Below are 144,179 nucleotides of genomic sequence, written 5' to 3'. Positions count from 1 at the left end.
GTAAGAAGGAGAGATTAACCAGATTCAAACCAAAGAGTCAAAAAGGTTTTTTATGTCAAATGTACATAATTACAAGTTAATAGATATCTTCAGTCGCATAAGACAAATTCTAACATCAGAAGTAAACCTGAAGTTAGTTAACATCTCTACGAACACCCACACTGAGTTCATGCAATAGTAAGAATAAATTTCGCTGTAGAAGAAGCGGAGGAAGAATAATATAGAACCAGGACCTCCGAAAGGATGTCGTTCGAGAATCATATTCTTCATCATCTCCCTATTTCTACTGAGTTTATCATAGTGACGATGAATTTCTGACTTGTCGTAATGAAGATTTTCAGCTGTTGGCTGTGTGCCTGAATTTCTGCTGTACTGATGGTTTCCTGGTAAGGTGTTAATCAAAATCGGCTAACAAATCCCCAAGAGCGTGCTAAAGTGATTCAGCCTCTTCACAGTCTTGCATCTCTATTTAACTTGTATTTCGAAATAGCAAATATGCTCATTTAGACACTGACACAATCAAGCAAGGTTAGAAGCTAGGTTTCCCCATGTTCGGCTGAAGCAAGTCTGAGAGAGGTCCGAATTAGTTCATAATACAAAGCCGATAATCGTCAATGAAACCTGCGCACACACTGTCGAGAGGTAAACAACACATTTAAAGGTCCAGTATTGAAAGACTGTCCCATTTACGTCGTGTACAAATAGGATCTAGTAACAGAGTCAAATCGTTAACACAGAAGAGTTAACGGAACCCGCTTATGAGTCCTGTTTTCTGCGCAATGGTCGCTCCTAAGGTCCCCGTTCTGATTTTCGTAGCTGTGGTGTCACCAGCGCTATCATTTCCGACTTCAGTGAGTCACTCTCCTTGTGTTGCGGCGGGCTTTCGAACAGCCGTTATGGTCAGTTACCCATTTCAATTGCCCTCGAAGGTTGGTCTGGGGGTGTTCCTGGGACTTCTGTGAGAAATCGCTGGAAGGTAAATCTGTGCAAAGTGAGCCTCGGACCTGTCGTTTGGAGTATTCCAGTTACCTCGTTCTGGGAGTGCTGTTTGGTTGTAGTTCCATAGTGATCCCTCTTCCGCTCCACCAATCCTATTTTGTCACTTCATTGTGACGGCACGCCGAGCTCACCTACCTATGGGAGTCGCAACTTTCAGTGTGTGCCTGATCCTGACGGCCACTGCGTTGGCCAGGACTCAACAGCTTGTGTCCACTCTCCAACTAAACATACGTCCTAGGTAAGTAACTGACAGGTCCGCACTTATGGCTGAAGGAACGAGCGATCTGTAGTCAAGACTTCATTAACGGATTTTACTGAAGATTTTTCTTTTTAGGGTGTCGTTAGGGTGTATTTGGGTACTTAGAGTGGGATTTACAATGATGAACCGTGTCCACAGGAAGGATCTAGTGGAATGGATATGCATACTGTCACAGCGAGATTCTGGCATGAGCCACGCTGAAAATCACCTACATCTGAATACAATGGTGGCAACTACATAATTTTTCAGTGCTTCTGTCGATTCCTGCCAGTACACAATAGACTGTATGGCCAGGAACTTGGTGCAGCCAAGTCAATAAATTCCATCTTCGGATGAAGACATCGATACTGTTGTCATAGCTGCTTCAGAATGACAGCCCGAGTGTCTGCGGTCTCTTTATCTGGCATGGATAGTCCGTTTAGAATTGACAGCCAATACCTAGGACTGAAGAAATTTCAGGCATATCTTGAAGCAAATTAAGGCGTATGTATTAGTCAGCCCCTGTCAGTGTAGTATTTCCTACTGGTGAGATTCGGTTTCTTTCTTGTAGTAAATGGAAACTGCAGAACATATAATACTGTTAAGGGTAAGTGATCTCTCACAAACTGTAACTTTGTTCCATAAAAGTACAGGTTGGTTATATTTACTGTATGTACTATTGCGAAATCTTTTCTTTAGACTTGAGAACAACGTCTGTAGGCAGTTGAAAACATTCTTGATGAATGCGCCACTGGTTGTTTCATGTTATCTTTGTTCCTCGCGATAAGACAGCACCAGTACCATACTGTAATTCAACTAATGCTATAACAACAAGTATATTCAGTTGAGAGGCTGCAATGCAGTATGTGACTGTAAAACCGTTTTCAGCACTAAAAAACCTTTCTCACAGTTTTGTGACTGATTAGAACCTTCTCCTTTCCTGTACACATTGTTTATTGGACCCTCACTGTGCAAGAACATTGTGTAGCATTTCACCCTCATGATATTCATTAAATTTAGGAACGTGGGTGAAATCTCAATTACTTTGGCATTTTACTCTGTATAGACTGTGTCGTCTTTATATAAAATGTGACTCAAATACTCGATGTGGTCTTCAGACAATTCGTACATATGCAATCGACACGACAAAAAAGTATTATTGAATGCACCAAAAAGTGTACGTAGACTTCGTGATTCCTCGTCGCATGGTGCACCTGTTACGTTAATATTATCAAGGAAGCGAGCACATTAGTATCTGTTGAGAAAATTATTCGAGATAACATTGAAATACGCCAAGATCACCTGAGATTCTGAATAGTCTATGTACAAGGACAGAAAGCTCAAAAGCTGTGTTGATGACAATGAATTATTGCCACTCGTCGTCCAACCGAAGCTACCAGATCTGTGAGCTAGCTTTGAGAATTATTCCTTTCTTTTAATTTCGTTGAAGGTTTTTCAGGGGATCGCAGCAGAAAGATATCATTATGAGCTGGTGGAGCTTATAGTCAAAATTCCACATAGTCGTAATGAATTTTTCGTTTTCTTGATAGCTGCGAATAGTGCAGTCGATGCACTCATTGTAATTGGCTTGAAGAGACTTTTCGGCAGTTGGTGTGCCTATGATGCAGAATGGAATATTTCGTGCTTCTCACATGTATGCAAAAACGACTTCTGTCTTACTCTTTATCAGGGGTTTTTGATTATTTACACATCCGTTACAGAGGTTTTTGGTGGCAACTTACTCTTCCATCTGGTGACGTGGACAGACTCTTGTATTTCGTCCAGAGGTTGATACCCAAGCCTGGGTTGCCTCCACTTACTCCCACAGGCACTGCTCCAATGGAGACAGTTATGTATCTTGACAGTATATCCCGTGTTTGGATTCAGGGCTCAGTGCCAGCAGGAACCACCAAGGACTGCTATCATCGTCCATAGACAGCACAGGCAGCAACAATGATGGTTCTGCTGTCAGTAACTACATTGCATCCACATGTCATGTGATTACTGAGACCCCATCGACATACCTCCACTGCAGTGTACTTAAGGAGTGGCCCGACCTCAAGCAACCATTTGCAATAGCCTCTCTGTTCCAGGCTACTCGCGACGGTCGCCTACGTCGTCCCATCTGCTGGATCCCCAGTCAACTCTGCACCACACCACACCACACCACTCCGCTACACCACCCAGCAGCCAGCAGCACATTTCCAGGGACCCAGTGCTTTGGTGTAGTTATAAAGCAATGTTTATGTCATAACCTCGTCGTGATGCAGATCACAAAAGGGTCTTGGCTTTGCTGCATTCACACTGGAACAAGATACATCATTTCTGTTACTGTTATCTACTGTGGAACATGACTTTTCTGTGGTGACGCTGCAATAAACGTAGATAGTCAAAGTGCCTGTGGAAATATCAATCATCAGTGTGTTACACGGACTACTGTCCAGCCAATGGACATGAAAATTAGTAGGATGGTCTTTGTTTTCCATTTTACATTTTGGGGTCGCCTCTCTCTTATGCATCTCATGCTGTTGCCACCATGCAGTGGCTGCCCTCGTCTCTCTCAGCGTCATCATTCCCATACGAGGCCATGTAGCACGACATTCAGGGCACATAGCAAAACGCTGCACTCTTCCTGTAATGTTCTGCCGCCCAGCACGGCTTCATCATGGAAGCTGCCGCCATGGCCCTTTGCCATAAATCCAGTGCAGCACCACACATGTTCGGCTTTACCACATTCATACTAGATCGAGGACGACCATTTCTGTTACTATTATCGTTTGTGCAACACTGTCAAACAAACTGGGGAACATCAATCATCGGCATGTAATATGGACAATCATCCTACCCACTGACATAAAAAGGATAACATTCGCTTGTGCGGGCATATTGTTGCTTTCCACCTCTGCTTGCAAGAGCAGACACAACTGCTGGAAACTATCTTCCTCTACATGGTCCACAGAATCGATGCCAACAGGTTCATTCTGGCTTGAGCTGTGAAGCTGCATCCTGTCTGTGCTTCTACAGTGTAGGCCATCACATGTATCTTATGTCAGCATTACTGCTATGTTGCTGGCATCACCATTTCTTTGGGAGAGTGACAAAGCTGGCTCTGGAGAGTGGTGGCCGCCTTCTTACCTGAGTGACTCCACAACTACTGTCTTCATCAGAGACACTTGAACGCGTTACCATCACTGAGTGTCGTTACAATTGTTGTTGCATGTTCATTTACAAAATGTATGTTTAACTCAGGATGTCTTCACTTTGATACGTTAGATGGTTACTTGGTTTCCAACCATAGCTCCACATCTGACCGACTCTCGTGCTAAAGGATTTTCTCCTGACTATAACAGACCAGTTTCACCACCTAACGTAGGTAGGCCACGACAAGATGAGCGAAACTGGTCATTACAGCATCAACCAGCACCAGAATGGACGTCTGCAGTTTGACCTGCGACCACGACGCTAGTCACAGCTAAAAGCAATGAGAAGCACACTAAGGTCAGCCGACTATCTGTTCCCTTGTCCTGGGCAGACGTGCGTGGGTGATGAATATGAAATGGGAAAGTCATAGGAACTGAATGGTGGAGTTTTCGAAGCTTGAGGAACCAATCGACATGCTGCAGTTCTGGGGAAATACTAGAGAACAATATTTGAAACTAATGAGGTGTTCACTGTGAATCCCGTTACTTCATAGTGAAACATGTACCAAATCAGCACCAGTTAAGTGCTACATGGGCTGTCGTTATGGTCATTTAGCTAAGCAGTGTGTGGAGTGGCTGATGATTAGATGGTCCCATCAATTGCTTATACTGATATTGTTACTTTTGTATTTCTTTATTTCTGTTGTTTCGTTTTAGTGTGTATCGTTTACATTTGGTGTTATTTGATGGATAGGAATTCCACAGTGAGACAGGATTTTTCCAAATTGGAGGTACTAAATTTTTTTCACCAAGTAGCACAGTTGACAACAGTTAACACTGAAATGCATAGACAGGTAGGTGGTATGAGAGATGATAGAGCATCATTTAGTTTGATCGCTATTCGATTAGATTCTGCCATGGCTTATTATGTTGTCCCATTTTTAGGTGAGCTTTATGTGACTGTGTTGTCATTTACAGAAGACTTGGTGGCAGTAACAAGATAGGGGTTCTGGATTGGTGAGGAATTGTTACAAATGACTAAGATGTGTCTGACAGGAGAAGCAAAAAGTAGTGACTGGGTACACTGAGTGCACTCGCAGATTATTTAGAATGATATTTTATTGCCATATGAAATAGATATTCTGAGTGCACTCTGAGCAAACCCAACGCACCTACAAAATTTAAAAATTCAAATAACAGAAAACTCCTGATGAGCCTCCGAAAGAAACCCGAAAAACTACTTCAAAATCACGCAACAAACTCTCGATCATGAAATTCATGCTCATTATTTTTAGTTCTTTTCATTCCTTTACATCTTAGCTTAATATTATATTCTTCAAAAACTGAAAGTGCCAGTTAGTTATTATTTTATTAAGGCTTTCTGGCAAAGTAATTTTAAATTTATTCTCAAGCTACATACAAATTTTCTCCCCAAATCTAGTTCTTAACCATTCACAATCACTAATGTAATAGAATTCATTTACTTCTAGATCACTAATATTTTTAAACAAATTAGAACCGATTACATTATTTATCTTCATCTGTACAGCCTCCATTTAAATATAGTAAAAATTTAATATGATTAAAATTTATAATCTTATGACTATGACAGATGTGGGCTGGGAGGAATTTTGACATTTTTATAGATAGAAATAATAAATCATGAGAGAGACAAGTGGAATTTAATGTTTCCAACGAATATTTTAACCATCTTTAACCATAGAACATTTCAGAAGGCCATGATAATGTAAAAATAAGTGATGTAGAAACATGGGATGAAATAGAAAACTCAGATTCTCTCTTTTTTATGCCAGTAAAATTAATAGCAAAGCATAATTTACCTATATATAATTTACTACAAAAATTACAGAATTATATTAAAACCTATTCATTGTTTTTAAAAGTTTCTCTTTCTATAACCAAAAATTTTATAACAATGAATGCAACAAAAGGCAACTAACTAACTTATTCTATTAAATAAGGAATACGCTATGAATTTTTTCTTAGAGATTCAAAATCCATAAGGCACCATATCATAATTATCTAGAACAATTCCTTTGTGATATTGAAGTGAGAAGTCTTACTTAACTTGTTGTTGCTGACTAGATTTTTATTATCTACACCTCTTGTTATCTGATTGTACTCTAACTATATCTTTTCTTTCAAAAAAAATCGTTCTAATGGCTCTGAGCACTAAGGGACTTAACTGCTGAGGTCATCAGTCCCCTAGAACTTAGAACTACTTAAACCTAACTAACCTAAGGACATCACATACATCCATGCCCGAGGCAGGATTCGAACCTGCGACGGTAGCAGTCGCGCGGTTCCGGACTGGAGTGCCTAGAACCGCTCGGCCACCGCGGCTGGCTTTTTCTTTCATTTCACTCTCAGTTAACCTTACCTTATCATCGATTCGCCACTCAACATTTGAATATTCTTGTAATGTACAGCAAAGCCTTTACCTTCATCACAATATTCTTATCATTTCTCTCATAATAATAGCTTTTCGGTCCAGTCAAAGCCTAGTTAGAAATCCATTCTTTTCTCCAAACTTGTCAGTCCATTCATCCAACATACAGCCATTCTTTCAATTGACAGTTTCATCATCAATATATAAAACCGAATCACTATCGAAATAAATAGAATTTTTTCCAGTTTATGTAACCTATCACACAACATAAGTCTCGTATTTGATGTAGTGAATGAAGCTATGGAAGTATTTATAGCTGTGTTGTTTTCCATTTAATAATCCTTGAAATTATATCTATCTGAATCATATTTTCCGTAATAAAATTAACATCTAAGCTATCTAAACGATCATCTAATAGTGTCTCGTAAAATCACTGCAAATCTGTCACATACTCAGTTTTATTCATGTTTTGTCTCTGGCCAAATGTTCCCCATAACGAGTTAAGACATATCTTACCAACAGCTCATTTTCCAGGATTCCCATTATTCTTTCAGAATCTAAGTCAATATCCATTTTCTCTTTAACTGTTTTGATATAATCTGTATTAGTTTCAAAATTATGGTGTTATTTTCATAAAGTCTTTCACATAATTTTAACCAACGTTTTGCTTTTATCTCTGAAATCCCATATTTCATAGACTTCTAAAACGTTGCATCCTTCTTCAACAGCCAACCTTACCTTACCTGTTACCCAAGTTCCAATAAAATTTCCTTCTTCATCGCTGTCATTGCATTTACTTATTTGTTCTTCTACATATTTGACACACAAAGGAAACTGCAGTTTCTCATTTCTATCGGTCTTTATTTTCACTGGTAAGACAGGACGATACAATCCTCTAGGTGGCAATACATTACATTTTATGAATCCATACCATTTATTGGTATAGTATTTTGGTCTACAAATTTTTGTTTCGTGTTACACTGGCTATTAGTCATAATACTCTACAGTTGGATAAAGACTGCACACATCATCATATCTTATTTTTGTGTAACATCAGCTATAGCTCTTAATTTTACCTCATTTGTTGGACCACCATAAAATTCATCTCTTGGATTAAATGGTTTGACAACTTCTGGGAACAGGTTCAGTTTCTTAAGCTTTTTATATTCTGGTGAGTTCAACCAATCACATTTCCACATCCCTACCAAATTATATCCAGCATTTCGTATTTCTGCACTTCTTTTTAAAGGCTTTTGATAAATTGTCATCCAATGTTTCTTTATTTTTATTGTTAATTGTCTCACTTTTAAAACATTTTTACATCCATCTCAGAAATAACCATGGCATTGATAAAGGTGCTAGTTTCTTTATCAAATCCATCGACTTTTGCACCAGCTGTTCTTACTTTGCCACAATTAAAAGCATGTGAGATATTGTTATTGTTTAACTGTTTAACTGAGCTATGGATTTTTACTCTAATTTCCTTTTCGTTCTTTATTTAATGCAGCAATCGTATTTTTAGGTAAATATTTGGATCTGTATATAGCCATGCAAACTCCAGCAATTGCTAAATAACAAAATGGATCAATTTCTAGAAATTGTTTCGTCAGTTCTAAACAAGTTCTTGTGAGAATGCCTGCCTCAGAATTACAGTACTCATTAATTAACTTCTTCATATTGAACACATAATTTTATGTAACTCTGGAAGTACGCCATTTGAGAAATGCTTGTCTTTCTTTTTGTTTCATAGTGTCAACACAGTAATATTCAGTATCAGGAATCGGTCCAATATAATTTTCATATTCTGGTGTATTGAATAAATGTCGAAAGTAGCCTTTCTTGAATTCTTTAAAATCAAAATTTCTGGAAAACTATTGAGTGGTCCTTAGATAAAATTACTGCTATCTATAATTTTTATGCATCAATTTTATCATCTCATAGAATTGGGTGAACTGCCGGTGGTCCGCGTCTTCCAAACACGATATTAGAACATCAAAGACTGTTCACAGACAACGCATACTCCACCAGGGACATCCGCAAAGCGCTCCTACCCATCAGACGACCTGAGGAAACAGGAGAGGAGCAGGAAGTAGCCTTTCTACCATATGCTGGACCTATATCTGCCAAGATGAGCAGAAGCTTAAAGAAACACAATATCAAGAGTGTGTTCTGTCCACCTAACAAGATAAGGACGCTCCTTGGAACTGCCAAGGATGATTTGGGGTCAAGGAAAACTGGTGTCTACCATGTATCCTGTGAATGTGGGATGTCTTAGATCGGTGAAACTACCAGAACAGTTAAAATAAGTTGTAAAAAACACCAGAGACAAACCAGGCTACGACAGGTAACTAAATCTGCAATAGCAGAGCACTGCCTGCGCCTTGAGCACACCATGGATTACGACAAATCCAGGATCCTGGCTCAGACCCCGTGATTCTGGGCTAATGTCATTAATGAATCGATTGAAATCAAGATGGCGGAGAAATTGATCAACCGGGATGCAGGATATCAGCTCAGTACTGCGTGGAATTTGCTTTGGAACTACTACAGAAACAACGGAAGAAAGTTCCCTCCGCCAGGCTTGAACTAGAGACGTCCAAGGGTATAAGTAACGGAACAGAACGGCATATGCGATACCAGGCGGAAGCAGCTCCTTGGAGGATGGCCATCATAATATGCAGCTTCAACAGCAGACGGATGCCGCAGGAAGCGCACCTCACAGGCGCATACCGGGTTCAGAAGGTCAGGAAAATGGCCCGGCCACGAGAGAAACTCGCCACGGTCGCGGACAGTATAAGGAACTTCAACGGTGCCACGATAGTGCTAGGATAGCGCCTATCAGGCGCGGAAACAGTAGGGAACGTCTTGGGTTGTTCACTACCTCAGAAGAGAGCCGCAACGGGCGCGGACCGAAGATGGAGCGATTAGAGACTGATACCACTGCCAGAAATGGCCACAGTGGGTGCGGACGGCATAGGGAGCGCCACACACCGGCCAGGCATAAATATGGGACAAGGTCAGCTCGTCAACCAGTCTCAGGGAACACCTGATAAAAACGCCGAGTTGTGACGTCGAAATATCGTGTTGGGAAGACGCGGACCACTGGCAGTACACCCGATTCTACGAGATGACAACAAATCCCCGGGAAAGTCTAAGAAATTATAACATCAGTTTTGTTCCTGTGTTCACGACATATGGCTTTATTGTATTTTCAACACAGTACCTCCAAATCAATTGGGAATCGTAACCTTTTGCACTGTGAGCTATGAATGTGTGATAATGTTTTTTTTCTCAGATATCATTCAACGACAGAATTCATTATTTGTCCTAAATTTATAAACATTATCTCCATTAAAATTGTGAACAATTATGAAATTTGCAATATGTGTTCCAGTTTCTTGAGCTGCTTTATAGTCAAACCACATAAATCTCTCAGTATATGTAAAATTCGCTGTCTTCGGGAAACCATCTTCACAGCATTTAAACTGTTTAGCAGCAACTGTTTTATTACATTCGAAGCACTGGTAAACATAAAAACCTTTAAATTCTCCATTAATATAGCAACCATCTTTGTTACAATGTGGACAATCTTGGACTATAACATCCTTACTAAATTTTCTTTCACAAACAGCACATTTTCGAAATACAGGTTGCATATGGCGCTTGTGATCTTTAATAATAACTACTTGTCTACAGTTTCTGCAAAGTTAAAAGCCACATTTATGTTTTTTAGATCTCAGACAAATCGTAATGCAATCTTTAGATGTATAAGCTGTAGCACAAACGTTTTGGTGTTTGTTTAAGCATTCTTCATTACAATGATATTAATTTCCGTTTTCAAAATAAATCTTATTTTCTGCACCTTCAAGTTCTGGACATTTGCATGATTTGTACACTTTTCACTCTATTTGGAATCTATGTTCATTCTTGTTGTTATATGGTTTCTTACATTTATTGCAGAAATATACTGATCCCAGGTAAGCTGTCATATGGTCAATTAAATAGAAATCGTTGCGATCTTTATATAGATATACCTTCATTTCTTTCTCTGGACAACTATAGATAGCTGCATTGAAATCTTCAGCACATACGAAATTTATCTGGATATCTAACAATTTTTAATAACATTTTTAATATGATCTAGAGTAAATTCTTCTTTGTTCTATTCATTTAACTGATTGCATAATATGTCAGTTAATTCTTTCTGTAATTTGCATTTTCTCCTTCTCTAAACTTCTTAATCTCACTTGTAGTTAGTTCTCTTCCCAAAATGTGATTTGTATGGTATGTTGATGCACAAATTACTGCTGTAGGGCAACACAAATTATCATCATTCTGGTGGTACACGTTTTGTCTTTTGTCTTCAACTAGGTATATTAATTTTTTACTTTTACCACATTTAGGAATTGCTATCGTCTGAATATTATGTGAGGTATCAGCTGTATCAACAGTCACGTCAGATGTTAAGACATGTCTCATTTTATTCGAAAAAACTTGAACAGCATCTTGAGTGTTATTCGATGCTCTATATCCTGTGGAAATAGGATAAAACATTTATGGCTTCTTGATTGTTAAATTCAACTTATCCTCTTTTCTAAAATTAGTCCTCTTTAAAAAACTTTTACCACAGAATTGAGTGCTTTCGTTATATAATCTGTTTTCTCACTTATGGTATTGAATTTGGCAATATTGGCATCATTAAAGCTTTATTGTTAGTTAGAAAATTTAAAGAACTTGTAATGAGTTTGAGATCTGAAGTAGGTAATAAAATTGAAGATTACTATATTGCCTTTGAAGAAGTATTTCGTGATTATGCCAACTATGTAAAAGCATATAAAGCCATTCAATCTCAAAGAATTATTGAACAACTAGCAGTAGAAATACAACCAAAAAATCAAGAATTAAAAGAAAAGGAAACAGAATGCCTTCACTTAAAATATGTTGTATCTGATGTAGCAGAGATAAAAAAGAACGAATTATATACATAGCAACATCAAAACAGAATGCAAAAAAAAAATCAGTTTGCAGTTGGTGACGTATTATCTGAAAATCATCTTTCATGAAGATTATCAAGCTATAATAGCGGAAGACCTAAAGATACTAAGTATTTTAAGTCAGATAATATAAAAACACTGATTACAAATAAATAGAGCAAATGCTTAACATTTGGTTTGGTGAACACAGAGTAGATAAAAGAAAAGAAATAGCTAACATTCACTTCAACAGTCTACCTTACTTTGTTGAGTAATTATGTAACCAATACAATGATATTGTTGATTAAATAATTGAGGAGAGAAATAATATTTACATTGAAATTTTACCTGTTTCTACAGTAGAATTTTAATTTACTTATATTTTTCATTCCATATAAATGGAGTCGCTTGTTGATCTGAAAAATAATAAACACACTTATAACAATAAATATGTTTTAATATTTATTGATAAATATAATTAGTTGTGATTTAAAGCAAAAGATATTTGTGACATATTGGGATACAAAGATAACATAAATGCTATGAAGCAGCATGTTGATAATAAAGATAAACGAAAAATGGAAGATATAGCTGAAGGTAGTATTTCACCACCCATAACTTTTAATGAAAAACATACCATATTTATCACAGAATATGGTCTCTATGACTTAGTTATGAGTTCAAAACTTCCAGCTGCAAAAGAATTTAATAAATTGGTTACTCATAAAGATTTACCAGGAATTCGAAGATATAGAAAATATAAGATAAAAAAAAGATGGTAGACACTTACACTAATGAAATAAAATCTTTGTGAAAAATAAGTGAACTTGTTAAAAAACAGTTCGAAGTGTTGAGAGAAATGGTTGATATGGCTCTTGATGTAATAAACAGGAGAAACAGAAAAACAGATGAACTTTTGCCAAACGTTTTTCCTCAAACAGGTTATGAAAGTTTAAAACCAACTTTTATTCTTTTGAAGTTATTTGATGATGAATGTGAATATGATTACTATGTAATTAAAATACAGAGGAAAAATTTACAAAAATAGCTATATAAAATCGAAGATTTACATCCTAATTGTGAAGAACTGTTAAGAGTCAATTATAATACAAAGTCAATTTATATTGTCAGATGAAAGAAATCTTAAAAATTGTTTGCCATCGAAATTATTTCGCAACTCTGGATAACTATACACAAATATAACTGATTAATGCTACAATGAATCTTCACAAAATTTAGTAAAAAAGTTATGTCCCCAATTGGGTGCTATCACAAAAATTCAACTTTTCCAGTGATCGATTTTTCCGATCGCTGGATTTTTAAATTTTGTAAAGTATTTGTAAACAATACAAATTTCATCTCCATTTATATTGTACAAATAATTCACACTTTCATTAGTTAATTGATTTATGAATGTAGATATTATATCTTAATCATCAGGACAATATACAGATAGAAAGAATGAAAGTGTCAGTTTCGTCATTCGTAATGTTTGGTACATTTATATAGAAAAATTTTATTTAGTGGTTACGAAAATTCAATTGGGGAATGGCAGTAGCTTCACTAATGTTGATCTTCTCCCAGAGGAATCTGAAAAACATACAGTGAACTATATGTAAGTGATTGATTTATGTCTTATAAAATTTGTATCAGCTGGAGCAGCACCTCTTAAAATTTATCTATTAATATACAGTTGATGTGCATCTAAATAATTTTATGGGATTTCTTAACGAAAGTGGATTTCCGAATTTTGCAGACATTGAAATAACATTACAAACGATGTCATATCTTAGAGAAAGAATATTTTAAATTTTCATACTTCAATTTCAGTACTACAAAGTATGTTGTAAACCATTTGAAAATATCAATAGCACAGAAGCGATGCTATCAAAATATATTCTATGTCAGTTGAAAATTTATTAAAACAAGGAGTGTTATTGTATAGCAACCCTTTAAATATACAAAATTCACTTTTCAGCAGTCCGATTTTTCATCTGCTGAATTGATATAATTTTTTGACTCTGAATGGGTCTTCTTAAAGCAGTATTAGACTGCATCAGAGGAATCTAATTATTTCTGTGAAGATTTTCATAAAATAATTTTTTCTTTATTTACTCAACATTTGTGTGAATTATCAAATCCCATCCATTTAATGTAAACCATTTTCCCTTTCTTTCTCAAAACTCTCTCAACAAGGTAAAAATCTATAATATTCGTTTTCATTAGTTCTTGTTCATAAAAATTTATATCAATATCTATCAATTTGTATTTGGCTGGATTAGAATAAATAACATCTTCAATTTCGCTAATTTCCGTTGGCCAATTGCCAGTATATCCTTTCTAAAAAAATCTTTTAATATAACTAATTCTAACTTTATCTAGTTTTTTAAATTCTCGTGAACGTCTATTGGTTTCAGTTTTATTGTTGAATGTTTTGTGTTATTGTTTTCATCAACTACATTTTCAACTAAGTCATCTGACTTATTATTACCATTAAGATTGAATTTTTTCCTCATCTTTTCTTAATTATTCTGTTAAATATTTCAACAATACATGCTTTTAATTCTGTAAAAGTTGAATAGTGATTAATGTTGTAGTTTTCATCAAATCTATAAAGTCAGTAGTATAGACCTCTTTTCCATTATCTTTTTGCAAATTTTTTGGCTTGTGTCCATCTCTAAATATGTTATGAAATACATTCTTATCTGTTCTATCTTTAACTGGAATAGTCCAAAGAAATTTAGAAAAAACATCAATAACAGTTAGTAAACATTTATATCCCCGATTCATCTTAGACATTCTTTTCAATTTAGCTGAATGTACTTCAACTTAGTTAGCTTGCTATAGATCATCTATACAAAAAAACAAGATCACTTCTTTTAAAACGTTTTCTCATAGGTTTATGCAGTCCATTTATGATTTCTTCACGAATTGAGAGTGGTGGTGAGTTGGCACTGCCTGCAGAACTTCATTCAACTCCAAAATTTTGTAAACGAATTTACTTTTTTCTTTTCACAAATTGTGCAAAGACCTTCAGTTCTTTGTCTTCCATTTTTTGTAGTAACTCTGTGAGGTTGACGAGTATCAGCAAATTTTTTACACCTCAAACAGTAGATGTGTTTGTCTATTTATATAAATAAAAAAATAATAAGTTTAAAATTATTATTCCATACTTTCAACATATGATTCTACACTTAGTTCAACAAACATGAGCAATTCACCTGAAACAAGAACAGCTTTAACAGGTTGATTTAGGGATAAAATCGTCAAATCTTTCTTTGTAATTTCAAGTGATGGATTATTGAATTGTGTTGGATATAAAATTTGCAGTTCATCAGCACTCAATCTTCTTATCTCTAATTTAAAATCAGTAGGTGCAAGTCACGATTTAAATTGCTTCCAAATAAAACAATTCTCCTCATTTAGATATCATACCTAAAGGTGTATTTTAATGTTTCTGTACCAGTATTAAAATCAAATTTCTTTTCCTACTTCCTTTTTTATAAAGAATTTTTTTATATTGTTGTAGTTATCTTGATGGATCTGACTAAAGTTTTCATTAAGCTGTGCAGCAGTGACATAGTTATTGAACTGTGTTAAAATACTTGTGTATTCATGTTTCGTAACATATTCTTTTTCTACGTATTGTTTGGTAACCGCATCATAACCATTTAACAGATCTTTTATATCAACTAGTCTACTACCTTTAAAATCTATAGAACGTTTAGTGGCTTTAACTCGTTTGACCCCAAGAAGGTTTGCCATTCAAAACTTTATTGAATGCCTGTTTAAATCTTATGTTTGGAGTGTAGATAAAACCACAAATACCACTTACATGATTGTAACAATATATTTAGTACAAAAAAATGGACTTTCCAAAAATGGAACAGTGGAAAAGAGAGGGTATAGGTACCATGCAAGTAATACTGTGAGAAAATAATGTAAATTTTTCATGTTTCCCTTTATTTTTCTCACTACACATTTTATGCAGCTCGTTTACAGATTACACAAAATGTGAACATACAAGCAAACAAGGAATAAACAAATTACACTGTCTTTTAGTGAGCTCAGTTTCAACTTCAGTGTGTATGGAACTCCGCAAAATAATTTGTATGCAAAGGAATTTTACATTTCTTCCATTGTTTCGTTGTGTTCCTTTTGCACTGGCCACATCTTAATGGTACAATCAGATGATCTTGTCTACCTTAGAATACAACATTGAGCACTGTATTATGTAACGCTTTATGATTTTACACTGGATTGGCTGGTGACTGTCGGGATCTGTACTTATAAAAGTAGCAGTTGACCACATACCTTGTGCAGCCACGAAAATCGAATGGATTGCCCTTATACTGTATTGTTTGTTTATACAACAACCAAGCGTTGTTTATTGATGCATTTAGCGGAAAATATAGAAGTTGGTAGTACCAATTCTTTGTTCTGATATTAGCCCTGTATTTTTCGATATTGTCATAAAGTCTGTCCACTCCTCCCACTTACGTGTTGTAGGTAACAACTGCAGCATGAGTATTATATCAAGAAACTTTTTCTCACTCCTGCTGTAGCGTTTGGATTGTCCATTTGGTTGAACTCCATTTCTGTTTGAGGCGATAGTAAAAGTGCTGTGGTCATGGTAGCGACACAGAGTCAATCAGGTTTATTATCTGTTACTTGGTCATATGTTCCTCTTGTAGCTTTTTTCATTTTATGAAGGTCTTGCAGAGGAGCATCCTCGGTTCTCTTTGAGCGAATTTTTCCTTCTCCAGTGCCATCTTTTCTTTTATGCATCCAAAAGTGGCAATAAAGTAAAAAAGTTACCAAAAAGGAAATCATATTTCTGTTCATTCCCAAATGGAAGTTATGATACTAGGTCTCACACAACTGAACCACCTACACCAAGCTCAGGTCTTGTGTTTCAATAAGCGTGTCGCCATCTTGTGTTTCAGTAAGCATATTTCCTAATCAAAGTCTTCGATTCATAGTAGTGTCTAATATTTACCTCTTGGGTAACAATTTCCCCATCACAATATTTGGTAACTTTTGCTCTTGCAACAGATTCTAGGTAGTTGCTGCTTAGACGATTTATATCACTTTCAAACTGGTCTCCTCAGTCTTCGTCTGACCACCATGGGTCTTCAGCGGGCTATATGTATAAATGAGCATCAGAAAAATGAATATCCTCTTCCAATAACGCTACATGTTCATCGGCAGTCAACCTAAAATGCAAGTGCTATATTGTTATTTCAGTGCACCCATTCAGTCCCACTGTTCCAAAAATGGAACACTGAGTTATAATGCATTATAACCCATTGTTGAGAACAGATATGAACAAATAAGACACACACAAACTATCATTCTTGTATTTATACGTCATATTTAGACACCATAGTATCATTATTCAGTGTTAAATATAGTAAAACTAACTTATCCTTTCCTTGTAGTCGTTTTTCCAAAAACAGCAATGCTACAGCACCAACAATGGTGCCATGCAGATGCTTACAGCAGAACTGGCAGTTTTATGTATAAGCAAAGAGCATCTAGAAGGCCAGCAGTGCGACAAACTTACCTAAACTAAAATCCCTGTGCACAAAGAAAGCTACAAACATTTATTCAAAAAATGGAACAGTGGCATGAAATGGGTTAAAATGTATTTTAAATATTTCAGAAATTGTGTAATTACGTTATTAATTTTTGGATCTGTTGATGTTTGAAAATCTCTGATTTTTTTATTGAAAATCCTCAAATTACGTTCTGGTCACTATAAATTCTTAATGAGTATGTTTCCCAAAATGTCTATTAAGTAAATTTAAAATATCACTAAACTTACAATTTTTGAATAACAGTTCCAAAACAAAGAAACGAAAATGACCCCAAATTATGTTATGGAAGTTTTGTATTCTCTCGCTATTGTAGTACAGATCATTTTTTCCCAAATAGTTTCGTAGCTGGGAATATTAACTCCATATGAATCAAAAACAATTTTTTTTATCATGGATGCAGTCCAAAGACTGCTTTAGCTGTTGCTTATTCTTATAATAGCAAATACAAAGAGTTCCAACAAAATCAGACGTATCTAAATGTACTATTCCACATTCTACATTTTTCGGTTCATTTGGCAATTCATCAATCATAGAAACGCCTCAAAAATGTTTAATTTATAATTGTTTAACAAATTTTTCTGTGTCAAAATTATAGAAAGGATTAATATCCGCCTGCATGGGTGGGCTCAGGCTGTGACATATATCTGTATTGTTCTTTCGAATTTTTTATGTTTTTTTTTCTTTTCAGTTGAGCAACAGCGACAGTTGAAGCTGTCTCAGGACTGCCTCTAGCTTTCTTTTCCATTTCCAAATTATCTCTGTTTTGTTCTTGTAGCTCCTTCTCAGCTTTCTTCTTATTTATGACTGCATTTGCGATTGCTGCAGATCCGCCAGCAAGTGAGCCAGGTGTTGAAAGGCAAGGCAAAGCTGCTAAAAGTAAAGGAATAAATCCACCTTCTTGTTTTGATACTTCCTTTTTTGTTAGATATTCAACGATGTCTTTTCATAACTGGAATAGTTAATGTAACAAGCAAATTTCCACCAACAGTAGTTTTCGACTCCTTCTGTTTTGTTTGTGCATCAGTTAAAAATTCCTCAACGGCATTTAATAGTTCATTATTAAACTTTGGTTTAATTGATTTTGTTTTAGTTTTGCCAGTTGGAAGCAAAGTATAATCAGTCGAAAAATAATTCATTTATATATATTAAAAATTTAATAAATATTAAACTCCCCAACCATTGTCATCAGCATCTAGTCCAGCGACAGCTGCAGCCATTCATAATGTTCATTTTCCATACATTATTTCTCTAACAGCTGTTGCTGCAACTTTCTCTCCTAATGATGCATACATTCTTACTTTTGCAGCTAATTGAAGTTCTTCATCTGTTTTGTGTCTTCTTTCTTAATCTTTATGATCACGATAACCAGTGCCATGTTTTTGTAAGCTTCATGTAGTGGATTAATTCTTTAATTTCCATGTGCTTATCTTTCTTCTAGCTTACTGAAAGGTCCATAAAATCTGTACCATGGTAGGTGCATCTCAGGCACTGGCACATTATTTACAACCCAACTGAGTAATCCTTTTCTATGACTGATCCTTGTCATATTTTTCGCTTTCTGTTCTTGGTTGGTTTCTCCATGTTTTAAACTCTTCTTTTAATTGTTCCTTTGCTCTTCTTCCTCATCTGTCTCTTAACAACTTCTGGATTGTATGCTTTCAGCATGCTCAGCTCTTTAGATCTATCACATTTTGTAAACATTTATTAGTGATGAAAAAACATTAAGTTAATGTTTTTAACATTTAACGATTATGATCAATGAAACGATTATGATCAATAATTATGTTGCTATAAATCATTTTATTTCATTTCTATATTTACCTCGAATCCATTTTCTAGTAATATATATTGTAAAAAATTCAAACTGTTCATTCCAACATTTACTGCACATTTCTTTAAATTCGACAAAGTTTAAATCACCCCCTACAAGTTTGTGGCACATGTGATTTATATTTGCATCATCCTGTTTGAAAATATTTAAAAAATTATATTATCTGTGACTAACTGCTTAGGTATTTTTGAGTAAGCTAATTAAAAACAGTCTATTCCTTTATGGCTGCCTCTAGTAAAATATTCTCTGACTGTATCTTGATGTCCTAGAATGAAGTCATCGAAAATTACTCCAGAATTATCTTTGCATTAGACTAATGGAATAATTTCATCATTATTTTCAATAAATGTACCAATTTTTTTTAAATTTTTTATATCTGTTTAGAAATTCAGAGTTTTTTGGCTGATCCAAACTTTTTTAATAAACATGTAAGTGATTTTTTCTTCCTGTTTAACCATCCTGGAGATAGAACATAATTGTCAGTCATTAATGTACATTATTGTAGTTTTTGCACAACTGCTTCGTCCTGTTATTGAGCATTGTGTATAATTTGTTAATTGTTTTCCATCTTTATTTTTTTATTTCTTTTCTGGATTTCTTATTTTTGGTACCCAATCAGTTTTCATTTAATTAAATTAATTTTAATAATAAATGAGTAGATTATTTTAACTAAGTGGTAAATCATCTGTCCTCAAAAATCGATTGACTGTACCCTAATGAGACAAGTAATGTTGCATTAGTTGTTTTTTACACAATTTATCTAACCCCAGATATTGCATAAAAAATAATAAAATAAATTGTGATGGAGAAACAATAGAATTCCAACTGGTCAATATAGTTTGAAAAACATTAAAAGATTTATTCATTGGAAAAAGCCTAATAATCATATAAAAGGAGATGAAATTTTAAACTGAGTTATAATTGAGAGTGATGTAAAACTGTCTGTTGACATAAACGATAGTATTTGAAGTGTGCTTGCATTTAGTAACCAAATTGTTGAAGTTAATAAGAAGACTGTTGCTAAGTATGTTCCTAAAATTATTCAATGTGAGTTAATAAATATAAATATTAATTTGGTTGATGGGATGTTTGTGAGACATAACGAGCAATTTCATGAAGAAACTAATATTATTGCTTCATTATAACCTAATGCAGAATTTGTGAGACCTGTAATTCATGAACCAAATTACTCTGTAAATATTCCAGTTTTTTATCCAATTCAGGATCTAGAAATTAATTGGCGAAAATGATTATTTGACTGACTTTAATGGTGCTTGTGTAACAGTTATTATAGAAGTTTCTTAATGCTTTTTATTAAGAAATAAATCAGTGACAGCTAAAGCAGTCATGGGCAAAGTAGAGAGTTATCAGTTTTACACATTCACAGTGAATGATAAGACAAATAATAATTTATATCTCCCCAACAAGAACATGAAGATTAGTATAAATATTGGAGATGGTTGGGTTCATACTAATCATGTCAAATTATACATGAATTTCAGTATTATTGGAAATAATGGTTCAGATTATCCACCTTACGATGGAAAACCCGATAAAAAATTAATTGGTAATTATGTAGCAAAACTGTTCGATGTTATCACCATAAAGAAAGGAAACAATATTTTATCTAGAATTGAATTTCCATTTATCTCTTCATCAGGTCTTATTCGATTGACTTCGACTCTAGCCAATGAGCTAAGGACATATTAATAATTTGAAAGCTAAAAAGCAAGAAAAATGAAGTGTGTTATCTGTTGAAATTATTTGGCAGATTTTTTAAAGATTATAAAGAAACAAGGTTGGAATGAGATTTAGCAGTAATTTCCATATGGTCATCAAGTGCTGGAGATTCTATTCCTCATTGTGCAGATCATACCCAAGCTGGAGTCAAAGATGTGACAACACTTCCAAAAGAAGGAAAAACTGTCACAGAATCGATGGAAATTCGTGTTTCTGTGATTAAATTTGAACCAGAATATTCGATTGAATTAGAAAAAGATAGACTTAAAAATCCGAAAATTCCCATATCTTTCTTTGAACCACAAACTGTAGATATTGCTGTAGTGGATGAAAAGAGAAATTTTGAGTTAGATATTACAAATTTGTATAACTCTGCAGATTTTGATATGCCTTATTTCATCTTTTTTGTTTTCCAGACAAAAAGGAAAAATAATCAGTTAGTTGACTCTATCTTATTCGATCGTATTAAATTACAGAATATCTATATTATAAATAGCAGAAATGAAGTTTTCTCTCAAGGAATGTGGAAACTAGATCCACCAAATACTTACCTAAATGCATATGATGCCTTCCTAGATTTTAAAAGAACTGTGTATTGAATGGCGTCCTTAATGTGAATCCATTCAACATTATTGAAAATACTCCTATTTATATCATAAATATGTCTAGCAGAATGAATGTGTTGAGTACACAGTAAACTACAATTAATTTAGTTGCCACTTTTACTGACAAAATTCCGAAAGACACAATTCCAGATTTAGTGATGTACAGCAAGGAAAATTTCACATACTACTCACTACACAGAATTCTGGTTGAAAATTTTTATTATGTTAAAGAACTGTTTTAAAAACAATTTTATTTTACTTATTCAATGATTTCCGATCAGCCCTTTTCATGTAGATTAGCGACAGCTAAAGCAGACACAGTCTAAAGACTGCTTTGGCAGTCCCCAGACTTTGACTGCGTCAAGGTAGGGCTTTGAATTTTTAAAATCGGTTAACGTTTGGCTGAGTTATTAGCAAAAAATCGAAGTATCTCGAAGTATCACCAGCTGCTAGCCGCTGCAGATGCAAGAAATTGCCTAGCTCTAGTCCTTATGAGATCGCTAACTCCAGTGGGCGCTAGAGGGAACTGCGGGTTGTTATACAGCAGCTGGCACGGCCTTCTGATAACTAGCTCCGTCCCTCTCTATCCCACTCTCAGTTTCATAACAGTCACTATGAGCTACAACAGATGTCTCTGTATGCAGGCACCTACATGTATGACATATTACATATTATCTCTATTTATTAACTGATTTTGATGATTTAAACTTTGAAATGAAGCTGACGCAATCTAAGACTGCTTCAGCAGTCGCTGAATTAAACAGTTTCTTATAATTTATAAGTGATTAAAATCGATTTTAGTGATCATTATATAGTTCGAAATTTTTTTTCTCTCGTACCAAATTTGTCACTCAAATACCAAACATATATAAAATATTCAAGCCACTTTAGACTGTCACACCTCTTAACCTATGACGGTATGGTAGCTCAGCGTGTTTAGTCAGAGGAGCGGTGGCCCTCTGTAATAAAAAATACTGAGAAAAAGAGTCAACGGTCAACTTCAATGGATGTCATGTAACGTCCACCCAGACCAAACGCAACGAACAACACCGAACAAAATGAAGAAAAAAAAACGAGTATGTAGACAGAAAGATTTTGACCATTATCTCACGAAGTCATCAAGTTTCAGTGGTTTGAGGAGAGCTAGACATTTGACAGAACATTTGCTGTCCTTGCTTCTGTACAATTTAGCGCCATCGAGGCTTAAGACCTGTCTGTAGATGGGATGGCGTGTTTCAGTCCAAAATAATGGAACACTTTGTTGGTAACTCAGAGGCAGGTCTCCGTGATGCGGTGACGTATAGAAGGCAGAGGCCTGATGCTCAGTGATCACTGAGTGGAAGGTGTTGGTTAGGGACTGTTTTGCTCTTTTTTCTTACATTCACCGGGCCGGTCGCGGTGGCTGAGAGGTTCTAGGCGCTACAGTCTGGAACCGCGCGACCGCTACGGTCGCAGGTTCGAATCCTGAGTCGGGCATGGAAGTGTGTGATGTCCTTAGGTTAGTTAGGTTTAAGTAGTTCTAAGTTCTAGGGGCTGATGACGTCAGATGATAAGTCCCATAGTGCTCAGAGCAATTTTTTTCTTACATTCACGTTAGGAATGAAAAGCGTTGGGTTTTCTCGGAGTGTCCTCAATATATCTGTTTTGTAAGAAAATAGAACATGTTACTAAATAATATGCGAGTGCGCTCAATGTACCCAGTTACCACTGCAAAAGTTTTTCTAAGGTATCAAGAAGGGTTGCGAAACCCACATACTTTCGAGAAGCTGATTGTAGGTCTCGATCAGCGCTATAAGGAACAGAATAGCTCAAGGCTCTCAGGAGGAGTTAAGTGGAGTGTTGCAGACGCAGAGCGATACGTCAGTCTTTGTCGATTGAATTAGGAAAATCATTGCAAATACGTATGAGCTATCAGGAAGTGACACACTAAACAAAATCATTCTGTATGAGGCCGTGTATAGAGCACTGAATTCTTCCTTAATGATAAAAGCTACTTATAAGTGGTGAAAAAATTGAAAATTTTTCGTGAGTTTTTTTATATTATACAGTCTTTCCTGATTACATTGATATATACATTGTAGGGTTTCAAATGAGAAAGACCTATATGAACCAAATTTTAAAGTTACAGTCATGGAGGCCACCATGCCCCCTTAATTTCTGTTACAGAAACCAGTATTATTTCGAAATTGGCTGTGACCTTCCTGTTCCAGGGATTATACGTATGAAACATTGTATGTGTTGGTAACAGTGCAGGTTTGTAGTATCTGTAAATGATTATTTTTGCTGGTATTTACTTTTGTTTCGCTGAAGCAGTTTGTTCACGTGTTACTGAATGTTTGTTGCCCAAGTGCTACATATTTTTGTAGAAGTGCATATCCTTTAGTGTGCAATAAATACGAATTATGCCACACATCAATAAATTCAATAAAAGGAAATTCCATGGCAACCAGTTCACAGACAAAGCCAGCCACACTGTTGAAAGTAACATATGTATCAGTTTTTCAGGGAAAAACCTCCCAAGTGGCATGCTGCTTGGTGATTCATATTTTTGTGTTAACAGTGATGATGTTTGTAGTGAATTTGTTGTTGTTGATGTGGGCATGTTATCTTCCTTAATCAAGGAAGTGGCGATATATAAACAATGTGATGGTGTAGGCTGCCTGGAAATAACTGAACATCGAAGTAGCAAGAAGGATTTAGCATCAAAATCAGTTGTTCTGTGTAGATCCTGCAATAAATCTACCTCGAAGATGACTTCGAATGTTGTGAATAAATCATATGATGTGAATTTGAAGTTAGTGTATGCAAAGCGTGCAATAGGAAAAGGAAAAAAGGATGCTGAAACGTTCTGTGGTTTGATGGACCTTCCTCCTCCTAGTGGGTTCAAAAAGTACAGAAAAATACTTTTAGGTGCCCTGACAATTGTGTCTAAAGCTTATACGAAACATGCAGTAGAAGAAACAGTAAATATTAGTGGAACCAGGGATATTGCATTGATGGGACATGCAACGTCGAGGACCTCATTCCTTGAATGGTGTCGTAAGTGCTACTTCTCTGGAGAATGGAAAAGTTGTCGATGTTGAGAGCTTATCTAAGCACTGCCACACCTGCCACAGGAACTCTGAAGGACATATTGAACATCAGTGTTCCAAAATTATGATAGTTTCAGTGGAGGTATAGGGAGTCATGGAGCTCTAAAAATATTTCACAGGTCGGTGCCCGTTTGTAGTGTTAGATATACGCGGTACCTAGGCGATGGGGACTCTAAAGCTTTCAATAAAATTAGTGGGTTCTATGATTCTGGTGATACCTTTGTGACAAAACTGGAGTGTTGTGGACATGTGCAAAAGCAGATGGGTGCTAGATTGAGGAAGCTACGAAGAGAAATGAAAGGAAAATTGCTATCTGATGGAAAATCTCTGTCTGGCAGAGGCATCTACATCTACATCTACATCGATACTCCGCAAGCCACCCAACGGTGTGTGGCGGAGGGCACTTTACGTGCCACTGTCATTACCTCCCTTTCCTGTTCCAGTCGCGTATGGTTCGCGGGAAGAACGACTGTCTGAAAGCCTCCGTGCGCGCTCTAATCTCTCTAATTTTACATTCGTGATCTCCTCGGGAAGTATAAGTAGGGGGAAGCAATATATTCGATACCTCATCCAGAAACGCACCCTCTCGAAACCTGGCGAGCAAGCTACACCGCGATGCAGAGCGCCTCTCTTGCAGAGTCTGCCACTTGAGTTTATTAAACATCTCCGTAACGCTATCTCGGTTACCAAATAACCCAGTGACGAAACGCGCCGCTCTTCTTTGGATCTTCTCTATCTCCTCCGTCAACCCGACCTGGTACGGATCCCACACTGATGAGCAATACTCAAGTATAGGTCGAACGAGTGTTTTGTAAGCCACCTCCTTTGTTGATGGACTACATTTTCTAAGCACTCTCCCAATGAATCTCAACCTGGTACCCGCCTTACCAACAATTAGTTTTATATGATCATTCCACTTCAAATCGTTCCGTACGCATACTCCCAGATATTTTACAGAAGTAACTGCTACCAGTGTTTGTTCCGCTATCATATAATCATACAATAAGGGATCCTTCTTTCTATGTATTCGCAATACATTACATTTGTCTATGTTAAGGGTCAGTTGCCACTCCCTGCACCAAGTGCCTATCCGCTGCAGATCTTCCTGTATTTCGCTACAATTTTCTAATGCAGCAACTTCTCTGTATACTACAGCATCATCCGCGAAAAGCCGCATGGAACTTCCGACACTATCTACTAAGTCATTTATATATATTGTGAAAAGCAATGGTCCCATAACACTCCCCTGTGGCACGCCAGAGGTTACTTTAACGTCTGTAGACGTCTCTCCATTGATAACAACATGCTGTGTTCTGTTTGCTAAAAACTCTTCAATCCAGCCACACAGCTGGTCTGATATTCCGTAGGCTCTTACTTTGTTTATGAGGCGACAGTGCGGAACTGTATCGAACGCCTTCCGGAAGTCAAGAAAAATAGCATCTACCTGGGAGCCTGTATCTAATATTTTCTGGGTCTCATGAACAAATAAGGCGAGTTGGGTCTCACACGATCGCTGTTTCCGGAATCCATGTTGATTCCTACATAGTAGATTCTGGGTTTCCAGAAATGACATGATACGCGAGCAAAAAACATGTTCTAAAATTCTACAAGAGATTGATAGAAACTGAAAAGGACCTTCTTCAGAGTCATTATGGACTGGCCATTAGACGAATTGCACCTCTGAATGATGTTAGAGCAATGAGAAAAGCTGTATGGGCCACTTACTTTCATACGTTGTCCACAGATTACCACCCTGTTCACGTACTTCTTTGCCTTAAAGGAGCAAATTCTTGGTGTGGTTACCAAGAAGCAAAAGAAAGTGGTCAAATATACCATCATAAGCATTTTCTTCCTGAGCCTGTTAAGAATGAATTTTTAGAGACTTGAGTGACCCTGTTTCGTTTAGTAAGTATCTTCATGGGGGCACTCAGAATACAAATGTAAGTTTCAGCCATTGCATATTGGAAAGATTACCCAAGAATATTTTTGTAGGCCTAAATACATTAAAAGTTAGTGTACTAGATGCAGTGATATCTTTCAGTGATGGAGTGACAGAAAATTTGAAAGTTCTGAGAAATTTAGGCATAAAATGTGGCTCTAATATGGAACATCAATTGCTTGTGTGTGACAGAAAATGGGTGCATGAAACTGTAAGATTTGCTCTTTATGTTACCCAAGAAGCAAGAAGTGCTAAAAGGAATGTCAAGAGGAAGCTTGAAGATGAATAAATGTTCCAGGATGAAGACTATGTTTCAGGAATGTTCTGACGCACAGTTTAAGTAGACTCATATCTTTATCCACAATTTCCTGCAAGTTATATTTTTCAGAATTCAGGTACAAATATTTCGTAAAGTTTATAAAGGATAGTTCTAATTTTTTTCTCTAACTTGCAATAGTCCATACTTATGTAGTAGACCTAAGCTTTATTGCATAATCAACAAAATTATAGAAAAAAACATCATTTTTATTAGGAAAAATGTTATAAAAATTAAAATGTAAGATGTGACATTTTTTATCCTTGTGAAATACATAATAGGTGGAATTAAATGTCATACATATCTGGTAAAAATTTTGTCTCCTTGAAATGTATAACATTGGATTAAATGGTACCTCAATCTGGGGAAGCATTTAGGAAAAAAATTGCATTAATTTCTTTCTAACTTTTTTAGTAACCCTAAGCAGGTTCAAAAATATTCAAAATACTTCTGACTTGTTTAGAAAGCGTGCTGCATTACTTTGTATGAAAAAGAAATCAGTAAAATGTATACATTAGGAATATTGCCTGAAATAAATAGGTGTTCACTTTTACACAATATTGAGCCGGAAAGTACCCTGTATCCTTAAGAGAGCTGCCACCAGATATGTCAAGGCAGGTGCGTTGAGAATCCGAAAAGGAAGCCCTAGGTCGCAGATATCACAAGAAGAGCACTAAAAAAGAGGAGCATTTTCTCTAGAGACGTTAGACGTAATGGGTTTGGACGTTTGGACGCATATAGAGGCAAGGTCGCCCATCAAAATATGGAAAGAGTGGTGTTATGGGGCACCAACAACAGGATTGTGGGAACAAAAGGCGGAATGGTAAGTCCTCAAACACCGATACGAGTGTTACACCATCCATACCTGTCCAGTGAGATGCCAGTCTCTGGGGAAGTATCCGCAGAGGAGAACAAGGGAGGTGATATTGATTTCAAAGTACGGGTGAACGTACCTGTTAATGTCAGTGGATGAGCTCCGTTTCAGACAAAGGGAGTGGGTCACGATTAGACCAGCTGGGCTGGAATGGTCCAGATCAAAATGGATGTAAACGAGGTTGAATTATTTCTAGACAGACGGGAAAAAAGGGTGTCAGCGGGACATTCTAGAGCTGCAACGTAATTTAGAAAGGCCAGTATACACTGGGTCTGTTCCGTGTATGACTCTGATGTAACTGCCGCAGATTTATTGGAACAGGGGAGTCCTAGAGACTTGTTTTGGTTCAAGGAACATAGTAGTGGATCGTTGATCAATGCCACAACTTCTGACATTACCATGTAAACTCTTCATCTTCCAGAAAATTTTACTGCGATCATCAATACAATTGTGACACAGCCTACGTAGTACTTACTGGTGAGATAAACCCCTAGAAGCATTCCGAAACCAGCACCTGACCGAAATCAACAATGCCCTGTGATGTTAACTTATCCGCTTCCAGAGCCAACTCACAGTTGCACAAGAGAAACGCATTTCTGCAGAGCAGGTGCTTCAACACCTGCAACAGTACCGAGAGAACCAGAATTTCGCTATGGCAATCATGAGTGTAACAATATCTGCCAAATTGTTGGCTCTGACGCTGATTTGTGCAGCATTTGTGTACGTTTGGTGGAGAACTGTCAACTGATATGAACTTCCAGTGCATCAGCTGACGAGGATTGGATTACCTATATCAAATAAGAAATAGTTCATTGAAATTTGGTATAGACTCTGTTTTGATAGGTGGGAGTCCTCATTCAGTGGAAAACTAATGTGTAAAAAGCAGACCAGCCAGTGGACTAACATAATTTTAGATTAAATACACGCTCTATGAACCTTCTGGTTTAAGCTAACAATTTTAAGGGAAAAGCAGAATGAGCTTTTCACTAAATTCTAGGATGTATGTCGAGTTCTTACAGATCTCCCACGATCTGCTATACGGAAGCTGGATCTACTGGAGAAGGGAGGTGTGACGCGCCGCCATTATTTTTTGGTGCTAATGAATAAAATAACTACACTGCCACGACAGAAGCAACAGGATATGAATGAAGCTTGGATTATTGCCGACTGTACGCTCTTAAATCAGAGACGGCCTGCTGATAGAACAATAACTGTTGCTACGACGCCAGGGAATTATCACATCGCCAGGCCAGGCAAGAACCAGCCCCGTAGAAACAATGAAGCAGCAGAAAGACCGAGGACAGTGGTGAAGTGGATAGATTACTTCAAGCCCGAGCCAGAGGATCTGTAGGTGCTACCTGATGAGAATGAATGCCTATTCCGAAAAGGTACTCATAAAACCTGTGTAGATCCCCTAAGTTTTATATACTGCATGCAGTCTGGCAGCATCAGTCATGCAAGATAGGCAAACGCTGGTCTATGAGCCGATATGAATCTACAGCGTGCCCCCAAGAGACTTGGTCTCCAGTTGCTGCTGGCCTTCTGCCAGCTCTGACGCCAAATTTGTGAACTTAGCACCTCGTATCCCGTGAGGCACCTCCAGGCCACTCGCTGCCAGCCTCCTACCCTGCAGGGTCAATGTTGAAGACCATGGCAATGCTGCCATACAACCACCATTGCCTGTGCAGACAACTTCTAGCTGTCCGCCTCGACTTGCAAATGTGGCCACTGCTGGCGACCGCCGTCTTCCTCTTCCAGACCCACGGCGCTATGCCACGCCTACCTGTGCAACCTGCCCTGGGCTGTGAAGCTTCGTCCCGTCGGTACATCTGTGGCCCATGACGCCACACGCGCCTTGTGTGGGCATTCACTCTTAGTCACTGGCATCATCATTTTTCCAGGTGAGTGCCTCAACCATTTGCCTGAGACTGAAGGCATCCTGCTAACCTCAGGGCCTCTGCATCAACTACATTCAGTAACCGTCAGGGAAGAATTTATTGTCGCATATCATCGTTCCAATTGTAGTAATGTGTTCACTAATAAAATACATCTTTAATAAATGGTGTTTTCATATTGATATGTTAGACAGCTACCTGGTTTCCACCCACCAATCCACTGAAACCATGCCCAGAGTAGTGACTTATAGGGTACTGACACTGACAAACTAGTAGCACTGCCGGCCATTGTGACCCTCCACCACCAGCAACTACAGCTGAAACTATGTCCACGATACTGCTGATGACAAATATGAAATATCTCTTCACGTTATTACATCAAGGCGAAGTTTTGAATTAGTATTGTAATGCGTGGTTTACTCTTTAAAGGAGTTTCTTTTCTTTCATTCTATGTAGAGTGTTAAACGTTTGGTGCAACATTAATTACTTATACCTAATTACCTGGTATAGGTTCCTTTTAGAATCCCTTACTGAAACTATCCTGTTGTTGAGTATTAGCAAAAGGTTCCCATGTTTATTTTGGTATGATCGCGTTTCTTCACGGGGTCAGCATTTTATTCTGCATTTGGCGATATTAGTGGTAGGGTGTGGCTGATGCGCTTTCTGTCACCATCCCATTTCCCCCTCTGACGTAATCTGTCTACGTCTGATGCTATTCCATGTGAAAGTGTGAATGTTTTCGAAACGTTTGCGAATCATGTAACTGAGGGACGACATGGCTACCACCGGCGTATTCACCTAATCCGGTGTGGGAATTCACACGTCCAGGCTTTCCGGCATATCGGCTCTCGCCGTTAATTCGCCAGATAAATTCTGTCAGGGACCAGCGTGCCTCCCCGATTCTCGAAAATGCTTGCGGCTATCCAGGCGGATCTATATGCAAAAACTTCTACTGATTTCAATTAATTTAAATTTTCACTTGAGTAGTTATAGCAACTATCCCATAACTATTCTTTAGAATCAGACAGCACCTTCTATCAGGTATGAGTTATAATTCGTTAAGTATCCTGTTGTTGCTGTTGTTGTTGTTGTGATCTTCAGTCCAGGGACTGGTTTGATGCAGCTCTCCATGCTATTCTATCCTGTGCAAGATTTTTCATCCCCAAGTACCTACTGTAACCTACACTCCTGGAAATTGAAATAAGAACACCGTGAATTCATTGTCCCAGGAAGGGGAAACTTTATTGACACATTCCTGGGGTCAGATACATCACATGATCACACTGACAGAACCACAGGCACATAGACACAGGCAACAGAGCATGCACAATGTCGGCACTAGTACAGTGTATATCCGCCTTTCGCAGCAATGCAGGCTGCTATTCTCCCATGGAGACGATCGTAGAGATGCTGGATGTAGTCCTGTGGAACGGCTTGCCATGCCATTTCCACCTGGCGCCTCAGTTGGACCAGCGTTCGTGCTGGACGTGCAGACCGCGTGAGACGACGCTTCATCCAGTCCCAAACATGCTCAATGGGGGACAGATCCGGAGATCTTGCTGGCCAGGGTAGTTGACTTACAACTTCTAGCGCACGTTGGGTGGCACGGGATACATGCGGACGTGCATTGTCCTGTTGGAACAGCAAGTTCCCTTACCGGTCTAGGAATGGTAGAACGATGGGTTCGATGACGGTTTGGATGTACCGTGCACTATTCAGTGTCCCCTCGACGATCACCAGTGGTGTACGGCCAGTGTAGGAGATTGCTCCCCACACCATGATGCCGGGTGTTGGCCCTGTGTGCCTCGGTCGTATGCAGTCCTGATTGTGGCGCTCACCTGCACGGCGCCAAACACGCATACGACCATCATTGGCACCAAGGCAGAAGCGACTCTCATCGCTGAAGACGACACGTCTCCATTCGTCCCTCCATTCACGCCTGTCGCGACACCACTGGAGGCGGGCTGCACGATGTTGGGGCGTGAGCGGAAGACGGCCTAACGGTGTGCGGGACCGTAGCCCAGCTTCGTGGAGACGGTTGCGAATGGTCCTCGCCGATACCCCAGGAGCAACAGTGTCCCTAATTTGCTGGGAAGTGGCGGTGCGGTCCCCTACGGCACTGCGTAGGATCCTACGGTCTTGGCGTGCATCCGTGCGTCGCTGCGGTCCGGTCCCAGGTCGACGGGCACGTGCACCTTCCGCCGACCACTGGCGACAACATCGATGTACTGTGGAGACCTCACGCCCCACGTGTTGAGCAATTCGGCGGTACGTCCACCCGGCCTCCCGCATGCCCACTATACGTCCTCGCTCAAAGTCCGTCAACTGCACATACGGTTCACGTCCACGCTGTCGCGGCATGCTACCAGTGTTAAAGACTGCGATGGAGCTCCATATGCCACGGCAAACTGGCTGACACTGACGGCGGCGGTGCACAAATGCTGCGCAGCTAGCGCCATTCGACGTCCAACACCGCGGTTCCTGGTGTGTCCGCTGTGCCGTGCGTGTGATCATTGCTTGTACAGCCCTCTCGCAGTGTCCGGAGCAAGTATGGTGGGTCTGACACACCGGTGTCAATGTGTTCTTTTTTCCATTTCCAGGAGTGTACATGCTTCCGAATCTTCTTAGCGTATTCATCTCTTGGTCTCCCTCTACGATTTTTAACCTCCACGCTGCCCTCCAATACTAAATTGGTGATACCTTGATGCCTCACAACGTGTCCTACCAACCGATCCCATCGTCTAGTCAAGTTGTGCCACAAATTCCTCTTCTCCCCAATTCTATTCAGTACGTCCTCATTAGCTACATTATCTACCCATCTAATCTTCATCATTCTTCTGTAGCACCACATTTCGAAAGCCTCTGTTCTCTTCTCGTCTAAACTATTTGTAGATTTCGATGTTAACAAATTTATCTTCTTCAGAAACGCTTTCCTTGCTATTACCAGTCTACGTTTTACATATTCTCTACTTCGACCATCATCAGTTATTTTCCTCCCCAAATAGCAAAATACATCTACTACTTTAAGTGCCTCATTTCATAATCTAATTCCCACAGCTTCAACTGATTTAATTCGACTACATTCCATTAACCTCGTTTTCTTTTTGTTGATGTTCATCTTATATTCTCATTTCAAGACACTGTCCATTCCGTTCAACCGCTCTTCCTGGTCCTTTGCTGTCTCTGACAGAATCACAATGTCATCCGCAAACCTCAAAGTTTTTATTTCTTCTCCATGGATTTTAATTCATACTCCAAATTTTTCTTTTGTTTCTTTTACTGCTTGCTCAATACACAGAGTCAATAGCATCAGGGATAGGCAACAACCCTGTCTCACTGTCTTCCCAACCACTGTTTCCCTTTCATGCCCCACGACACTTATAACTGCCATATGGCTTCTGTACAAATTGTAAATAGCCTTTCGCACCCTGTATTTCACCCCAGCCGCCTTCAGAGTTTGAAAGAGAGTATTCAAGTCAACATTGTCAAAAGCTTTCTCTAAGTCTACAAAGGCTAGAAACGTAGGTTTGCCTTTACTTAATCTATTTCGTAAGATAAGTCGTAGGGTCAGTATTGCCTCACGTGTTCCAACATTTCTACGGAATCCAAACTGATCTTTTCCGAGGTCGGCTTCTACCAGTTTTTCCATTCGTCTGTAAAGAATTCGTGTTAGAATTTTGCAGACGTGTTTTATTAAACTTATAGTTCGGTAATTTTCACATCTGTCAACACCTGCTTTCTTTTGGATTGGAATTATTATATTCTTCTTGACGTTGAGGCTATTTCGCCTCTCTCATTCAACCTGCTCACTATATGGTAGAGCTTTATCAGGGCTGGCTCTCCCAAGGCTGTCGGTTGCTCCAATGGAATGTTGTCTATTCCCGGGCATAGTTTCGACTTAGGTCTTTCAGTGCTCTGTCAAACTCTTCACGCAATATCATATCTCCCATTTCATTTTCATTTACGTCCGCTTCCATTTTCATAACATAGGCCTCAAGTACATCGTCCTTGTGTAAACTCTCTATACACCCCTTCCACCATTCTGCTTTCCCTTCTTCGCTTAAAACTTGTTTTCCATCTAAGATTTTGATATTCTAACAAGTGGTTCTCTTTTCTCCAAAGGTCTCTTCAATTATCCTGTAGGCAGTATCTATCTTACCCCTAGTGATATATGTGTCTACGTCCTTTCATTTGTCCTCTATCCATCGCTGCTTAGCCATTTTGCACATCCGTTCGATATCATTTTTGAGACACGTTTCCTACCGAGCGAGGTGGCGCAGTGGTTAGGCACTGGACTCGCATTCGGGAGGATGACGGTTCAATCCCGCGTCCGGCCAGCCTGATTTAGGTTTTCCGTGATTTCCCTAAATCGCTCCAGGCAAATACCGGGATGGTTCCTTTGAAAGGGCACGGCCGACTTCCTTCCCCGTCCTTCCCGAATCCGATGAGACCGATGGACTCGATATCCGGTCTTCCTCCCCAAAGAACCCAACACGTTTCCTATAATTACGAGGACAAAGACAAATACTTAATCATTTGACCAAGAAGTTTTGTAGTTAAAAATGTTTTGTGAGTGTTCATTAGAACAGTAGTAAGTCGTGTACTTAAATTTTGAATTTATAAAGAAACCTTATAGTTCAAAATAGCTCAGGTCTGTCTTGGACTGACGACCCTAATTTTATTTTCCCTGGTTTATTGCACTGTTTCATTTAAATTTAGGAAAATCGTACTCATTTTGGTAATTTGGTAGTTCTGTGTTTTGTATTATTATTTACAAAGGGAGAGTCGCGCCAATTACTGTGCACTCTCGGTTGGATGAGGCAACATTAAATGTAGAAAGCTTCCTTTGACAATGGAACCTTTTGCATCCTATAGATAAGAGATTTAAAAGCGTCCACTTTATGTACTGAGGGGTGATTAGATGTGCTGTGGATGATCCCCCACAGAGCGCATAGTAATAGATACTACTATGTCGTTGTGAATATTACTGACAAAAATATTTTAAGGTAATTAAGGCCAACCACCTATAGCGATCATACAATTACATTGACGAATAGTGACCAAGATTTTGCGGACTACATTAAACATCACGGAGTTTCGTACTTGGGCAATATTTCCCGTAAAATTGACCCATGTTAAAAAGAAAAATTATGATACCAGCTAACATAAATCCTAACAAGTTCAGATGTAAGTACAGGCACAAGTAGAATGTCACAAGTTCTAGATATTCAACTTCAGAAGCACATTGCGTTAGGTGCGATTACTGACCCATGAAATACATTGGTCAACCGCTAGGAGTAGTGAGATAAGGTTTCGGGAGCACTTAAATTTGACGAACTTGAAATCAACGTTAACCCTTGTGTCCACATTGGGTTGCCCAGGTAACCTTAAGAACAGCCTATTTTTCAGTTTTATTGAAACTAGGGTACACAAGCCTTTTAAAGAAGAGCATTTAAATGGGAAGGAACATAACATACACTCACACCTACATTCGGGTTTCCCAGGTAAACACAGATGTCCGTTAGAAAAGGGCGAAGATCACAAATGAAATACTTTCTCTTATACAATATATTAATTGTTTTATTATTTTTTAGACAACTGAGTAATAATACAACAGATATAGTCATAAATACGGCAGAATATATAAACTTTTACGATAAGTGAGGGAGTAAATTACATAATATTATACAGTTAGTAAATCTTCCTGCGCATAAACTAGTATTGATTATTTATTCGCAAAATCCAGACACTGTTATTGTACTGCAGTGGTCATCAAACATTGGTTTTTTACGTTTCTCGCAATTTTTTTCTTGTTTTCCTCTTCCTTTTGTTTAATTGAGACTTGCGTACAAAACAGTCGCCAACGCAATTCAGCCCACCAAAAGCATCTCGTTTTAGCTGATGCTCCCTCCACTTGTTCAGGAATCAGAATTAGAGGTCCTTCTATCAGGCAAGCAATACCTAATTTCTCGGAAAAATATCTCAAGCAATTAGGATTTGATGATTTAGAGATATTGGAAGACAAATGTTTCTGAGATCGAATAGAAACAGTCTTCGTCCATCCGTCATAATTTTTCCTTGAGGGTTGTTTTCTGTGTAAATAATGTATGCCACTAAGCAATCAATATCCAGAATGTTGTGAAAATATGCTAGCAGACATCTCTGTGCCCTGGTTTTTACACTATAATGAGAACACAACTTGTCCGTATTATCGGCGCCCCCTGCTTTCCTATTATAACAATATGTAACATATGGCGTTGGAAAAGGGCCCGAACTGGGTGCATCAAACGGATTGTGGATAACCTTAGAACTGCGTTCTTCCTCTTTGGAACATATGAACACAAAGAAACGTTATCTTCACCGAATACAAATAAAGACGACGTACTGGGCGCGAAGAGCACGGTCACATATGTGGCGGTATATAGGGCTTGTTTCTTTTCGCAGTACCAACTATGGACAAATCCCAAGTCCCAAGTAATCAACCGCCTTGCTATCGTAGAGCTGTGACGAAACTGTCAGTGACTATATTTTTGCTAGTGCCTTTGAAATGGTAACATAACTCGTTCACTACCCCCCTCCCACCCCCATGATTAATTTCTCTTCCTGAAGCGCATTTACCTGTATAAATTTGGCCAGTTATTGGATAAGAATTTCGCGATTGACAAGCCCACCGATCTTTGAAGCCATATTGGGCTGGCTTTGTGGGAATGTGCTGAGCAGACGTTGTCTATTCTTTGTAAGGAAAAAGCTGCTCATCTACAATGAGGCATACAGAAGGTATAAAGTTTTCAATAAGATTTGAGGTTAGCATTTTAAATATGTCAGACATTGCAGCAGATTTTTCACTCTTCAGACGCTGAGCACTGGTGTTCACATTATTAAACTTTATAGATCTACTTATCTGCCAAAACTTGTTTAGGTATAAGCTTGCACTATACAATGAGAATGCATTTTTTTTCCACATTTCCTTTGTGTGTTGACTGCTAGAGAATCTTACTACAACTGTGATCAGCATACCAAAATAGACATCAAATTCTTTAGTTGTCAATAGCTTCTTCACTCTCGCTGCTACTTCTCAATTGATATTATAGTTTTTAAATACTGAATTAGCCTTCCCGTTCGTTTCACATTCTATTACAGCACACATTTCTTCTGTAAAGAAGACACCCTTGAAGGTGTCTTTTATAGAAAGAATTTTTGTTGTATGTGTTGGACCAGCCATTTCCCGCAAGAACACACTCTTGAAGGTGTCTTTTATAGAAAGAATCTTATGCTTCAGCAACTTTCTTAATACAAAAGGTTCCTTATGACATTTAGTTTCATCTTTACCACTTTGAATGCATGCAGAAGGTATAATCGCTTCACTATTTTCCTCAGTTATATCATTTTCCTCGTTACTATTATCACTTCTTCTTCTTTCAACTTCAATATACTACAAGCAATAATAGCAACTTCAGTATTTCAAGCAGCAGCATCTTCCTTACTAGGAATCTATTCGTCTGTAGAATCCTCGTCGCTGAAATCTGTAGCGTCATTCTCTTCTGTATTAGCAGTAGATAATAACTTCCTAATAGACTCTTCTTTCGCTTCGCAACTTAACCTGCTGTATTCATATTTTGAGAGTTCTAGTTTATCATTCATGAGAATCTAGAGTTGAAGTTACAGGAGCAATCCTTACACAATAATGAACAGTTCATAATGTTGAGTAACAGTGGTAACAATACCCAGCAACAATCAGAATGCCTTGTTGCAACGATTTCTTACATACCAAGAGAAGAGCGTGACATTCTGTCGCTGCCGCGCTGCCGTTTTGTTTAACAAGGATGCATTCTCACAACTGTTGTTGCCTAATATCAAATGTGTTGTCAATAATATTAGTCTGCAAGTACAGCTACTGTTAGAGCTACAAAAGCAGATGATGGCTAATTCATCGCCTAGCCAGAAACTCCACGGGAAGGTCTACAATAATACAGGAGCACCTTCATAGAACTTCAAATGACAGTTCCCAGCAGTGTTTAACAACAATTGTGAAGCTCATAATTTATTTCTGGAGTATATAAGTATCCGTCAGTAACATGACATATGCAGCAAGGAAAGCAAAAAAGAGTGTGAAGGTAATGTGATCAAGACAGGAAATTACGGACCTGTATGCTAAAAAACAGTTGCTCACTGAATTTTGCAAAACATGTCTACAAATGCCCTATAAAAATCAAAATATCGACTTGCTTTGAGGAAATAACAGAAAGTGAACGGCACATACAGACGAAGTAATGCTTGAAAAACGAGAGAGTCGGAAACATCAACAGAATCAAAACCAGCAGACAAATACCCACCACGAACACTCATCAGGTTCAAATGTAACATTTTCGTGACAGAATCGTCAACCTGACGTAAATCTCATCAAACAAGAAAAGTGTCTACTTTATGATGGGTCAACACACACATATCACAACAGAAAGGCTTTTAACACAAGCTGAACACACTGTAAAGAACAATATAGTGTACAGTGGAAATCAGGAAAAATTTAACGCGAATTTTGTAAATCGAAGAAATTTCTTTTCCTTGCACCTCGACCGTATATCTAGGCTACACACAACTCCCATGGATAGATACTGCTAGCGAGGCACGTTAGCGTGCACCACCTACAAGAAGCCTCCAATTGGAAACACAGGACGACGTCACGTGAGGGATCTGTGGTTGCGCGTAGAGTGTGGAATCCAGAATCATCTTTCACTCCGTTCGCCGCCTTCAACCAGACATTACCCGCCTCCTCCTTGCTCTTCCATAACCCACATAGAATAGTTCCTTGAAGCAACTGGCAGCATAGACACCTTCCCTAGGTTCGCTCTTTGAACTCCATGTAATGAATCATTTCTTCTCTGTTTGGCTAATCTTCCTGGTCGCATTCAAAAATACCCCCTTTGGATGCCCACTCTTATGTCCTGAGCACCTGACGTCCCGAACAAATGGTGTCGGAATCTGTCCCGACCCACCATATGATCCATAAAAAACCCGTGAAAGCACAGTTACATACTGCAGAATGTATTACTTTTGGTTAGAGTGGTGAGCTGTTGTTTGCAGCTGGGCACGGATGCACTGGCTGACGCCGACCTAGGGCAGAGTCCAGCCCAGAAAGCGTCATGCAGTAAAGCAGCACATTGCTCATGCATGTACTGCTCAGAATGCAGGCACCTTGCCGTGTCGATAGAAGTGGATGAGTAGGATTTCTACTAGTGCAGCCCTGAAGGGTAAGATGCTAGGAAGAAAGGAGAGCATTGTAACTGATATGTGTGCAAGAATAAATTTTGTGTTTATATCTCCTGGCAGGCGCTAAGGCTCACCCGCTGCCATATTAGTGGCTTGAATGCTGAAACATTAAAGGGATCAAAGATGTGTTCTGTTATATTAGACAATGATGGAGCAGTTTATACCTTTGAAATGGAAGCCTTAAGAAAGTGAAGGCGAGACATTGACGACTTGCTAGAGAATGAATTCTGCACAGTTATGGGGGTATGATCGACTACAGGTCTTATACTGCCTGGTTCGGTGAGGCCGCTTCGGTTTCACATGAGACCACAACAGATAAATGTAAGGAACTCCATGGATACGGCCCATTTCGAAAAATTGCAATGAACCACATGCCAAGGAATTATAAACCAATGCCCCTGAAACCATAGTTGGCAGTATTGAAAGTGTTCTCTGGCTGAAAATCGGTATCCGGACGTTTAAAAGGGCTGTTTCTATTTGATGTTCTTACACAAAATGACGTTCGTAATACATTAGAGGATCATATAAGACCAAGTCTATGGCAGGCAGAAACATTGAAAATGAAAATAGACGTCCCAATTCGCTTGCATAATTTTGGAACTATACTTGCCAGATTATATGAAATATTTGAGAATGAGGTAGACTTTGTAGAACAGAGAGAGTTTAATCATAATAGGAGACAGAAGTCACTGCCAGTACGGGAAGTATACTTGCCCGCGCCCACGCCCGCGAAAGGCAAAGGTCCCGAGTTCGAATCTCGGTCCGGCACACAGTTTTGATCTGCCAGGAAGTTTCGTATCAGCGCACACTCCACTGCAGAGTGAAAATCTCATTCTGGAAGTATACACAGTAACATCACACCTAAGAATCGTTCACAAGAGAATATACTGCACTTAACTGAGACTGAACACAGTCTGTTGTACCCATTCTTGGAAGATTTCGTATGGTTCATTGAGGACCTCATTTAGCACGAAATTCCCGCTTGAGACATTAGATCAAAAGCACAGAAACTGTACAGAAATCTGTATGATTTACTGTCAGTTGTAGAAGAAAGTGTTCTGCAACAACCCGATGCAAGAATCTTACTACCTTCACTAGTCTGTAGTCATCACCAATAGTTGTCACCTGAAGGACATCAACTAACAGTGGGAAGACATATCGTGAATATGAGGGTGGTAAACACAGTTACCAAACTGACATGTACACTTTGTCACATATTGACCACACTTTGGAGAGATAGGGAACTGCATGTTCTTCACACCTTCACATAAGAAATCAGAATATTCCTCAGATCATGATTGCCATGCTAGTCCAAAAGATACTTTTTGAGTGACCTACCGGTTGTACGAGTTTTTAAGAATGCTGTTTCGTTTACTTTCAGTTATGTGACTCGATCTGCGATTTCCTGTCAGAGAGGTCACAGTTCGTACTAATTGACGGAAAGTCATCGAGTAAAACAGAAGTGATTTCAGGCATTCTCCAAGGTAGTGTTATAGGCCCTTTGCTGTTCCTTATCTATATAAACGATTTGGGAGACAATCTGAGAGCCGTCATCGGTTGATAGCAGAAGACGCTCTCGTTTATCGACTAATAAAGTCATCAGAAGATTAAAACATACTGCAAAATGATTTAGAAAAATATGTGAATGGTGCGAAAAGTGGCAGTTGACCCTAAATAATGAAAAGTGTGAGGTCATCCACATGAGTGCTAAAAGGAACTCGTTAAACTTCGGTTACACGATAAATCAGTCTAATCTAAAAGCCTAAATTCAACTAAATACCTAGGTATTACAATTACGAACAACTTAAATTGAAAAGAACACATAGAAAATGTTATGGGGAAGGCTAACCAAAGGCTGCGTTTTACTGGGAGGACACTTGGAAAATATAAAAGGCATACTAAGGAGACTGCCTACACTACGCTTGTCCGTCCTCTTTTAGAATTCTGCTGCGCGGTGTGGGATCCTTACCAGGTAGGACTGACGGAGTACATCGAAGAAGTTCAAAGAAATGCAGCACGTTTTGTATTATCGCGAAATATGGGAGAGTGTGTCACAGAAATGATACAGGATTTGTGCTGGAAATCATTAAAAGAAAGGCGTACTTCATTGCGACGGAATCTTCTCACGAAATTCCCATCACCAACTTTCTCCTCCGAATGCGAAAATATTTTATTGACACCGACCTACATAGGGCGGAAGGATCACCACTATAAAATAAGGGAAATCAGATCTCGTACGGAAAGATATAGGTGTTCATTCTTTCCGCGCGCTGTACGAGATAGGAATAATAGAGAATTGTGAAGGTGGTTCGATGAACCCTCTGCCATGCACTTAAATGTGATTTGTAGAGTATCCATGTAGATGGAGAAGAAATGCGCCTGCCACTTTTCAACGATTTGCAGACTTCTCGTTATGAGGGTTGATGTTCTTGGCATATTTAGATAACATTATATTATTCTCTCGAATCACTAAAGAGCTTTCTGAGTGATTAAGTCATGTACTGTCAAGATTACAAGGTGGCCACTTAAATCTGAAGTAGGAGAAATGTTATTTTGCAGAGTCACGTGGTCTGTGTCTGGAACACATTATTAACCCTGATTGATGTAGTTAACCACATCCACAACTGACAGATGCAGCAGACAGCTTTCTTGCATCTGCTAAGTTAAGAGTATGAAAGCTTCTTCAGTGTAGCGAACTATAATCTTCCATTTGTAAAACACTGTGCAGTAACTAAATCCTTAACCAAGTGGAAAAGAGTAGCCTTTGAATGGGTTACAGAATGCAGAAATACAATGCAACAAGTTAAAGATGTGTTAAAAAGTTCTCCACTGCTGATATTCATTGATTCTGAGAAACTGTTTATATTGTTGCTCTGTAAATCAAAGAATTTGACGTGAGTTGCATTCTGAGCCAGGAACTAGGTAGCAAAGAACTGATTTGTTATATCTCCTGCCAACTCAGTAAGGATAAATTTAATGACAGCAAAATACATAAAGTACTGTTAGCCTTGATATTAAGGATTAATTATTTTAAATGTTAATCGAATGCCAAGTAGTTCATAGTGGTAACGGATCACACTGACCTTTTATAGGCTCAAAATTTGAAAGAGACCAACAGTCGTTTAATATAATGGGTATTTAAATTGAATATGACTGTGAGGTACACCATAAACAAATCAAACTTTATCCAAATGCAGATGTCTTAAGTAGAAAGATCCATGTACACTCCTGGAAATGGAAAAAAGAACACATTGACACCGGTGTGTCAGACCCACCATACTTGCTCCGGACACTGCGAGAAGGCTGTACAAGCAATGATCACACGCACGGCACAGCGGACACACCAGGAACCGCGGTGTTGGCCGTCGAATGGCGCTAGCTGCGCAGCATTTGTGCACCGCCGCCGTCAGTGTCAGCCAGTTTGCCATGGCATACGGAGCTCCATCGCAGTCTTTAACACTGGTAGCATGCCGCGACAGCGTGGACGTGAACCGTATGTGCAGTTGACGGACTTTGAGCGAGGGCGTATAGTGGGCATGCGGGATGCCGGGTGGACGTACCGCCGAATTGCTCAACACGTGGGGCGTGAGGTCTCCACAGTACATCGATGTTGTCGCCAGTGGTCGGCGGAAGGTGCACGTGCCCGTCGACCTGGGACCGGACCGCAGCGACGCACGGATGCACGCCAAGACCGTAGGATCCTACGCAGTGCCGTAAGGGACCGCACCGCCACTTCCCAGCAAATTAGCGACACTGTTGCTCCTGGGGTATCGACAAGGACCATTCGCAACCGTCACCATGAAGCTGGGCCACGGTCCCGCACACCGTTAGGCCGTCTTCCGCTCACGCCCCAACATCGTGCAGCCCGCCTCCAGTGGTGTCGCGACAGGCGTGAATGGAGGGACGAATGGAGATGTGTCGTCTTCAGCGATGAGAGTCGCTTCTGCCTTGGTGCCAATGATGGTCGTATGCGTGTTTGGCGCCGTGCAGGTGAGCGCCACAATCAGGACTGCATACGACCGAGGCACACAGGGCCAACACCCGGCATCATGGTGTGGGGAGCGATATCCTACACTGGCCGTACACCACTGGTGATCGTCGAGGGGACACTGAATAGTGCACGGTACATCCAAACCGTCATCGAACCCATCGTTCTACCATTCCTAGACCGGCAACGGAACTTGCTGTTCCAACAGGACAATGCACGTCCGCATGTATCCCGTGCCACCCAACGTGCTCTAGAAGGTGTAAGTCAACTACCCTGGCCAGCAAGATCTCCGGATCTGTCCCCCATTGAGCATGTTTGGGACTGGATGAAGCGTCGTCCCACGCGGTCTGCACGTCCAGCACGAACGCTGGTCCAACTGAGGTGGCAGGCGGAAATGGCATGGCAAGCCGTTCCACAGGACTACATCCAGCATCTCTACGATCGTCTCCATGGGAGAATAGCAGCCTGCATTGCTGCGAAAGGCGGATATACACTGTACTAGTGCCGACATTGTGCATGCTCTGTTGCCTGTGTCTATGTGCCTGTGGTTCTGTCAGTGTGATCATGTGATGTATCTGACCCCAGGAATGTGTCAATAAAGTTTCCCCTTCCTGGGACAATGAATTCACGGTGTTCTTATTTCAATTTCCAGGAGTGTAGATAAGACTGCTTTAGCTGTAAGTCATTTATTTACAGCCAAGAGTGTTTCGCAGCATTTAGCTGCATCATCAGGTGCAACCTGTACAAATTAAGAGACAAAGACACATGTAAGGCAAGAAAACATAACTTAAATGAAAAATATATAAGGTCTGAACATTATCACAAAAATGGTTCAAATGGCTCTGAGCACTATGGGACTCAACTGCTGTGGTCATAAGTCCCCTAGAACTTAGAACTACTTAAACCTAACTAACCTAAGGACATCACACACATCCATGCCCGAGGCAGGATTCGAACCTGCGACCGTAGCAGTCCCGCGGTTCCGCACTGTGCGCCTAGAACCGCGAGACCACCGCGGCCGGCGAACATTATCACAAAATCAAGTCATGTTCCGATGGAAGAAAATGAATAGGGATGACACAGAGTTCATCGTCAACAGCGTTTCACTAAGTAGCGTGGGTCGAACATAAAATAACATGGAACGCACCCGTGGTACCACGAGTAACAGTATCTGGTGACCTGGTGGCGTCCCTGTATTTCGAAATAGTGATCAAAGGGCCGGTCGTATATGATCATCTACGGGATAATGTGAAATTTGAGCAGCTAGGGGTCTCTCATTTGCCTAAAATGGACTGGAAACATATTAGCAGAGACCTATTTATTCAACCTTTGATTGTAATTAATTCCCAGAGTCCAGTAAAAAAACTAGAATAATAGAATGATAGCTGAGCTAGTGGTGAGGCTGTGTATTCCCTTACAATGTGTTAAACCTACGTAAATTCGTAAAATCTATAATCAGTGCCAATATTCTCCATAGAAAATCAATATGTTAATGCTTATGAAGTAAATTTAAGTCTGTTTTAACACCTGTCACTCACTTTGTTAAAGACCCATTTATTCAATTTTTAATTGTAGTTAATCCCCAGAATCCAGTATAAAACTAGAAAAAACAGAATGGTATCCATAGAATCGCAGACCTTAATGAATACACTGTGAATTTAAGTTCGTTTTAACACCTATCACTCACTTTGTCTAGTCATCAGCGGATGAAAACGCCCTCTCCACATGATCCCTCTCTTCATGTCGTTATCTGGTGCGTCCGCCGTTGCGTCTTGACAAGCTGCCTGTTGTACACAGGCCGGTGCACCCACTTGCCGTGGGCACGTACAGCCTTTTGGCATGTCGCTTCGCAGTGCGTTGGTTTCTGCGGATTCAGCTGTTTAGGTATGACACAATATTCAGTCCTTTTTCATTTCATGTCAATTTCGTTCTAAGTTTTAAAATAATTTTGTACTGGAGTTTGGAAGTTAACTACATACAATTAATGATTGGATAAATGAGTCTTTACCAGTATATTTCCCGTCCATTTTAGGCAGACGAGGGACCATCAGCTACTCAGACTCTTATATTCTCCCGCAGATAACCATAAACGATACGTCCTTTGATCACTATTCCGGTGTGTGCGGACCCCAATAGCTAAGCAGATTGTGTTACTCATGCTGTCACGGATGCGTTCTACGTTTCTTTCTTTTTTGTTTGACGTCCGCTTCTTAGCGATCAATTGCTGACGATTATGCTAGGACATCCCATTCTTTTCTCCTCGATCAGAACGTGACTTGATTTTTTGATTATGTTAATATCTCATACATTTTTCGTTTTCGTTATTTTTTTTCTTGCCTTACATGTGACTTTGTCTCCCAGTTTGTACATATTGCACATGATGACGCACCAAAAATACTGCGAAATCGGTCGTACCTATATAAAAAGGGCTTACAGCTTAAGTGGTCCCTTCGTTTCAAAATTTGACGTGGGGAAATAGAAGCTGTTCTATCTGTTGACTCGGGTGAGAAGCTACACTTGTGGCAAGACACAATAAAGGTACACACATAGACACAAATACATGGACAAAATGACACATTTACAAACCTGTGAGGCAGATCATCATCATGTAGGCCCAAAAAGAGTAATGACCTACAGTCACTTTCTTGATCACTGTTTCATATAGTTACTTTTAGTGCAGAACTAATATTTTAGTAATAATGAAAATGAAATTAATCATATAGTTCTTTTCCTTGTTTTCGCTATTTTGCAATACTTACGCAAATAACAAGGAATAGTTCCGAAAAAAAGATGTACACTTAAGCGTTTTCTACTCCACAAAAGCTTATGAGCAGTATTAAAGCAGTAAATACGCTGCAGTTCAATAATATAAGACACTCGGAAGTACTGCATCATTAGGAAAAGTATCCTGTCTGGTGAAAATGATTAAGAAACGACTGAATATTACCACCTCAAATTTCAAATTAAAGTGCTTATTATTCGCATCTGAAGCAATTTACTGACCCATGCAAATACATACAATACTAACATTTTACTTGAGCTGAAGGTGGTGGCTGCGGTGATCTTTCTTGGCTAAAGCAAGGACTGTATGAGTGATCAAGGTTCTAGAAATATAACTCATCAGAGAATCGTTTTATTAGCGCTGTATTTATATGACTTCAGTATAATTTCACAACTGAGGCATTATTACTCAATTTTGATGTTTTTCCTGACGCCTTCATCACTATAAACGTGAACAGTATGAATGATAGTGACTGACTACCTGTGTGACCAGAGATTTCTAGCAGTTCTGCCGCCAAATTCATTTTCTCTCTTCCTGCCTCCCATTTCCTGTAGCGGAGGGACTTCTCTCTAGATTTTATAGTGGTAGAAACTTATTCTTTCTGTGCATGAACCACTTCTAAAAATACTAATTACACATACAAGCACTTTGATAGAACATAGTTTTGAAAAATGCATGCACAGACTAATTCTTGTCAGATAACTGAACAGAAAATATGAACAAATACTTACATATGAGACACATCAAAGAACATAATAACACAAATATCACATTAAGCTTAAAAAACATAGAAGTACATGAAATAGGTACAGCCGATATCAAAATTAAATGTTACAAACCATAAATTTCATTACAGGCTTTAGCAGAAGCTTCTAGCCCTTTCGACATTGTGGTCTTGTATATAATGCTATGTTTTCCTAAGGCATAACAAGAAAATAATATATCCAGTCTGTTGTTGATCACTTTTCTCGCTACTTGGTGCCAGTGCCAATTGCAGACATGACAATGGAGACTGTAGCAAAAGCCTTTGTGAGTCACTTGGTATTATTGTTCAGAAGTCCCAATGCCATTCTGATGGAGTAAGGAATGAATTTTGTGTCTGTTTTATTTGGGAATGAGTGTACACTGTTGAGATTCCAGAAATAGGGTACCAACCCCTTCCACTCCAAAGGTTATGGAAGTGTTGAACAAGTTCATAGAACTATCATCCAAATTTTATCCTATGATGAGGGTAAGCACAAAAGAGTGGGATTGTTCTCTAACATATTTTAACTGTCTACATAGCAGTGTTCACAAGGCTACAGAAGACACTAACTATGAGGTAGTGTATGGTGGCACAGTAAGTTCCTCCTCTGATCTACGTAAATTACCTGCGGCTGTTGATCTGAGGGAGGTAAGTTTATCATTATGAGTAAAAATAATTTCGAGAGAATTACAGCACAATAATTTTACGAAGACTTCAAAACAGATTCAAAGAGACGGTAAAGGAACTGCATTAATTCCATATCGACAAGATGACTGGGTTTTGTTGTGGAATATAAAAAATCACAAAACGGTTAACTGAGACGTTCTCTGAGCCTTTCCAAATTGCGCAACTGACATCCCCTGGGAACGTCAAAATACAGCAGACAGCTCTGTAATAGTCCATTTTGACAGATTGAAACAAGTCATGCCAACCCCACCTGTCGGGATCACAGAGTCACTGCAAGGCAGAAATAATGCTGCAAAGAGTATGGCGAAATGCAATAATCTACTTTCTCCTTTGTGGCCGTGATACCCTCTACGTTCTAAGCACCATTAACCGCTCCAGTCTCGAGATTACGTGTGCATATTATCACAAGCCATTTGATTTCCTTTCCTTAGGAATAACCAGATGTTACACTAGGACGGCACTTATTCACCTGCAACATATAATTTGCCTTCACACATGTTTTATGTACTTCCACGTAATGAAATGTGAGAAATTCACATGTTATCGACTTTTGTATTTTTGTTAGCGTACATGCAAGAAATATTCCTTATTGACACCAGTAATGAACGGTGTGGAGGGATGTACTGTTACAGTTCTTGCAGCAGTTCACCTAAGTATTTATGAGAACGCATTCTTCTTTGCTGTTTTCCTCCCCTTTTTAATTCTTGTGAGTCCCTCTCTAGACGCAGTGCCCCACATCATACCACCCGTGTGGGCATTTAAATTCTTGTAAACAAAGCGAACACAGAGGTAACCTGGAGGCAGATCTTATCTAGAGCCTCCCCACCATATGTTCTGCCATGTAGGTTGATACGGTGGTAGCCGGCTACCTGAGCCACTATGATTAGATGGCAAGACTGCTACCTGAAACACATATCTGGCCTGCCTAGTTTGTGTGAATTGTTCATGAGAAGGATCCATGTTCACCAACTGACACATACAGTGAAGAGCCAAAACGTTATGGCTACCTGCCTAATAACTTGTTTGTGTGTCTTTGGAACCAAATACAACACGGATAATGCGCATTAGGAATCCGACAGTTTGTTGGTAGGTTTGTAGAGATATATGGCGTTAAATGTCTACGCACAGTTCAGGTAATTCCCGTACATCACGGGCCGCTGAGTAGTGTACACGGTGATGGCGGCCGATAACGACCCAGATGGTTTCATAGAATTTACCTCGGGCCGGGCTATCAATGTGAGTTCACTATAAGGCTCCTCAAACTATTTTATCACGGTTCTGGGTACGAGACAGGGACAATTACTCTGCTGAAAGATGACACTGCCGTCAGGGAAGACGTCAAGCATGAAGACATACAGATTGTTCTCAGCTATCAGTGTGTCTTGAATTACTACCATAGGTCTTATGCAAACGCAAAATAATATCTCCCGTAGCATAGTACTGCACTCCCTGTCTGCATCTATGGCGCACAGCACGTTCGAGCCACCGTTCACCTGCATGACTGCGTTTGTGGAGGCGACCATCGACCTATTGTACGAAAAATGTGATTTACCCAAATAGCTGACATGTTTCCATTGATCGACGGTCGAACCATGCTGGTCCTGTGCCCATTGCAATTGTAACTGACGATGTTGTTGGGTCAACATGTGAACACGAAGATGTGGTCTGCTGCAGAGCTCGATGTTCCACAGTGTATGATGAACGGTGTTCTCTGAAACACTTGTGCATGCACCAACATTGTGCTCTTCGGAAGAGATGAACCAGACCACCACTTATTCTATTTTACAGAGCAGACAACCCTCGTAACCCCACGTTCTGTGAGGAGTTGTGGACATCCAACCATTTTTCGCCTAGTTGTAGGTTCACTATCCTTCTACCTCTTTCCACAGATGCTCACGACAGCAGCACGTGAACATTAGACCAGCTCTGTCGATTTCGAGATAATCGTTCACAGGCTCTACGTAATAATAATCTGCCCTTTGTCAAAGTCGCTTATCTCAATGGATTTCCCGATTTGCAGCCCATATCTTCGCTAGGGTAACCCTCCGTCCATGTTTGCTCCTCTTACATAATTTTGTTACCGCGTCACGTGCCCGCAACGCCACCTGGCGGCATCCAACATGGTGGTGGGCAGTGGTCAAAATATTTTGGCTGACCATTGTATTTAGTCGCAAGGGGTTACCATGGGAGTACAGTGATTTCCAGTCATCATAATACAGGAAAAGAGCAGTTGCTTATTTTAGTGTACATGAAATATGTTCCAGAGAACATCTTATTTTGCCCATCCTGTGTATTTCATACGAATGGCTTCTGCTCTCCCCTAATAATTTCCGATTTGTACCGCTGCTCCAGCTTCTGTGGGTGTGAAGTCCCTCTTTACCTTATTGCTGTTAGATTTTTTTATAAGTGGCTTTCTCCCTATACAGAATTACTTTGTAGTATGCATTAACCTCTATATGTAGAGCACTTTCGTCAGAGAGGATTTTTCAATAATTTTCACCACTACTTTTACCCTATTTGAATTCGTAACACCAATGTCGAGGAAGTGCTGAAACAGATTTTATTACAGTGGTTATATATGGCTAAATCACTGTAGCAAACTAGAATACTTGAGACACTTTACTCTACAGCTTCAGAACTGTGTTCACATCACCTACTATTGTATCTTATGTTACTGAGGAATATAAGAATTAACACTGAAACAGCAACCAGCCACTAGTATGGTTTAAAAGGTTTATTTGAATCAAACCACGACCGTTTTCCGATCTCTTACGAATTCGTCTTCAGATGGATGTTACAGGTTTCCTGATTTTCTTGTGAGGCCTCGATTTGTGATCTATATTGATTTGCTACACAAGGATAGACAGAAAGTTTTTTGTTCATAATTCGATAAAATTTACTAGCGATTTACTTATTTTGACCCTTATCACAACAATCACGGAACCATTTTGGCATTGTCCACTGTTACTGTAGCTTTATATTGCATATCCACAAAAACGTTTGGAAATGACGTAGATGGTTGAAACTAGTCGTGAACAAATAAAATTGATACAGGAAAAGCGGAAAATCCAACCAGTTTTAAATAAATTCATTGGTGCGGCACCCACTACGAAGAAAACCCATGAAAATATTTTGAATATAGTAAATTGTAAAATGTGATCATATCATTCTGTGTTACAAAATCGCAGTGTGTTTCTTTTATGAATTTTAAAATAAACCATTTGTGAATGCGCACTATGTGAATGCAACTTAGTTCACTGAAAAACCCTGTACACCACGTCATTCTATGGTGTTACAGCTCGTGTGATAAACATTTACATCGCATGAGTATCCCATACAATATTTTCTAAGGTGTTACAGTGGTAGAGATATTAGGTTACCGATGTTGTGAGAGTGTGCTGGTGTAGTAAAATATGTGTCTGCTAGTGCAATGAAATTAATTGAAAAATCGAAAAGTGAAGTAAAATTATTTACAGCAGTTTCTGAAGTAGCATTTTACTGAATGGCTAGTTTTCTGTTGTAGTGATTTTTAGACATGTTAGCAACAAATTATCTGCTAAAAAAGCTCTGATGGTGAAGTATGATAAAGGAAGTTCTGCAGTCATTATGTATAAAACACAGTACATTGAGAATAGCGTAAAATTTTTCGAAACTAATAACTTTACACAACAACAATGAGAACCCACAGGATAATTTTGATCTAAACTAAGTAATAGCTACAAATTCCTCTTCAACAAATACGAAATTACAGAGTGCCTTACCATGAATAAAACTATACCGAAACATCGTTCACGATCTAAGAGCCACAAAGAAGTTTGCCCCCTACATCCAGTCATAAACTCAACAAACAACCCAATATACAGTGTAAGCAGAAAATTGAAGGATCTACTTACCACTTACTACAAGTTTGAAAACAGTTCTACAGTCAAAAACACAATTGCCTTCGTAGAATATATCAAAGACATCCAAATAGCACCGACAGCTAAATTTGCCTCATCAGATGTAGAGATGCTTTATATGAATACCCCAGCTGCAGAAAGTATGAACGTAATTAAAAAAATAACCTCCTAAAACAGGAAAAGCTCTACCTACCTGAAATACATAAGTTAATAGATGTTCTTCCTTTCGTAGTGTGTGGCAATTACTTCACTTTTAATAGTGAATTCTGTAAAAAAATTGATAGACTCACAATGGGGAGCAGTCTGCTGGGTTCCTAGTTGATATTTACTTAACAATTGTGGGTAAAAGTTCTTCTCGTCTGATAATCAAATAAACACTAAAATTATTTAATACAAGATACATGTAGATGACACTCTCCTACTGTTACATGGCAAAAGCAGTGAAGGTGATGTTGAAGCTGGAGATCTGAGCAAATTACATAATATCAAATTCACTGTTGAAGATGAAATAAACAACAGAATAAACTAGGACCTTAACAATCCAGCATAAATAATAAACATAATAAACTAAAAGCACTAGTTTACTTTTGTTATACAGTATTACTTTAATTGTGTTAACTGGTTTTTGGCTTACGAGGCCATCTTCAGACATTTACTGAGTATTGTACACAAAGAAGTTACAATGTTTGTAAACAACATTGGAAGAGAAGTTACACGTCTAGAATGAAGCAGAGGCATACAGAAAGTAACGTCTTTGACAGTGTGTTGGTAATGCATTGAAAAATTAAAAAAGAAATTGAACAGTAAATAAATAAAAATGGAGTAGAGAGGAGAAAACTTTAAACAAAATAGGAACAGCGCACCTACATAACAGTTTCTATTAATAAACAAAAATAATAAAATAAAATTTGTGCTTGACAAGGCTAATTCAGGTGGCATAAAACATGGAGAGTTATACACAAACCAATTAAAAGAAGAAACAACTATCAAGCAACTACAGAATACATAAGGAATTTGAACAATATCATTAAGATAAACAGAAATATATAAATAAAATGTAGGAAAATGAAGGAGTTGGAGGGAACATACAATAAACGCAATCTTTGAGAGTGTGATGGTACTGCACTTTTAATAGTTAAAAAAGTTGCAGAATACACAAATACAAAACGAGCAAACAGGAAAAACATTGACAATATCTTCAAAACTGTGGCTATATAACAGTTTGCATTAAATAAATGAACCAAGTAAAATATAAACTGTATTTGATGTGACTCAAACTGCTGGAAGCCGTGGAAACTAACAAACATCTAGCGCACAGTCTCGATTTAATCCTAAATGACCAGACACAGTTCAACCCTTCCCCTCTCCTAAACTTCATATAATCATTTCTTTTGTTCATTACTTCCCACACTGTCTGTTCCTACATATTCCCATTTTCCTGTATTCATTAAGTTCTTTTATTTTGTGGAAATTGTCTATGTATTCCATATAGACTGTAGTTTCAATTGTTAAGGCCTTCCTTTGACTGGAACTTGTATTACTGTCCATGTTTAATACCTCTTGTAGTTGTCTCATACCTCTTGCGGCTGGTTGCTGTTTTAGTATTACAAGTACAGACATCAAAATAATAATTTTCGAACAAATAGAGTTGATAGGTTTGTCCAGTGGTGATTAATAATGGTAGAAGAGCTCATAAGTATCACTTTTTGGTGATTTATAATCATTTGAAGTTCTTTACTTAGCTTAATTTTTACTCCTCCTGATTCAAAGGCCATCTTTATCTACCAAATCAATGTTTATACTCTGAAAACTATTTCTTAACACTGATGTCTACAGCTCCATATTTGCGTATCTTTCCATCGCGTAACCTAACAAATTTGTAGTTATTTGACTCACACGTACGATGTTTTGTTATTTCTCCTGGCTTTGCCAAGAAGCTAACTTGTATTTTACAGTTCACACTTTGTTTAGTATCAGTAAACTCTTTTTTTCGGGGCTGTCAGCAACCATAAGTATGTTTCTCTCCAGTGTGTGCACCTAAGAGACAAAAAAAAATCAATTAATTTACAGATCTGGTACAGTATTTGCAAATGAGTATAACTGCGGTCTTGCATATAGAAACAAATGATGTACCTTTAAAGACAGATGTGCAATTTAACTTCGAAATACAATACTATACCTAAATACTGGTTAAGTTTAAAATCAAGCTGAAAGTGTGATACTGAAACATTGATTGCTAATGCATAGAATGGGCATTCCGCTCTGATGGGCTAGCCGAGACTCATGTAAGTACATCGCGCCAACACAGCATTAGCAGTGATTTATGGAGCTTGGCCAACCAATTTTTCCCAGGCTACTTATCCGAAGCTAAGACTTTTGATATTGATCCTATGTGAAGTACGCTGATCGAAAATAGTGTGCAGTGTTCTCAGTCTGTTTAACAATGTTGCAAATCAGTCTAGTGGTCGATTCATTTTTACTTACGTACACCACGAGGTGCCGGTCTCGTGTGGCGTGACATATGCCTCCCCTACTCCACCTCATTTCCACCTAAGAGCGTGAATCGCACATATGGAATCCCTGTGTAGGCGTATATTCCCCAACCCTGCTCTCCACCTGCTGCTCCCAAGAGGATTACCAACGAGGGCAGTGACGTCACGCAGCTCCCTGGCACCCCTCTTCAGGGGAAGGACTTGCTGTACTGACATGCTTATCAGAGCGACCCAGCTTCTAGTGTCTTGATAAAGTGTAACAGGCTTGCAATGTATGGTGTGTTGAGTGCCACTATTGGGAAATCAGAGTAATAGTTGAGTACAAGAATTTTGTAATTAATCTACATAATATTTGTGAATTTCTTCCAGTACCTCATTTGTGAACATGTCTCTGACCCACACACGGATGTCTCTGACTCAATAATTAAAGCGCTCTGTGATAACCTGTCCCTAACAAAACAATAAATCATTCTCTATGGGGTATGGCACATCGCATTAGAATATTTTGGCATCTAATTGTACTAGGCAGCTTTGTGACCGGACATTAATTGAACTGGCCAGTGCTTTTTATGAATCAAAACTGCTCAAAAGTGAGCCATGTAATACTTTAGCCAGATGAAACATATATTGTGATATTGAACTATGTTTCCAACACTTGGCAGCGCACAGACTCCTGAGTAAGTAATGACGATTTTGCTCCATTTTATATCAGTAACATTCTTCCGTCAGATGATAGTCACTGAATGAAAACTCTGATGTAATAACAAAAAACTATTTCTCTTATCTCATATTCCTGGATTAACTGATGTATATTTCTATTTCTTTTGCAAAAGCATTTCAATACACTGGCGTCCAAAATTAAAGCAGCAAACAGCTATTTCCACGCCTTGTGTCTAATTCACGGTATAATCATACAGAATGTCAACAGATGACAGTACAATCGTGTTCTGCACGGAAGATGACATTCAGGTTAACGGACAACCACGTCAGCGATGACGTCAGGGCACCTATTAAACGGAGTAGTGTTTGCCGGGTAGTCTCAAATCCACACTCACTGCGTATACACTCACAGACGGTTCAGTATGGCACAAGGCAGACGCCTACCAGAGGGTGGAGGGTCATAAGAAGAATTGAAGTATGACAGTCGCAAACTGATGTGGCCCGAAGGCTTAATGTGAATCATTCTGTTGTTTTTAGGGTGTGGTGACAATGTATAGAGACCGAAACAATATCCCAAAGACCAGGGTAGGGCCAGCCACGTGCAGTACAAGTAAATGAGGACCGTCATTTGGCCATAAGGGCACGACATACCGCCCTTGTACGGCACAGGATTTAGTATCTGACTTCGCAGTATCCACTGGAAGTATTTTGTCGAGACAAACGGTGTACAGAAGGCTTCGGTAGAGTAACGTCTTTTATCGGAGACCTCCTGTATGTGTACCTCTGATGCCTCTTCACAGAAGGGAGCGTCTTGAGTGGAGTCGTCCAAAGGTCACCTGGACAGCCGAACAGAGGGCCTATGTAGGTTTTGCAGATGAGTCCCGATTTGGTTTGGAGAGTGATTCTCGACGTATTCGCATATGGAAGGAACATGGAACACGATTTCAGGACCAAAAACTTGTGGAAAGAGACCGATATCGAGCAGGATCCTTAATGGTGTAGTCAGGGATTATGTTGACCAGTCTAACACCTCTTCATGAAATTGTACGGGTGAATGAGCAAGGTTTGACTGCTGTAATGTATCACGACGAGATCTTGGGATCTTATGTGCAGTTGTTGGTGAGGTGGTGTAGGCCCAGACTTTATACTGATAGACGATAATGCTCGACCTCATAGACCACAGATGGTTGCTGTTTCCTTGGAAACGGAAGATACTGCATACATGGCGTAACATGCTTCCTCTCTAAATTTGAATTCCATATAGCGTGCCTGGGATGCTCTAGGGAGGCAGTTTCCACTACGTCAGCGTCTACCAAGCGTCTCCAAGACTTGCCAGCAGCTCTGCAGAATAAATGGGCATTATTGCCTCAACATGAGACTGATGACATCACTCACAGCATACCCCGTCGTTGTCAGGCCTGTATTGCTGCCAGAAGCGCTCACACCCCTTGCGGAGCAGATTAACCAGTTGTCGGAGAGTGTGTGTAAATCCTTTAAGTTGGAAAAAACGAAGAACATTTTTGTCTACCGCTATGCAAGTTGCAGTTGTTTATGTTCAGCGTTCTTTACATAGTTCCTACTTCGCTATCACCTGGTTACACTGTCTTGTGGGAAAATAAACACAACCTTGCAAAATTTCCGTTTGTTGCTTTTATTTTGGACACCAACGTACAGTATATACAAATTATCAAAATGAAATACATGATTTGAAAAGAAACCTAAAGGAAATTTTTAGCAAAACTGAGCGGCCCATACAAATTTTATATAGTATTATGTCACATTAAACGCAAATTTGTTTATACTTTCATTATTTTGTTAGAAAATTCTCTTTTTATGTGGAAAAACCATGCACCGGAAAACCTTTTGTGCTCTTATAATCCTGCTAATTTGTCCGTTTCTTCAGTTTACATAACTACTGTTGCCCACGCATATTTGTTTATGGGCTCATTTTAAGAGTTATTCGTATTATAGACACATGTCTATCCTAGCTGTTTCTTTATACATGTATCGGAACGAAACATAGCGGTCTAAGAGGAAGAAAGAAGGCAACTGAGAGCAGCACTTAATCCGTTGTAAATATATATGTATAGAATATGCACACATTTTTACGATTCAAATTTCATTATGTTGTTCATAAGTTTTAACTTGTATTAATACTTCTCCTATTTAAAATTTCATTTCACTTGTTTCGTAATCATATAATATTTTAGTGGTCAGTAATAGTGTCCAAGGAACAATCGCATATTTTATTTGATATTTTCATTTTAAAACGCTGTAAATTTGCAAACGTGCGAAGAAAGTAGCCTGGTATTTACTGTTGAATAATAAAATTTTTAGTACTACATCCTGTCAAAATACCAGAGAAACTATGTTCAGGCTAAAAATGTTGTACCTTAGCTGCAGCTTCCGAACATGATACTCCGTCCTATAGTCTGTAAGGCTCCTATTAGGACAATCCCTTCTTCTCTGGAGTGACTGGCGCCCTTTGGAACTGTGCGTCACCACTCCTCTGGAAGTGAGAAGGGTTTTACAGAGGACCACTCGCTTGGGGGAAATCGGGAAAATTTATTAGAAATTTTGTTAGAGAAAGCGCTATTTTTCTTACGTTGAGGTACTGGTTGGAAGCCTGCTGCTGCAGCTCGTAGCAGTGAAGCCCCATATTGGTGAGCTAAGCATGGTTCCAATTGATGGATACTACTAATGAGGCACGTCGCCGTGCAGCGCGTACAGTAAGCCACCAACAGGACACAACCCAGTTAGAGGGGTTCCTTCATGCCACTGGCAACCAAACCCTAATCGTTCTACTCCATATAATCAATCACATGTTGTCTATTAGAAAGTGTTCCTGTTGCTATTTAAAATACGCCATTCGATGCACAATCTCAAGTCCTGACCACTCGTTGTCCATAACAAAGGACTTAGTAGACCACTTTATAATGCAAACCTGACAACAGAATTAGTAATTACAGAAATAGGATATATAGTCAAAACACATAAATTTTCCCTTATCTCCAATAGTAGAACAGCAAGAGAACATAGAAACGTTCAACAAACACTGTAGAACATTACAAATACATCAATATAAAACGAGGTAAGAAGAATGATACGCTACTCTAAAGGCAGCTACTCTCAATTCCTTAGCAAACGTGTATAAAAGAAATATTCCAGTCTCTTCTCACCTATCCAAACGCATACATTCACAGATACACACACACACAATATATATATATATATATATATATATATATATATATATATATATATATATATATATATATATTACTAAAGAAAATAGACACTTCTGAAAACAATAGGAATCTAGAATACTCTGAGGAAACAATAGGCAGAATCAAGAAAATAATCATTATTGACACAGCGAGCTCTTTATATTATCTGATTTCACACATGTGAATATTAACATTCTAATATACAAAACAATCAGCAACATTACACATGGACTATATCAACAAGGCAACGCACTGGACACATACATTGGTAAAATAGCACCTATACTCAGGACTATACCAGCACAACTTCGTGTTTAGCAATGACTTCTGTTCCAACACGAAAGATTGTCAGTAGGCTCAACAGTTAGTAGGCTCTTAGCCAATACATTCATAAACAAACTAGAAAACAAAGTCCTTAGTCTCACTAAAATACCAAAAAGTACAAATTCATACACCTATATCATTAGGCCTGACTGACGAATTGCATACACACATATAACAACTACACGATGAAACTAATGTAAACTGCTTACAAAAAGAAACGAGCCAGATGCTGTAAAATTGGAAACGCTGAAGTAACCATAACGCCATTGCCTACGGGAGAAGGTGTGGGTCCTGTAAGAGTGGTGACGCCCTATCTCACCACTAGACGGACACTAGCGCACACTCCCGTGACGACAGTGTAAGGATGTACATGCGTCGACCGTGCACTGCACCCCATAGTGATCGAAACAGAGAAATGGGGCTTCAGAAGAAGAGCAGATGGGTGTAGTTCGTTTCCTTACAGCTGGGGGTGTGGGGGGAACGGAAATATATCTAAGAATAGCGTATGTGTACTGAGTGAACAGCGTGTCCGTTGCCATTCCGATACTCAGTCCAGCCTCCGGGGCAATGGTTGCCATCGTAACTAGCCATTCTTTAAAAATGAGGGCAGCACCTACTGGACGATGGTATCAGTAATGTGGTGTAACGTTCCAAATAGTGCTCCATCGATAAACGGCGTGATTTCTTTCTTGAATCGCTTTTCCATGCTTTGGCCCTTGCACCGGACGTGCAGTGTTCGTCACACACTTGTGCCATTTTGTGATGAATGTCCATTTCCCGCACTCCTTCAGCTCTAAGGAAACCCACTGTACACCTTTCTTCCTTTTTTATAGTTCTATTTCTTTATTTTCAGCACTAGCAAATGCAGTAGAGGGTGGACACGTGCATGTGCTCACGCTGTCGTCATGTGGGTGCGCCCAAGTCACTCTGACGGCGAGTTTGGGGCCTCAGCGCTCCGATGCTGTAGTGGCAATCAGTGTAAAGGCATGGGTATTTGTAAATTAAAAAACGGAAAAAAAACATGTCCGCTGGAAGAGCTGTGCACAGCATACGTGCAGTAGTATGAGATCCAGTCTACTGACGAATACAATCAAATGCTCTTGTATTTGATGTCAGTAGTACAGTATATAACAACAAGTCATCGATTCAGGTGGTAGAGAATGGAACTCCGTATAAAGGCAGTCGGCTCTTTGTGGTGTCAGTGGTGTTAGGGTGTGCGTATGTGTCTCTACTGTAGATATGAAACAGACATCATTAGTAACAGTGCGTGTTGTGTACAAAAACTGCAATTGTCACAATCGTAAATGAGTTATCATGAGATGTGTAAGCAAAAATCGGCGCGTATATGGAAATGGGACTCTCTGATCGTCAAATTGCCAAGAAGTTTAGCTTCTCTAGTACAGTGACTGATAATTTCGTTAGACTGGCAGCACGATATGGACAGAACGCAAAATATGAGCTAATTAGAAAATTATTGAGGGCATGGAAACAGATTCTTTTGCGCAAAGCAAGGGACACAAACCGTTATTGTTCAAAACTACCAGACGTGAACGACAAATTTTGTCAAATGATAAACGTCTTGCAGTCAAAAAAGGACTGCAGAAACGTACTCTAACACAGAAATATAAACGGGCTAGACCGGCGTTTGCTGAAACACATATGTCATGGACTTCAGAATAAAATAAAGAGATCTTCTGTGATGAGAAGAAGTTTAATTTAGTCGGGACGGATGAATTTATGTATTATTGGCATGATCTGAGAACAGAGTAGCAGGTAAGAATGAGCAGAGATTTTGGTGGTGAATACGTTGCAATTTGGGTAGTTTCTGCGCTAAAGGTAAATCACGCATTTCTTGGATGAACGCTACACTGAACTCTAACATCTACACTGAGATGCTAGAAACAGAACTGATTAGAATGTTTCATATACATCTACATGGATACTCTGCAAATCATACTTAGGTGCCTGGCAGAACGTTCATCGAACCACCTTCACCATAATTCTCTATTATTTCACTCTACCCTGTGGAGAAAACGAACACCTATATATATCCGTCCGAGCTTCGATTTCCCTTACTTTATTATGATGATCATTTCTCCCTATGCAGGTCAGCGTCAACAAAATATTTTCGCATTCGGAGGAGGAAATTTTCTGAGAAGATACCGTCGCAACGAGAAACGCCTTTACTTTAACGAGCTCCACCCAAAATTTTGAATCACGTTCATGACACTCTCTCCCCTATTTATCGATAATACAAGACTTGCTGCTCTTCTTTGAACCTTCTCGATGTACTCCGTTAATCCTGTCTAGTAAGCATCAAACACTGCATAGCAGAATTCCAAAAGAGGACGGAGAAGCGCAGCGTACGCAGTCTCTTTAGTAGATCTGTTACATCTTTTAAGTGTTCTGCCAATAAATCCAAGTCTTTGGTTCGCCTTCCCCACATTTTCTTTTTGGTTGTCTTTCCACTTTAAGTTGTTAGTAACTGTAATTACTAGGTACTTAAGTCGAATTTACGACCTCTAGCTTTGAATGACTTATCGTGTAACCAAAGTTTCACGGATTTCAACAAGATAATGCATCTGTGAAATTTCTGTTCCACCTAAGAAGTAGTCTGGGGATAAAGATATCGATGTCTTTTTTGGCCTGCATGTAGCCTGGTTATAAACCCCGTGCGATACCTCTGGGGAGTACCTGCAAGGCGTGTTTATCGTAGTGGAAGGCAATCTGAGGCCGTAAGTAAGCTGAAAAGTACGATACGAGAGGAGTGGGCGACAGTTTCATTCCAAGAACTACAAATTCTAACAAATCAATGACGACGAGAATTTTTGAGGTCGTTAGGCAGGACAGACGTTGGACAACGTACTGACAGTACGATAACACAACAGGACAGAGAGTACCTTTATATTAAACTCCACCCAGGAAACGCAAACGCCTTATTTTGTTACACGTGTTATGAAAGAAAGTATGTAATTCCGTTGTTATTGTGTATGTCTTAAACTTATCTACTACTTTCATAACAAATTCGATACAATATGATACACACAATGTACTATTACTGTCGTAGGAAACCTATATGTATACTGATTTTGAAACGTAACAGTTAGCAGACTGTCACCCACTTTAAATTAAAAGTATGTTGAGTCTTGTTGCGATAACTCCAAACTGAGAAGTATAATCAATAGGTCATGTGAAATATTGTACCTTTGAAATATTGTACGTGATAATTCGTGACTTTACTGTGAAGAAGGCTATTTCAAGTTCAAGTTGACCTGCTACCTGGTGGCACTATGTTTTGCTATTGGCATTGTCTAAATCAAATGTATTTCCTTAATTTGCAGTGTTAAAAAGAAAAAGTGAATGACGTTATAGCAAAACATGTATATATAGACCTTGAGAGGTCACTGACTTATGCCAGTCTTTCGAGAGATTTCAAAGTGACCATCATGCCAATTAGTATAGTAAAAATAAGAGGACCCCCTTTTATAGAGGGAGATCTTTCGAGGTGGCAGAGGAAGATTTTGTTCTTTATTTGGTGCTTAGGTTTTAACGACCGCATGATGGTATGATGCCCTTTCTTCGTTCCATTGTAAAAGTCTCAAGATGTTAATAAAACATTTTGGAAATTATAAAAGCAATATGTGTAGCACAAATTAATGGCATATAAATGACTGCCTGGCCAGTGGTCGTATCACCAGGAAAACTCAATTATCTTTTACACCGCAGCGGAAGCAGATCAACTCATAGCGCCAATGATGTAGAAAGTGGAGAGGAACATTTCAATTTCTACTACTGTAGTGACGACTCCTTCTTCCGTTGGCAGTGGATCAACGATAACCTTAGCTGTTTTCATTTTATAGCCTCCGGAATGCACCTTATGATTTACATCCCGAAATTCGTTTCACATTAGAAACAGAAACAGTCTACAACTGAATTTTCTAGATCTCACCAACAACCAACAGGATCTCCCAATTATCGGCAATCCCACAACCACAGTCACCACCAGTCACTATCAAGAAACACACTCATTGACTCCCAGACAAGGTAGATTCAGAATCATGGTCCATAGATTGGACAGGACACTCAGAAACAAAGAGAACTACACATTCGAGTTGAACACAATAAGGCAAACAGGTATGAAAATGGTTATGATATGGTTATGATACCCTTATGATACAGAAAGTAAACCATGAAGTACGTAAACTGTCAGCGGATGATACAGGCTACATGTACACAAGACCTTGTAAAACAACACAGCAGAACCCAACACTGTAATACATCCGACCGCGGGCACTTCCTGCAACGCGCCACGAGCGGCCGAGCCGGACACCCTGGGGTGAGCCCCCGGGTGCAGTCATTCTGTAAGGACACAGCGCGAAGCTGGGGTGAACGTCCTCGCCTCGCTCAAGGAGGGCACAATGCGAAGGGCCCGTCTGACAACGAGAAGCGTGCTGAGATCTGATAGACACCAGCAGCCATTACGACGGACCGTCAAGAATGTATGCGCGAAAGCATCTGAGTTCTTCTGGCCTGACGTCAGTCATTTTACCTGCCTTAGAAAGCATGGATGTGCCAACAATTCCAACACCCCACGGTGGAGCAAGAAGTGTCTGCAATGCAACAAGGTAATGTCCGTGTAACGCAGGTGGCCCCAACGAATTTGCAGGCCGCATTCCCGATGCACGGCGTTGACATACCACTGCCAAAGCTCGCTGAACGAGCAGTACTCACCCGAAGGCATACCTAAAGAAATTAGACGTGTATCTCCATGTGAAAGGAGTGGTGGAGTGTAATGCTTTACTTGTTGCATGCCAGATGCTGGATCAGAAGGTAGCTGCCTGGTTTGACGTTACAATTGGCAAGAACAGTAGTTACAAGGATTACTCCACTAAGCTTCTGGCAACGTACTGGAACCTGGCCCCACAGGTGTGTGCAGATATGAGTATATGTCGGGGACAGTGTTCGCCACAGTGCCGCCAATCCATGGCGACCTCCGCTGTTCACTTTGTCGTCCTGGCGGGATAGTTGGATGACAAAATGTCAGATGAGGAATGGTGCAGCGCGATGCTCATGTACAACTTGCACTTGTCAGGGTACTGTCGAGAGAACAGTTCCTCGATACTCTAAGGTCCTTGGACGATATCGAAGAGCAGGAGAAGCAAAGGACAGCAAATGGACACGCAATTAGGACAGAAAATGGGGCGCCGCAAAGGTTTGTGCACCGCACAGACAGACAGAATTGGCTCAATAGCGGACGAAGGAGAGAAGAGGGGAATAGGCGAGAGCGAGATAGACGTCATGGTCCACGCCATGGACAAAAAGGCAGGAAAGAGGTGCCAAACCAAAGACGCCATGTGAGCTGCGTGCAAGCGTCGGATTATGGGAGAGACAGTGAGAATAATGCAGAGGAGTGTGAGATCACGCAAATGAATGATTAGAGAAAATGAGATACTGCAGTGGACGCCACGGTAGAGAAGGGCCATCACATACGCAATGAGCGGTACTAGCAATCACAAGCGCAAGACGACATTATCCAGTATTGTGATGAACCAGAGTTGCCGGAAGCAGTGAACCATCGGTGTCCCCCCTGATTGAAATAACTGTGGAAGGAATTAAGACGAGAGCATGCCTCGATTCTGGGTCGGAAGTGACAACACTTTCAAAATCTTTTTAGTCAAAGGTGGTAGAAAGTGGTACCCGTAAAAGGAATCTCACTAATTCCCGCTTTTGGGGCGAAAAGAAAGAAGGTACAGAAACAGGTCTTGGATTCGTTAAGCGGCGGAAGAAGTACCTTCCATGTCAATGGAATTGTCACCTGTGGGTTGTCGCTCGATTTTATAATCGGGAATGACACACTCTCGAGTAGAGCGGTGATCGTGGATTGGACCACAAAAACCGTGGTCAGTTTGTTCGAAAATCAGATCGCACGGGGTGCACAGGGCACGAAGGGCACAGTTTATTTAGTAAAATGTAACGAGAACGAGGAAGTTTTCGTAGATGGGCCATGGGAGCTAGAACGTAATTTATTAGAGGGATCAGTGGTTCCAGATGAAATCAGTTTACCGTCCGCAAGTCGTGATGAGAATTCCGCGCACATAGCCGACGGAAGTGAATCTGACGGACATGATGCGACTGGTCGTGGGGTTAGAGACTCTCGCACATGTTCTATTAGGATTTAGAGGGCCAGTGACCGTTAATGAGTACGCTACCGCGACACTGCAAGCCACCCATGCGAGTATGGAATACACGCTCCAAAAGGAACATAATAATACGCAGCGAGAGACCACAGTCAAATGCCATGACAAGAGCGCCAAGAGAATTAAAAACGTTGAAGATGAAGCACCCACAGCAACAGAGAAACTCATGTGGATTATAAAAAGAGCCTGAGAGCGTACGCGACTCAGTAGAGTATTTTACGGCAGTAGTGGTACATATAAAATCTATACAAAAAATTGTAGATGTGTGTTAACAGCACGCTGTATTTTGTGAATAGATTTTCTGATGTGGTAATCTGTACATATTTATTGTGGTTAAACAGTCATTTTTATGTGTACCTGGAGCGTTGGACACTTGGCGTGAATGTGCACACTTGAGATGATGATTGCATGTTTGTGTGCCTGTGTTCCGTGCGCAGCTGCGACGCGCAGCGCAAGGCTCAGAGGAGTCTCCCGCATTCGACAGAATGATACTTCTCATAGGCCGGGATTATCATGCAGCTCACGTAAGTGCATTGCCGTTTCAATCTCTTCAGTTTTATTTATTTATTTGTTGTATGAATATAATTGTTATGTAGTGCGATGAATCCAAGTTTTTGTCCGCAGCTCGTCGTCGTGCGGTAACGATCTCGCTTCCCGCGCCCGGGTTTCCGGGTTCGATTCCCGGTGGGGTCAGGGATTTTCTCTCTGCCTCGTGATGACTGGGTGTTGTGTGATGTCCTTAGGTTAGTTAGGTTTAAGTAGTTCTAAGGTCTAGGGGAGTTATGACCATAGATGTTAAGCCTAATACTGCTCAGAGCCATTTTGAACCAATCCATGTTTTATTGTATTACCATACGAGGTGTTCAGTGTAATGACTGTAGCATGAAAGGTGAAAACCAGACACGCACCAATGTTTGACGAGATTTCTGTTGCAGCATACAGAGACGTAACAAAGCTACCTTGCTGTTAGCGGACAAGACATTTTACCTTTGCAAAGTAGTGCGTGAAAGGTTAACTGAAGCATGCTAGGATTATTTTGCATGTTAGAATTTAAGGGTTGGGTAAAATATCGCGAGTTTACAAAGTAGCGCACCCAAAAAATTTGTTTTTATATTATAGACAATATAGGCGCCGGCAGGGCTCGCACAGCTGGCACTACGGAATTTACTTAAGAAAGACTTGCATGCTTTTTTTTTTTTTTTTTTTTTTTTTTGTCCGTCCGCGCGGCTCACCCAACTGACACTGTGCAACCTAGTAAATGAGAAGGAGGCCTCCCAAAGATCAGCGATGAGTACTTTATACATATTGATTGTGGTTTCTGTGGAAGAAGAAAAGATACAAGGCTTGGTTCAAATGGCTCTGAGAACTATGGGACTTCTGAGGTCATCAGTCCCCTAGAACTTAGAACTACTTAAACCTAACTAACCTAAGCACATCACACACATCCACGCCCGAGGCAGGATTCGAACCTGCGACCGTAGCGGTCACACGGTTCCTGATTGTAGCGCCTAGGACCGCTCGGCCACCCCGGCCGGAGTACAAATCTTATTTATTTTACATCTTATGGTAAAAATAAAAAAAAACATGTGCATCGTTGACGAAATCGTGAAGGTGGTACCCGTCCTATCCTACCTATCATATCCTTATCAGTTCAACAAAGTGTGTCATCGGAAAATTTATTGTTTTGTGCCACCAGATGTTGCAACTGACATCTATACTGTATCGATGTTATAGAGCTCTTCAACGAACAAATCCACTTAAGGCCAACTCTTATGTCACTAGCCTTAATTCTGTATTATGTGGTTTCCATGTGGGCAATTCTGACAAATGAGTCTTTTATAAACGATATTGCAGTGTAAATTGCACTTTTGTTTCATATGTCTTAACTCTTTTTGTCGTCTAGATGTATAGTATACTCGTCTGTGTTGTAATGAACAGTATTATTGTGAGCTGTATAGTCTGATTTACAGTCGTCTTGAATACATGTTTATTTTGCATTCATCTTGTGTGTATCTGTAGCGTTATCATCACATTCATCGTGTTCAATATTATTTGTGTTACTCATGTATTGTTTACTTATTTTGATCTTCATACATTTGTGCATGTCTTGTGTAACGTACATATGTGACGTTATCATCATGTTCATTATGTTCAATGTTATTTGTGTTCCTCATGTATTGTTTACTTGTTATGAAGTTCATTTATTTTTGGATGTGTCGTCTAATGTACGTATACGACGCTATCGTCAAGTTCAATGTAACAGTGTTCTTCATTAACAGTTTATTTTTCTTTTACAATCGTATTGACCAACTAGGATGACTTCAGTTCCTCTTCTTCCTTTGTTGTTGTTTCCTATTTTTCCAGTATTCCCTCATTTTCTCCCCATGAAGTCTCTTCCTGTCTTCTGTCCATGCTGTTCCCGATTTTTTATTTCTTCTGCTTTGAAAGCCTTCCAAATTTAGTATTTTGTTTTGAAAACGGATTCTTTCTGCTATTTCTGCTTCTTTGATGTTGTTTCTTTCAAGAGCTTTTCTTACTTCTGTAATCCATGCTATTGTCCATTTCTTTTTCCAGAAATATAGGAGTATTTGTTTAGTTAGTCTATTTCCAACCATTCGGTAGAGGTGTCCAAAAAAGGTTAATCTTCGTTTGGCCATTACTTCAGATATTTTCTCTATATTTTTGTAGATATCCTCATTACTTCTCATTTTCCAACCATCTGCAGTTTTCATTGCACCCATTATTTTTCTAATAATCCTTCTTTCCAGTACCTCTAGTTTGTCCATCTTATAGTTCATCGTTAGGCATTCAGATCCATATAAACATTCTGGTCGTACCACTGTGGTGTAGTGTTTTAGTTTTGTTTTTCTAGATATGCATTTTTTGTTGTAAATATTTTTGGTCAAACCATATACTCTTTCCATTTTGTTAATTTTTGCATCTATTGCAGATTTTTCTAGTCCATTCTGTTGTATAGTTTCTCCAAGATATTTAAATTTATTTCTCTCTCTAATTTACCTATTTGTGTTTCTATGTATTTTGGTGCATTTTTTGTATTTGTAAGGAAATTTATTTATCTATAAACGTATTGTACCTCTTTACTAAGGGCAGCCAAATATGTAAATGGTCGACTGGGTTTGACACGCTGGGGCACGACTTAAAACGTAATATCCCCACAGTATCCCGCATCAGTGAATGAAATGTAACTGTTAAGGAGTGAAGATTTTTGTTTTCATTGAAGTTAGTGTGCGACGGGCCAAGTGAACATAGATGGGCCACTTTGTCATGACTTTCAACCTTCCGTATCAGAAGCTTAATAGTCATGAGAGGGAGCTATGTAATATGTCCGAACGCGGCCACATTCTCCAACTCGCCGCAAGCGGCCGAGGCGTACACCTCTACCTCTGTCATCTTCTGTCCCGCAGGATAATTGGAGGCAACTGTATCCCGAATATCAGAATCATTTTACTCATCAGTATGAGCGAAAACTTGATCCAACACTCCTGGTTTAGTGGCATTTACAGGTCATATGAAATTTAGCATATCAAAATATACGTATTTTTGTTTGATTCTGCCGGAGAATCACATGTTGAAGCTCTCCTCATGTTGAGTTAAATTTTCTAAGGCCTCGACCTTTCTCTGCCTCAGATAAGCCTCTTCCATTGTGCTTTGTCGGATAGCACTTGCTTTTGAAGACAACTTGCAACACGTACTGTGGAAAACATTGACAGAGAACAGCAAAGGTTATAATTACAGATTACCGAAGGCGTGTAGCTACATAGAACGCACTTGTGGGATCTGTTCCTACAAATCTTAATCCCTCTTCTACAACCGACTGTGCTTTTCAAACCTGTGATAGCAAGCTGAAATTGTCTGAGGACTGTATCAAATCGGTACCAAATCGATGTAGTGATTCTACAGTGAAGCTTCTAAAATAATTACAAGATGAACTTGCAACCAATATTGAAATTTTAACAAAGTAGATCAAACTTCCTGTGAGAGAAGTTTTGCGAACTAAAACAAGTACTCATGATGTCACTGACCTAGCAAAAAAATTGGGATATAATAGTATCAACGCATTGGGAAAAATCTCATAACAGTGAAACAATATGAGTTTCATTCAATTGCAAAACATCCAGAATATAGGCGATTTTTGAATCATATAAAGACGCTGGAAGCTGAAATCCGTTCATTGAACTGTGCACTCTTGCATTTCCTGTACTGTCATTGATACATTGAAATACAGAGACAGAACGAATTTTTCCTGCCATGGGAAGGGTCAAATCCAAACATCGCCATCGACTGGGTCCTACTTCATTGAATTCTATTTTGTTGATCAAAAGAGCCTTAACAAGAATGAATGTAAAATGTTTTGACCATGAGTTACCAACAAATGAACTAAAACTTATTGGAACCAAGAAATCATACTCACGTAGGAGTGAAGATGACCAACAAACGTACTATGACGTAATGGAACCAAGGAATCATACTCACTTAGGAGGGAAGATGGTAGTGATGCACAGCCATCAACTTCAACTACGGTGCAACTTCTAATTGGAAGCTGTAAATTTGTGGTAAGGTCTTATGGGACTAAACTGCTGATGCCATCGGCCCCTAAGCCTACACACTACTTAATCTAACTTAAACTAACTTACGATATGGACAACACACACACCCATACCCGAGGAATGACTCGAACCGCCGACGGGGGAGCCGCTCGGACCGTGACAAGGCGCCATAGACCACCCGGCTAACCTGAGCGGCAGCAACTTCAACACCCTTTAATGTATGTAATTGGCAGCTCCGACGGTAGTGGAGAATAAATTGTTTTTGTGTTCTTTTTTTCCGTTTGCTCTAAAAGACATTCCAAACTGTTATATATAGGAATAAAAAATTCTGAAGTAATAAAAGTATATATGAATATTTCTGTGTTTCACTTCTTCTAATTGTTTTAGCGACATCTTGGAACTATTCACGTTCAGTCTAGCGATATTTGGTTCAGTCATAGACTGCACGTTAAGTGACGAACGCTATACTACAGCGAGGGCGAGCCGCGCGACAGAGTCGCCAGTGTGCAAGCGCACCATTTACCTGAATTTAGTGAAAGGTGCTATGTTCAAAAGACTTATTGCCAACACTATGGTATTTCCAAGTCTAAATAAAAGAAGCACGTAATCTTCACCTGAATTGTGTAAATACTCACTTGTCTCACTCTGTTGTGTGCCCTCTCTCTCTCTCTCTCTCTCTCTCTCTCTCTCACTCTCTCTCTCTCTCAGACACACACACACACACACACACACACACACACAAATTTTTGTGCTTTTTTGTCAAAATACGTTAGTTTGGGCGAAAATCTGTAAATTGACATCATGTTTAAATGGAACTGAACGATGTGAATTTCTTGCACCTTGTTTAAAATTATAAAATCAGTGTCAACACAGGTGTAGCTTGCAGTATTTCCATGTAGAAAAATAAGCAAGCCTATGCACACACCCATACACACACACACACACACACACACACACACACACACACACACACACACACATCTGAGGAACGTATTATGGCCGCATCTCCAGAAATGGGTGATGCTGTTGTGTAGATGAACGAAAGAGAAATCCTTGATCGTTTCAGTATCACAGATAACTGACTTATCTACGAAGATCATCTGCAGTCAGCAGTGGAATGTCTGATGCCGCGGCCTAGCTTCAGAAGACATAAGATAAGACGTGCCTCTCGCTAAACGTGCCGTGCCTTTGCAGAGAGAAGGCAGTAACCAAAGGTTGAAAAACTGAATTCTGTGTTGACCCATTGCTCTAATTACGGATACTTTTTTTTATGACTTTAACATACTCCGATATCCAAAGTCTTATGCTCTGGCAAGCAACAGTTCAGAAACTATTGACACTTCATGGATGCTTAAACGAATTTCAAATCCAATGAACGATTGAAGCTACGAACACCAAATTAGGTATGAGAGTTATATTACGCATATCATTAATGGGCTTTGTGTCACATTGTATAGTTATTGAGTTTTGGTGCTCATAAACGGTCACTTCGAGTACATTTCGCTGCAAAGTCGAGACCGTTGGTGTTGGGTACTTTTTATAATACCACCACCTTACTATTTCACTTCTATTGCTCTATGAATACGATGACACACATTATTTAAATTATCATCTTTGCTTATAATTAGCAAATTTGATTCATTCTCACTCAGTGCTCGTTTACACATTTCAAAGAAAGCATCCTAAATACAATCCTCGAAGTACATTCATTTTTGTTTGCAACAAATAATTACAATTGGTTTGTTTTTAATTAATGGTTTTGGAATTTAGGTGTCTGTCTCACATAGATTAAAGCTATCCGCACCATAATGAGGACTCTACCGTCGTTGTGGAAAGAGTTCAACATAATGTCACTGAGCCATTCTTCCTATGCTGTCTGTGAACCCATATGCAAGATGGATATTGATCAATTCTCGTTTAGTATACCTCTACAAATCGCTGTGGTAGTCTTAATGTGCAACTAACACAGCTGGAGAAACAAACGCGAAACAGAACTGAGTAGTACAGAAGACCATCTTGATGGCCAAAAGCGAAACATGTGTTTACTGTTGACAACAACGAATACCGAAAGTAAATGGAGGACATTTAAATTCACACACACCGCATACCCTGGTCGTCTGCTTTCTCGTGCTTATTATTTCAGTACAACACTGATACAAGCGAAATGCTGCATCTTACCGAAAACCACAGGTCCCTTGTGCCCAAATATAAAATGTTCTTGTAATTTTGAGGTAGAATTTATATTTATTAGATGTGTGTGTTTTGGAACCATTTCTAATCTTCTGTGATATACTGAAAACATACAGGTTTCTATATATGCATTTATTTCTATACTTCTGTGGTATTATTTTCTATCGGTCTTTCCTTGCGGTATTGAGTCCACAATGGATGCAGCACGGTCTTTGGCAACTTATGCCGTTTCACTTCAAGGGCATTTTATATGCCTGTGCGACAATGACTTCTATGTTCCTCGTTTATGAATGATTCAGTGTCATGAAGTTGCAGGGGTTGTGGTACTTCCCGTTGAGTCAATACTATTAATTCTGAACATCGATATACCCTGATGTGATCCAATATCCTGTCCGATCTTCTTTTGCCCGGCGTAGTATAACAGCTCGACGTGGTATGGACTCAAAATGTCGTTAGAAATCTCCTGCAGAAATACTGAGCCATGCTGCCTAGCTCCGAGAGTTTTACCTACGCAGAAGTTTGTGCACGAACTGGTTCAAAAATGGTTCAAATGGCTCTAAGCACTACATCTGAGGTCATCAGTCCCCTAGGCTTAGAACTACTTAAACCTAACTAACCTAAGGACATCACACACATCCATGTCCGAGGCAGGATTCGAACCTGCGACCGTACCACCAGCGCGGCTCCGGACTGAAGCACCTACAACCGCTCGGCCACACGGACCGGCCAGCCACAATCACTTCGAAACCATTTTCACATGAATCACATGAGTACAAATGACAACTACGCCAATTCAAAATGGTTCAAATGGCTCTGAGCACTGTGAGACTCAACTGCTGAGGTCATTAGTCCCCTAGAACTTAGAACTACTTAAACCTAACTAACGTAAGGACATCACAAACATCCATGCCCGAGGCAGGATTCGAACCTCCGACCGTAGCGGTCTTGCGGTTCCAGACTGCAGCGCCTTTAACCGCACGGCCACTTCGGCCGGCAACTACGCCAATTCACCGCCCTTTTGTACCTTTCGTACGCGATACTGTCACCATCTGTATATATGCATATCGCTATCCCAAGATTCGTCACATCAGTGTGCTATTGTATTTACAATGCATTTCAAAGAAATGGTTTAAATATCTCTAAGGGCTATGGGACTTAACATCTGAGATCATCAGTTTCTTAGACTTAGAACTACTTAAACCTAACTAACCTAAGGTCATCACACACATCCATGCCCGAGGCAGGATTGGAACCTGCGACCGTAACAGCAGCGCGGTTCCGGACTGAAGCTCCTAGAACCGCTCGGCCACAGCGGCCGGCTGCATGTCAAATAGTGACTTTTCCACAGACCGTCGAAACGAAACCCACAAGAACGCATCAGAATGTCAAAACATTCGAAAATGCGTTTTAAATGGTGACATTCAAACAGACCATCAAGACGGAACGGAACAGAATGGATAAGAATGTCAAAAAATTCTGCAATTATTTTAAAGTGGTGGAATTCACACTGACCATTAATGGAATGTCAAAGATTCTCAGGTAGATATTTTTACGCTAACGTTGGTGGAGCGTTGGTGGTATCCTCTGCTAATATTGAATGTTGATATATTCTTGTCGGACTCACTCGTGGTGTAGCAAAGGATTTTGTGTTTTACTAACAGTATGAATGACCCACGATGACAACCTTTTTTTTCCTACGAGTATTCTTCCACAAAGAGGTCAAATATCTGAAACCAAAAACTCATTTAGGTTTCACAATACTTGGTCAAAGAAAAGGCCTAAACTAGGTGCCGTGCGGAGTGGACTCACGATTTGAGGCGCCATGTCACGGATTGAGCGGACCCTCCCGCCGGAGGTTCGAGTCCTCCCTCGGGAATGGGTGAGTGTGTTTTCCTTAGCGTAAGTTCGCGGTTTGGTCCCTTAGGAATTCACACACATTTGAACACTAGGCAAAATAACAACATAATATGATGAAATATTAGCTGTACTGAACTCGAAAAGTGGAGTTGCTTCCGTCGTTGACGGGTGTTTTGAATGAAAATGACAATCAGTAAGGTAAAAGGGGTCAAGTTACTGTGTACGAGGGCTGCTCAATAAGTAACGCAACACATTCCATTAAAAAAAAAAATTCTTGCGTTTATTCAGGATTCCAGTACACCATATTATTCCCCACATTTTGGCTAGTAAACCCTAATTTTCAACGTAATTTCCGTTCAATGCGACGGTCTTAGGCCACTTTACTCGGAGGGCCCGTATGTCCGCATGGTAACACTCTAGTGGTCTACATCGGAGGCACCGTCTTGCTGCATGAATAACGTCCCCATCATCCACATGCTACTTTGCACTGGGCGCATCCTCCATTGTGCCAACAGATGGAAGTCGAATGGTGCAAGATCTGGGCTGTAGGGAAGATGAGGAAGAACAGTCCAATGAAGTTTTTAGAGCTCCTCTCGGCTGTGTAGAATTGCGTGAGGCTTTTCGTTCTCCAGGAGGAGGAGAAATTCTTTTGCATATTTGTGTTTGCATATTTGTGGCGACGAACCAGCTGATGATACTTCATTTTCCTCAGGGTAGCAAAATATACTTCCATGTTGATCGTTGGATAATGAGAGAGGAAACCAAACGGATTAATGTCTTGAGAGTTCCATGAGACAGTCTCCATGACTTTACCGGCTGAGGATGTAACTTTGAAGTTTTTCTTCGGAGGAGAGTTGATGTTTCGGCACTTCATGGATTGCTATTTCGTTTCTGGTTCCTGAACCCATGTTTCATTGCCTGTGACGGAGATCGACAAAAAATTGCAACTATCAGCCTCGTAACGCGCAAGCAATTCCGTACAGATGGTCCTTCGTTGGTTCTTATGGTCTTCTGTTAGACTGCGAGGAACCCAGCGTGCACACACATTTCAGTACCCCAAGTGGTGGACGAGTGTGTTAGCACTACCAACATAGACGTCCAGTTGACCAGCGAGGTGTCTGGCTGGGATCCGTCGAATACCTCGGATGATAGTGGCTCAAATGGCTCTGAGCACTATGGGACTTAACATCTGAGGTCATCAGTCCCCTAGAACTTAGAACTACTTAAACCTAACTAACCTAAGGACATCACACACATCCATGCCCGAAGCAGGATTCGAACCTGCGACCGTAGCAGTCCCGCGGTTCCGGACTGTAGCGCCTAGAACCGCACGGCCACCGCGGCCGTCTCGGATGATAGTGTCCGTACGTTCCAACATTGCAGGAGTCACAGATATGTACGGCAGGCTGGCACGTGAGAGATCGCACACTTTTGCACGACCTTGCTGCGATGATGACAGACGCCTTGCCCAACGACTCACCGTGCTTTTGTTTACTGCAAAGTCTCGGTAGAAATTCTGCGAACGCCTTTGGATATTTGCGATGCTCTGGATTTCCGCGAAAAGAAACTCATTGCCAGCTGAGTGCTAGGAATGCACCTCCGTTACAGACGCTATTTCCAAGGTAACGATAGAGCCGTTACCTACCGGAACTTGATACTACCGGAGCTGAATATTCCACGATGGTCCACAACCAATCTCGCTTTGTTTCAAACGAAACTGGCCAAGAAAAAAGTGTTTTGCGTTACATATTGAACGCAAAGATCCCACCGACTGCAACGAACCTTTTCCTCTCGAGACAGTAATTGGTGCGCAGTGGACTGGTGAGCAACGGACTGTTATAAAACTGTCTGAGTGCTTCCAAGACCTCGTTATCACCAGTGTTGTTATACGCTACTAAGCCACAGTAAATTTCACTGCGATATTATAGTTATTGCTGTAAAGCCAGTCATTGTAAGTACGCAGGACTTAGATAAAGAGGCAATATATGAATTTACGATTGCGTTACAGAGTCGTAGAATGTGTATATCCTGAGGAACATACTTGCATCCGATATAGTGTTTCCTGTTGCTTGAATGTTCAAAACCTGGAAGTAGACGTGTATTGATGCTGGTGCTGTGAAATATGACGATTCCTTGAATGCAAGTGTAGACGAGGCTGGATTTTTCTCCCGACAAGTCACAATCTGCTGACTAATCGCGTTTGCTTGTTGGAACCAATTTGTAGTTGTCAGAACAAGCTGGAACTTGACGGAAGTAGCCTACACAACAGAAAGGTAGGCATTAAAAGCGAAGTTGCCACTCGTAGTGAAGTATTGCTGTCGTGCCTTTACACCCATCTTGTTATTTATTTTATTTTATTTACACTTCACGTTCCATAGGAGCAAATTGAGGAGCAACTCTCCAAGGTCATGGAATCCGTCGGTACATCAGTATACAACATAAAGGTAATAATAGATAAAAATAAAATGTTTATGAACCCAAAAAAGTCAAGCCATAAGTTTAAGTAAACGCAATCAACAATATAACATAAGAATCGGCTTAATTTTTCTAGGAACTCGTCAACAGAATAAAAGAAGTGACCCACGAGGAAACTCTTCAGTTTCGATTTGAAAGCGCGTGGATTACCGCTAAGATTTTTGAATTCTTGTGGTAGCTTATTGAAAATGGATGCAGCGGTATACTGCACACCTTTCTGCACAAGAGTTAACGAAGCCGGACCCAAATACAGGTTGGATTTCTACCGAGTATTAATTGAGTGAAAGCAGCTTATTAAGCTCCAGCTAGGAATAAGCTGATAATGTTAACACGAAACGACACTAAAGAACATATATATTGAGAGGCGAATATCAAAATATCCAGACTAGCGAACAGGGGTCGACAAGAAGTTCGCAAACTTACACCACTTATGCCCAAAGCGCGCCTTTCTGAGCCAAAAATATCATTTTAGAATGGTAAGAGTTACCACAAGATACAAAACCATACGACATAAGGGACTAATTTTCGTGTCGAATGATCATTTATTTGAGACACCGTTCGAATAGTAAAAATATAAGCATGAAGTCTTTGAACAAGATCCTGAACATGGGCTTTCCACGACAGTTTACTATCTATCTGAACACCTAGAAATTTGAACTCCTCAATTTGACTAATCATATGCCCATTCTGTGAAATTAAAATGTCGGGTTTTGTTGAATTGTGTGTTAGAAACAGTAAAAAATGAAAACTGAGTCTTACTGTGATTTAGCTTTAGTTCATTTTCTCCAAATCATGAATTAATGTCATGAACTGCACTGTTTGAAACAGAGCCAATGTTGGACACAACATCCTTCAGTACCAAGCTAGTGTCATCAGCAAATAGAAATATTTTAGAATTACCCATAATAGTAGAGGGTATATCATTTATATAAATAAGAAACAGGAGTGGCCCCAACACTGATCCCTCGGGCACCCTCCATTTTGCCATACCCAGCACAGACCCCACATCACTGCCACTCTCAACACTGTGAATAATGACATTCTTCTGTCTGTGGTTAAAGTAAGAGGTGAGCCAATTGTGAGCTAATCCCCATGTTCCGCAATGATCTAACTTCTGGAGCAATATTTTGTGATCAACACAATCAAATGCCTTAGTTAAATCAAAAAAGATGCCTAGCGTTCGAAAAATTTTGTTTAAACCATTCAGTACTTCACAGAGGAAAGAGAATACAGTATTTTCAGTTGTTAAACGACTTCTGAAGCCAAACTGTACATTTGATAACAAATTATATGGTATAAAATGATCAATTATCCTTACATTCACAGCCTTTTCAAGAACTTTAGCAAACACTGATGGCACAGAAGTAGGCCTAAAATTGTCTGCATTTTCCTTTCTCCCTTTTTATAAAGCGGCTTTACTAATGAGTGGTTTAATCGTTCAGGAAACTGACCATCCCTAAAGGAAAAATTACAAATATGGCACAGTACAGGGCTAACATGTGCAGCACAGTACTTTAATATTCTGCTAGGTACTCCATCAGCCATGGACTGTGCCGATGGTCCCGGCGGAGGTTCGAGTCCTCCCTCGGGCATGGGTGTGTGTGTTTGTCCTTAGGTTAAGCAGTGTGTAAGCTTAGGGACTGATGACCTTAGCAGTTAAGTCCCATAACATTTCACACACATTTGAATATTTTTTGGTACTCCATCATATCCATGAGAGTCCTCAGTCTTAAGTGATTTAATTATTGACTCAATGCTTTTCTTCTAGGACATTTGTGCAACAACAAAATATGTCATTACTATTAACAATATTACACCTTTCCCCTACTGATTACTTCATGTAACTGATTTAAGTCTTTTTCCCTGATTCAGTGTTTAAGTTCCAGCTAGGAAACTAGGGAAACGAGTAGTCAAAGACGAAGGTCCTAGGGCGAAATCTCAGTAGGTTGAACATCGCGGACATCGGTGACTGTTTATGTTATATACCAACGTAGCTGTATTATTGAATTAGTGAGGTGTCTACTGAATATAGTGAAAGAGCACTGAATTTTTGCTAATGAAGTATCAAAGACATTAATTGGTTTTTCTTTTAATTCATAATAATGGGCAAAAGTCTTCAAAATATGTCAAAGGATTTTGACTGGATTGATGTTGAGTATTCATTTAAAGGTCGTATATATATAGGAGTAACAGCTGATTGGGTTGGGTTTAAAGATCTTACAGACTTCTTGGATATCTGTTATCACATTTTTGGGAACAGAGTGCGTCAAATTAGGCATCCTTTATTATAAATTTTTCACTAGTCTACAACTGTCGCTTGCTCAAGTCAAGTGAAGTAAGACAAAGATATATACATACAATGAGCACATCTTTAGTGCCATCCATAATTAGTGATGAGTGATGCCCCAATAATGTTGTTGATGAGCTGTTAAACAAGAGAGTGATTCAAACTGGGCATTGGAAGAAATAGTTCAACTGCAAATTAATGTTAAAGGAAATACAGGACTTATGCAGGATTAGCCAAAAGTGATGGAAAATATTCAGCAATAAACGTTCACTCGAATGACAATGCCTATTTCTAGTGGCAAATTCTGGGAGCCACGTATGTTTCAAAACAGAAGTGTGTGTGTAGATACTGACCGCATGCATAAATATTACACTTTGCTGATATACCGTTTCCTACAGAACTGAGGTATAGTCACACATTCGAAAACCAGAACAAAGGCATCTCTGTTAATGATATTCGCACCCTGTATCCTAATTATGAGTGGATGACTGTAGAAGCCAATAAACATGAAAAAGCTTTTCGAGTTGTTCTGTTATATGTCACAAAGCACCATCGTGAAAAACTAGCACATCTGTTAATGTTGCAAATTTGTAATGCAGATACATACGAAATATGTCACATAAAAAACTTTTTCATGCTAGCAAATAGTAGCGTTACTCCTTCTCATCATTATACTGTAGTGTGAGAGCACTGCCTCTGGTGGTTTTATTTCAAAGAATTGTTATAAGCACACTCAGTTGACTGCCCACATTTTAAGCCAGACAGTAGTTTAATTTGTAGAAGAAGGAATGTTCTTTTTCTTCTTTTTCTGTGTCTTCTTCTTACGTTCTTTCATTGGTGTGCGGTCCACTTTTGAGTTATTGGACGCCATTTCCTACAGTCTAACGATTTATGTGGATAGAATGAATTTATAAAATTTACCAAGGCTAGTAACAATCTGTTGCTACCATTTATAATGTATGCTGATACGGAATACGTGTTGGAACCATTTTCTACTTTGAATTTTAGTAGTAACTCTGGTTCATATTCTAATCACGTACGTTACTTTGAATAGATGGTTCAGCATCAAGTATTATACATTGTGGCTATTACGAAGAGTATTTGGAGTTTAAATTGTACAGAGGAAGTGACTGCATGAAATCGTTCTTTGAAAAGCTGTATATAATGTGAGAAGTACTGTTATCTTTGATGTGACGAATTACCGGTATTGTACTGCTTACTTATGTCCACCTGTTCTGCTCAGTATGGTCATAGGGTTAGTTGCCCTATGTAATAAAAAAAAATACTGAGTGAATGGATCAACAATGAACTTATGATGGGTATCATGGGACGTCCGCGCCGAACAAGTGGTAACGTGCTTGTCTACCATGCAGCGGGCCCGGATTCGATTCCCCGGCGGGTTGAAGATTTTCTCCGCTCGTGGACTGGGTGTTGTACCGTCATCATCATCGACGCGCAAATCGTCCAGTGTGGTGTCACTTGAAATCAGGCTTGCACCCGGCATCAGAACTTCCCCAGGCATAGCCTCCCGGCCATCAATGCTACAATAACATTTCATTTCATTTCCTTACTCATCTCTGGCTTCTGGAACCTTCGGAGCTGAGCGCACCTTTTTCTCTGAATGAGCACTGTCATGCTGTACAATGTCAGCAATACCCTAGCGCTAGTGGTCACTTGCCGTCTTGGCCTGTGAAAGCGAAAAAACTGTTAAACGAGACTGGATAAGGGTACTTATTGTTAGGGAAGTGTGTTACATGCAATAGGTAGCATAGAAGAAAGCATTCTAACTTGTTCTCTTATTGCTTAATAGTGACATTTTTAAAGGGGACACGTATTCGTATTAGGCACCATCTTCAAGTTTATTTCATGACGAAGCGTATTCTCTATGTAAAGCTCCCATATTTGAGTGTTAATGTAAAATGAACTGAGACCTTAATAACAAGACAAGGAGCTTTACCTTAATAGCCAATACAGTGAATGTGCTTTTGTGGCAAAATAAAAGGATAGACATAAATCCTGAAGAAGTATTAACATTTCACTCAGCAGAAGTCTGTCATTTCTGCCGAGAACCTTTTAAGATAGGAGACAGCTGCTCGTTAACTGGAGCATACTTGAGTGCTGCACATGCCAACTGCAGTGTGAACTATAGGCATCACTTTACGGTGCCAGTAATATTTCACAATCTGAGTTATTCCCCACAGACAGTGACAAGGAAGTGAAACAACACCCGTGTTATGTATCTCTGGTTCCATGGAATATGAAGCAATATAAACCGTTTACATACAGTGTTGCAGTAATGCACCAAGAGAGGAGAGGCTTCGTATACTTATGATTTACAGCTTTGCTTAAATTTTGACATCTTCCCTGGAAAAGCATGCGTCGAACATGGAGCCAGACAAACTCAAAATAATTTGGGTGTATATCCCTAATAATTGTGAGTTTAACTTTATCAATCGGAAGGCTCACTCTCTGCACAAGTGTGTAAGTAATAAATCGAATGTACTGCAAGGTAATTTATCTCCTATTGCAAAGTTTAAAATTTTGTTAAAAATTGGAACTAAAACAGAAGGCGAGTATCAAAGACTTTTCAGTTTCTGCAATGTATTCATGTGCCAGAGGCTAGAAGAGTCTTCGCACTTGTATTAAAATATTTATGTGCTACTACTTGCAGATGTGTTCGAAAACTTACATAGCCAATCTCTTTAAACAAATTAACTGGATCATAATCATTATATTACTTCACTTGGCATGGGATGCTCTACTGACAATTACTTGAGCAGAATTGCAACTTACTATCGACAGTGAATTACTTCAGTTTATTGAAAGAGGTATTAGAGATCATATTCTTAATTTTTGATGCAGAGAAGTTGTTGCAAAAAACAGGTTCATGACTAGTTACGATGACAATACTGACGAATCTTACGTTATACATCGTATGGTGAATAGCCTTTCTGCCCGAGCAATGTTTCAGTACTTTCCAGTGTCACAACTTGTATGTCTTTCTTCAGAGATTGTTGAAACTTATGACACGAAAAACTTGCCTGATGATTCTGACATAGGCAGTTTAGAAGTGGATCTTGAATATCTTGAAAATATGTGTGACGTTTGTTCATGCTATATCCTGTGAAAACGGCACCACCATCTGATACTAACAAATCAAAGAAACTAATGTTGGCTTTATATGATAAGAAGAAATATATTACTCACTACAGAAACCTAAAACAATGTTTACATTATGAACTGATACAAAATAAGTTGATTGAATTTATTACTAGGACATGTTTCCTGAATGAAGCCATACGTTGGGATTTATGCACAGAAGCACGTGGGTGCAAGCAATGATTTCAGAAAAAACTTAAGAGTTCATAAGAAAAGGAACTTTTGTCAAAGATTTACATTTTTTAGATGAGCGAAAAAGCATTCTACAGAACTGTATATCATCTTAACATCACTTATGTTTTAGTATGTTTCTTAGAAATGTCCTAAATATTTATTTTCATGACACTGTACCACCTCATCTTTCAGTGCAGCTAATATGGTGTTTCTTCAAAGTACATTACTCGTTAACATAAATTGTTTTCTACAGGAAACACAGCTGGGAGTATGGAGGAATGAATTGATAGCTGCACTAATTATACTTTACAAGCCTCATGATATGCAAGTCTTTTACAGGAAAAACGAATAAGTAACTTCAAATTTACGCAGAATTGATGAAATAAACTTCCATGGTCCTATCCACTACAGTCATCAAATTCAATTATATACTAGTTCGGCCATACTTCTTTCGCTCCACAGGTAGTCAGTGTGTTTGAAAAAGTTTTCATTGTCTCTCATAAGAAAGGAAAAAGTCGCTTGAGGTCTCGACATTTTGATTTCTTAATCTTGAGTACATTGTTGTAAATCTGACTAAAAGTTGACATACGTGTAATCTTCACATTGTTTCGAAATGCAAACATACAGCAAGGCCCTTTATAACTGAAGAACCTTCAACATCGCAGCGCGTCAGCAATCGTTGGTTAATATATTAAAAAAACTAAAAACCAGCCTCGATTGCGAAAAAGGCACCTAGTGTTAATCCAGGTTTCGGCGTACATAACTACACCTTCTTCAAAACAACAATAAAACCCACAGGTGTCTAAGAAGACCTTTGTCAATGATTAAAAGAAGACCATAGCTATACATTTATAAACGAAAAAGAAAGGGAAAACACAAACAGTACATATGCACTAAGTTAAAACCACTGCTTAACATAATAATGTGCGCTCCACGTCGCACCGGCCTATGTTCGATGGGCCATGACCAGCCATATACTGCAGCTACAAATGGTCGCTCACTTACAAGCCCGATCCGCTACCTATGCACATGCGCAAGACAAGGGAAGATACTTGAATGCGCATGCGCATACGAATACGAGAAAGTTTATACATGGGTCGGGGCTAAATAGCCCATATATTCCCAACCGTGGATCAACGTATATCAAAAAATGGAGTGGATAGAATAAGTGATGAGCTAAATAGGAGATGAAACCTAAAAATAACCGCAGACGGTGGCTTATGCTAGGAAAGAAACATATATGAAGCTACCTATGACAACAGGAGGAACTCTTAAAAACTATACCTAGAGCCAGTAGTTAGCCTGAGGGGGGGGGGGGGGGGGGGGCTGAGGGGACGTAATCTAAAGACGTCGTGGTAATAAAGATATAGGGATAAAACGTGAGGTGTTCAACGGGCTAAAATGAGGATAATAGAAAGAAGATGAACCACTCGACCAACCGCGCTCGCCAATCAGCGCACGCATGAGAAAGTCCCCAGATCATCAGATTTACAAGTACGAAGTACAATTTAAAGGTGGGAAACCTTCAAAAAATTTTCTGTTCCTTAGTAGGAGTTGGTCGTTAAGGATATTGTCTTTAGCATGTTGCATATGGTTAAAGATCTGCATTTCTTCCAAAACATCCAGTTATAAGCCCTTAACCTTGGCATGAAGTAACTCGATATTAACTGGAGGGCTAGGCGCAAGAGCCGCATAAGTAGAGCCCCTAGTACCGTCACCGCTTCCAGTAGGAATATGCTCTTTATACTATCAACACTCAACATCGCTAACTGTAACTTTATATTTGGTGAGTGGTTTCCGCAATCTAAGTTGCTGTCATCGAATCTGTAAAGCATATAGTTTGAGTTTGTAATCATAATGAGATTAGATATAATATAGTGTGAAATAACTGGAATATGTACGGCACACCTTATGCAAACAGAACTCAAGGAACCTCCACTATCTGTACAATATATCGTATCACATCATAATAACTCATTCCATGAGCATGAAGAAAGTGGTCGGTTGGCATGCCAATTTAAAAAAAAAATTTCTTAGGCACTTGTGGGTTTTATTGTTGTTCTGAAGAAGATGTAGTTATCTACGCCGAAACCTGGGTTAACACTAGGTGCTTTTTTCGCAGTCGAGGCAGGTTTTTAGATTTTAACCCTTTATAACTGTCTGGGGCAACGATGTAGTTCGTGCATGCCTCAGTTTTATACATGTATAACCCTTTCAGTGTAACTGTTTTCTTCCAGATGGTTTGAAGTAATGATCAACAGTTTGTTTCATGCTGAAAATGATTAACTGGTCTACTTTCCGGATGCAGACAGCTGTTGGATGTTTTCTAGAAGAGGTAATGACTGTGTCCCCATCATTAGATACGTCAATAACATGGATCAGTTGCTCACACGAAATTAAAGCGAAACCTTGATATCTGAGCTGAAAAGAACGCGTTATCATGGGAAAGAGGCAAGGTACGCTGTTGAATATATTCAATCTGTGCACTAGCATATACGAAAGATACAATAAGCCAAAATTTTGTATTCTGTCCAGAGCTTCCATCTAAAATCAAAACTGATTCTCTCTGGAGATGTTGCCTGTTTTTCCAGTAATGAAACAGTAAAGAGGTCATTTTGTTCCTCCCTACTTGGAACTCCTTCACGATAAGTGAACATTAAGGCTGCATCACTACCATAATACCATGAAACATAGAAGTAAAACTATCAACACCCAAGATCGCTGACTGTAACTTTATATTTGGTGACTGGTTTCCGCAATCTAAGTTGCTGTCATCGGATCTGTAAAGCATATAGTTTAAGTTTGTAATCATAATGAGATTAGATATAATATAGTGTGAAATATCCGGAATATATGCGGCATACCTGATGCAAACAGAATTCAAGGAGTCTCCACTATCTGTACTATATCACTTCATAATAACTCATTCCATGAGCATGAAGAAAGTGGTCGATTGGCATGCCAAATTAAAAAAAAAAAGGTTTACGTGAAATGGCATGCACATTGCACCGATTACACAAGCTCATATTGATACAACAGATAAATGAACACAGATTCAGAACTCAAGAACATAGATGTTATGAACTACCAACAGGTGGCACTGCGGTAGTGAACAGACTGAAATACTTCGTAACATATAAATCATAAGGGAAACATTACATCCAACGAAAGTACAAACAATGTAATGTGTGCGATTTTTATGTAATTATATAAAGCAAGTAATCGAGATCAGAATATATAAGCACAAACTTCCTTCATACACAAACCATTGTGAAAAATATTTTTTTTTAATAATTAAAAGTCATAAACTCACAGAAACTGGTTGTATGTTAATGATACTAAGTTTCTACATGTACTTGTATAGTCGAACCAGTTACAAATCAAGTGCAATGTAGAAAATACACTGTCTAGTCACATGAATTCCTCCAGCGTCTATGTTCGATATCAGCGTGAAATAATCACATACAGACGGCAGATAGCCGTACTTGCTGTGGAGGGTACCGGTATATGAAGCGTGTCGGGGAGATGCGGAAAACAGTGCAGTCGTTGTCGGAATGGGGAAACAGAACAATTTATCTGAATTTCAAAAGGGCATGATCACTGACTTTTGGGCGAGGGATGGAAGCATTTCTGAAACGGCTAAGTTTGTTAGCATGCCACCGAGGTTAAGATACACCACGAATGGCCAAATGGTGCTATTCATAACCAGCGCTGAGGAAATTGCGGTGGACCACGGGCCATAGATGATAGCGGAGATGTGTACAGGTGACCAGACGTGCAACAGGTGAGTAACTGACAACCCAGATGAACCAAGGGGCTACGAAAAGTGTCTCCTCAACTATCGTTCAGCGTACGTTGCTGCATATGGGCCTCCGCAGGAGGCACCTGGTTCATTCACATATGATGACTGTTTTCATCGGCGAAGAAGCCTGGAATTTGTACTCCTGTGCACCCAATGGGCGTCCACTGAGTGGCGACAGGTAGTCTTTCCAGACGAATCACGTTTTATGCTCCGTCGGGCAGATGGCCGGTGGAGGGTACAGCATGAAATATCTGAAAGCAAAAAAATCGTCGGAAAGGTTCAGGACGGATGGCATTCCGTGTGTGACGTCGTCATTCTGGAAGGCCCAGTGGATTAACACAAGTGTGCATCTATTATAGATGGCCATGTCCACCACTGGATGCAGTTTGTTTTTTCTAGGTACAATGGCACCTACCAGCAGAACAGTGCAACGAGTCACACAGTATGCTGCCAACGTGCATGGATCGAAGAGCAGCAGAATGAGTTTACCGTATTCCCTTGGCCACGAGACTCCTGGGATTTAAACCCAATCAAGAATCTGTGAGACCACCTCGATTTCGGGCTGTTCGTAGCATGGATCCTCCACCGAGAAACTTAGAGCAGCTCGCCACAGCACTGGAGTCGGCATGGCTCCACGTCCCCGTCGGTACGTTCCAGAAATTCACTGACTCACTTCCTGCACGTCTCACAGCGGTCCGTACTGCAAAAGCTGGTTAGTCAGGCTTTTGATAGGTGGTCAAATTAATGTGGCTGGACAGATTAATTTTGATCTATATGCTTTACAGACTCGATCATGACAACGTAGGCTGCTGAAACTGGTCATAAAAACAAAGTTACAGTTAACGAAATGGTTCAAATGGCTCTGAGCACTATGGGACTCAACTGCTGTGGTCATAAGTCCCCTAGAACTTAGAACTACTTAAACCTAACTAACCTAAGGACAGCACACAACACCCAGCCATCACGAGGCAGAGAAAATCCCTGACCCCGCCGGGAATCGAACCCGGGAACCCGGGCGTGGGAAGCGAGAGTGCTACCGCACGACCACGAGATGCGGGCTACAGTTAACGATCTTGGCTGTTGAGGTTTTTACTTCTGTATTTCAGTTATTCTAGATCGCCTCCATGCTTTAGTAATGTCAACCACATACACAATGTCATAGCTGTATTGTATAAAATGTTGCTTTAGTTGCTAGCATAGGAAAAGGCTGGTTTTGCATGTAGTCAATAGATACAACGGTCACTAAACCATGTCCAGTATTCTGCCTGAACCGTCATTTTTCTGATGTCGTACGCTATCGATGCCACTCCAGGCATTCCTCGTTGAAAGGTTGGCAGTAACTCATGTGACTGCGCCGCCAATCCGTGGTTGGCTCTGAGACAGGCCCTCTTCAACAGGCGCGGCTACGGGTCACCACGGAGCCTACTTAAGAAGACGCTCCACCGACACTACCACGATCTGTTGGTAGCGTTTGATCGGTGCCTTCAAAGCCTTACTATTTAGCCCCTGTTGATACTGTGTATGACGGCCCTGCATGTCTTGCTGAACTTAAGTAAACCAGAGTTACGTACATATTACGCGTACTTCGCATTATCCTTTGCTCTCTGTCTCAGCACCCACCTTTTGTGTTCCAGCTGGGTTCTACTTCTCGCCATACAACCACCTCTCGACAGTTTTTTTTTTATTGTAGAACTACCGTTCTTCGTCGTTTTTACCTTGCTTTGAGTTAGTATTCTTGTGTTTCAGAACGTTTGCACTCCAATTGATTCTATATTTTTGCGCTTTTCAGAAGGTAATATTCTTAGTTTTCTTCAGTGGTTGCACATTTTCTTCTTGTTCTTGTAATTTTTGTGTATATTGATCAAGGGTAGTCCTCCACAACAACTATCATCAACAAAGATTGTAAACTTTGAGACGCAGAGCATTTTTTTCTTGTTCTTGTAATTTTTGTGTATATTGATCAAGGGTAGACCTCCACAACAACTGTCATCCACAAAGATTGTTAACTTTCAGGCGCAGCACACGCTTATGGAAACGACGACGAGACTGCTCGCTGTGCAAGCAAACACTATGCCACCGCCGCCATCTACTCCAGAACCGCCGCAGCAAGCAGCGCGATTTCCGTATCACCATTCCCTGCATTTGATGCACGCGGGACGGTTACAGTACGGAGCACATCACGGCACATATTTCTCGCGCATCACGTTGAAAGTAGGGAGAGACAAAGTCATTTTCTTTAACAGTTGGAATGTCCTTGTAGAGGGTGGCACGTAAACTTTTTACCGTCGCTGGTCTTTGAAGTATTCCTTATGAAGAATTAATTGCTGCGCTAGATAGATGAAATGATGAATGTCGCAGCTGCGCGTTCAGGTTCTTTCGTTCCCGTCGGCAACCTAATCAGACTCGTAAGCATTAGGTAGCAGACTTACAATGGCTTACACGCCATTGCAAATTTAAGTGTGAGTGTGGAGGTAACTGTAGGGATGGATCAAGGACGTCATTAACAAGAATGTGTCAGAGTCTCGCATAAGTGAACAGACTAGTAAGTATCTTGATCGTAGTTAGACAGATATTTTAGAATTCAAGGAGCATCAGGACTCGTATGACAGTGCAGCGGTAGTAGACATTGATTCATCTCCAATTTGTGTGATAGAGAGTAGAAGTTAACCGGTTGTCCCCCTAGTTCGTGTGCAACGGCACCCGAAATCTAAGCCAGGGCAGCCACGTAAACTGACCCAGTGCGTTACGCAGCAGGCTAGTGGTGTTAGATCTTGCCCTCAGTGTTTCACAGCATCCAAACGCAAGTCATGCTCCTGTGGTGATGCTAAGTTTCAAGCATGGTCACATTTAATCTGTCAAGTCCAATACGAACTTCACACGTTGTCAAAGGTATCAGTCAATGAATATCATTGCAGTATTTTCCAAGCCGTGTAGCGATTCTAGTGTTACACAGAGCAAGTCAAGTGTAACGGCGAAGAACTGACACACTTCTTCCAGTCAGCTTAAGGTCAAAAAACGGTTGTCACTCTGCTGATTTACAATCGCAGAATATGCATGCAGCTGGACAGTGGGGCGTCAGTGACTTCGGTGATCAGAAGCACTTACAAAATTTTATGCAAGCCGAAGCAACGAAGACGCAGGCTACCCTTTCATGTAATGGTGGTCATGAGATTACTATGCTAGGTATCTGGAGCCTATCTGCCTCTGTTAAGACGTTATAAAAATAAATTCTTTCACTGTTTTGTGCTCATATGACAGTGAAAATAATTTTGGCATGGACTCGTCAACGTCTTTTGCGCATTAAAGACAATGTGCTCTCTGTGAACTCTTCTGCGCGTAGGGACAGCGTAGCTGAAATGTGTGATGAATTTAGTGACGTTTTTCAGGATGACTTTGGCAAAGCTAATTATTTTGGGCTCATCTTACCATCAAAGGCAATGTGTAAGGACGGTTTTGCCCAGGACGGTCCTTCCGCCAAGCCATCAGAGATCAGTTGGCACAGGAAGTCTTATATTTGCAGGTGGGACTGCCCCTGCAACAGCCAATCTGTAGGCGCGACCTTTAGTCATAAGGGAACCTTCTTGCAAATTACGCTTATGTGCTTCTTTCAAGACAACAATAAATTCGCAGACTGTGGTTGACTCTTTTTTTCCCTTGCCTCATACTGAGAAGCTCAGGTACAAACTTGATACTGGTTGCTTCTTTTCCAAGACTGATCTTCGCGATGTATATCTGCTACATCTTTTGAATGAACAGTTGCAAAAGCTTTTGTGGTCAACACCCATATGAGGTTATTAAAGCTTTGTAGTTGTCATTTGGCAGTGCGACCGCACCCATAATTTTTCAACGTGGTTTTTACAGTTGACTGCTACAGTTGCTTTTTGTTGAAACTGTTTTGATTACATGGTCGCTTCTCATCGTACTTCTGGTGAACGTCTTTCCAATCTCAAGAGTCTGCTCTCAGATGCTGAATAAAATTGTAATAAAATCAAGCGCCTTCATCTGGAGTGAGACTGAATATTTAGGACGTGTGATCAGTCACACTTGACAACCATATGGGATATCCCAGCTCCCTTGGAATGTCGGTGAACTCCAAGCAGTGTTGTGTAAATAAAAGTATTACATTCAGTCATCTGGCGCTACCACACAGTCGACTTAAGAAGACGCCACACCGATGCGAACCCAATCTGTTCGTAGTGTTCTATCAGTGCATTTGAAGCCTTACTATTTAGCTTCTGTTGAAATTGTATACGACGAACCTCCCGGTCCCATGGAATTGTTGGGACTATATTAAGACTTCCTGGAACCAAGTAAACCAGAGATACATTCATGTTACGTGTACTTCTCCTTATCTTTGCTCTGAATCTAAGCATCCATCTATTCTCAGCAGCCATCCCTGCGCCGACCGAATGATTTTGGTTCATAAGAAGCTCCCGCTTCCCTTAATTAAACATGATCTTGAAATATAGACCTGGATTTGTCACTGGCGCTAGCAACAGATAACTGCTTCTCTAAAGCATCACATCTAGAACAAGTGTCAAACAGAGGATATCGAAACGATACATTCAAGGTATTGACAAATTCCCAGTGTAGTTTGCAGGGCACATGAATTTGATATTCGTCTGTAAAAACCTCATGCACTTTCTTCACAATTAGAGTTTCAGGCAGCTACCTTTGGGACTAATCCTTACGGAATGAGTAATGAGAAACCCTTGATTTGAATAGAGAAATGTGATGTTCAACAAGCTCTCTGAGAGGCCGAGGAACAGCATGAGGCATACCATTGTGCCAGTGTCTCATACCCTTTGGAGAAACGTTGTTTGACATCAGATGCTCTTGCACAGAGCGTAGTCGACCTCAAAAGATTGTGTGAAAAGCCATGAATGTCTCTCTACAATTGGGTACTTCTGTTGTAGTAACATCAGCAGTCCCTCGGACTTCGTAATAAATAGAAATGTTGTGTGCAAAAGGGGTGCCAGATAGTGAATCGATGCCATCAACGTCACCTGCTTCCTTCTCACGCACTACTTTGCTCTACGATCTTCCTTTCACTTTGTCAACAGTGATAAGGTATTGTGTACTTTTAGACTCCATCCTATAGAACTCCGAGAAAAGGTGTTGCCTTTGTTCAGCTGGTTGTCGTTTGAAAGCAACGCAGTCTTTTGCGTCTGCTACCAAAGGGAGCGGAGGTTGGTCTCCTACACACCTACCTATTAAGAAGGGCAGATGGAAAAATTTAGTGATAGAAAGAAAGAATGCAATGAGTGCTTTCCTGCAGCCATGTCCAACACATTTGGTCTCCGTGTTTATTACATTTTCCTTTCGTTCTTGACTTTTATGCTTTTTAGGCTACTCAGCATTATCTTCGGAGTTCATTACAGAACCAAAGACACTGAACTTTCACTTACCGAAGAGTAGGTTGAAATAATCCAACAAGTACTACGAAGGGGAAAATGAGCATTTAGGTTGGATTATCGTCTTCCTTCACACACAAATAGGCCTTTGACAAAAGCTGTTTCTGTCAGAAATTATTTTGACAAAGCGAATTTTTGTTGACCCATCAAATATTTTTACGGTAATAACTCAGCAGAAGGGACGTTCCTGCATTTTCTTATCAGAACAAATCGTGAGTCTCAGGGATGACAACGAGAACGAGCTGGAATCGCAAAGCCAGCCGATGTGGCCGAGCGGTTCTAGGCGCTTCAGTCCGGAAGCACTCGACCGATACGGTCGCAGGTTCGAATCCTCCTCGAGCTTGGATGTGTGTGATGTCCTTAGGTTACTTAGGTTTAAGTAGTTCTAAGTTCTAGGGGACTGGTGACCTCAGATGTTAAGTCCCATAGTGCTCAGAGCCATTTGAACCATTTTTTTGAAATCGCAAAAACGAGACAAACTAACGAGGGCCTATTTTCGTTATGAAGTCTTATTGTAGAAAATGAAGAATAACAGTCTGTTTTGTAAAACCAGGCGAAGTTTGTAAAGGATAAGAGACACAAAACTGATGCCATCCTGAGAAGGTGGGTTCGGTGCAGATGTAATGACTGCAAAAAAAGTAATTGTCAAAGGAGTGTTACTTAACGAAAATTTTGTTGGTATTGAATTAAACAGACTTAATGTACTGCTGGATAAGCCAGTTACAGTAGGCATGGCTAATTTAGGGCCTTCTTATAGACGTTCATTATGGATATATAATAAACACATTTCCAGCAAAGAATGTAAAAGTGTAAAATATACCTTTAGTTAAATTTTACAGTTAAAATTTCAAGATTTACTAGGTACACCGCAGTGATATGCTTGCACGGTTTTATTCTTCAAGTTTCCCTGCAAATAACAAGTGTAATATGCCACTTGTAAGTAAAAAATTGGCTGGATAATTGGAAGAGAAGTTGAATGATGAACCTAGTTCGAATCTATTGGTCTATGAGCTAAACTGTATGCACTCGAGACCGAGTAAGGACGTGTAACGCACAGAGCAAAGGATATGAAACAATCTTCCGTTAAGGAGTTAACCAACGATCATAACTGGTAATGCGTGTAGAGTTCTGAAGTTAAAATATCTTTACAGTATGTAATTGAATCAAAGCGCTATGCAATTTCCATTGTTAAACATCTCAAGCTAGGTTAACACCACACATTTTTAAACATTTGACACTATCTGATAATGTGAATATCTTAACTTGGGGCTTAAATTGCCGGAAAACTGATGATGACAGTGATGACTGATTTTAGTCTGCGTGTGGAAAATGTAAAATGTAATCTGTTACTGCTGGCCGGGGTGGCCGAGCGGTTCTAGACGCTACAGTCTTGAACCACGCGACCGCTACGGTAGCAGGTTCGAATCCTGACACGCGAATGGATGTTTGTGATGTCCTTAGGTTAGTTGGGTTTAAGTACTTCTAAGTTATAGTGGACTGATGACCTCAGAAGTTAAGTCCCATAATGCTCAGAGCCATTTGAACCATTAATCTGTAACTGATGTGAATATCAAAGCTGAGGGTAACTACCATCTGAAAAAAGGATATTTGATTGTGTACATGTGGAAAATACAGAAGTTATTAAAATAGATTTGTAACCAATCTTAGAGGATAAGTGAAATCATAAAACATTAAACATTATATTTTATAAATAATGTCAATACTTACGTCTTAGGGGTCATTGCGACCAGTAAAATATGAGAACGGTAAATACGATTTATAAATTATTTTAATTTGTGAGCAAAATACGGAAAACATTTGATGGGATTTGTAACTGATACGATACTGATTTTAGAGAATGTGTGAAAAATGAATAACATGTTCTTGGCGTCAAAGCTATATTACCTATAACAAGCTATACTGAATGGAGACTGTAAACGTACTTATTATAATGTGAATCAGATTTACTACCATGACTGTGTTAACTGGTTCTGGCATGGATCTCGAATAAGAGTAAATTATGAAGGACAGATTTAGCTTGTTGAAAACTTAGTAGATTATGTTTAATCATTCCTGTCACTACGCACTGAACTGTTGATTGGCAAAACTGTAGACAGTTACACAAGTGTGCATTTAATTACTCCTTGTAATGTACAGTAACTTCGTATGTTTGTTTCTTTGTACATTCCCATCTGCAATGCTTTATATTTGTGATGAAATATAGGGGTGTGACATTACACAGTGAACGTGTGCGTGTATGTGTGTGTGTGTGTGTGTGTGTGTGTGTGTGACGTGCGTGCTTGTGCGCGTGAACGTGCACCTATGTATTTCATTCAGCTGCCTCACATGTAAAATTCCCCTCTTCCCCTGTATTATATTTCACGGAAGTAATGAAATATTCAATATAATCCGTCTCGCTCTCTCTCTCTCTCTTTTTCTGTAGTGGGTACTTAAATGAGGCATCAATCAGAATATTTCACAGAGAGGAAGGTGGGGGGAAAACCAATCAGAAATCTTCTAGGTGTGAATTTAATAAGACGAATTCCGCTCTGTTCTCAAACCCTGTGGAACTGGTACAGCAACCGCAGTCATGTTGTAGAGAAAAGTCAGTCGTTGTATCAATAAAGACGGATTTATTAGTTCTTCATTTACGACTCGAATTAAGAGGTGATAAATCCATCTATATTGCAGCCACGACTGAATTCTCGCAGATGAAGAACTAATAATTCCATCTTTATGGCAACCACGATTGAATTCCCTCTATAGATATAAATTGTGCTACTAGAGAAATGCAGCGCAAAGAAAAGTCAGATCCGCAGTTAGATGTTTTGATAAATAATACAGTTTGTTCCGGTACTTTTGAACATGTGCCTAAAAATTCTCATTGTGTGTGTGTGTGTGTGTGTGTGTGTGTGTGTGTGTGTGTGTGCATCTGTGGGTGCGTGTGGGTAGGGGTGAGTGTGTATGCATGTGTGCGTGTGCACACTCACCTGCACGATGCGAAAATAGTGTAAAAAATTCTCATTGTGTGTGTGTGTATGTGTGTGTGTGTGTGCATCTGTGGGTGCGTGTGGGTAGGGGTGAGTGTGTATGCATGTGTGCGTGTGCACACTCACCTGCACGATACGAAAATACTGTAAAACGGGAAACATCCTTCATTTAACAGCGGGCCAATTTATGAAATTACTGTGAAGCTTACATATGTTTCTAATAAAATAGTTACAGTCGTTCGGAAACTGTCGGATACTCTCTGATTGTCTTTTTCGACAATATTTATTTTTAATTTGCTGCCAAAATGAGGTCAACGAAAAAGAAGCATTAATTGTGACGTAGTGAAAACGACAGCCATGTCACGTCATAATGATGTCATAGAGAGCGGTGGGTGCATAGCCTGAGGTTCACACATTGTAATGTTCACACCAATATATTTGGATCAGATAGTAGAATTCTGTACTACTCATAGATAAAGTGATATGGTAACTCTCCAACAAAACTCGCAATAACTTAATTTAGTAGCTGGTGACAAGATATCTGTATATTATGTTGTAAGGAGGATCATACAAATAAAGAGGATCCTACATAGCCCAGCATTATAAAAAAAAAATCTAACCTAAAAACCACAAGAAACAAACTGTTTTTAGGACTCATTTATAAAGAACGATCATTACTTTAAACAAGTTTAATTTTACAAAATTTAATGAAAATGGTCACTGGTGACGGTAAAAGGCACATAAATATATTTAGGCGTTTATGAAAGACAGTATTTGCATATAAAGCCGACCAGAAATCCAGTGTTTCGAAGTTAGTTTTCACAAACCCTCTTGAGAATGATCGTAGTACTAAGAGTTGTCATAGATTGCATACCAGCTCAATTTCTTCTGTCGAATATCTTGTATATGGGTACAAGGAACAAGATGAGAGAGACTGTCATATTCATTAGAGATATAGGTACCGTCATTATTCCCACCGGTAGTGCAGCAGGTAAATGTTACACTATTAGCAGCAGAAAGTACCTTTCGCCATACATGGTTCAGTGTCCTCCAGAGTATGTGTAAAATGCAGCATCCCTTCCTTCTTTGACCGTCATTGAACTTCTAGGACACAAGCTGACACTAACATTACAGAATAATTCGCAATATTCCGGTAGCTGACACTGCCACCTTCATTTTTGACTGTGGGGTATTGTATGCACAGTTTCACCGACGATTAGCGGTAGTTTTCGTTCAAATGACATACATCCCTACATAGATGAAAAGGCCTGAACACTGTTAGTGAATGTAATAGGATCAGCGGTCTTAATGTACAGTGTCAACTACTGCGTCGCGTTCGTTACCCTCCGACATTTGCTGTTACGGGGACCGCTGGAACTGAAGCGAGTTTATAAAAGCTTGATGAGCGTTATGAAACGAACTTTACAACAGCCATAATGTTATGAGCGGGTCACCTGCCACATGCAGGTACAATTATCTATGAACTCATAATTGGCATTAACCAAACCATTGTTTGAAGCGTTTCGAGAGCAGCAGTAATATTACCACGGCGCTGCTCGCCGTTGCACTTTCACATGTTGTGTGGTGCTACCAATGAAACTGTTTCCTAACCAAGTATAGTAAGATTGTAATGGAACAATTTGATACGTCTTGTATCCACTGTAAGACATGAACAAAGTTTTAGAGGGGTATAACCCATATCCACTGTGGTACTGTTTAGGAAAAATAAAAAATAAGGATACTGTTGTATTATACGTCCTAGTTTTTTGATAAGAGTTTATGTAATCTACTAAGCTGTTTATATATTCCATTTTATAAGCACTACATGTGAATACAGCTCTCATATCACCCATTTGTGTCACAACGATGGGCGTACCTAACTGCACATATTACCACACGACAGTGGATCGAAAATAACCTGTGCTAATGCTGTTGGCTTTATACTTCATACCGAGCGAGGGGCGCAGTGGTTAGCACACTGGACTCGCATTCCGGAGGACGACGGTTCAAATCCGCTTCCGGCCACCCTGATTTAGGTTTTCCATGATATCCCCAAAGGTTCAGACAATTGCCAGGATGATACACGGCCGACTTCCCTCTCCATCCTTCCCTATTCCGATAGGACCGAGGACCTTGCTGTTTGGTCCCCTCCCCCAGATCAACCAATAAATCATATAGTTCATTACATACTACTTACAGCTGTAAGATTTTGCTAGAAGGCTGTGTAGCATGGTAAGTAAACGATCCTAGCAGGGAATCACAATTATCGGAGACAGCTATGTCAAGATCCTGTCTGTAAAACGTGTATGATGTAAGACGTGGTAATAAGGCACACATCTGCAAACAGATGAAGATATATTAACCGCTGGAAATAAAAGCTCGAGGCAAACTTCGCAGTAATCTGTAAGTAAGACACCATAGCAGCAATCAAAACTATTGTACTCACTCTTCATCCAGCGCAAATCGATTATTTATCCTACCACTAGAAACGTGCTATAAAATGAACTTATGAAAATTACTTAACGACTACAGAAGAAAAGAGAAGTAATATGGAGGTCCGACGAAATGTAAAGAAAATATTAAAAATATATAACCACTAAATATTCGAGATGAAGGTGCCAGAAGGCTATAAAGATTTCCCTGTTACACACTACAGTGTTTAAGTATGTATCGAGAAATGTTAATGAAAGTATTGTCTGAAAGCTGCTTGTGGAGTATTCAAAATCATTCAAGTCGACACAGAACGATAAGAAATACACACATAGATGTAAATGAATTTGAAACACGCTACTGCAAGAAGTACATGTACGGAATTTATCGTACCCTGTTGATGAAATATGAAACGTAGTCGGGAATAAATGACAAACAGAAAAAGACAAGGTGGGGGCTTAATGCAAACGACGGTCAGAATTTTGCCAAACACTGGAATTGTGCTATCTGCTTCGAAAGAATGAAGGAAAATTAGTGTACAACAGTCGTCTACGACATGGACGTGGAGGGAAACAAATTCTTCTTTTCAAAAGAGCCGCTTAAGCGATGCAAGGTAACCATAAATAGGACAATATGATTAATGTTACCTGAATCACGTAATACATAAGCCCTACACTAATGCACAGTGATGAAATATAAAAACTGCAAAAATACTTCGATGAATTAAACACCGACCGTTTAAACTCAGGTACCAAGGAATGCCGCACGTAAAGAGAAAGGAAGCAGCCAAAAATTAATCGTAACCATGTATGCAACTCTACTGTTCATTGTACTTCGGTAACAAGGGAATATTAGTTTTCCAGTCTGGCTCACTAAAACATAAACAAAGAAAAAACATTACCTTATATACCTGATATAATATTTCTGGCTTTGCAGCCATCATATGTGGCTATAAGAAGCTCTTCTTAGAGCAATTGGGAAGGTAGCAGTTCCAAGATGACGTAATGTTGGGTGACGTACCGATGACAGATGGTTTATTCGGTACGGGTATCGTTAGATAGACCGCCTAAATTGTGGTCCTTCTCCACGATTGGCTGCTGCGTTAGGCAATTGCGCCCCAAAATGACAATCTTCTGTTATTAATATTAGACAAACTTAACAGCGTATTTAAATGAATTTCTTATCTAAAGCATCTCACAATAGTGTGCTATCAATCCATTATTTCACGAGTATTAATAACCAGCAGAATAATAAACGACTGCAAAAGGAAAAGCCAGACTAAGCACTTCGGTGATCTTCACATCGTGCCTAACTTGAATGGCGGGTGAAGTGGTTCGGCTGTAAGATCAGAGCTGCTCCGGCAGTCTCGGAAGACGGACATGTTGTTCCGTCGCGGTATCAGTTAAGACTAAATGCTTAGTGTGTAAATCAGAGCTGGTTCGACAGCGTCGGGAGACAGACATACAGCCTTCCGCAGTCAATGTTAGTTACGACTTTATTAGCAATATATGTTTATTTGGACCTGTAGTTGACAACAGTGGGATACTAATTGCGGAAAACTGCAGTTCATTAATTTATTGAAGAATAAAAGACATTTATGACTCTAAGGAGCTCTAAAAAGGAATATAATTGTGCAGTTCTCGTGTTCTGATAATAAGAAGAGAGTGGTATTCCTTCTCGCCAAGAGTTTCTTACAGCTTAAAGATTACAGATTCACGACCTACGCGGTGATTTCTGACCAGGGGATCACAAACGTACAAGACTGCAGGTTGGTGAAATTTTATTAGAACTTATGGTTTCCACTCAGGGCGGTGGAAGCAATTAGGCACCTTGCATGTAATGCAATCTTAGTACAAATGTGATCAGTGACACATAATCTGTGGTAACTCCGAGGAGGTATGAAGAAGAGAAATATTTTCGTGAGAAAGTATTTATGATACGCACGTACATCTCTCTCTCTCTCTTTCTCTGCCTCTATAACTCTCTCTTTTTCAAGTAGCACTACATAGCATCCCTGGTGGGGATAGTCTTCGAAGTTGAAGTGCTTTGGAATCATGAGTCTAGATTTTACTACCGAGTACTGTGAACTGTAACCGACCAGCGGATTGGGTAAGGACTACGATTTGTGTGAACTGTGAATGACCAGAGGATTGCATAAGAACTGTGACAAATAGTCCTTAAACTCTGTTAGAGCTGTTTCAGCTTAAGTTGAACTATAGTAACTGATGCCGCAAAATCAAATTTGAGGTTACAATGAAAGTAGTATTGGCGAAAAGCAGGAATGGAATGTGCGAACTGGAACCGCACGACCGCTACGGTCGCAGGTTCGAATCCTGCCTCAGGCATGGATGTTTGTGATGTCCTTAGGTTAGTTAGGTTTAACTAGTTCTAAGTTCTAGGGGACTAATGACCTCAGCAGTTGAGTCCCATAGTGCTCAGAGCCATTTGAACCATTTTGAATGTGCGAAAGTGCTACAAGAATAAAGGTTAACCTTGTGTGCGCGGTCCGTGGGATTACGTTATTAAGCATCACTTCAATATTCTTCATGGTACGACAAGGAGCAGCATGCAGTGCAGCGTGAAGCAGGGCCAGACAACAGGTTCGGCAGCAAGCAGTGGCTGGCGCAGTGAACACTCTACGGCGCGTTTGAAATGGCAGCTTCAGCAAACCACGGTGCCGGAGTTGCAGCCAGCGGTGCAGCCTACAGCTACGAGAATCAGCGGCAGTACATCGAGGAAGTGATATAGTGTAAGTGCTGCGCTTGCGTATAGCAGTCTACCAACTCAGGATGATGATCAGTATATAAGGTCTATGCTAAAATTAATTTTCCAGATACAAAGAATAGCAAGAAAAGAATATGAGACACTAAAGGAAAGTAGGGAGAAACTAACTAAAACTCTAAATAAAACCGATAAGTGGTTAAAAGAAGTCAATTTAAGAACAGCTGAAATTAACAGTAAGTCCAATGCTTTGGAACTAATGGAATCAAATATTGAAGCTAAAACTGAAGGATCTAGCAAGAACATAGATCACAAAACTAAAGAATGGGGTAAAAAAGAAGTTTGTAAGTCTGAAATAAATGAAAGGGTTGACCATGAAATCGAAAAGACAAATGAGGATTTGCAGAATCCAAATGGGATTACACAAGCAACAATTAATGACATTAGTAATGTAAGACAAGAGCAAAGCAAAAATATTACGAGTAATTTGCAGAGTAACAAATGCAACCAGGAAATACTTAGTTGTAGCATTTCACTACTCTTGTAAAGGCAACAAAGTGCGGTTCAGAGTAAATTGAGAAAAACAAAGCGAAAACTGTACTGAGACACAAGATAAAATAGAAAATGAAGAAGAGGGAACTACACACTGAGTAGCCTTCATTAGACAGTTTGAGGGCATAGTTCCTGAAAACATCACTGAACAACAAAAAACGGAATTCATGGCCAGTAGGTTAGAAGGAGAAGCAAAATCAAGGGAAACAGGGGTTATTAAGACATGTAAACCATACAAAGAATTTGTTCAAGCGTTCTTGAATCAAGACTGGTCTTGCAGGACACGAAACAGAGAGCAAGGTAAAGTACAGTGGTGGAAATATTTATTGCATCACCTCTTACAATTAACAATTTTTGTTACAATCAGTGAATAACTGAGCTAAATTTGCCTGATTTCTCTAGATTTCTATCAGAAATGAATATACACAATAAATTTTGTCGATTTGTTTTAATTTTTAGTTCTTGTTTCTATGATAATTGTTGTTTCTTATAATTTAACACTTTCTTGAAAAATGAGTGTAAGTGGATATGTCAGCTATTCTGGAATATGAATACTAATGTTGAAAAAAACACTGTATACTAATGTTGTAACATAACACTGATGGATTTTAGTGTTTGTATTGCCTCATATGAACACACTGTTGGATTTAATACTTTATTGCACCACCACGCAACTTAATCACCGTTTGGAATCATGAAGGCAATGAAAAATTAAATTTTTAATGTACACCTCACTCCCTCATGAAACCACACACACACACACACAAGGGTCTCCAATAGTGGCTTCTTTTTGGTGATAGCATGTTCCATAACCTTCCAACAGTTCTCAATAGGATTGAGATCAGGGTTGTTTCCAGGCCACTCTAATACTCCAACCACATTTTGTCAAAGGAAAGATTTTACCTGAAATGTAGAAATATTTGGTAATTAACCAAGAAAGTAATCTTCTTCATGTTTGTTACAAATATTATTCATAGGACTCACCCTCAAAGCTCTAAGACAAGGAGTGGAGTCATTCTGAAAAATGCATTTGCAAACATCTCCAAACTGGACTCTAATGGTTGGCATAAGCTTCCTTTCAGGGATGCTTATGTAGGCATCAGCGTTGACAGTGCCATTGATGAAGTCCAGAGAGCCTACTCCATGACTGGAAATGCACCCGCAGACTATCTGTCCTGGTGGGTGTTTCACTGTATGTGTTATGCATGATGGAAAAAATTCTTCCTTTTCTTCGATGCATGAACAGTTTTCCATCTGAGCCTTGCAAATTAAATTTGGATTCATCTGAAAAGATTACTTTGTTCTGCATCTCTGGTGTCCATGTTGCATGTGCCTTTTCCCATTGTAGTCGCTGTTGTTGCATTATCTTGGTCAATAAAGGCTTCCTTCTAGGACAACGGGCTGACAATCCAGCCTCCAGTAGTCTATATCTTACAGTTCTACTGGTTACTGAGATGTCGCACACTTTTTCCCAGTCTCGCTTTAGTTCAGTTGACGACAGGCGACGATCGTTGAGCGAAAGCCTTTTCAATACTCTGTCCCGTTTGGCACTAGACGCCCTTTTCTGACCTCTTCCTTTCTCACGATCAACTTTTCCTTTTTCCCTGTAGTTTTTCAGTAACAACGATACCGTAGATTGGTTAAATCCTGTCTTAGAGGCTATCTATCTGGTGATGAGACCAACAGACGAATCAGCGAGTATAGCAGCTTTCTTTTCTGGCGTTAATTCAACTGACCTGCCCATCTTCTCATTGCCAAGCCTAACTCAAAATGGCAGTATAAACGCTGGTTTCATTGTAAAACCAAACGACAACAACAAAGAGTTGTGTATTGTTGGAAAACATGCGTGAAGAAGTCAGATTATCAAGGCAATAATATGTCAAGAAAGTTTAGCAACAATGGGACTGGTATAACCAGAAGAAAACTGCTGTAAAAGACAAATTGACAAAGTAATGCAGGGTGATGCAATAAATATTTCCACCACTGTATTTGTCGACAGGAAGTTTCAAGGTGAAAACGTCTTTATACCACAAATGGATAGGAGTAATGTACTACAAGGTCTTGTACAGAATTTCCATGTAGTCAAGATATCATTAAACATGGGCTTGAGAGCTACCTTCTGGCAGAGGCTGCTAGTAGAAAATGGTCAAAGGCATACTATGGGAAACGAAGTTGTCATTACAGTTCTAAGATACATTATATGAGGGTAGATTACATGGTTGAATTTGAGATAGTTGTGAATGAATTGCCTCATTCTACCACGGAAATGCTGCCATGACAATTTTTACATGAAATGTCAATCAGTGACATGAAAAAACGTTATGAGTACTAACCTAAAGAGGCAATATCGTTCTTTGTATTGCTAGGTAACTGACAATTGCCAAGTGCCCGAGATAACTGACAGCATACTTCATTTTCTTTTCCTACTGTTACTTATTTCCCTTCTTTCATTCCAACCTATACCTGTATTCTTTAATATTCTTCAGTATCAAGTTTAAGATGACTGAATTTTCTGACAATGAATGTGACGACAAAGAAACAACCTATGACACAATGTAACCCAGCAGAATAAACATTTGCATAGCATAGGCGGAGAAACGGATTTGACGACATGTATGTGGGCAGACCAGAAAATAGGAACAAGTACACCAACAAGAGGACACAGTATATAGTTACAAGAAGTCACCAATACCAGATTAATGCAAATAACAAAAACGTCATACAGTATTCTGTTGGACTAATTTTTTAGCATTTCCAACAGTACACAAAGCAGGAAAGCAAGATGAGAGCTATTATATATAACATAGATGAAATAATGCATATAAGTAAGCTGAAGGTTGCAGAAGATGAGGACGACGCTAAACCAGGTAAGTAATACGTCAGTGTACAATATAAAACAAATATGGTGGCAAAAATTGTGGAAATAATTAAATGTATTCTTGAGATTATATACAGATTGTGTCAAAATGGATATATCATTACTCTTCAGTATGAAATGAAATGGGGAAGTGGTTTCTGCTGTAATGTATTATGCTGTAATGTATTATGATACATCTCGTGGGTGTCTCACAACAAGAGGACTTGTGACTTTGTTGATGATAACATGCCAAATGTATAGTGATACTAAGTTCAGCGATGCTCCTTGTGTTACTTAACAGTACTAGGTCGTGTGACACCACTGTATTGCACCTTCTCTTTCTCGCCCTCATAATCAATACAGAACTGCAGTAACACTCCAAACAGCACTCATCATTTATGCCAAACTTTGACAGGAAAGAGTCCAACATAATAACAGCATAAATTTAAAACATTTTTCTAAAAGTCTCATCAAATTGAAAATTAATGTTAATGAGAATCAACAGTAATTAGGCGAGAAAGACGATAAAACTGTGGTACTACATGTTAAAATCTGTGTACTAGTTTTTAATTCAAGTAATCTTGGTAGCTGTCAGCAAGTAAGAACCATGTACTCTTTTTCCCCATTAGATGACCTCATTTTGGTCATACAATGAGGAACTTTTGCTCTCACTTGACTCAAAATGGGCAAGCTAGTAATTTATTTATTTGTATACCACTCTCATCTAAAGTGTTCACAATGCTGTCTTTTCCTGGCAGATAATATTCTTTAGTGGTACTTAGGTCTCAAATTAGATTAAGGAATGGATGGACTCAATGGATATGGTATAAACAAATGGAGACAAATTGCACATGAAGTATCCTGCTTTACTAATAGTGGCAAATATCTGCTAATGTACCAGGTAGTATATTTGTGGGGCTTCTGGTCCAAGAGTATTTTCGAAGAAAAATCCAATTTGCAAACAAATATCATTTGCCACTATTGAAAAAACCCAATTCTCATTATCTCATTAACTTTGTATTTAAAACAATTTTATTCTTTATAAATAAGAACCAAAAACTCCTGAAGGTACATTTCAATTGAAAACATTTAAATAAAAATGAGAAATGAAATTTTATTCTATATAAATAGAATGAAAACAAAATCGACAATACAGTTAAACTATTTAAGAATCATAGTAAATGAAAGTATGGATTGAGTTAGACAGATTTAGAAAATTAGTGAAAAAGAAATGTTTACTCAAGGGTAAGAGCTCTGTTGGAATTACAAAAGGAATGAATAAATAACTATCGAAGAGGAAACTAAAATATAAAGCTTTAAAACAACTTCAATCAGTTGAGAAAATAGAAAATTTAAAGATTTATTCCAAACTTAATAATAACAACGTACTCAATCTTATTATATATCCTACTGGCAATATTAATAACAATGACAACGATATTGCAAAATACAAAATTTTGAAAAGAACATCATCCGATAAATGCAATGAAAAAAATACAAAAATACTATAACTTAGGATAAATCTATTAATTTATCTCATCAAAAAATCTGATGGTAAAATTAAAAAGAGTACCATGTCAGTGAACAATCTTTCAGTGAGAGAAAAATTAATAATTACATTACTAAGAAGTAAATCCTAATAACGATAGTGAAAATTAATTTCAGAAGGTTTTTGTAGATAAATATATAGAAATTGAATAGAAGGTTATCAGAAAAATTTACAATGTTTAAATTTTCCTAATAAAATTTTTTTTAAGTAATCTAATCAAATTTAGAGGAAAGCCTCTGCTTCTAAATCAAGAATAAAAACTTATGGAATTAACAACAATGGTAATATTGTTGTAACACTTGTATTTGCATCAAATTAAATAACAAAGTATCTCCAAATTAAAGTAAAATAAAATACAAAGAGAGGCAAATAGAGTTAACATTAATATTGTTGTAATTTTAAAAGGCAACAAGAAATACTAGAATTTAATTTTAAGACAAGCAATAAAGTTTTATTAAGAACAACTGATTTAGAAGGTAATTATAAAAAATTAACAAAAAAATATTAACTAAAATATATGAAGTACAATGAAGAAAACTGATTGTATTTAGTTTATACAAATTGTAATGAATTAGATGATAGTATTAACCATCCAATTTTACATCCTTCTTTTATCGATTTACCAAAAGTAATTAAAGTAAAAAGGCAGTAACTAATGTTAGAAAAGGTCAAAAATGTTTTCATTAGTCATTATAATTAGCCATATTAAGCAATTGATGATGTAGAATTAGTTAATAAACATGAAAATATTGGATTCTAATAAAAAGAAATTTTGAGGAAGAGAAAATTAATTTACTGTTTCAGTTAACATATATTCCAAAATATGAGAAGAAATCAATCATTTCAATTTATGTTTATGCATGGGAAAAATGATTGAATATTCTTTTTTCCACAGACAAATTCAACAAGAAAAACAGTTTTCTCTTCCTTAAATTCGAGAAGTTTATAATTCATATTATTGGTCAGTAAAGAGTTATGTTGATTGATTAAATCACTAGCAACTTAACATAAAACGAAAATTAAACTTAGTGATCGATGTTTAAGGTACTTTCATTCACATGAAAAATTAGACATTCTTGAAAACGATTGTAAAGAATATAGAGAAGAAAAATAGATATGCATGTAAAATTTCAAAAAATTTGTATTAAAAATTTCACTAATTAATGAGAATTTCCTATTTTAATTTATGCTGTTTTCGGATGTTTATTAAAAGATATAAAAACTTGTGAATGAAACCCAGAAAAACCTATATTAAGAAATATCAAAAATATTTACCACTTTCATTCAGTTATTATACTATATATTCTAATGGAAATTATAAAAATCCAGATACTCATAAGGTTAAAGATGAAGGGAAAAAGTTCGTTCAAATGTTTAATGAAGAAACTAGAGAAATTTCTAAAAATACATCAAAGAAAAATTCCAATTAAAATGAATAATTAAAATTAAGAAACTTTTACGTATTTGTAAAAAAGAGTTTACTTTTGTTTATAACAAAGTAAAATATTATTGCATTTTAACAACAAAATATTGTGGAGTTGCACTTGGAGATTGCAATCTTAACTAACAAATTCCTAAATTTTGGTGTTCAGTTGTTTATTTAAGAATTAACAATAGATAATAAAGATACTCATTCAATTCCAAATCTTGGACAAAGTTTATTTCTTTTCCTAGACATGTGGAGATCGATTACCTTTAATATTTTAAGATATATTTAAATTTATAGATAGTGTATTACCCTTTCAAATATATGGATTCAGGAGAAAATTTACAATAATCGAAATTACCTAAAAAAGAATATTTTTTTTCGAGACTTGTTGAAAATAGCATATATAATGAAAAGAGAAAAAACAATTTGGAATAAATGTATTTATTACAATGTAATTTGAATAAACAAAATTTAATATATCATCTGCTGTTTTACATTTTAGAGATGCATGTATTAAATCTAGTAAATTAGATCTATTTTCGTATTTTACTGCATTGGGACTATCTTGGTAATCTATGTTATAAATGACCAAAGTTTAATTCGATATATAACATGATTATGATGTTATTTTATTTCATGGACATGGAATTGGAAGTAGAATTTCTCGGAGTATTAAAAGGATTAGAAAACCTAACAACAAATATATGAATAATTTTGAGTGAAAGAGGACTCAATTTGTATTGCGTATTTAAATGTCATTTGTAAATATTATATCCTTTATTTATTTTCAAAATTCGTTTCAGATTACCTTCATCCATTTCAACTAAATCTGATTGCAATTAACTATCGATTCAAATATGAATAATACAATTTCTTTTAAAGTTTTTTGTAATTGGATTATGTAATTCATTATTAATTTGTTCACAAACATTTAGATCTTCACCTGCAATATTTTCATTTTTAGTTGTTAATCTATGAGGATGAAATGATTTAGAAAAATTTTTGCAATTCAGGCAATAAATTTGATTATCATTCTGCATTATATAGATTATGAACTATTAAATTATTTCACCAAATACAATTATCTTTACATCAAAAGTATCAGTTTTGATGGAATCGAGTAATGTAATGATTAGAAAATTTCATTCACAAACTACTTTTATTCTTTGGATTTCAGGAGGAATTTTATAATGGTTGCAACAGCACTCTTTTTCTGTTTCCACCTACAACTAGTACTTTTTTAAGAATAATGTCATATTGATTGGGATTGTAAATTATTTGTCCACCTCTACTCATAAGAGTAAATTCTATAATTTGATTGCCATATACTTTACAACTACATTTTTTAAACATATGTTAAGTATAGAGATTATCTGTTTTTGAGAAATAACCTGCCATAACATTATCAATATTTTCCTTGGAATAATAATTCGGAAACATAGTTGAGACATTTACACATGTTTGTTTAGGTACTACAAGTCTTTCTTCCAACTGACTTGCACTCCATTTAAATCATCAAGTACATTGTTAATATAAATTATTCTTCTATTTTCAAAATCAATATAACTGTTACCTTCTTTGAAATTGTTATTCATTTCTTCCTGAAATTGTTTAAATACATTTACTCAATTTCAATCCAATGATAATTGAATATCTTTGATATTTGAAATTGATTCATTATTAATTCTGGGATCTAATGACAGTAATCATTATAGAGGTTATTCTCAAAAATGTTCAATAATTTTTTTTACTTTTTCATTTGTTAATTTTTCTTCCAGCTATTTCTTCATCATGAATTGCTGTTATTCTCCCAATTAAGTACTTAACATCATTCACCTAAACATATTCGACTTGCTTTTCTGTATAGTTTTTTGCTAAATACAGACCAGCTTTTTCAAATGAATTGTTAAAATTTCTTTCTGAAAAATACCTGTATTTTTTTCTTTTCCTTTGTTTCATTTTACTTGGATTGCTTTCATTTAATTTAGCATTACAGACAAACAAATCCTAGCATAATTTTCTAAATCAAGAGAATGATCTTCAGTTCGTAAATCATTCATAGATACCTATTTTCGAATAAAGAGTTTTGTTAATCCACCTGTTTTTTCATATTCTTTTTCACCAATTTTTAATTTCTGACCACTGAATTCTGCAGCTAATTTTCCAATAAATTTAAATTGGCTATAGGTGTAAATGTAAACACTTTATCTTCATTGTGATTAAGAATTTCTAATATCCTTTCACTTATATGTAATTTTTTAGCAGCATTGTCTTTAATTTTTTTCTTTTTCATAAGAATATAACATAATATTTATTTTCAATTCCTTTTAAGCATCTCATACTATGGACTTTATATTATTAATTTGTTGGAAAATAATTACATACATCTAAATAATGTTAATTCTAATAAACAATTTTCTTCTCTATTTTCTTCAATTGCTATTAAAACATTTTCTCATTATTCTTCAATTCCTTGGTTAACTTTTTCATCTGTATCAATAACTGTTTGCTTTTCTTTATAAAAATTTTCATACTCTTTTTCTTGAAGTTTTTCCATTTCTTAAGCTCTTCCTTTAACTGTTCTTTTAGTTTTTCATTTTGTTTGGGTTTTAAACAGTTTCTGGTACTTGGCAAATATTAAGTAAGAATAAAAAGTACCATAGTCTATTTTTACTTTTAAGCTCCAAATCTATGTTTTACATATACAATGAATGGTTATATGCAACATTTATTTTCAACAATTTCATTCAATATTTATGCTCAACATTTGAGAAATGATTAATCATTTCTCTACATTCATCTTCATTAACTTTTCTTTTCATGTCATTTGTTAAGAAACCAATTCTATCTTTTTTCCCACTTTCACTACACAATTCATTATATTTACGAAACATTACATCACCAGCCACAAATTCATGATAAGTATAATTTAAATTGTAACATCTAGTCTATAAACATTTGGAACACTAATATTATTGCTGAGGAATTGTTTTGGAATTTTTGAATAAATTGTACTTAAATAAAAACAATTTCTTTTTGTATGTCTTCATATAGTAATATATTCTCAATCTGCATCTTAGTTTTCAATAATTAAATCATCAATAACTAAAAGTTAAATATCTTCATATTCATCTAATGGAATAATTTCATTACTATTTTCTATAACAATAACCATTGTGCATTAATTTTATCTTCAATAGTTACACATTATTTTATAAATTCTTGAGATCTTGGTTGATCTAGGCTTTTGCAATAAACTCACAAACAATCAATTTTTCCAATTTCACCATCAGGTGCTAAGAAATTATCAAACATTAGTGTGGTTTTCCCACATTCAATTGGTCCAATGATGATGCTTCAAATAGAGTTCGGTGAAAATAAACCATTTTTGCTTTTTAATTTCATGTTATGATTACTTATTTTTGGTTCCCAATTTGTCATTTATTTACATAATCTTTCGTAATACAAATGAGTATATAATTTAAATTAAGTGATGATTCTTTTGATCTGAACAAAAAAAACTGTTCCAATAAGAGAATCATACAGAAGTGTTTCACTGGTTGGTTTATATTCAACTTTATTAACTACAAATATTACATGGAGAAATTATAAAATTATGGAGAAACAATTGAAATTGCTGCTGCTGAATACAATTTGAAAGAATTAGATATTTTAAAAACCAAATATTCACATCAAAGCAGATAAAATTTTAAATATAATTTTTATCAAAGTATTGAAAAGATATACATGAATAAAAAAGGTTTTGATGTAAGAAGGTATAGGATTTAATATTCAAATTACTGAAATAATATAAAAGCTGTTGTTAAAGATGTTCCAAAAATCATTCTATCTCAATAAATTAATGTTAATATTAATTTGGCTATGAACTGTTTTGTTAGACACATCTATCATTTTCATTTAGAAATTAATATTTTTGCTTCATTGAAACCTAACTTTGAACTTTGTGTCCCAATAAATTAAGAACCACATAGTCCTATAAAATTCGAAATTTTGATCCTATTCAAAATTTAGAGATAACTATAAGTTTAATGGTTCTTCGGCAGCAGTTATAATTGAACTGAATTATCACTTTTTCCTTAATAACTCATGAACGAAATCTAAAGTTAGCAGTTTTATTCTTTCGTGTTATGAAGAAAAAATTATTTAAATCTTCCTAATAAGGAAACTGAAACTAATGTTAATGTTCATGATGGTTGTATTCATCCTATATGTCATTAATTTATATGACTTTTGATGTTATTCACTTCGATGGACTGTTTTTATGCATATTATGGTAAATCAGTTGTTAAACTAATCGATAATTTTTTTTAAATTGTTTGATGTTATTTGTCTAGAATCGAACATCCATAAATCTCTTCTTCAACTCTTACTTGATTAACTTCTTCCCCTTCAAATTAATTAAATTTAGAAAGATATAATCTTAACAATGTATAACTAAACAAAATGAAGTACATTATCCATCAGAATTATTTGGTGATTTCTAACTATTATAATAAGTTATGTTTTAGTGACTTACCTGTTATATTTACTTGGTGTTCGAAAAAGGATCAAGAAGGTTTTGTTTTTCATTCAACTACAGAAAATGATAATTCTACACTTCCAGGGAAGGTAAAATTTATCTTAAAAGTGTGGAAGTTCTTGTTCCTGTTGTTAAACACAGACCAGAATATTCATTTGAATTAGAGTGAGAAAATAAAATATTCCAATTTCTTGCAATGAACTACAAACAACTGAATCTGCTGGTTTTCAGGGTAAAAACAAATTTTTTAGAAACTAGTAATTAAAATAATTATACAGAATTTAATATACCTTACTTTATATTTATTGTTTTCCAAATTAACCAAAAAAGGAGACTATTAATTGACTCTTCTTTATTCCATCATGTTAAATTAAAACATTATCGTTGTTATAAAATGAATAAATCAAATTTTCCCACAAGTTTTATGGAATCTTGATGCATCAAATATTTTCTTAAAAGCTTATGATTACTTTAGAGGTTTTAAAAGAATATCTCAAGTAAGTAGGTGATGAAATTAAAAGTCTATTCAATTTTATTGTAAATTAACCTATTTATGTAATGAATATATCTAGAAGAATGAGTGTTTTTAGTATTCAAAAACAACAATAATAATATGTGCATTCATACAATTGAACATGTTATTACATATGGAGAAAAGAATTTATTTTGTGATTCATAACACAGAACACTTACTGAAAATTTCTAATTTTGTATATGAATGTAACATTTGAAAAAATTAAAAGACTCTTAACCTCATGTTTCCATTTCCATTTGAAATATTTTCAGGAAAGTAGGGAACATAAAAACTGTAAACTTTAGTTTTATAAAAATTAATTTTTTCATTCCTTAAGCACAAACAAAAAAAGAACAACAAACTTGTGTTATTAAAAACTTAGAAAATTAAACAACAAGAATTTTTAATCTGATGTAAAGAAGAAATACAAAATTTAAAAATGTATTTAAATTTAATAACATCAATTGAAATATCTTGATTTTTATACTTTGACAACAAAAATGTAATCAATTCATCTCTTGAATTTATGACCATGTTTTGAAACGATTGTAATGTAACATTTTGGAAGACTAATTTTACCTTTTCCATCTACAAGTAACAAAATTTTATCATCAGATTTAGTTGTTAAAATTTCAGCTTTTGATGTGATGTAAAATAATTTAGTGAACACTTCTGAAGAACTGTTGCTACAATCATTACGTGCACATACTACATTTTCAGTGCTTCCATACACATCGATTAATTTGTATTTATTTGAAATTTTTTATTTTATTAAAATTGTTGTTGTTTAAACTGTATCTTTGAGATTTTTATTTTAATTTTCTATTGATGAAATATTATAGTTAGTTTGATTGTTCTAATTTACAAACAATAAAATTTATTAGACTTGAAAATTTTTTAATGATAAAATGAGAAATTTCTTTTTCGATGTAGGGAAATGAGATTATTTGTTCATATTTATAAAGAACTAAATTCCTGGTATGCCCTTTGGTCCTGAAACCCCATGAATATATGAGTCTCTTGCTTTATCTCCTTCAAACTATGAACTACTGGTCATAAGAGATATTTTGTGAGATATGTAAATGTGCGAGAGGCTTGAACATTTGCAAGTCTATTACGATTAAAACAGGAGTTTATTACAATAATTTGAATATCTACATAAAGTACATCCAACATAAGTGAGTCAATATGAAAATAAAAATGGTCCCCTAACATAAATAATAATTACACTCTTCCAAGAGTCATTGAGAGCATTGGCATGCGTGATTTGTGAGGATATGTATATTTAGAAGAGGAAGTTTCATAAAACGAAGAATAATTCAGCCTTGTGTACATGTAATAATGTATACCATAGAAGTTCTAAGAAATTCAACACCTTATTCCAGTATTATTAAATTGTAAAGACCACAGCCAATAATATGAAACACAGTGGGATAAAATTGGAGCTTTCCCATAAAAGTCGATAAATTCAAAAGTTTCATTTAATTTTGGTTCTTCCACACAACACGATTTCGTTTGGTGCAATATGTTCTGGTCTCATTTTTGGTGCTGCCTATGTTAATGAAAGCATCACTTTCTTCACACTTGGTGATAGTGTGGCACCATGGTTCAGATATAGACACACAAGGAATGATAACAAGATCCACAATGGAATTAACATCCACACACATGAGAACCACTGATTAATCAGTGAAGGCCATTGCCCAACTAGACAAATATGATCTTTGCACAAAATGGGTATGACCCAAAAACGGATAACTCAGGATCATCAACTTATTCACATTCCGAAAATGTAATGTAAAATACTAGATTTAATCAAATATAATACTCATGAGTTGAGACACATTAATTTTTCTATGCTGACAGAGACATTGAAGCTAACAGGCAGGTGCAAGTAGTAAAGGCACATCATTGTCCAGGCAGAACAAAGGACAGAGTTACGGCCACACATTTCACAGTAAATGCAGAGAAAGTGCACTGGGAATAAAATCAAAAACAAAAACACATGTGAATTCATAAATGAAGTAGGTGACTGATTCTCTAATAAATAACCATCAAATAGAACTAATTTATGATAAGATAGACCAAGCAAAGCTCGAAATTAAACTCATGCTCACAGTTTGGCAATGTATCCCAGAGAAAGTTAAAAAATACCAGCCAACAGCCACTGCAAGGCAAGTTTGTTTTAGCAGGGTGTGCGCTCTCCTCTAGACAATTGTACAGACGAAAACAGCAGCAAAGCTCAGAATTCAGCGGTAACTACTTTTATAGCCATCTTTCAAGGAGCTCTTAAAAGTTGGCAGTTTTGTACACAAGAGAAAGGGAATTCTCTGTCACACAACTGGCATATTTGAAACTCATTCACTTACGTAGTCACACTTACAGATACCATTCCTGGATAAGATGAGAATGGAAACAGGTTTCTGGCCCTCAAAATGAATTTAAAATAAGTATTCCCATTCAAAGAACTGTATTAAAATGCGCAGAAAACTAACTTCTGTGTATTACATAAAAGGCCTTATCTAGGAAGATAAATGGTGGAAAATGTAACAGAGCTAAAACAGACCCCACTCACTGTGAACTCAAGTATCTGAGTGCTTTAAGTAGGTATGCAGGTTACTAAATGTAAAGTGATAAAAGTAATTTATAATCATTTAATGTGATTGTAAATGACCATTGAAATCTCAATGGAACTGTATTAATCTAATACTCTTGGGAGTTCACTAGTGAATTATAATGTCTTTACCTTTGGCCTGTTTTTTGGATGCTCTTGGCACACTTAGTGACTGAGGGCAGAAATGAACAGAGTTAGACTCGCTTATAGGCAGTGAAGTAGTGCAATTCTGTAGCACACAGACAAAAATATTCGTTATAGTGCAACGAAACTTTATAAGGAAGGGGAAGGAAGGCATGTGACAATAATTGCACAGTTATAAATGGCGGATGCAGTTTCTAAACTGCAATGTTGAAAACAATGGCTCAGGATGGCGTCATACCGAGCCATATTTGTTTCTGTTAACAGAGTCGCAAAGAAACTATTATCTCTTTGTCGCCACAAATTTCGATTTCCCATCTGCTGTGAGGGAAGAACTTTGAAGTGTACGCCTATGTAGGATTTTATGGTGATTAATAGTCATATCTGAAGATGTTCGAACTACAGTTTCTTGTAATATGTTCGTATCTTAATTCGAAATAGTTATTTTTATTAATGGGACCCCTAAACAACTTTGTATCATATTTTCATGTCATTTTAAAACGCACTGATTTATTGACAAACTGTTGTTTCATTAAATGTTATTATCTGAACTATAGTAATATATTGTTTGCTTAAGAAAGCAAATAGTTGTGTTAAGTACCAAATATTTGAATGTGTATTGGCCGTGGTTGCCTCTCACATTGTCGTGAATAATTTCGCCTTAATTTTCATTTTTTTCAAAATCCACAGTAAATGATCTTAATTAAACGTTCCAGATCATTTTTTGTTAAATGTGATAGCTAAATACCCACGCAATAATACTCCAGCTTGTGTCCATCTTATTCTCAAGTAAATATGCTGTTTTAAAAGAAAAGGAACCTGTATTGTCTTTCAATAAATTGCAAGATAAACGTGCAGAATTTGTCAGCTCAAGACATGCGACCATTAATTTTATTTTTACAATGTATTTCAGATGGTTCTACTAACGGTAAATCATCTGCTGTTCTCACTCTCGTGCTGCATGTAGTCACTGTTGTTTGGTGCATATAACCAAGTTACCAAACTGTAACACGGGTAGGTCGTGCAGTGAAGTATTCCTGAATGTATTTTGTTTGGGACGAACCAAGCCCCATATCCACCAAACGCATCAGGTCTTACACGAAAACGTTTTCCTGTTGTTCAGATAGAGGTAAAATCAGACACTCTTAAGAGAAAAAAGAAAAAAAAACTCCACGCCAAGGAGGAATTGTCAGAATGGAACAGAAGTATATAGATGCGATGTACTCATACAGACAAACAAATGATTACAGTTTTAGAAAAAATTGGTGATTTATTCAAGAGTAAAAGCTTCACAAATTGAGCAAGTCAGTAACGGATTGGTCCGCGTCCCACCCGACTAGAATCTGTTATTTGGCTTGGCATTGATTCACAGAGTTGCTGGATGTCCTGCTGCTGCTACAATCGGCGCTTCAGATCGTTACAATCTGAGTTTATCTGATGGCGCTGCCTGTAATGATCCAAACGTTCTCAGTTGGAGAGAGATCCGACAACTCTACTAGCCAAGGTAGGGTCTCGCAAGCACAAAGACAGAAAACACGTAGATAAAGGAACCATCTGTATAACAGTTGCAAATTGTCGTAACTGTGTTGCGAAATTACCAGAGCTCCAAGTGCTAACAGAAAGCACTGATGTCGAATTCGTTATAGGCACTGAAAGCTGGCTAAAGCCAGAGATTAAGTTCAGTAGATATTTTAGCGAAAAATCTAACAGCGTTCCGAAAGGGTAGGTTCAGCACAGTTGGCAGTGATGTGTTTGTTTCTTGTTAGAAGTAGTTTATCTTGTCACGAAATTAAGTACATAGTTCCTGTGAGTTAGTATGCGCAGAGGTCACTCATGGAAACCAGAATAAAATAACAATTCGATCCTTTTACTGACATTCCAATTTAGATGACACAGTTGCCAAAACATTAAAAGAAAACTTGAGTTTAATTTCAAACACATAGCCGACTCATACAATTATAGTTGGTGGTGACTTTAAAGTACCTTAGATATGTTGGCCTAAATGCATGTTTAAATACGAAGGCACACATAAAACACCATCCAAAACCGTGCTAAATGCATTCCCTGAAAATTAGTTGGGACGGCTCCGGTGGCCATGTGGTTCTAGGCGCTCCAGTCCGGAGCCGCGCTGTTGCTACGGTCGCAGGTTCGAATCCTGCCTCGGGCATGGGTGCATGTGATGTCCTTAGGTTAGTTAGGTATAAGTAGTTGTAAGTTCTAGGGGACTGATGACCACAGCAGTTGAGTCCCACAGTGCTCAGAGCCATTTTTGAAAATTAGTTCAAGCAGTTAGTTTATGAGTCCATTCACGGATATGAATACGCACTTGACCTCTTAGGAACAAATAATCATGAGCTAATAACAAGTATCAAAACGGATACAGGGATTAGTGAAGAGAGGGTTGTCGTAACGAGACTGAATATTCTACCCCCCAAATCCTGCTATGAGTGAAAAGTATACATACTCAAAAAAGTAGACAAAAATTCATTTTATGCCTTTCTGCGAGACAATCTCCGCTCCTTCCAAACTAACCATGTAAGTGTAGACCAGTTGTGGCTTGAATTCAAAGAAATATTATCGACAGCAATTGAGACATTTATACTAAATAAACTAACAAACGACGGAGGCGATCCTCCTTGGAACACAAAACAGGTGAGAACACTACTGGAGAAACAATGAAAGAAATATGCCAAATTTAAACGGACGCAGTATCTCCAAGATTGGAGATCTTTTAGAGACGCTCTGAATTCAGCGTTCACTTCAATGCAAGATGCTTGTAACAGTTTCCACAATGAAACTTTGTCTCGAAACCTGGCAGAAGATCCAAAGACATTCTGGTCCTGTGTGGAGTATGCTAGCGGAAAGACACAATCAATGCCTCCTCTGCGCAGCAGCGATGGAAATACTATAGACGACAGTGCTGCCAAAGCAGAGTTACTAAACGCAACCTTCCGAAAGAAGAAGTAAATATTCAGAATTCGGATCAACAACAGCTGCCAACATAAGTAACGTGGAAGTAGATATCCTCGTAGTAGTGAAGCAACTTAAATCACTTAACAAAAGCAAGTCTACTGGTCCAGACTGTATACGAGTTGGGTTTCTTTCAGAGTATGCTGATACGAGATAGCTCATACTGAACAACCGTTCACTCGACGAAAGATACGTACCAAACGAACATGAAGCTGCACAGAGCATACCAGTATTCAAGAAAGGTAGTAGGAGTTATCAACTAACTTACAGGCCGGCGTCATTAACTTCGATATGCAGCAGGATTTTGGAACATATATTGTTTTCAAACATTATAAATTATCTCCAGGAGAACGGTCTATTGACACACAGTCAACACGCATCCAGAAAGCATCGCTCTTGTGAAACACAACTAGCTCTCTACTCAAGTGAAGTGTTTAGTGCTATTGACAAGGGATTTCAGACTGATTCCGTGTTTCTAGATTTCCAGAAGTCTTTTCATACCGTACCACACAAGCGGCTTGTAGCGAAATTGCGTGCTTATGGAATATCGTCTCAGTTATGTGACTGGATTCCTGATTTCCTGTCAGAGGGGTCACAGTTCGTAGTAACTGACGGAACGTTATCGACTAAGACAGAAGTGATTTCTGGCGTTCCTCAAGGTAGTGTTATGGCCCCTTCGCTGTTTCTAATCTATATAAACGATTTCGGAGACAATCTGAGCAGGCGTATTAGGTGGAGATGGTGCTGTCGTTTATCGACCAGTAAAGTCATCAGAAGATCACAAGAAATCCCAAAACGATTTAGAAAAGATATCTGTATGAACTAAAAGTTGGCAATTGACCCTAAATAACGAAAAGTGTGGGGTCACCCACATGAGTGCTAAAAGGAATCCATTAAACTGCCGTTACACGATAAATCAGTCAAATCTAAAGGCCGTAAATTCAACTAAATACATAGGAATTACACTTACGAAATACTTAAATTGGAAGGAACCCACAGAAGATGTTGTGGGGAAGGCTAACCAAGGACTTTGTTTTATTGGCAGGAGACCTAGAAAATATAACAGATCTACTAAAGAGGCTGCCTATAATACCCTTGTCTGTCCTCTTTCAGAATACTGCTGTACGGTGTGCGATACTTACCAGATAGCACTGACGGAGTACATCAAGAAAGTTCAAAGAAAGGCAGCATGTTTTGTGTTATCGCGAAATAAGGGAGAGAGTACCATTGAAATGATAGAAGATTTGGGGTGGAAATCATTGAAACAAGAGTGTTTTTCTTTGCGGCAGAGTCTTTTTACAAAACTTCAATCACCAATTTTCTCCTGCTAATTGGGAAATTATTTTGTTGACGCTGACCTGTACAGGGATAAACGATCATCATAGTAAAATAAGGGAAATCAGAGCTCGCACGGAAAAATATAGGTGTTCGTTTTTCCTGCGCGTTGTACGAGGTTGTAATTACAGTGAATTATTGTGGAAGTGATTCTAGGAACCCTCTTCCGAACATGTTATGTACATAGTTTCGCGTAGTCAGCGCGTACACAACTTTCCCACTAGAGCGCGCCCCGCTAAGCACAACAGCGCAGGCGCAGCGCTCGTCCGTCTCCGCACTACGAGATGGCGCTGTCTTAGAGACGAACCAAATTCTGCTTCCGCCTATCCACGTATTAATATGTAACGCAGCCAATGAGATTGCTGCTAACGCAAAACCTTTTCTCCTCGCGGATCACACTCACTCGAGCAGTGATACCTGAATGCGCGACGTATTATAACGAGTGTTCAGACCTCCGATTAGTTAGTCTGCATTTGTCTGCATTAGTCCATACCAGTCTTCATTAGTCTGTACCAGTCTATAGTCAAATTTCAGTCTGCGCCTAATAAGATTACCATATTCGTGTACATAGCCATGAAGATAAATGTATAGACAATTTTGTCAAGTATCAGAGATATGTGAGAATAAGATTAACATACCAAGACCCAAGGATCTTCAGATTGTCAATTGTAAATAGCATCCAGAATGAAGTTAAGTAATTTTATGCTTGTTAATATTTTAATAAATGTGTGTGAAAATTAATCAAGTTGCGTTTAAAGTTGGTCACGGTCAATCTGCTACTCTAAGCGTGCAAGTGGCATTTCTATCCTCTGACCTAACAGCAGAAGGTAAACACGCCACGATAAGACCACGAGACATATTGCTGAACTCGCCTACTTCGTTCGAGCGACAAGTCAAATAATCTGATGGTGTGTGTACCGAAGGTCTTACAGTACGCACACCACAGGGCACTTAAATGTGATTTGCAGAGCATCCATGTAGATGTCGATGTGCAAGACAAGCAGTAGAATCTCTCACCTTCTACGGGTGGGCATCATCTTGTTGAAATGTAAACCCAGGACGGCATGCCACGAAGGGCAACAAAACGTAACATAAAATATCGTCATTGTACCGCTGTGCTTTAAGGGTTGCGCGGATGACCACCAAAAGGGGTCCTCATAAGGAAAAATGGCACGCCAGATAATCACTCCTGGTTTCGAGCATCATGGCAGGCAGCAGTCGGTTTGGTGTACTACCACTGTCCGGGGTGTCTTCAGAAACGCCTTCGCTGGTCATCGGGGATCAGTTCGAAGCGGGACTCAACGACAGCTATACTCCAGTCAATAGACTCCATCGTGAAGGCATGTCTGGAGACACCTCGGCATATGGCCCGACAACCAGGAGTGATGATTTGGGGCATCATTATCTGGGGCGTCATTACGTTCCATAGCATCCACGGCTTTCTTACGGCACAGCGGTATGTCTACAATATTCTAGGCCCCGTTTTGTAGCCCTTAATGGGAAACCATTCTATAGCATTAGAGAAAGATAATGCCCACCCAGACACAGAGTTGGTTTCAACGGCTTGACAAAAGCTATCTTGGTCAGCGAAGTCGCCGGATCTCTCCCCAACTGAGAGCGTTTGGAGCACTGTGTGCAGGGCCCTACGACCAGGACGGTATCCTTACGATCTAAGACGCCACTTGTACAGAATGTGGCACGATATCCCTCAAGATGATACCCAACGATTCTGTCCATCAGTGCCAACCCGAATAACTACTGGATGGGAGCCACAAGTGGACCAGCGCATTATTGACCTGCTCACTTTCTGAAGCTGTTTCTCGTGAATAGATCATGCTGAAATGGTAATTAATGTTTATCGGCACACATAGACCATATCTACCGATTTCCGTCCCATTCGGATAATTACTTCGTGATGTGTCACATTTTGTCCTAAAGTGTAGTTACAATTTGTAAAAGTGGTCATTACATACGTCCGTTTACAATTTGGTAGCAAGTTCAAAACATAAATGATTAAAAAGAACAGTCAGACTTAAAATTCACGGTTTGTTTTCGTATGTGAAAGTTGCGATACGCACGAGGGTTACCGTCGCGCGATAAAAACACAGAAAAGACGCGCAGTGCCGCTACAAGCGCAATTACTGACAGAGAGCTCTAAGGAACCGTACAAATGGCGACTACCTTCGTAAATTTTTTGCGATAAAATGTGGTCCAGTTACTAACAGTAGCTGCGCGGAGTGAGGCGCCATGACAGGAACTGCGCTACCCCTCCTGGCAGAGGTTCGAGTCTTCCCTCGGCCATGCGTGTGTGTGTTGTTCTTAGCATAAGTTACTTTAAGTTAATTGAAGTAGTGTATAAGTCAGGTGACCGATGGTGCTACAGTCTGGAACTACGCGACCGCTACGGTCGCAGGTTCGAATCCTGCCTCGGGCATGGATGTTTGTGATGTCCTTAGGTTAGTTAGGTTTGAGTAGTTCTAAGTTCCAGGGGACTGATGACCTCAGAAGTTAAGTCCCATAGTGCTCAGAGCCATTTGAACCATTCAAGGGACCGATGATCTCAGCAGTTACGTGCCTAAGGAATTCCCTACATTTTGACATTTTGAACTAATAGTGTGTAAGTAGTTATTAGTTCCGCAATTAACATTTCTGGATGTCTACGGATACTGTGATAATGCCCAGCTCTATCTGCAGCTGCGTCAGTTGTAGAACGCAAGTGAAATTGTCGCATCCGGCATTACATCGCCCCACTTCAGTAGCAATTGTTGGACACAGAGGGGCTGGCGGAGACGTGGATAGCAAAGCGAGACTTTTGATGCAGAATTCAACGTTGCAGCTGTAGCCCATATCGTTGTACGTCTTTTCTTACCTCTTTATCAGAACTCGCATTCTGGAATCGCTACTCTTACATCCAGTGTCCTATTTAAAACTGGTCTTAAGGAAAAGAAGAAGCTATATCCAATATTGACATGTAACAGAAAAGAATACTCTTCAGAAACACTTTGGGCGATCATTAATAAAACCGAGAAAATGCAGGGACGGGTTCCTGACTGAAAATGGCGGAAAAAATACATCGTTAACTCGATAGAAGGAGCTGACGAATGAATGTCCCTCTGACCGCGTGCCGTGTATTGCGTTGCAGGGTGTATGCTTGACGTAGCGTACTATGAGCCGCAGAAATGTCCGGTATTCATGTCGGGACCAAGCCGTAATGGTATTTGTGTACGGCCAAGTAGATGGGAACGGTCGAGAGGCAGCACGGCTAAACCAAAACAAGTACCCTCACAGACACCAACAACATCACACAACATTTCATTCTCTTTTTGGGCGTTTCTGCGATCATGGATGCTTTCAGATAGACGATCGTGCACGGAGGCTGCGCACAGTGCGTACACCAGATTCGAAGGACTGGAGTCTACCTCTCATCCATTTTCATCTGCTTGGCCATACGCAAACACCATCTCGGGTTGTTCCCGACAGAGTGCCGGACCATTCTACTGCTCACTGTACGATACGTCTATCACACATTCTGCAACACAATACACGGCATGTGGTCAGATGGACATTCATTCGTCAGCTCCATCTACCGAGGTAGCGATGTACTTCCGGATCCATGTACACCAGACATTTTTTCCGCCATTTCCAGTCAGGTATCCGTCCCTGCATTTTGTCAGTTTTATTAATGTTCACACTATGTAGTTTTTATTGTTATAGCTATTCATTACAAAATCCATATCTATTATAAAGGAGGATGTACTTAAGTATGGATGTTTGCATATATGTTCCACATATCCTTCTAAATCACTGGATCGATTTCAGCCAGACTTGGCGCACGTGTGACGTACTTTATGAAGAGAATCGCTGTGGTGGTAAGAACCACGTACCTGTCGAAGGAGCGGGGGTGAGGATGAAAAAGAAGTAAAACTCACGATGTACGAATTCGAATATTTTATTCATTCAGTGTTTAAGAATGAGAGCACTTACAGCGAGGTGACAAAAGTTGTGGGACACTTCATAATGTCGGACCTCCTTCTGCCCATTGTAGTGGAGCAACTCGATGTCGCATGGACTCAGTAAGTCTTTACAAGTCCCCTGCAGAAATACTGAGCCATGCTGCCTCTACTGTCGTCTATAATTGCAAAAATGTAGCCAGTGTAGGATTTTGTGCACGAATTACCTTTTCAATTATGTCCAATAAATATTCTATGGGATTCATATTGAGCGATCCGGAGGGCCAAATCATTCTCTTCAATTGTCCAGAATGATCTTCAGGCCAATTGCGAACAACTGCGGTCAGGTGAAATGGCGCATTGTCGTCGATAAACATTCCTTTTGAAATGGCTGTAAATGGCCTCCAAGTAGCCGAACATAAACACTTTCACTCAATGATCTTTTCGGTTGGATGAGAGGACCTGTATATTCCATTTAAACACAGACCACACAATTATCGAGCCACCACCAGCTTTCACAGTGCCTTTTTGATAACTTGGCTGCATAACATCGTCCAGTCTGCGCCACACTCGAATCGTACCATCAACTCTTACAAACTAAAATTTTCTCAAGGAGGTGTTTCATCCACTTATCGGCTGTACTGATACGAATAAAAAATACGTGTCCCTTATATTGCTGTGCACTATACCATATTCAAAGTCGATCAAAATCGAAGTCTATCCCTTTAGTAGGTTTACACGTTAGTGATTTAAAATAAACTTAACACGTGATTTCAAACCTTCAGGAAACTTTTACTTGCTGGTAATCCGGACAAAATAATGAAAATAGTCAATCTCTTATTACATTTTCGCTGTTCAAGTAGTAAAACTGCAGCATCAGGCATGGCGTTTTAATTTATAACTTCCTTACTACTAACTGCACCCATTACATATATTTCAGACAGTATTCACATACAACACTGAATGTACGGGCAACTTTATTTCATTGTGCGACACATTGTTCGAAAGATATGATGTCATAAATCCTGAGATGCGTGAGAAACTGCCGCATCATGCAGGAATTTTACATTTATTACTTCGTTACTACTAATTCTATTCACAAAAAAATTCTCAGGCAGTATCCAAATACATCACTCAGGGTACCTGCAAAATTACATCAGTAAACTACACGTTGTTCAGGACATGTGACGTCACAGAGATTGAGCTGTGTGAACACGAAACTACCGGATGAGACTAGCTGGAGATACTGATGAAATAAGTGTACAAATGAGTTCGAAATATGTTAACTGTACGTGAAATTAATGTGACATTTTCGTACCCTGGCAATATTTTGAGTAAAAAGCTCCTCCTTAGCCCCTGAATCGATTTCAACAAAATTATTACACATATAATTATTTGGAAAGAAACACTGTGGGAGTAAGAACCATCAGCCTCCTATTAGGGTGGTGGTTATTACATGGACACACATGGGGGGGGGGGGGGGAGGGATAGATGGGCAAACAGAAAGGGTGAAGGAGGACATAGACACAGATATGTAGTAGAGGGAGATGGACACAGTGAGTGGGAGTATCAAATGGACAAAGAGAAAGAAAGAGGAGGAGATGGGAAAGAAAGAGGAGGTGGGCTGAGAGAGGATTCGGGAGAAGATGCAGAGAAAGACAGAGAGGAGGAAACAAGCAAGGAACAGGAGTGGAGATAGAAAGAGAGGGGGAGGAGGTGATAGATAGAGAGAATGGGAGGAGGAGATGGACAGAGAGAGGGGGGAGGAGCAGATGAAGGGAATGTGAAGGTAACAGTCTTCCAAGAGGAGATGGACTCGGGGGGGGGGGGGGGGGGAGGAGACGAAAATGGACAGAGGTGAAAGAAGCAGATGGACTGGAGAGGGGGGAGGGAGAGGCCAGAGCAGATGGTTGAGTGGGAGGAGCAGATGGACAGAGAGAGAGGGGCAGCAGTAGTTGGGCATAGAGTGGGAAAGAACGAGATAAACAAAGAGAGTGGGGTGGAGAAGGTGTATAGAGACAGGGGATGGTCAAAGCCAGGGCAGAGGAGATGGACAAAGAGAGTGGGGAAGGAGGAGATGGGCTAATGGAATAAATGCATACCTGGACAGTGCCAGGCATTCAACTAGTTTCACATATAACTATTGCTGTGAAATTTCGAAAAAATTTTGAGTTCTTTCATAACCTAACATCCCCTTATCTCAGATTGTGTTGGGAATGCAAACTGAGTGCTTCACAATTTACGTGATCTTTTGAAAGAAACACTAACACAATCAGTATGCTATCTAAATACTGGGTTTGATTGTTTAGTGGTACTTGCACAATATAGATGTCATGGCAATAATAATGGGATGTTTCACTGTTAAAGGTAAAGGTAAGATATAGCAACGCTGTTCAGCAATGACACAGACTACGAGAAAAAAACAAGAGTTAAAGAATTTTTCTTCATTTCAATGGATTGATAATTGTGGTGTTAGTTTATGATGCTGAGGAGATATTTAGACTTGCCCGAATGATGAGGACGTAAATACTTTGAACAATGTGTGTGCCACCGGTGATTTGCCGATGACAGAGAAAAGATAATAGCGCACATATGAACAAAAATGTTTTGTCAGGCATTGTTTATTACCACGAGAATATGTCAACAGAAGATATTCTATGAACATCAGTGTAAGGGAAAGAATCATTTATGTTAAGAGACAATTGTCAGTGCCAGTGCATTTCTTCATCCTTTCAGCTAGCCAGGGTTGGTAATATCCCTTCCATTTGGCACGCCTAGGATGACAGACTTTTCGTGGTAGTTAGTCTCGACCTATTTGTAATTTTTTCGCTTTCTTTCTTGTAGAAGGATGACATCCCAATCTGGATATTCAATGGCCTGAATGGCCTGTATCGTTCTTGACATGATAAAAACTCTGAAGGTCCACTAGATACTCTTTTTTCCATCCTTTCCATATTTCCTACGCTATTTCGTGTTAAAGTTTAAATTACGTCACCAGGTCGGTAATATTTGGTGCTTCAGGCCCTGTTAGTAAGATAATAAGTATCCCTGCAGCGAGAAGGTGCGCTGTGGAAACACTTTCTCCTTGGTTTGTGTGATGGCTTTTGAGTTGAGGGCGGCTTCTATGTTCGCAAGTACTTTTTGTAGGCCATCCTCATTCATGATGCGGCCACCGGGCATTTTGTGAGGTCACTGGCTTGTAGAGCCAATCTTCCGTTCTCACCACCCTTTCCATCAAGCTGCATATCGTGCTGTAAATTTTCGCGTGACTCATTGATGTACGATGAAATGGTCGTGCATATCAGCAGAGATATCAGCTCAGAGGTCGGTTATATCTGGTCTGTCTGTATCAAACTCTTGGACGTTACCAGCGTAAGTAGTATGTGCGAGGAACTATAAACCTTGGAGTGCTGTTGTGTCTCGGTCCGATACTCAGTTGGCTGGTGGTTACAGAATGGATGCTCCAGTTGCAGTATGGGTGAATCGGAGAATATCACACTTGTTTCTAACACAGCTCATTCTTGAGTATAGAGTTCCTGCAAAATCTAAGCAGTGAAACGTCGAACAACCTGTGAGGCATCATTCTATCGGCTGTTAGTGGCTGTTCCGTCTGTTGGTTAGCAATGCTATGTTCAAATTAACAGGGAAGACAACGACGTAGATACAATCTCATGACATACTGTCTTGTTGTATACACAAGCAGTGTCTTAGTTCCAAAAAGGAGGACTCGTATAATAAGATGGTTTAGGGTGATATTAATGAACTTTAAGACTTTAGTCAATCGATAGTTCCATTACATTAAAGGACATTAGCAGGAGTTTAGTGAGTAGGTGGCTCCATTGTATAAGGTGTATTCAGATGAAAACCAGGCACACGGAAAAAGTATGTAAACTGATTATTATTTCAAAAATAATCACCATAACTGTTAACACATATATCCCAATGTAGGATAAGATGGTCTATGTCTACATGGAAAATGATTGCGTTTTTTGTAACTAGCTAGATATACTAAACTTTAACTGTTTTTCAGATTTGTGACTAGGTCTTAAAGACTCAAATTTAAACGGGTACAGCTGGCAAATAGAACATTTCTTGTTTTATAGATGAATGTGAAAACCCATGATGATGCTGAAACTTGACCGAAATATGTCTGGGAAATACAAGAAAAGATATGAATGTATTTTGCTCAAGACGAACTCATTCCAAAAACTAATCGATTTGTAAGCAAAGACGGAGAGAAGAGCTTCAACCTTAAGATGACTAGGTACCTACTATTTATGAGAAAACTGACACCTGGCCGCCCATTATGTTCTGACAAACTCGGGTCTTATAAGTGTATGGCTACGGATGAGCGCGATTAATGTAAATAATAGAGTACGAGCGAGAATAACTACGCGTTGGCTGTTTGTTGTTGTTTGTTTACTGAGTTGTCGTTATGCACTACTTTTTGTTAGTGGATTGCCATTGGAAACTAAATCATGAAATCTCATTCTAACCGTGTAACTAATGAAAATCCGTGGCCGCATTTAATTGATTGCGAGAATTTTGTATTCAGACTGAAACGCGTATGTATTCATGTACTCCGTACCAGCGATGGCGAGGCATGACAGAATCTCTGACCAGAGAGTTATTTATCGTTGCTAGTCTGCGCTTGACCGCGCGAGAGTTCAGTTCCGAGTTGTAAGTTGCGAATGAGAGTCGGTCGCGAGTGGGACGCAGTTGCGAGAAAGTTGTTGTACGTAGCGAGTCGCGAGTGCATGTAGTTCGTTCGTGTTAGTAGCGCGCGAGAGAGAGTCGGAGTTGTGTGTGAGGAGTCGGCGGGCGTCGACATGGGCCTCTGGTCAAGGTTCAGGACGAGGTATATTTTTAAATAAGGTAATGAAGCAGCATTGCGCACATCTGATGATGTAATGTATGTTAACTGTGATTAATTTGTTCAAGAATTTCCCCAATAATAATTTTGTTTTCAAAACAATCTTTTTAAGAAAATAATCATTACAATTGAAACAATATTTCCTTTGCTTTTCCTCTCAGAATAAATTTATCAGGTTGATCTTAACGTTAATTTTGTGGGGATTTAAGATTTTTGCACATTTTTATTATCATTGAGTTTTATTACTGTGGGAAGCTAACATTTGGGACTATTTGCAATTCTATTCAAATCTTATCATTTATAAATTTTTGTGGAACGGTTACACTTAGCAGAATGAATATTCACATTTTAAAATTATCTTGTATTTTTGCGGGGAGATTACACTTGGCGACATCCAGTCCAGGATTGTATTTCGTTGAGAATGTTCTGAGAAGTAGTCAGATATTTGCTCTTATTTACTTAATATAATTAGCATTTGGCGCAACGCTTTTACTAATTTTATGACTTTCTTTCCTCAGATCATCGGCAATTCGTAGCTCTGTTGTATTTGTGTTTGTTGCTTTTTGCATTGTGCTTATTTCATGTGTAAATAATTGTGACTATAGTAAAAATGCCGCGAAAGACTGTGAATAGTATATCGCGAGGTATTATGAATGAAATTACCGACTTAAACAACATCACTAATAGTACTTGTGACACGCAGTGTAATGATGACAATCCTGCGTTCACTGACAATCACTGCGTCCCAACCACTAATGATGATTTTTATCTTACTGATGAACAAACGGACTCAATTGTCTCCTCTGTTAATTTGACGACAATTGATGACGCGGGGCGCCCTATTGTAATGAGTGCTGCCCAGCTTAACACACCCGGTTTGGAAAATTCACATAACGGACAGACGAATTTTTCTAATGAAAATGGACAGGATACTCAAAGTAGGAGAGATTTATTTAATTCCGAAATAGTGACTGACAGTGTACATCCGACTGGGAAACCCTTTTGTAAATTACAGAAAGACCAAATGGTCACACAAAACGCGACAATGGCAGATACATTGTCAAACAGTACAGAAAATAGAGTAGGTAATGTTACCTTGGAACAAATTATGGCAATATTGCTACAAAAGGGTAAAAAACAAGACGACCTTAAAGAAGATTTCAAACAACTTAATGAAAAACAAGACAAACAGAGTGAAAAATTAGACAACAATTCCAGACAGTTAAATGAAAAATTAGACAACAATTCCAGACAGATTAGTGAACAGATCAAACAGCTTAATGAAAAACATGACAGCCTTAATGAAATATTAGACAACAATTCTAGACAGCTTAGCGAGCAGATTACAGCCGTTGCCGCGAAGTATCGTGATACTAAGGAACAGTTACGTGAGGAAATTGAGGCTTGTTCTAGAAAAAGTAGCGAAGAAATAAGATCTGTTGCGCAAGAATTAAGGGAAATGCAAACAGCTACAACAGAAACACTTAGAGAGTAAATTAGTACAGTCGGTAAACAATGCTCTGAAAAAGCTACACAATTACGCGACGAGTTTAAGCAATGACAGCAGAACTTGCGCGCACAATGGATGAAAAGATTGACGCGAAATTCGACCAACAGAACACTCAAATTGACGAACGTTTTAATCTTCACATACAAAACAGTGATACGCGTTTCCGCAAATTTATACAGGATCAGAATAAAGTAAAACGTCAAGTCATGGAAACAATCACTGCTCAGAGACAAGAAGACAAACGTAAAATGTTTGCGAAGGCAAAAACATACGTAGACAACAATATTGCTACAGTGTCCGATGAAATTAATACCATCAAACAGTTGAACGCCGAATTACGTGATGAAATTTCTGATCTTAAATCAAAAACAGATACACACACAGCAGATATTCAGACAGTGACAGACGGATTCGAACAATTAGAACTAACACAGGATTCCGATGTCGTCAAAGCTGACGTTAAAAAATTGAACGAAACCACACGTAAATTACAAAAACAGATTAATGCTTCTGACAGTAAAAACGATGATCAGGCAAGAATACTGACTGAAAAATATGATGAATTGGCCAGTCGTATTGATGTTATCGAAAGTACTAATGACAATAAATCAGACGATACTGCACCGATTTCGTTTAACCAAACACCTGAATTCCAAAGTTTACAGCAGACAGTTAATGAGATAGATTCATCTAATAACACTTTGCGTCGAAAACTGTCATGTTTACAGCAAGAGGTAACAGAGATAAAAAATGTTTCAGGGTTTAACACATCACAGCAAACGCCACTTAGTGAACATTTGTCAGACTCACGCAGCGCGTATAACTTGGGTAATCTACAGAGAGTACGGGACTTAGATTCAGAACAGACACAGACAAATAGATTCTCTTTCACTCGTGAACCTGTTCCACCATACAGAGACGATAATTTTTATTACAAACATTTTCTGTCAGTGAGAAAATTTAAAGTGTTTAGGAATGACAGAACACAGATTCACCCACTGGATTGGATACAACAGTTTAGCTTTGCTTTTCCACCGACTTGGCCTGTTACGCATAAACTTGAATTTATTTCCAGTTTTTTGGAAGGGGAACCGGCAACTCGTATGAGACCGATCGCGAGGCAATGCTATTCAGTAGAAGAGTTTCAGAATGCTTTTCTATCAGCGTATTGGTCGAAGACGACACAGCGCGGAATTAAAGATCAGTTAATTAGTTTACCGAATTATGAGAACACAAATTTTCCCAGTGTCAGGCAATTTTTTGAGCATATGGTGCAACAAAATCAGTACTTAAGTGATCCATATAGTGAATCTGCACTCATTCAATTATGTATCTCTAAATTACCACGATCATTAAGAGTGTCACTTTCAACAGGTCAGCAAAAAGAAAATATTTCGGCATTCAGGGATCTGCTGCAGCTTTTAGAAGTGCAGCAATCAGATTATTCTTTCGTAAACAAAAATTTTTCGTATAACAACCAAGGCCAACAAACTTACAGTAATTACGATCAACAACGCAATTTCAATAGCAAAGCTAATAGACGCTTTAGGAACGACAACCAACAGAACTTTAATAACAGGCAAAATTTTAATTATCGGTATCGTCAAAATTATGACCAACAGGAAGCACATTTTGATAACAATAGACGTTTTTCACTACAACAGCATGCAAGTCAGCCGGTTAGAATACCTAACCAACAATGTAATGCACAAGGTCAACCTAACTTTAATGTTTCGCCGCGTGGACGTATAGTCCCTGATACAACAAATAGTAACGCACGGCAGCAAAGGAACAACTACGTACAGAAAACACAGTACTTCAATTCCTATCGCAATGCACCGTATAGGAATGACTATCATGACAGACGTAAAAACAATGAGCATAATTACCGACATACGTTTAATAACAATCAGTCCTACCAGCAGCAAAATGATCAGCAACAACATATTCTGATGAATGAACCAGACAGTAGATATCATCCAGAGCGTAATACGTCAGGAAGAAGTAATAGAGCAGTTCAAATAGTAGAAATGCCGCAACATCCTCCTGAAAATAGTAACACGTCAGATAGAATCTGACTAGATACTGTACAGGTCGCATCTTCCGGTAACACAAGCACAACTTTAGACACGCAGAATGTTATTCACGAAAATGTAATTACTTTTGACGATATCAGAGACACTCTTTTGCAGGAAAGACCAGTTGTTCAGAAAACCATTTCACATCCTGTCATCGAAATTAAAATAGGTTCATCGAAATTTTCAGCAGTAATCGATTCTGGATCACCTATGTCAGTTATAAATGAAGAGACTTTCAACGAGTGTAACAAAGAGAATACCTATCCCACATTACCATTAGGCAAAACGAAAGTGAAAGGGGCAGTATCGAGTAAAGGAGTAGACGTTAAATTACGGACACATTTATCATTTTGTATTGCAGGTCATACTTTTCAGTCAAATTTTTGGATTGTTCCTTTATTGACAACAGACGTTATTTTAGGTACTAATTTTCTCGTACAACACGACGCAGTTATTGATTTTCAAAATTCCTACTTAATGTTGAAGGACGAAAATGTGCAATTGGCTTTAGAATTTCAGCACTCATTATCGGCAAAGAAGAAACAATTAACCGCACAGAGGTCATTTCCGCAACACGTAACATAGACTGTAATTCCACATTGTTCGCAGATATGTACGTACATAACCATAATACTCCAGACGAAGCTGACTACGACGTAATGCAGATGATTTCTAATAAAGTTAAATAAAGCTGTGCAAATACAGACGACGAACACACGCAACTACACAAAATTCTTTTACAGCAAGCTCCAGTTTTTGACAACATTCCTGATACTATGTCCGGTTTTATGTATGAATTTCAAGTTAAACAGCACGACACATTTAAAGCTAAACATTATCCCATTCCATATATCCATAGAGAACAAGTTAAGAAAGAATTGCAAGCTATGCTTGACCAAGGAATTATTGAACCGGCAGTTAGTCCGTACATAAACCCGCTACGTATTCTCAAGAAAAAGGATGGCTCACTTCGCCTTGTACTTGATTCGCGTCACATTAATGACATTATTATTAGTGAAACAGATCGACCACAGACACTAGACGAACTACTACAGAAATTTCATGGTACTGCTATTTATTCCACATTAGATTTGAAATCAGGATTTTGGCAAATTCAGCTTCATCCGAATTGCAGAAAGTACACAGCTTTTCTCTGTTTTGGTGACTGTTATCAATTTTGTAAATTACCGTTCGGCTTAACTATTTCTTCAGCAGCTTTTATTCGCGGTTTGAACACAATACTTCCGACAGAACTTAAGGACAGAATTACGACGTACGTAGATGACATTCTTATCGCAGAAGCTAACTCGTCTGAACACAATGTGATTTTAGAACGACTGTTGCAAACTTTTCATGCACAAGGACTCACAGTTAACCTCAGTAAATCGCACTTTGGCAAAACTTCTATAAAATTTCTTGGGCATGTAATTTCAGCAGAAGGCATTGCACCTGATCCGGAAAAACTTCAAGCTCTACGTGACATTACCGTTCCTACGACGAAGAAACAACTACTCAGTTTTTTGGGCTTAATTAACCTTTTTCGTAAATTTATTCATCACTCTGCTTTAGACACACCTAGATTATGTCAATTGACAGGTAAAAACGCTATTTGGTCTTGGGATAAGCAAGCACATTCTGAATTCATGAACCTGAAACATGCTTTGTTGAATGCACCACTTTTATCGCTCCCAGATCTTACCAGAAACTTTTCCATTGCCACCGACAGTTCCAACACCGCTTTAGGCGTACATATTTTTCAGGAAATTGAAGAAGATGGCTCTACAGTAATTAAAAACATCGCATTTGCAAGTCGCATTCTGTCACCTGCTGAACGAAATGATTCCGTTACAGAATTGGAAACATTATGTGTTGTATGGGCTTTTGCGAGATTTAGGCACTTTCTTTATGGCAGACATACCACCGTTTACACAAATCACAGAGCGATACAATTTTTACTTTCAGCCAAATTTACCAACGACAGATTAAGCAGATGGAAGCTTTATTTACAGGAATTTAATTTTACAATAGTTCACATTCCAGGCACACAAAATGTAGCAGACGCACTATCTCGTTCTCTCAGCGGCAATCAGCAAGACGTCGCAACCAACTTCTGCAAAGCAAATTTCAGCGTGATGTACATCCAACAAGTTGCATTTGAAAATTTTATTTCGTCGTCATTACAGGACATAGCAAAAGAGCAAAATAAAGACAACGTGTGGAAAGAAATTAAACACCTTTGGCAAAATAAGAATAATGTTACGATTAGAAACCATTAAAGTGTACGCAATGACATTCTATTTCGCCGCTCTCATCCTGGCAGCAACAATTGGTTATTATGCATTCCTGACGAACTAGTTAACAAATTAATATGGTATATTCATTTAAGTTACGCACATTACGGAGCCAGAAAATGTTTTCTTATACTGAGACAGAACTGTTATTTTACCAACATGGAAAAACGTATACGACGAGTTTTAGCGTCATGTAAAATTTGCCAGAAAGCTAAGTCAGACACGACTTGACATATTCCTCCATTATATCCCATTGTACCCGTTAAATTAAGACACATGGCCGCTGTAGACATTTTTGGTCCAATTCCCAGAACCAATAGAGGTTTTTGCTACATCTTTGTCGCTGTTGAACTCACTTCAAAATTTGTTACTTTCACTCCGTTACGCAAAGCTACTGCTAAAACTGTTTCGAAAGCATTTGTGAAACATTTTCTATTTCATGTAGGGCATGTTTTGAAAGTAATTTCTGACAATGGATCACAATTTCGATCTGCTATATGGACACGTATGTTACGAGCTAGAAACATTTCTCCGATATATATATCCAGGTACCATGCTTCTTCGAACCCTTGTGAACGATTAATGAAAGAAATTGGTAAACTGTGTAGAATATACTGCCATAAATGACATATTGATTGGGATACACCCATACACTCATTCCAGGATGTAATTAATTCCATACCAAATGAATCCACTATGCTATCTCCGTCTGTTATACTGAAAAATGTTGAACCACCTAGCAAAATTAAAGAATTAGTAAACTTTCCTACATCTCGTCGACTACGACACCATGAAATAATTGACATTGCGCTGAACAACATCAAACGTGCCGCAGAGCGCCGGAGAAGACAACAAAAACAGGTTTGTACACGCCGTGACTTCCACGTTGGACAGAAGATATTAGTACGTACACACTATTTATCCAACAAAATAAAAGGTAGGTGCAGTAAATTTGAACTTCTATACGCAGGTCCATATCGGATTCGCAGCATTCCTCACCCGAATGTTGTACACGTCGAAACTTTGAGAACCAGAAAATCCAAAGGAAACCACCACTTATCCAACATTAAACCCTTTATAGAATGAAGTTACTTTATGATTTGACATACTGTAATGCCATTTGCTAATTTTTATGATCACGTATGCAATTATACTCACATGAACACTTACTGATGATTATCGTATTTTTTCTTGGCAAGTGCCCGGCAAGGTAAGGCTAGCAGGTCGCTCTTCTTGTCGTTACACATCAGACCGTGCATATTTTTCCAGATGAATTTACACATTTTATGACCATTTATGCAATTATATTTATGTGATTACTTACTGATGACTGTCGTACTTTTTCTTGGCAAGTGCCCGGCAAGGTAAGGTTAGCAGGTCGCTTTTCTTGTCGTTACACATCAGACCGTGCACATTTTCCATTTTTTATGTATGTATGATTGTTTTCCTGTTTGTTTGTATGCATTATGAAATAGTTAAGATATAGCAAACACCAGTTGACTTTGACATTTTTGCCCTATGATATGTCAACATTGTGACTGTTTTACTTTTTTTTTTTTTTTTTGCTGCTGCATTGTGATATTCTGTGTACATTTTTGCCTCTGAACACCATCTATGTTTTTCACATGTTACGTTTTCTGTCATGTTATGCTGTATGCTTAATTAGGTTACCATAAACCAGTCATTATTTAGTGAGAATATGATGTAAATGCAAGACATTAATCTTTGTTCATCAATTTCAGAAAGAAATAATGCGTGAAAGAAATAAATTAAACAAAATGGGAATTTCACCTACGGAATAAACGAAAGAAGATGCAAAAAAATCTTATGAGGAAGAGTAAATGGATCAGGATTAACAGGCATTAACAAGAATATACTATACACATCGTAGAATAGCAGTCGTAACTAATTTTTTCTTTCAGAATACAAGGCGATTGATGCAAGCTGTCAGACAGAACTACACATCTTAGTTTTAGTGATGGAATATGCTAGAGATAAGGAATAGTTGTATAATGAGTAATGAAGTGATTTTTTGCGGATGATAATGAATGCTGATGAATAATGATGAAGAATATGCTACTATGAATAATGAAGTTTTTCTTTACAGGTGATGATGATAATGGAGTTATGATGATATGGATAATGAAGTTTTCTTTGCAGATGAGGATAATATTGAAGTTATGTATTTATGCTATGTGGTTATTTAAGTATTTGTTGCAGTTCGCTTTGACAGCAAGTGTTATATTGCATAGTATAATGACTGAAGGTTTTCGAAAGAACAGCTATGGAACACATTTTTTATACACATTTCACTACCTGTTAATTCGAAGTTCACTACTTTTCAGCACAAAATGCATTTCTTCTTTCAGCTTAATAATCCATTTTTTATATATTTTTGCAGGAGAAATTATGTATGAAATTAATGTGCTATAAGCAGTTGTTCATTAAATCTATGTCATTACATATACTCTACTTGTTTCATAACCTTGTTACCGCTGACTCATGACGAATGACGTTACACATTTTCATTTACAGGAACAACCCAGAAGCAAATTTTTTCTTTTTCTCTTCTTGCTTTCCCCAAGCAGTTCCAAATAATGCTACCCATTTAAGAGAGTTCTGAGTAATACTGAATAATTTTTTCTTTTAGTCACAGACGTTGAGTAATAGTTACAGTGTCTTACATTTTGAATATGGTATATGTCACTTCAATAATTAAAAATGTTTTGTACTATTCAATACTTGATGGCCAATGAGTTCCAATAATTAGTATAACTAAATGAATTATGTTAATACTATGCCATTCATTAGCTCCTGTTTTCAATAATGACTTTTGATGTTTTGTAACTGGCCAATGAGTGCCAATAATTAGTATAACTAAATGTATTATGTTAATGCTATGCCAATAATTGACTCTCATTTTCAATGATGACTTCTGATGGTTTATAACTGGCCAATAAGTGCCAATGTTCTCTATAATCAGATGATTTATGAACATTATTCTGTAATACTTCATACATGGTACAGAAATGTTCAGTAACTGGGCGATGAGTGCCACCAATTACTTAAATCAGCTGTTAGACTAATGTAATTCTCAATGAAGACTAGTATGTGACTTAACGTCCTTCACCTACTGACCTAACTACCCTGAATTACTGCAATATTCATTTGTCCTGTCCATCCTCATGATCATGGAGCACTATATTTGGTTTTTGCACTAATTCTACGTTGATGTGCCTTGTAAGAGCGTGGTGTTGACACGACATGCTGTCCACCACCGTGAGGGATGGAGACGTTATTATGGTCCCACTGTTTGGTGTACCTGATGTACTGCCAAAACGATAACATGGAATATTACTACGACATTTCAGTGTCTTGGCTACGCTGATAAATACTTCTGGGAAAAGAACTTCAAATTGTGTCACTTGGTGTTGTACTTCTGTGGAAACATATGGACTTTCAGAGCAGCTGCATGCAACCTAAAGTGCTACAACCATGATGCAATCCTTCCCTTTCCTATCCTAATTCTTGTAACATAGTGAAAATCTTTTTTGCTAACATCATTTATATTCATGGCCTACACATTTTTTCGATTTGCTGAACTCCAGTGCAAGTGCACTTATGTCACTTGCCAACATGTTTTTTTGCCATTATGTTTATTTGTTGTGAAAATGCTAAAGACATTGTTTTTTCGATTTGTTGATATATTCTGTAGTACAGTATATGTGCACTCTTGTCTTTTATATTGTATATACATTTTTGATTTGCTGATATGTTCTGAACTACAGTACACGTGCACTTATGTCATTTGTCAATGAGATTTGTTGAGAAAACGTTGAAGAATTGTTCAGTGCATGTGCACTTACGTCATGTGATAATATGTTTTTGTGCTGAACGTCAGTAAGTGTGCACTTTTGTCATTTATCAATATGATCTGTATATACATTTTTCTGATTTGCTGATACGTTCTGTACTCATTGTATATATTTTTTGTTATTGTCTATTTACTACATCTGTATATTCTGCCAAATTTTTGCCCCCCCCCCCCCCCCCCCCAGTGGAGGGTTATGAAACGCGTATGTATTCAAGACAGAATCTCTGACCAGAGAGTTATTTATCGTTGCTAGTCTGCGCTTAACCGCGCGAGAGTTCAGTTCCGAGTTGTAAGTTGCGAATGAGAGTCGGTCGCGAGTGGGACGCAGTTGCGAGAAAGTTGTTGTACGTAGCGAGTCGCGAGAGCATGTAGCTCGTTCGTGTTAGTAGCGCGCGAGAGAGAGTCGGAGTTGTGTGTGAGGAGTCGGCGGGCGTCGATATGGGCCTCTGGTCAAGGTTCAGGACGAGGTATATTTTTAAATAAGGTAATGAAGCAGCATTGCGCACATCTGATAATGTAATGTATGTTAACTGTAATTAATTTGTTCAAGAATTACCCCAATAATAATTTTGTTCTCAAAACAATCTTTTTAAGAAAATAATCATTACAATTGAAACAATATTTCCTTTGCTTTTCCTTTCAGAATAAATTTATCAGGTTGATCATAACGTTAATTATGTGGGGATTTAACATTTTTGCACATTTTTATTATCATTGAGTTTTATTACTGTGGGAAGCTAACATTTGGGACTATTTGCAATTCTATTCAAATCTTATCATTTATAAATTTTTGTGGGAAGGTTACACTTAGCAGAATGAATATTCACATTTTAAAATTATCTTGTATTTTTGCGGGGAGGTTACAAGACCAATAGAATACTTTTTGATTGTAAACTGTTCATGCCTCAACAGTCGATAATTAGGGCTCAGACTTCGAGCCTTAACAACTGGAGACAACACAGAAACAGAGGATGTGCATCTGAATCATGATATATACAGTTTGAAGAAACAGTGCAGACATCTTACAGTCGAGGAAAGCCAAAATAAAAAATCAATCTTGGGCTTTGAAATATCGATAGTGGATCAAGTAAAAGTAATGTAGTTAAAGGAATACGACAGAGAAGGACTGGAGAGTCTTTTGGCATTGCAGCAGCCGGCAGCGGCATTTTTCAAGTGTTCACCAATGCATAGTAAATATTTTTTGTTACGAACATGATTCCTTTACGTGTCATCGTATCGAAGTAGTCTGAGAAGAAGACAAAAACGTTTTACACCATGAAATTTCGCAGTTGGACAACCATCAGCTGTGTAACTGTAAGACGATAATGAACATTTGTTGCACAATGGGGCTGTTTCCGGTTTATCACGAGCAGTTACCTTGCCATTGGGCTAACCGAGCACACTTCACGGCCAGACCTAATCTTATTATGTCGTCAACTATAGGTGCACAGCTTGCACTCGTGTTTCCATTATGTAAATTTCCCGTACAGCGGAGACATTTAAACTGAAAATCACTTGTCAAGTTTCAGCTGGTAAATACGACATTGCAATGCCAGTGTAGTTCAGAAGTACAATGTAGTGCAGTAACGTATCTATCCGCGGATGCACGATTGCCTCCTGCAGGAATCTGAGAGTAGGGGGCATGGAAGACTTGGACAGGGACTGCGGATAGGTGGCGCTAGGTGCAAATCTGGGTCGCTCGCGAGACGGGCCGAGATGAGTTGCCATAAACCGCCGGGTGGCGCAGTGTTAACACAACTGCCTAGTAAGCAGGAGATCCCGTGTTCGAATTCAGGTCCAGCATACATTTTCACATGACCGAAAGAACAGATACCACGCATTCATATAGCTGGAAATTTGTGTCGGACCATGTTGGGAATCCGTACGTCGTGCTTACTAAGGATATGCGCCGACTACTGCGCCAACTGACACAGTGCTCATCGCAACTGCACGGACTACCCTAGCATGCCTTCCATCAGACCCAGATTCTCAACTTATTCACACACTACTGATGTAGTGCCCTTCCACATTCTCCTCATTACTCGCGGCATTTCGCCGATTCCCGCAAGAATTCGGCCGCGGTCCGGTAGTATACGTCGGACCCGCGTGTCGCCACTATCAGTGATTGCAGACCGAGCGCCGCCACACGGCAGGCAGGCCTAGAGAGACTTCCTAGCACTCGCCCCAGTTGTACAGCCGACTTTGCTAGCTATGGTTCACTGACAAATTACGCTCTCATTTGCCGAGACGATAGTTAGCATAGCCTTCAGCTACGTCATTTGCTACGACCTAGCAAGGCGCCATTATCAGTTGCTATTGATCTTGTAATTCATGTATCATCAAGAGCGATGTTCACCAATTATGGATTAAAGTTAAGCATTCCAGAAGCTGCGTACTTTTTTTACTAGACTCAACTCCTTTAACTGTTCCAGACCTCACGCCAGCCTGCGTGAGCTTAAACGCGTGTCTTTCGGCTGCCTCATAGTGGCTTGGCTGTCTTGCCAAGTCACAACAGTGTGCATCTGCATGTCTGAAAGAACAGGCACTATATGTATCATTAAGGTGATAGTGACCAAGGGATCACTTCAGTGCAGATGCATACCACGCTCGAACTCTTAAGGGAATCAGCGAACTGCCGCGAGTAATGAGGATAATGTCCAAGGGCACTACATCAGTAGTGTGTGGATAAGTTGAGAATTTGGGCAGACGGGAGTCGTGGTAGGGTAGTCCGTGCAGTTCTCATGATCACTGTGTCCGAGTAGCGCAGTGGTCAGCGCATCTGCCTAGTAAGCAGGAGGCACGGCTTCGAATAATGGTCTGGCAATTTTCAACTTTCTCATTGACTTAAATCAATGGCCACTAGCCGCTAATGCCATTAATTCCTTTTTGATCTTGGTTCATAACACGTGTCTGTTCTTTCTGACATAACCGAAAGAAAAGACATTACAAATACCACAATATCGAATTGATCCGCAGACCTCGGGCAAGCAACTTTAAACTGATGTCTGCCCTGGGTGGGAATACACATGATGGATGTACGTATGCAGGTTGTGGGCACATGGTTGACGACACATGGAAGTTTGGGTACGGCCGTAATGTGTGCTCGGGTAGCGCAATGGTGAGGCGACGGCTCGCGATAGGAGACAAGTGCTTTTCGAATCCTAGTCCACCATACATATTAATTGTGGTAATTCCATTATACAGCTAATGGTGGTCCATATTTGCCACTGTGATTATATTTCATGTATTTCATAATGGTTGTAGGCTCCACATTGCCCGTTCCTTCAGACATACATACGTGTCCGAAGGAACATTGCATCGTAACTCTGAACAACACATGCACTGCATCATCGTACTTCAAACAACAGCAAACATTTAGTTTCGAAGAGAAAATTGGGCAGACACACCACTGATGAGAATATTCGATTAAGGCAATATCGTATTAAGTAATTAGATACTTTTTCTTTGAATTTCAAATTAACCTATCAAGCGTATTTCACGAGTATGACTCACTACTTTCAAAAATTTTCATTTTGAGAACGAAGATGATCTTATCTTTAATTTTTATGCCCGGTGCTGTAGCCTTTCTTGTACAGGGTTTTTAAAACCTAATGTACAGGTAGGTTTCATTTGAACAGCATAGATATTATGTTTATTATATGACTACATTGAAGGCATAAAATTAAATTATTTTAGATTTTGCTGAAAAAGTTGCGTGGATTATAATGTGTAATTTTTAATCCATCCCTACATCTCAAGTCATTTGCAGGTCTCATCATCATGGGGTACTTTAGTGGATATTAAACTCTTTCTGTTTACTTGGCAAAAATTGACTGACTGGCAATTACGACTGAATGCTGGTCAGCTCGCGAAACAAGATATTCTGTCATGTTTGTTCACTGATTAGATCGTGACACAAGAGCCAGAATACGTGCAGTGTTGGCGTGCATACGATTAGAATATCGCCATTTATATGACGTACTGCACAAGTCATGATTGATATCCTCGATGAGTTTCATCTGGATAGAAAAATAGCCAAATTAATTAAGAAGACAAATAATTTCCATTTACTTGATTCTGCTAAACAATATAAAGAAATTTGAAGAAGGATTGGACCTATACTAGACGGTGAACAAAGCCAACTTGCTGCGGCTTTTCATCCGCATTTCTCCTTGGTGAGGCCGTAAATGTGTGACAACAATTTAGTGTATGTAGTAAGGAAAGTAATGGAAAAAGTTGTTGAAAAGACCTTGGGGCACGAAGCAGCCGGAATTTCAAAGCACAAAGATACTTTAAGCTATGGTGCCGGAAGCAACAAAAGAGAAGATGAAGAGGAAGATATTTTTGCGTCTGTCACTCAGTATAAAGAGAATCCCACTAGCAACACGGCAATAAAATATAAAACCCAGTCTCTAGTCTCAGAATGCGCGTTGCTCTCAGATGAAAACTTTAAAGAACTTATGTTCAAGAAGTGAAATACACACTTCATGTCAGATACAATTTGATTCTCTTGAATTTTCATTCTCCCGTGATTTAACACCTAAATTTACCCAATATGTATCGGAAGCGACAGCGCTCCTTCTAGACATCTCTAATGATATGTAATATCCTGATGAGGTGTTTCATCACAGAATTCCTTGGTCGCTGGTACGAGGTGTGTTATATGGCTTCTCAGACGAGATAGTTGCATTTTCAAACTATTTGTGAGTCACTGCTGCTATCAATATTCAAATAACACGCTCTGCGCATTCAATGTTCCAACATCTACATCTACATTTATACTCCGCAAGCCACCCAACGGTGTGTGGCGGAGGGCACTTTACGTGCCACTGTCATCACCTCCCTTTTCTGTTCCAGTCGGGTATGGTTCGCGGGGAGAACGACTACCGGAAAGCCTCCGTGCGCGCTCGAATCTCTCTACTTTTACATTCGTGATCTCCTCGGGAGGTATAAGTAGGGGGAAGCAATATATTCGATACTTCATCCAGAAACGCAGCCTCTCGAAACCTGGACAGCAAGCTACACCGCGATGCAGAGCGCCTATCTTGCAGAGTCTGCCACTTGAGTTTGCTAAACATCTCCGTAACGCTATCGCGGTTACCAAATAACCCTGTGACGAAACACGCTGCTCTTCTTTGGATCTTCTCTATCACCTCCGTCAACCCGATCTGGTACGGATCCCACACTGATGAGCAATACTCAAGTATAGGTCAAAAGAATGTTTTGTAAGCCCCCTCCTATGTTGATGGACAATATTTTCTAAGGACTCTCCCGATGAATCTCAACCTGGTACCCGCCTTACCAGCAATTAATTTTATATGATGATTCCACTTCACATAGTTCCGTACGCATATTCCCAGATATTTTACAGAAGTAACTGCTACCAGTGTTTGTTCCGCTATCATATAATCATACCATAAAGGATCCTTCTTTCTATGTATTCACAATACATTACATTTGTCTATGTTAAGGGTCAGTTGCCACTCCCTGCACCAAGTGCCTATCCGCTGCAGATCTTCCTGCATTTCGCTACAATTTTCTAATGCTGCAACTCCTCCGTAAACTACAGCATCATCCGCGAAAAGCTGCATGGAACTTCCGACATTATCTACTAGGTCAGTTATATATATTGTGAAAAGCAATGGTCCCATAACACTCCCCTGTGACACGCCAGAGCTTACTTTAACGTCTGTAGACGTCTCTCCATTGAGAACAACATGCTGTTTTCTGTTTGCTAAAAACTCTTCAATCCAGCACACAGCTGGTCTGATATTCCGTAGGCTCTCACTTTGTTTATCAGGCGACAGTGCGGAACTGTATCGAACGCCTTCCGGAGGTCAAGAAAACAGCATCTACCTGGGAGCCTGGATCTAATATTTTCTGGGTCTCATGAACAAATAAAGCGAGCTGGGTCTCACACGATCGCTGTTTCCGGAATCCATGTTGATTCATACAGAGTAGATTCTGGGTTTCCAGAAACGACATGATACGCGAGCAAAAAACATGTTCTAAAATTCTACAACAGATCGACGTCAGAGATATAGGTCTATAGTTTTGCGCATCTGCTCGACGACCATTCTTGAAGACTGGGACTACCTGTGCTCCTTTCCAATCATTCGGAACCTTCCGTTCCTCTAGAGACTTGCGGTAGACGGCTGTTAGGAGGGGGGCAAGTTCTTTCGCGTCCTCTGTGTAGAATGGAATTGGTATCCCGTCAGGTTCAGTAGACTTTCCTCTGTTGAGTGATTCCAGTCGGCCATTTTTTCGTTTGTGCGAGGATTTAGAGAAGGAACTGCAGTGCGTTCTTCCTCTGTGAAACAGCTTTGAAAAAAGGTGTTTAGTATTTCAGCTTTACGCCTGTCATCCTCTGTTTCAAAGCCATCATCATCCCGGAGTGTCTGGATATGCTGTTTCGAGCCACTTACTGATTTAACGTAACACCAGAACTTCCTAGGATTCTCTGTCAAGTTTGTACATACAATTGTACTTTCGAATTCACTGAACGCTTCACGCATAGCCCTTCTTACGCTGACTTTGACATCGTTTAGGTTCTGTTTGTCTGAGAGGTTTTGGCTGCTTTTAAACTTGCAGTGAAGCTCTCTTTGCTTTCGCAGTAGTTTCCTAACTTTGTTGTTGAAACACGGTGGGTTTTTCCCGTCCCTCACGGTTTTAATCGGCACGTACCTGTCTAAAACGCATTTTACGATTACCTTGAACTTTTTCCATAAACACTCAACATTGTCAGTGTCGGAACACAATTTTTCGTTTTGATCTGTTAGGTAGTCTGAAAACTGCCTTCTATTACTCTTGCTAAACAGGTAAACCTTCCTTCCTTTTTTTATATTCCTATTTACTTCCATATTCAGGGATGCTGCAACGACCTTATGATCACTGATTCCCTGTTCTGCGCTTACAGAGTCGAATAGTTCGGGTCTGTTTTTTATCAGTAGGTCCAAGATGTTATCTCCACGAGTAGGTTCTCTGTTTAATTGCTCGAGGTAACGCTATGACTAAGCAAATAACAACAAAAAATAACTAGCTGACGGCCAGAGTTGTTAGTCCTAATAGCGGGTGATACGAGTAGCTGCCCGAAGTAACCGGCAATCTGCATTCGCGAAACCTGCAGGCAATAGGCGGTAGCATCTCGCTGTGTTGTGACGACGATTGTAAATGAGGTTCTCTGTGATGGATGCGGATGCTACGTTTTGACTGGTGTTGGGACAACCTCCTGCTTTTAACAAGTGATTGGTCAGTCGATTGTTTTTTTTTTTTTTCTTACGTTCGCTTTATTCGGTCGAATGAAAGAACCGAACAGAATTAGTCCCGTTGTCCACGTCATTTGTGTGAGTGTTTTTCACTCACTCTTCGGGAATAAGTGGTTTTTCACTTAATGTGAGACAAGACTCTGTTACCAACGCGGCGGGTGTCAGACTGTGTTTTACACTGGTGGCTGGAGACAAGCTTAACTGTGAAACAGAAGTACCAATGAAATACTGTCGCTGCTACTTTTTAAAGGCTGTAACATGTAAAGACGTTTGGTGTACATGAGTATGATTTCTACGTACATAGCCGGTATCATGATTTTTTGCACAATGTATTTCCCCCCCCACAAAAATAAATGGCTGAATAAGTGCTGAAGCTCTAAATTCTGGAATTATTAATTAAAGGACATCATCTCACCTTTTCTGTAATTCCAAATTCAAACAGTCGCTAAGATTTGGAAATGTTCTTTCGTCTTTCACGTACCCGTAAGGGAACGAATCTTTATGCTCATCTTTGTAGCCACAACGATAAATTACCTTAGTTATTTAATTATTAATTGTATGTGAAACCACTTGATTCACATAAAACACTAATCAGTTTTAAATGATCGAAATAGGAACTAGTCTAGTTCATAATAAAATGAAAATATATAAAGTGGCTGCAGTAGTTACTCAGAGGTGATGAGGCTGGCAAAGGACAACGTCAAACCAGTCTTCAGACTGAAGACCGGAACAGCTACTAAAACAAGAGGTATAATTTTTTATTATATCGTATGCGTATCCCATAAGATGTCTTCACAGCCATGTGGTGGTTGGCCTACCCTGCAGGATATGTGTATCCCGGCTGTATACCACTGCTTTAGTTCAACCAATGAAAGTAATACAGGTTGGTTTCACTCAGAAGAGTGAATGGATAGGTTAATCGACTAAAATACAGTAAAGAGTGATTTCAGTTGAAGGAAGAAGTATGTATGGCTCCACAGACAGAAAAACTACATACTGGTTTCACTCAAAAAACAAAGAATGACTAATTTAATTCAGTCAACATGTAAAACTACAGTGGGCCGGGTGGACTGCTTTCTTTTGGTTACTCACACAGCATGGTTTCACTAGAAACAAATGAATGCCTGATAATCCAGCCAATACTTAAAACTGCAGCAGACTGACTCGGTTCTTTCCATTCAGTTTCTCAGACAGACTGGTTTCACTCATGAGAATGAATGAGTAGCCCACCCGTCTGAATCCACTATTTTCATTCGGTTATTCCATAGTCTGGTTTCTGTCAAGAGAATGAATGAGTAACTTAACCGAATGAATCTATGGTTTTCCTACAACTGACTGTATCGATTGTTTTCATTTGGTTGTTCCCATCACTGGTTTTCACTGGCCGATGACACAGACAATATTGAAGCTGACCAATTCTGCTAGGTCCTATCTAAAAACTGAGTCCAAGCAAGAAAGTAGCAGACTGTCAGGGTAGGTAGTAATTCCTGTAGTAACCCAAAACGGGCGCTCCTACAAAACGCCATGTCTCTCTATCCAGCAAGTACTCAGGAAACTCTCAGGATCTATTAGGTTTTCATTGCCTGCTCAGTCCAATTACGATTTTCGTCTATTATTGCTCCTACACTCTTTGCCAAGGGTGAGATGTTGATATATGTCCCACTTGGGATTAAAGATGGTAGGGATTCCCGATATATTGAGCTATTGAGCCTAGAATGACCAACCAGTATCACTTGGGTTTTGTGTGGGTAGAGCCTTAACGCTGTATCCTGCACCAATTTTGATAGTACGCTCCGGTTGGTATTGAAATTCTCAATAGTTGTCTTAAGGTTTGCAGATTTTGTATGTTT

This window comes from Schistocerca americana, chromosome X (genome assembly GCF_021461395.2).
Source record: "Schistocerca americana isolate TAMUIC-IGC-003095 chromosome X, iqSchAmer2.1, whole genome shotgun sequence".
Lineage (NCBI taxonomy): Eukaryota > Metazoa > Arthropoda > Insecta > Orthoptera > Acrididae > Schistocerca > Schistocerca americana.
Note: the sequence above shows the minus strand (reverse complement) of the source record.